Consider the following 144179-nt stretch of genomic DNA (forward strand, 5'->3'; position numbering starts at 1 on the left):
GCACTAATGATACACAGATGTGCCTCCACCAATCATGTTCTTTGATTACCTATTTAAGATTGTTGTATATCAGTGTCTCACTATGCTTGACAAAGGCTTGTTAGCCGAAACGTTGCATCCCATGTTCTAATGTAATAAAGAATTTTAATCTGCACTCAACCCGGACCCAGTGATTGGTGCTGTTACCTTAAAAGGAGTACTGTCTGCATATCCAGCCTGGCAAGCTGGGGGATACTTGCACCACACTGATGGCCTTCCTGTGCTGAAACCCCTTTTCTATATATATATATATATATATATATATATATATATATATATATATATAAGCAAAAAGAAAAATAGCCAGCACAACAACCTAATACGCAGGTGCACACTGCTGTGGTAGATACAGAGTATACAAAAAAGAAGATTGCAGCAGCACACATTGGTCAAAAAATTGAGGCTCTTAGCGCACTTTTTTGATCAAAAACGTGTCCCCCATCCACCACGGGGAGATGGCCTCATTTAGGATGGGACCCTAACACACATTCTCCAGCATGTCACCCAGTCAGAGGCTATATGCCCAGCAGAGGTGAGTTGGTATCTGAGTGTTAGGCTCAGAATGTGTGTTAGGGTCCCATCCTAAATGAGGCCACCTCCCCGTGGTGGATGGGGGACACGTTTTTGATCAAAAAAGTGCGCTAAGAGCCTAAATTTTTTGACTAATGTGTGCTGCTGCAATCTTCTTTTTTGTATAATATATATATATATATATATATATATATATATATATATATATATATATTGTGATGAACCATCTTGGGGATTAGCTCTGGGATCGTCCTGGACTACGCCACATGATGCGTTTCTTCTCAATAAACCAGCAAACAAACGTTTATAATGCAAATCTGGCACCTTGCCAGTTTTATTAGACAGGTTACAGGGAAAAAATAAACAGAAAGCAGTAACAAAACAAAATCCTAGACCGTCTGGTCACTGAACAGATCAGCTTGTCCTGACTAACAACCGCTGAGCTTCCCTCAGTCAGTTAAACATATGTCCCCTGCAACCTTCTACTCACAATTCATGTCCCTCTCTGTGAGCCACTCATAGCTCGGGCTGTGCACTCCTCAGCAGGCTCTGTCTCTTCCCTACAGCTCACTTGCTGTCTCCTAGGAAGAGCCCACATTAGACTGAGTCACCATCTCATATACACCTCCCTTCCCTCCTACCTCATTACTTAAGAAGCAGGTGAGAGCTGCTGCAGGGTGAGCCAAGGAAATACACCCTTTCCTTGCCACACTGCCACATATCCCCCCCCCCCTTTGCTCAGACCACCGGGAAGGAGCACATATGTTTGAAAGGAAGAAACCATCTGCCTTTCCTTTCTCTTGGACAACTTTTGTCCCACAGTCTCTGAAGTCCTTGACTTTTTTCTTCCGGACTTTTACCAGCCACCAATTGCAAGTCTCTCGGTCACACCTCTCCCGTACCAGGTTCTTCACCCTGGTGTGGGCAGGGTTCTTGAAATTAAGGAGTGAGAGGACCAATGCTTCTAACGTTTGTCTTCTTCTGGCTTGCCGGACCTCTGCCTCAGCTTCAGAGAATCTTTCGGCCTCAGTGGCTTCACCAACCACTGTCTTGTTCTCTGTAACTTCAGAGGACCTCCGACACTGGTCCATCTCAGTTTCAACTTTAGAGGACTTCCCACCTGGCTTCACCTCAGTCTTGACTTCAGTGGATTTCTCACATGGTTTCACCTCATCCCTTCCAGCTTTCTCTTCAGGGGCACCAGCTTCCTCAGGTTTGGCTTCAGAGTCTTTGGCTCCTTCAGATTCTTGTGCAGAATCAGCTTCTACTACTGCAGCTTCTTCAGGCTTACTCTTCTCTTCACCTGTAGCTTCAGTTGTGCCATTTTCTTTACTCACAGCTTTTGAGGTTGACTCTGGTTTAGCTTCTGCTTCAGAGGATTTCTCTGCCTCAGCATTACCTTCAGAATTTTTGGTCTGCTCAGGTTCAGAGGATTTCCCACCTCTCTTCTCCTTAGTCTCCACTTCTACGCAGCTTACACTGGAGCTTAGCGGACTTCATCCTCTCACTGTCAAGTAACTCTGTCAAGTCCTTGACAGTATCTTCCGAAGACAGCAATTGTTTCCTCAATTGTTCATTGTTCGCCAGCACAGCCACCTGCTCGTAGAGTTGCGCTCCCAGCAAAACCAAGGCAGCTACGTGGGACCATCTGCGCGTTTCGTTCTGCAAACAGTCTGGCAGCAATCCAGTTCCAGAAGTAGTGGGATTCCACCCACCAGTAACTCACGGGTCCTCTTTTCCGTCTTGGCGACCACAGCTTGTGGCCCACGTCGGTTGCTCCCAACAACGGCCTTTCGAGGTTGTCCCATTTTCTTGAAAAAAAAAATTCGCGATCCGTTGCCCCTAGCAACGCTCCTCCACAGACACCAAACTGTGCTTGAACTCCTCTGCTGGGCTCCTCCGACTTGCAACCTTGCAGGGGGTTGCTCCTAGCAACAGCTCCTCTCCAACTCGCTTGTTGGTTGCCCTTGGCAACAGGTTGCCCTTAACAGCGTGTCCACATCCTCCACCAAAATGTGACGAACCGTCTTGGGGATTAGCTCTGGGATCGTCCTGGACTATGCCACAGGATGCGTTTCTTCTCAATAAACCAGCAAATAAACGTTTATAATGCAAATCTGGCACCTTGCCAGTTTTATTAGACAGGTTGTAGGGAAAAAAATTAACAAAAAGCAGGAACAAAACTAAATCCTAGACCGTCTGGTCACTGACTAAACAGATCAGCTTGTCCTGACTAACAACCGCTGAGCTTCCCTCAGTCGGTTAAACATATGTCCCCTGCAACCTTCTACTCACAATTCATGTCACTCTCTGTGAGCCACTCATAGCTTGGGCTGTGCACTCCTCAGCAGGCTCTGTCTCTTCCCTACAGCCCACTTGCTGTCTCCTAGGAAGAGCCCACATTAGACTGAGTCTCCATCTCATATACACCTCCCTTCCCTCCTTCCTCATTACTTAAAAAGCAGGTGAGAGCTTCTGCAGGGTGAGCCAAGGAAATACACCCTTTCCTTGCCACACTGCCACAATATATATATATATATATATATGTATGTATATATATATATATATATATATATATATATATATATATATATATAGTACATTTGAGTAGCTGTATTAGTCCAGTGAACTAAGTGAAAGTGAAAAGGATATACAATACTTCAATAGAAAACAGAAAAGACAACTCTTCATACAAGATACTGCAACATTTTTTGATTTGCATCTATATACATATATATCCAGTTTATAGTTATGTTTGACCTACTTCAAGTAAGGCTACTTTATGTCGATAAATTTAGCAAAGTATGCATGATGGAGCTATAGAGTATAAAAGGAAGAAAATTATAAAATTATAGTATAATATTTCACATACAGTCCATTTGTATAATACAAATTATGAAAATTACAGCTGTTGTAGATTAGATTTTTATGCCGCGGACGCTTTACATACCGTACGCGGCACTTAACACTTATTATGCCTTGTATAATTTGTGCCGCTTTACTGGTTCTTTCCTGGAATCAATATTTTCCATACGGCCAAGTAGAACAGGACCACTCGCAGCCGACAGCAGGTGAAGACCGGCTCTTGTGTTCCCCTAATACCCTGCAAAGCACAACACTGATTGGCAATGGGAGATCCCTTCAGGGTTAGCACACCGACACTGGTTACCATGACAACCTGCGTCACAGATGGGAAAGAGAAATAGAAAATACCTTATGAATAACATAAGTGTCAATGTACATTTGCAATGATCTATTGTCTAACATTGTTGAATGTTCCAGTCTGTTCTTCTCACTCTTTAGTCCCTTAATAAGTAAGTAGTGCAGTGTTTCTCAACCTGGGTGCCTCCAGCTGTTGCAAAACTACCACTCTCAGCATGCCCGGACAGCCTTTGGCTGTCCGGGCATGCTGAGAGTTGTAGTTTTGCAACAGCTGGAGGCACCCTGGTTGGGAAACACTGAAGTACTGAAGTAGTGTGTAGCATATGTTAAAGGGGTATTCCAGGAAAAAACTTTTTTTTTATAGATCAACTGGCTCCAGAAAGTTAAACAAATTTGCAAATGACTTCTATTAAAAAATCTTAATCCTTCCAATAATTATCAGCTGCTGAAGTTGAGTTGTTCTTTTCTGTCTAAGTGCTCTCTGATGACACGTGTCTCGGGAGCTGTCCAGCGTACAAGCAAATTCCCATAGCAAACCTATTCTGCTCTGTGCAGTTCTTATGGGAATTTGCTTCTACTCTGGACAGCTCCCGAGACACGCGTCATCAGAGAGCACTTAGACAGAAAAGAACAATTCAACTTCAGCAGCTCATAAGTACTGAAAGGATTAAGATTTTTTTTAATAGAAGTAATTTACAAATCTGTTTAACTTTCTGGAGCCAGTTGATATATATAAAAAAAAGTTCTTTCCTGGATAACCCCTTTAAGTAAACATTTGCTTGGACGTGTATTGTGTCTCCATGGAATTTATCATTCAGTGTTAACCATCCATATCTACTGACCAGTAAGACTGAAGGAAATCACAGACCGATGTGTAAAGGCGACCTATAATCCTTACCTGTAAGGGAGCATTCACATCACGATTTTACCATCCTACTTCTTCTCCCAATTTTTGACTTTGAAATCGTACAAATCTGCACGCCAAGTCGTATCCATTGACTTCCATTCATTAATGATAAGCATCAAATGCATCAGTTTTGATCCGCATCCGATTTTGTACGATTTAAAATCAGAGGTAAAATCGTGGTTGACCACGATTTTTCGTCCAGATTCTAAATCTGATCAAAATAGTGTCCGATTTTTTTATTATTGATGTTTATGTAAATTGGATGGAATCGTGTGACTGTGCGATTTTATCAGATTAATCGCACACGATCTTTATTGCCATTGGCATACATATTAATTTTAAAAACAGGATCAGATTTTTATTGAAAATGGGATGGAATTTTCATCGGTACGATTTTTGGATACGATTTTAAAATCGGATAGCAAAGAGATTTTTACATACGATTGTATACGATTTTTGCAATCCAATTTTGTCCGATTTTACGGTCCGAAAATCGGATGGTTAAATCGTGATGTGAACCTAAGGGCTATTCCCATCAGGGACTTTATGGCATATCCACAGTAGTCCCCACCTATGTCCAGAATAAGGGCCCCCACCCCTGTTTTGCCTGCTTGCAGAGACCGGAGATAGTCAGGAAGCCAAAAACTGCTGAACAGGAATTGCATAAACAACTTAGGCCTGCAAGCTACTCCGTTTCGGTATTTGCGTAATAGTAGCCAAGGAGCAGTGGGTGTACCAGGGGCGTAGCTATAGGGTATGCAGAGATATCAGACGCAACCAGGCCCTGATGCCTAAGTGAGCCATTATTACAATTGGCACATGGGGCCCTGTTGCAGCTTTTGCATCGGGGCCCAGAAGCTATACGTTACGCCTCTGGGGTGTTCGGTATATAGGTGCATGTGTGCATGGTTTTTACTATAACCATAGCAGACAAAGGAGCTGCTATGGGGCCCAGAGGTTGAGAGGGCCCATTTAGTTGCAATAACTTTGTACTTTTTTGTAGGTAATAATAGGTTAAAGGGGTACTCCAGTGGAAAACTTTTTTTTTTTTTAAATCAATTGATGCCAGAAAGTTAAACAAATTTGTAAATGACTTCTATTAAAAAAATCTTAATCCTTCCAGTACTTATTACTACAGAGGAAATTCTTTTCTTTTTGGATTTCTTTTCTGTCACAACTTCAGTGCTCTCTGCTGACACCTCTGTCATTGTCAGGAACTGTCCAGAGCAGGAGAAAATCCCCATAGCAAACCTATGCTGCTCTGGACAGTTCCTAAAATGGACAGAGGTGTCAGCAGAAAGCACTGTGGCTATGACAGAGAAGAAATCCCAAAAGAAAAGAATTTCCTCTGTAGTATACAGCCGCTAATAAGTACTGGAAAGATTAAGATTTTTTTTTATAGAAGTCATTTACAAATCTGTTTAACTTTCTCGCACCAGTTGGTTTAAAAACAGAAAATAAAATAAAATAAAAAATAAAAAGTTTTCCACCAGAGTACCCCTTTAACAGCATTCTCCTATCTAGCACTACCATGTGGGTTTTCTGAAATGGGGTGTCCCGGTATGGAACACATTACACTGCCTGCCCTGTCAGGTAGATGTTGCCTCAGGTGTCTATTCTGACCTACATCTCCAGGGAAGATGTTTTGTGAGATTGTGTTGATTGTTTATTGATTTATGTTATTCATACCTTTGTATGATTAATGTGTTGTGAATAAGGCTGTTGTACCTTTAATGGAGGACTGCAGAGGTGTCTTGTGAACTACTGTGGCCAATAGGCATCTCCTGCCCTGAGTTTAGTTGGCCTGTCTAGATAGGGAGGAGTCAGTTGAGTGGTGGTTTTCAGTGCAGAGTGAGGAGAGGAGTTGTGGTGGAGTCTGAGAGAAAATCAAAGTTCTGCAAGGAAGCACAACACTACCTACAGGTGTTCTGCCGTCCAGGTTAAGTCAAAGTTGGGGAAAGAAGTAGCTAGTGCTGACAGGGGCCCCATAGCGCAAGTCGAGAAACGAGGGAAGAAAGCCTCAGGCAGCTCCGGTTTAAAAGTCTAAGTCCTACCCTGGCAACAAGCTAATTCCATAGATGCACTGTAGAGGGTCTCAAGTCAGTGCCAGTTGTCTCTAAAGTCCCAAGTCTCATATAACTAAGTCAAGTTGTATGAAAGGGGAAAGTACTACAAGTCACAGAGTGCCCAGACATTTCACTATTAACCACCTCTGCAACTCTCTGTTCTGTCTTGCTGTTGAAATATTGTATTGCCCTGGTTGTAACATCCAACTGCAACTTTCTTCAGCGAACTCCTCAGTGGCTTTCTGTCACCTTGCATCTGGTGTCTTTATTACCCAGTGTCTGGCCCAGGAGAACCGCTTTACCTTGAAGCGTGGGGAGTTACTTTTGTCTGTCAGTCGCTGCACCCGACAGTACACTACAACATGACATTAGTCCAGCTCATCGTGGGAACATATTTTTAATTTATGTTGCCACTATGCATACATTTAACCCCTTGAAGGGGTACTCCGCCCCTAGACATCTTATCCCCTATCCAAAGGATCCCAGGGATCGCTGCTGCAGCACCCCGCTATCATTACTGCGCAGAGCGAGATCGCTCTGCACGTAATGACGGGCAATACAGGGGCCCGGAGCATCGTTACGTCACGGCTCCGCCCCTCGTGATGTCACGGCCCGCCCCGTCAATACAAGTCTATGGGAGGAGGCGTGGCGGTTGTCACGCCCCCTGCCATAGACTTGCATTAAGGGGACGGGCCGTGATGTCATGAGGGGCGGAGCCATGACGTCACGCTGCTCTGGCCCCTGTATCGCCCGTCATTACGCACAGATCGAACTCGCTCTGTGCAGTAATGATGGCGGGGTGCCGCAGCGGCGATCCCCGGGGTCCCCAGCAGCGGGACCGCGGCGATCTAACATCTTATCCCCTATCCTTTGGATAGGGGATAAGATGCCAGGGGTGGAGTACCCCTTTGAAGAGTACCTCTAATGATCTTGTTAAATTTTATAATCCCCCCAGTTCACTGCCCCATCATAATAAACCACCCCCTGCCTTTATTTTTATAATTTTTTCAGGTTTCTACCTCGATATTGCTCTGTATTTTCTGCTTATTCTCAGTCAGATTCATAGACTGGGAAGGGACGTTACCCAGCAGGCGTGACATCATCTGAAGCCATACAGGGGAGAACTTCCTCCCTCACTCTGCTACACACAGCCCAGAGCAGTCCAGTGTGTGAGATGAGCTCTCAGCATTTCCTGATTTTGGACTTCAGGCAGGCCAGCAGGAGTCCAAAGTCTGTGCTAGAGATGGGGGGAAATGTGCTCTGGACAAGTAGGGAGACACCTAGTGGCAGCTTTTTTAAACACAAATAACACAGAAAGCTTTTTTTTTTTTTTCTTTTTATCAAACTAGATAAAGATTTTTTCTTTACCATAAGGAGTGCAATAGCAAAAATTTGATTTAATGATAGTGCCCATTTAAGGACACAACCCATTTTCCTATTTGCATTTTCTTTTTCTCTTGCCTCCTAAGAGTCATAACTCTTCTATTTTTCTATCCACAGTGCCATATCAAATCTTGTTTTTTGCCCATCCAATTGTACTTTGTAATGACATCTTTAGTTTTAGGTGTCATAAAATGTATGGTGTAACCAAAATTTTTTTATTTGTAAAGGGTATTTTAAAAGAAAACCAAGATTTTGCAATTTTGGGTGTTTCATTATTACACAGTGTACTTTACAGTAAAACTGACATGTTCTCTTTATTCCGTGGGTCAATACGATTAAAAAGATACACAGGGTTACATGTTTTTCCATTCTTGTACTGCTTTTAAAAAAATTCAAACAGTTTTTTAACAAAATAAGATTATAAAATTTCCCTATTCTGACCCCCTTTTTTATTTATGTACACATGGCTTATTTTTGCACTGTGATCTGTGGTTGGTACCACTTTTCCATATATGCGACTCTTTGATCACTTTTTATTCCATTTTATATGGGATGTGATGTGACCAAAAATCAGCAAAAGGTTAACGCTGTTTACCATAAGGGATTATTATCATTATATTTTATTGGTTCAGACATTTGTGCATCATGGTGATACAAAATATGCTTATTTATTAGTATATAAAAGAACACATTTTTGTAAAATGGGAAAAGGCGGTGATTTAATTTTTTTTGGGGGGGCAGGGTCTTATTCACATTTTAAAAAGCATTTATTACCTTTTATAAAAAAAAAAAATTTCAGTGGAATGCTATTACTGTTTAGTGCTTTGCATTGGCATATCACTGATCAATTATATCAGCAATCCACTTTTACAGTCTGCCAGAAGGATGAACAATCAAATGGATTGCACCAGAGTGGCATAGAGCAGGTAATGAGAGCTCAAGTGACCATCTTCACTCATCAGACCCCCGGAATTGTTCAGCGGGTGGTCCACTGAGTCTCAAAAAGCCTGGACCCAAGGTCTATGAAGTAGCCAGGACCCAGGGGCTATGAAGCTTTATAGATCGTACATGCCGCATGGCATAAATGTACATCCTGCTTCCTCTATGGGTTAAAGAAGCACTGTGGGACTGTATGTTTTTTTGACCACAGAAAATCACAGTGCTTAAAGGATGACTATAATGTATAAAAACGTATTCCCTTTCCTAAGGATAGGGGATATGTTTTAGATTGTGGGGGGTCCAACAGTGTGGGACCCCCCCCCCCAATATTTTTCACAGGACCCCGGCTCTCCCCAGGAACAGAGTGTTATGACCCCTGCACAAAAAGTGGCTGACACACCCACTCCATTGATCTCTATGGGAGAGCTAGGGGTATAGCCTTTGGCTATCTCGGGCTCATCAATAGACCTACATGGCAGGGGGGGGGGGTGTTAGTCGCCGCCTCTTGCCTGGGTCGACCCGCTCCATTCCCGCGGAGAGCAGGGATAAAGATACATCATACTTATCCTTTATTTTGTAAAAGGATGCCTGATGAAGCTGCGCATGCGCAGTGAAACGCGTTGCAATTAAATCCATTGATTTTACTTGGCTGCCTGATGGTTTCTCTCTGCGCCAGACAAACTCCTGACTCCCTGGTCTTTCGGTTTTGATTTTACTCTTACCCAGGAGGGCTGCAGTGGACCTTCTTCTTTACTTCTTCTGCACTTTACCTTGTTGTGTGTGGGCGCACAACCAACTTTGGTAAGCGGCTTGGGAATTACCGTCCCCTACCCCCACCAACAAGATCTACTGATCCCGCACATGAGGCGCCTTCCTCCCTCTCTCCTTATTTTGTAAAAGGAAGTGGTCAGTCCAGGGTCAGATGACTTCCTGTGAATTACTATGTTTTCTATGTCAGTATATAGCAGTAGGCAGGAACGTGAAGCCCTGCAGAACAATTGTCTGGTTCCTCAGCTTCCCTTTTACAAAATCATCTGTTCTCCAGGAGCCTTGGCCCCTTGGCAACCTCCATATATTCCTGCACGTTCAGTATTTCTTTGAGAAGACAACTCCTTTAAGTAGAACTAACAGTCCACTGCAACCACTGGGCGTCCAATCCACGGTACCATTGTAAGATTACTGTTTATTGTAAGAGGCCCAGCAGAACTATCACCTTCTGTCGGCTTTACTCCAGAGGACCTGTCATATGAAATGGGGTTGTCCTCTTTGACTTCCTTTTTAAGATTCCCATCATGCTCATCATTTTGAGAACACAAAATAAAACATAAAACCACTTGACATGAGCAGAAGATGTGAACTTGAAAATATTTCTTTTATTCCATCAAATCTCCTGTCTGCTCCACAAGTGACGTCAATAGAATTAAGGGAGGTCACTTCAAAAGGGGGCAAAGTTCAAGATTTCCATTGGCTTGTGCTTTCATCTTCCCTCTACAAGCCATTAACCATCATTTACAGGAAAATGGCATTGCTGAACCTTTCTCGTTCCCTATATAGATCTGCAGCTGTATTTTCAGGATAAAATAAATAAATCAAGATATAGAAGGGCAGAAAATGAATTAGGAGGAAAAACAAAAGAACAAATTATAAAGCTTTTGGTGCAGCCAAGTACATGAGGCCCATTAGATTATATAATTGTGGCAGGGAGCAAATGTCTTGTTACATAAATATGTGTAAAATATGTGTACATGTTACTATGGCCCTCATTTACTAAGAAAATCGGGTTGTAAGTCTATCTTGCTTTCTTACCCGACTGCTTTTTTCCCCTGGTATTTATTATTATGTCGCATCCTGTTTGTCGCACGTGGGTTTTGTTGGTTTTGGTTTCCAACTCCTCTGAGCTGTCGGGGAAAAATCCACAACAATTCAACAAATTCGGGCTGGAAACCTTTATAAATACGTGGGAAAGCTCAGAAATGTCGGGTTACGCCCCTTTTTCGGGTTTGGGAGAATCCACATCGGGTCCGTCGTGAAAAAATGTCGCATCGTGTCGCAGACTGGCGCACGATGTCTGCGACATGGCGCAGACAAAGATGCGACAAAAAAAAACGACAAAAGAGGTCGGGTTTAGAATAGTAAATGAGGGTCAATATGTGTATCTGTGTAATGACTCTGCAAAAGTGGAAATCTTGATGCATTTCGGGCACAGTACGACCTTAGTCATGGCTGCCTATGATTATACTTCTTCAGAAACATCCAGTTTGACTTCCACTTTTTTATGTCTAATGAACTGACAACTTGCCCCCCCACCCCTCCACGTTGGTCCACGCACAGGAGTCTGCTACACATGTGTGTGCTGGCTTTTCCATATTAACATGTGTTGGAGTATGAAATAACTCCCCTTTTTTATGTGCACATTAGAGATGTCGCGAATTGTTCGCCGGCGAACGGTTCCCGGCGAACTTCACTTGCTCGCGTTCGCCTCGCCGGGCGAACATATGTGAAGTTCGATCTGCCCCCTATTCATTAACATTGCGGTAAACTTTGACCCTGTGTGTCACAGTCAGCAGACACATTACAGCCAATCACTAGCAGACCCTCCTACCTCCTGCACAGACGCCATTTTACTTTCATTCGGCATGCTGTAGGCTTAGAGAGAGGAGGGAAAGTGAAGCTGCTCTTGCTGTAATAGGGAAAGCGATAGCTAGGTGGTTCATTCAGGGTCCAGTACACTCCTAAACCACTAATATAACATCTGCTTTAAGGACAGCACCCAAAAAAAGCCCTTTTTAGGGCTCAAATATCAGTCCGTGTGTCTTGCAACGGCTGGAGGCACCCTGGTTGGGAGGGAACCACAGGTTAAAAGGGGTACTCCGGTTGAAAACTTTTTTTCAGTCCAGCAACTACAGTATTAAAAGGGCTCAAACATCAGTCCGTGTGTTTTGCAACAGCTGGAGGCACCCTGGTTGGCTAACCACTGTTTAAAAGGGGTACTCCGCTGGCAAACTTTTTTTCAGTCCAGCAACTACAGTATTAAAAGGGCTCAAACATCAGTCCGTGTGTTTTGCAACAGCTGGAGGCACCCTGGTTGGCTAACCTCTGGTTAAGGGGTACTCCGCTGGCAAACTTTTTTCAGTCCAGCAACTACAGTATTAAAAGGGCTCAAACATCAGTCCATGTGTTTTGCAACAGCTGGAGGCACCCTGGTTTGGTAACCACTGTTTAAAAGGGGTACTCCACTGGCAAACTTTTTTTCAGTCCAGCAACTACAGTATTAAAAGGGCTCAAACATCAGTCCGTGTGTTTTGCAACAGCTGGAGGCACCCTGGTTGGGTAACCACTGTTTAAAAGGGGTACTCCGCTGGCAAACTTTTTCAGTCCAGCAACTACAGTATTAAAAGGGCTCAAACATCAGTCTGTGTGTTTTGCAACAGCTGGAGACACCCTGGTTGGGTAACCACTGTTTAAAAGGGGTACTCCGCTGGCAAACTTTTTTTCAGTCCAGCAACTACAGTATTAAAAGGGCTCAAACATCAGTCCATTTTAAACAGTGGTTAGCCAACCAGGCTGCCTCCAGCTTTGCAACAGCTGAAAGCACCCTGGTTGGCTAACCACTGTTAAAAGGGGTACTCCGCTCTCAAACTTTTTTTCTTTCCAGCAACTAGTGCAAATCATCTTTGGGGTGACCTTAGTGTAAATTTAAAAAAAAAAAATACCTTTTTTTGGCTGTAAAATAAAATCAGTCACTTCACTTCACACTTGGGAGTCTTTTGGCCTTCAGGGCTCATTGTCACACTAGTGCAAATCATCTTTGGGGTGAGCATAGTGTAAATTAGAAAAAAAATACCTTTATTGGCTGTAAAATAAAATCAATCACTTCACTTAACACTTTGGAGTCTTTTGGCCTTCAGGGCTCATTGTCACACTAGTGCAAATCATCTTTGGGGTGACCGTAGTGTAAATTTGAAAAAACAAATACCTTTTTTTGCTGTGAAATTAACATCAGTCACTTCACTTCACACTTGGGAGTTTTTGGGCCTGCTGGGCACATTGTCACACTAGTGCAAATCATATGTGATGTGAAAGCTGGCTTGTCTGAACTCATAGCCTGCCAGCTTTTAAAAAATATGTAAATTATTTTTTTTTCATTTAAAAAAAGTTACAAAAAAATAGCTAAAATTTTTTTTTACAGCTCTTGCACCCCACCCACCTGTATCAGGTGTATATTAGGTGTCTTGGATGTATCAAATCCTGCAATGCCTGCTGAACTTTTCACACAGAGGTATATTCATAGTGTAGGGTCCGTCCCAATGAGGTCACCTTACTGTGGTGGGATGGTCCAAGCTATTTGGCTGCCAAATTGCAAGCTAAGTACCCCCCTATTCATAACTTCATCATTTTATATTTTCACTTTTTGCACCATAGCTGTATAGCTTTTCATGTTGTATCTATATACTCATATTTTATCTATATCTTTGTGCTAACAGTGTGCTGCTGTATTCTCCTGTTGCTGTATATTTAGCCCAGCAGCTGGCACCTGCTAGCCAGGTCCATATAATAGTTTGTAACCAATAGTGCAGGCTAACTTATCCTTTGGCTAAAAAATTTTTTTAGCTATTGGGACACTGCAGTGGAAGGTACCCGTCGGAAATTAAAAAAAAATTAAAAAATGTAAAAAAATTAAATAAAAGTAGCTAATTTTTTATTTTTTTTTTAGCTATTGGGACACCGCAGTAGAAGGTACCCGGCCAAAATTTCTTTGCACAAAAGGTAATCCCCAACCTGTACTCGATTGTGCAACATGAAGTAATGGCATGTCTGGCACACAGTGTTGGGGCAAGGGTCCATCTGACCACTGATACCTGGTCTGCAAACCATGGTCAGGGCAGGTATATCACCTACACTGCGCATTGGGTAAACCTGGTGACGCTGGGCAGGGTTGCCGCGGTGGATTTTGAATGAAGACGGGCCTCTTAAAGCTGATTGGTCGCTCGCTGCTGGATGGTATGGGGGCGACCAATCAGGACTGTGCTGTACATGGCTGTGTACAGTTACGCTGTCATGCCCCTAACATGGGCATGGGGAGGGTAGGCTTAACTCTGATTGGCTGTTCGGGATATCGAGTGAGCCAATCAGAGAGGGGACGTATGAGTTCAGGTTGCAAGTCTTTGCCGCTGGTGGCGGCAGGATATCTTTCAAAATTCGACCAATCGCTGCTGGGCAGGTCCGGGCGGCGACCAATCAGGTTAAAGACGTATAATTCCTCTTTGGGGGATTCCTAGAGGCATCGGCGGCAAATCTTTTTTGAAGAATCTGACCAATCACGTTCCATCTGGGTAAGGTGGCGACCAAAGATGACTTGCGTGACTTATCCTCCACCAACTAGGGTTCAAGCCGCAATGTTTTAGGGCACTTTCTGCCGGGGAAACAAACAGCCGGGCTGCGAGAATACCAAATTTTCCAGCCATGTGTACATGCCTAATTTTTCTGGCCTCTGGTGCTGCACTTTTTCTGGTGCTGCAATTTTTCTGGCCGCTGCTTTCATCTTTATTTGATGAAAAATTTTATTTTGAAAAGGATTTCTTTGTGTGTTTCTCCGTCCTGCATTATAAAGTCTTCTGGACTTTCTGATAATTTAAACTTGAATTTTCCAGAGTACTAACCATTACACCATGGAACGCTTGTTGCGTGTGATTTTTAAAATTACATTTTCAAAAAAAAAAAAAGAATACAGAGAGGGATAAACTCTGCTTCTTTATTTGATTAAAATTTTTATTTTGAAAATAATGTATTTTGGTGGTCCACCGTCCTGCATTATGTGCTGCCTAATACGGGGGAATCTATGTGCTGCATAAAGGGAGGCTCTAACTATGTTCTGCCTAATATGGGGGAATCTATGTGCTGCCTAAAGGGAGGCTCTAACTATGTGCTGCCTAATATGGGTGAATCTATGTGCTGCCTAAATGGGGGATCTAACTATGTGCTGCCTAATATGGGGGAATCTATGTGCTGCGTAAAGGAAGGCTCTAACTATGTGCTGCCTAATATGGGTGAATCTATGTGCTGCGTAAAGGAAGGCTCTAACTATGTGCTGCCTAATATGGGTGAATCTATGTGCTGCCTAAAGGGGGGATCTAACTATGTGATGCCTAAAGGGGGGGTCTAACTATGTGCTGCCTAAAGGGAGGCTCTACCTATGTGCTGCCTAAAGGCAGGCTCTAACTATGTGCTGCCTAATATGGGGGAATCTATGTGCTGCCTAAAGGGGGGGGATCTAACTATGTGCTGCCTAAAGGGGGCTCTATGTGCTGCCTAAAGGGAGGCTCTACCTATGTGCTGCCTAAAGGGAGGCTCTAACTATGTGCTACCTAATATGGGGAATCTATGTGCTGCCCAAAGGGGGGCTCTATGTGCTGCCTAAAGGGGGGGATCTAACTATGTGATGCCAAAAGGGGGGATCTAACTATGTGCTGACTAAAGGGGGCTCTATGTGCTGCCTAAAGGGAGGCTCTAACTATGTGCTGCCTAAAGGGGGGCTCTAACTATGTGCGTCCCAATATGGGGGAATCTATGTGCTATGTGATCCCCCTCCTGCATTCCACAGTCCAGGTGTTAGTCCCCTTGAAACAACTTTTCCATCACTATTGTGGCCAGAAAGAGTCCCTGTTTGTGATTCGCCCGGTTCGCCGGTTCGCAAACTTTTGCGGAAGTTCGTGTTCGCCGTTCGCGAACCGAAAATTTTATGTTCGTGACATCACTAGTGCACATCTCTTGACCTGGCCCTGGCTGACTGAGATATGTGGCCACATTTGACCACTGGCCAAGAAAGACATTGGTGACCCTACCCAAACTATTAAGTAATTTAACATTAACATAATAGAACTGCATATATATAAGGGCCCATATTATGGCTACAACACTTGGACCCTGTCCAGATCTACTGAATCAAACTCTTAGATTTACTGAACCAAGATCCCCATAGAACCCTATTATAATCTTAATTTGGTTAGGTGGAATGATGGAGAAATAGTCGTACCATCAAGTATTCTTTTAGCCATAATATAGCTGCATTACAGCTACAGGGCCTATATAAAATCTGTAACACCTATACCCTGTGAAGGGTGCTGAACTGATCACCAAAGGGTTCTATTCAGTTCAATACAAACCCTAGAATGCAGTCACTTTGCAGGTTTCTTAACCTCATCTTTTTTTGACCATCATTTTTATTTTATTTTTTTCCCATGAGATCATAACAGTTTTTTCTGTGTTTTCCTTACTGTTTTTAAATACCTGGAATTTTTTTTTAAGTCACATGAGGTTTCGTTTTGGTGTTTCCGAATGTATGTTTTTGGTATAATTCTTTGCTACATAACAAGTCAATATATGCATTTATTTAAATAGGCACTTTCATTTGCAAAAACTTTTATAGAATGTAGATACCGGAAAAACATAATGACAGGCATTTATCAAGCGATTTAGTTAATTTTTCTTTACTAAAAATGTTGCAAAAATGTCGCACCTGCGACTACGCGATTGTTCGTGCGACATTTTTACTGGAAAGCGAGAAAAGCAAGTTTTCAAAAACTTAACTACGAAGTAATAATTTTAAAATGGACTACGGGTAATCTGGTATTCATTAACTGCGACAGTCGCAACTGCGCAACAAAAAGTCGCAACAAGGTTAAACATTGACTAAATTTACTCCAGCTCAAACAGAGAATTATCAACAGGCTGAAACCAGTTGATAAATAAGTCACACATAAGCAAAAAAAAAAGTTAAGAAAAAAGTACAAAAAAAAGGAATACATAAGCAAACATTGATAAATGTCCCTATATATGTATATTTGTAATATATATTGGTTGAATGTGTGTATATTTTTGGGTAAAAATATGCTCCATACTTCTTACCACTAGGGATGACTCCACTGTCCCTCTACTGTCTTATCCCTGCAGCTATTGCCTGTGTGTCTCTATATCAAGAAAAAATACAGGAAGTATGGGGGGACAAGCAGGGCTCTGTGTAGCCTCCTGGCTTGTCAATCAGCCTGCTATGTGAAACTGGGGCATGTCATAGAGCCTCAGTGCACAGAGCAGCTCTAAGGAGTAAGGAAGGAGATTCTTACATGACATAAAAGGACAAGCAATGTGTGTATATTTTTGGGTAAAAATATGCTCCATACTTCTTACCACTAGGGATGACTCCACTGTCCCTCTACTGTCTTATCCCTGCAGCTATTGCCTGTGTGTCTCTATATCAAGAAAAAATACAGGAAGTATGGGGGGACAAGCAGGGCTCTGTGTAGCCTCCTGGCTTGTCAATCAGCCTGCTATGTGAAACTGGGGCATGTCATAGAGCCTCAGTGCACAGAGCAGCTCTAAGGAGTAAGGAAGGAGATTCTTACATGACATAAAAGGACAAGCAAGGGAACACCCCTCCTCCTCAGTGAACTGCATGCAGTGTGAGCAGAGAATGAGGAGCCATAAAAGGATGAAAACCACGATTTTTACCCATAATTACTAAACACATTACATTTTTGTAGCCACTGAAGAGTCCTACGCTGGATGACACAAAAAGAGATCCATCCCTAAAAAAAACACCTGCTCTCTTTAAAAGAAGAGGAAATAATGCTATTGGAACATAACTCCTGCAGATAAACCAGATTCCTAAGGCTATGTTCACACAATGGAATGTCTGCACGGAGAATCTCTGTGCAAACATTCCGAAAACTGCAGGGAGCTGGCACAAAATGTTCCGTCTCATAGACGGCTTCGCATTCCATGCGGATTCCGCACAAAGAATCAACGTGTTCATTCTGTGTGTGGACACGGAAAATGGAAACATCTGGCACAGAAATTCTGCCCACCAGGTAATGTTGTAGCCGTGCGCAGGCACGCCAGACTCACCTGTCAGCTCCGCTTTGTCCCGCTCTTCATGCCTAGCAGCAGTCTCAAAACATGTCAGCATTTCAGGATAACAGCATCTCCGCATCACCCCCGCACCGCACATCTGCCGCTCACACCGGCCTGCCGCAACCCTCCCCGACACCTCCTCCGCCCACTAACATCAAAACTACAACTCCCAGCATGCCCTGACACTGAGGACATGCTAGGGATTGTAGTTTTGCAACAGAGCAGTCAGCCCCTGTAACATCTCCCCTCCCTATGCTAGCCTTATCAAAACTACAATTCCCAGCATGCCCTGACAGTGAGAACTTGCTGGGGGTTGTAGTTTTGCAACAGCTGGGGAGTCATAGGTGCTGTAAATGTACAGTGTTGTGTGCGAACCTGCTGTAGTGCCTTACATTTTTGGCACATGTCACTAAGGAGTTAAAAAAAAGAAAGAAAAAAATATATAACCCCCCCCCCCCCCCCCAATAAAAAAAATTGGCACCTTTTCCCATAAAAAAAAAAAAAAATGTAATAAATAAAAAAAAAAACACTACATATCAGGTATTGCTGTGTGTGTACATGTCTGATCTTTGAAAATATAATGTTTATTATCCCACGTGGTGAACGGAGTGAACGTAAAAAAAAATCCAAAACGCCAAAATTGATCATTTATGGTCACATCACATCCCAGAAAAAAAATTTACTATAAAACTAACCCAAAATTATCCAAGTTTGGTATCATTAAAATCATACTGACCCATGGAATAAAGTTAGCATGTCAGTTTTACCATGTTGTGAACTCCGAAAAAACTTTCACATTTTTCACAATATTTTAGAGTCTTTCACAAAGAAAGATAATTCCGTATGAGGGGGCACAGGCCGCCCCCATGGCAGTGTGGTAACTGCCTTGGGGTGTAGTGTAGTGTAGTTGGGGTGTTGCTTTGGTATATGAGGGGTTAATTTGACCCCTGTCACTCGTGACGCCAGGGTAAGGGTTAATACGCTGGGGTAAATCTCCGGCCTATCGCCACCCTTCCCATAAACGATAGGTGCGTGCTTAAATGAATGAAGGTCCACAATAGAGATGAACTTGAACTTGTATGAACTTTACTGAAGTACTTGCGGTACATACAATTAACAGCAACAGTCTTAGCAATACAGTCTCTATGTAGTATGGCAGTGATTGACAGATGCTGAGGACCATTGACTTATCCAAAGGACTAGTAGAATTTGGGTTTGGAAATTTTAGTTTGTAACTGGATTGAACACTGGCTCATGGATCGTACCCAGAGAGTGGTGGTCAATGATTCGTACTCTGATTGGTCCCCGGTTATTAGTGGTGTACCCCAAGGTTCAGTACTGGGCCCGCTGCTGTTTAATTTATTTATCAATGATATAGAGGATGGCATTAACAGCTCTGTTTCTATCTTTGCAGATGACACCAAGCTTTGTAGCACGGTACAGTCTATAGAGGATGTGCATAAGTTACAAGATGACTTGGATAGACTAAGTGTCTGGGCATCCACTTGGCAAATGAGGTTCAATGTGGATAAATGTAAAGTTATGCATCTGGGTACAAATAACCTGCATGCGTCGTATGTCTTAGGGGGGATTAAACTGGCAGAGTCACTGGTAGAGAAGGATCTGGGTGTACTTGTAGATCACAGACTACAGAATAGCATGCAATGTCAGGCTGCTGCTTCCAAAGCCGGCAGGATATTGTCATGTATCAAAAGAGGCATGGACTCAAGGGACAGGGACATAATACTCCCCCTTTATAAAGCATTGGTACGGCCTCACCTGGAATATGCTGTTCAGTTTTGGTCGCCTGTACATAAAAGGGACACTGCAGAGCTGGAAAGGGTGCAGAGACGCGCGACTAAACTAATATGGGGCATGGAACATCTTAGCTATGAGGAGCGATTAAAGGAGTTACAATTGTTTAGTCTTGAGAAGAGACGTTTAAGGGGGGATATGATAAACGTATATAAGTATATTAATGGCCCATACAAAAAATATGGAGAAAAACTGTTCCAGGTTAAACCCCCCCAAAGGACGAGGGGGCACTCCCTCCGTCTGGAGAAGAAAAAGTTTAGTCTCAAGGGGCGACACGCCTTCTTTACCATGAGAACTGTGAACTTATGGAACAGTCTACCTCAGGAACTGGTCACAGCAGGAAAAATTAACAGCTTTAAAACAGGATTAGATACATTCCTGGAACAAAATAACATTAATGCTTATGTAGAAATATAAAATCCCATCCATTCCCCAATATCGCACCACACCCCTACCCCTTAATTCCCTGGTTGAATGTGATGGACATATGTCTTTTTTCGACCGTACTAACTATGTAACTATGTAATTAGGATTGATGCAGAGATACGTCCGGATTTAGGGGTCTGTTTAGGTCCGGTGATCTTGCAGACTTAACAGGGATTTAGATAACTCACAGTTCTGTAAAGATGGCCGTTGCCGCAAGGCTTGGGCCTAATCACCGCTGATGACAGCTGTGCAGATCCTCCTCCATCAGCAGCCCACGAGGAAAGAGAGCGAGTAATGGCCACCGCTCCCTTATATGGGCAGAGGAAGGGCCGTTTTGGATTGGTCCGAGTCAGCTGTCACTCACCGTTACAATGCACAGTGGGCGATCACCTGACTTCCTCCAAAGGTCCTTGAACCATAAAACCATAGAGTTTTGGAACGCATCACGTGACCCGCAGGTCCTGCGACACCACAGCAAGGTAAGTACACTTTATTTACATATTTACACATTGAATTTAAATAATTTTAACTATTAAAGGGGTGACAAAGGGCTAACTATTGATGAGGACCCCACCGGTACCTAGGGACTCTGACTTTGGGGACCTCACCACAAGGTAACGGATGCAATCCGGTACCGGGACACCACAGCAGTACCCCGTTTCTGTAAAAAAAAAAAAAAGTTTTTGAAAGTAAAAAAATTATAGGTCAAAATGTACTCCAATAAACATAATGAGGAGATTTATCAAGCTTCGTGACAGATTTTTTTTGCGTAAAAAAGTCGCACGTACTTGCGCACGTGCGGCTTTTCTATACATGCTGCGACTTTTTGATTTTTGCTTATTCCAAAGCACATTTCTGAAATCTGCTCACGTAATTATTTTTTTTTTTTCTTTGCAGTGGTCACGTATTTATCAAATGCGTTAGTCGCTATTTATGAAGAAAAAAAGTTGCACCTCAAACTTGCATTTAAAAGTCACATATGTATTCCAGGTCCAACCTGGCTTACAGTAAGTGCATACCTCTGCAGAAAAGGACATTAACACCCACTTTAACAACTGTTCTTGTTCTGCATCATGAAACAAAGCTACTACATTAAGCCACTACATTAAGAATTTTTACAGACTACGTAAATGACCCATATGTGGCACAAAAATTTTTCTTTAAAAAAAAGAAACATCCATAGCACAGACGCTGAGGTCGATGACTGGGCTTGCAAAAAGTGTAACCAAGTCTGCACTGAGACATTAAAAAGGACAATAACCTTTTGTGAGTAGCACATTTTCTGTGACTGTTTTGTTGGGTGGCTGGTAGTAAGCCTCCTGTACAGAGAGGGAAGATTATGTGTAGTTAACACTAGACAAGCAGGATTTGTTTTTGTATTTGTTTGTGCCTGAAGTTAAAGGTTGTATTTGTTTTGTTACTGAGAAATAAAACCAATTTAAAGGTTACTGCAAGGTGTCTCTGACTGCTATTTTGCTGCTATTGTCCCATAATACATCTACTATGTTAGAGGAATTATCTGTACATTTTGAGGCACATTTACAAAAACTCTTCCGCACTTTTATGCCTTGTTGAATGTTTTGTTGGCCAAGCTTATATTTTATAAAAAAAATCACATGAAATCCGTAAATAATGTAACAGAAAAATACTTACACTAAAACTAATAACAATTAAACATGTTTACCCAGAAGAATCAACATTTTTGTTATAAATATCTACAAAATAATGTGGCCTTTAAACAACAGGATAGGTAGTTGGTGAGACAGCCGTCACGCCCCCTCCCATAGACTTGCATTGAGGGGGCGGGACGTGACATCATGAGGGGGCGGGGCTATGACATCACGAGCTCCCGTTGCCGGTGTGAGGTGTTTTTTTGCGCCCCTGTAGATCCATGCGTCCGCTCCTCCCCCAGCTCTCCGAACATTTCCGAAGCTAGAACTGGGGGAGGGCAGAGCAAGGGGAGAGAGAAGGTCCACGCCCCCTCCCTCATCTCCCCTCCCTGAGCTCGGCTGGACGCAGATCTCTACGGCACGCCCCCTCCCTGAGGACATAGATCGCCACGGCAGGTCCCCTCCCTCATCTCCCCGAGCTGAGGACATAGAGCAGTGCTCCCAATGAGCTCTATGTGTAAAGGGGGACATACTGTACGGGCTAAAGGGGACATACTGCAGGAGCTAAAGGGGGACATACTGCAGGAGCTAAATGTCCCCCTTTAGCTCCTGCAGTATGTCCCCCTTTACACATAGAGCTCATTGGGAGCACTGCTCTATGTCCTCAGCTCGGGGAGATGAGGGAGGGGACCTGCCGTGGCGATCTATGTCCTCAGGGAGGGGGCGTGCCGTAGAGATATGCGTCCAGCCGAGCTCAGGGAGGGGAGATGAGGGAGGGGGCGTGGACCTTTTCTCTCCCCTTGCTCTGCCCTCCCCGAGTTCTAGCTTCAGAAATGTTCGGAGAGCTGGGGGAGGAGCGGACGCATGGATCTACGGGGGCGCAAAAAACCACCTCACACCGGCTCCAGTGTTCGGAACAGTTTGTTCCAAACGCTGAGCAGTGGAGTACCCATTTTAATAGACAGGGCTGTGTCTTTCTCATGTCCAAACAGCAGAATTTACCACAAGTGACTCCAGTCAAGGTGCATAAACATCTCAAACATTATCAAGACAAATGGGAAGCCCCAATAGCTAAATTTCATGGGTCATAGCAAAGGGTCTGAATACTTATGCCCATGCCAAATTTTAGTTTTCCTTTTTAATGCATTAGTCAATATTTTTACAATTATGTTTCCACACTTTCATTTTAGTGTATTGAGTGCAGGTTTATTCTTTAAAAAAAAAAAAAATATTTTAGCAGATGGCCTCGACATAACAAAATGTCAAAAAAGTTAAAGGGTCTGAAATCTTTCCGAATGAACTGTACATGGACCCCTGATGTGTGGATGTTGACATTTACCCCGCAGGAGTCCAATAATTCCCTTTGTTGTGAGAACAGGAATCGCATAATGACTAGATTCTCCAGGACGTTAATCATTGGTGCTCAGGAGCTGACAATCTATGGTCCAATCACCGACACAATTATGATAATTGGAAAAGAGGGGGGGGGGGGGGGAGAGGGGCACAATTATGTAGTTATCTATAGAGCCAGGACCTCTTTATTCAGAACAATGATGGGAGTGTGTATTGACCCCTTACTAGCCTTGTCATTATGATTTGCATATGCTGAGACTATAATAGGGAACCTGTCATACTGAGGGTATATTCACACTTACATTATTTACTGCAGATTTTCCTGCAGATTGCTGGAGACCCATTGAAGTCAGTGGATGGCAAGAAAATCTGATTGGAGTGGAAAATGCATAGTGGAAACAACAACAGCGGATTATGTACGTGTGAATGGAACCTAAAATATTAGTCCTACCTGCAGCCATCATGTTATAGAGCAGGAGGAGCTCTAAAACATTAAAGGGGTGATCCACTATAAGGTGATTTTAGTACGTAACTGGCAGGACATGCTTAGGAAGGATCTGTACTTGTCTTGGGGCTAAATGGCTATGTCAGGAGATTACCATAACACTGCGGCTAGCTTTTGTGAACTGGTATTTCCTGCTTGACTTTTCTTTTTTTGACTACAAATCCCACAATTCCATTTTCCTCCCTCCCACACATCAGCCACCCCGCCCATTGAAACAAAAGACCTGTGGTTTTCAATCAGGGTGCCTACAGCTCTTGCATTAGTTGCAGATTGATCTCTCTCCCACCAAGCGATCGCTCCACCCATTGGAGCAGACAGGCAGCTAATTAGTGAGTCAGGTCTCGGCCGCATTGCATCCTGGGAAAAATCTGAGACAACAGTCATTTTGTATGCTGGTAAAAATAAATATTGGGGTAAAAATCACAGAAGAATTGTGAGAAAACCTTCACACACAGGTACAGACACTATATTATGAACTACACTAACTTTACAGCCCCTGTAGCATAGTCAAATGAAAAAAAAAATCTGAGAATACCCCTTTTAAACTTGTTATTTATTAATGTAGTAGTCATGTGGGTGGTTTTATTCAGTAATTGACAACAATCTGTGTGTATGACAGGCAGGGCCGGACTGGGGATAAAAAACAGCCCTGGAAATAATTTAATTCCAGCCCCACAGCATTGCGGCACTGTGGCAGCCGCCGGCAGGGCTGCCATCAGAAATCTGCCAGGCAGATAAACTCTACCCCCCCCCCCCCCCCCCCTTAGGCAGATAGGTCCACAGGCAGATCCACTCTACCCCCCCCCCCTTAGGCAGATAGGTCCACAGCCACAGGCAGATACACTTTACCCCCCTCCCCCTTAGGCAGATCGGTCCACAGGCAGATACACTCTACTCCCCCCCCCCTTAGGCAGATAGGTCCACAGCCACAGGCAGATACACCCTACACCCCCCCTCCCCCTTAGGCAGATACACTCTACACCAGCCCCAGGGTGAGCGGACCACTGGGAATTTTCCCGGTATCCCCCAAGCCAGTCTGGCCCTGATGACAGGCGTCTGTATGACAGCTGCCAAGCCCCATCCCTTATTCTTGAATTGAGGGGGCGGAGCGTGCTGTCACACGGGGGCGGAACCGTGATGTCATGATACTCCGGCCCCGTGATCGTGATTCATCAGAGCCGGAGCGATGTTCACTCTGGAGGCTGATGATAGCGGGGTGCTGCATGAAAGACTGGGGCGGGACCCCCACGATCAGGCATCTTATATAAGATGTCTTAGAGCTGGAGTACCCCTTTAGAAATCTTAAACCTTCCAGTACTTATCAGCTGCAGTATGCTCCACAGGAAGTTCTTTTTTTAAGAATTTCCTTTCTGTATAAAAACAGTGCTCTCTGCTGACACCTCTGTCCATTTTAGGAACTGTCCAGAGTAGGAGAAAATCTAAATAGAAAATCTATCCTGCTCTGGACCTGAAGTGGACAGAGGTGTCTCTGGACTGCTCTGGACCTGAAGTGGACAGAGGTGTCAGCAGAGAGCACTGAGGTCAGATAGAAAGGAAATTCAAAAAGAAAAGAACTTCCTGAGGATCATACAGCAGCTGATAAGTAATGGAAGGATTATGATTTTTTTTTATAGAAGCAATTTACAAATCTGTTTACCTCTCTCCACCCCTTAGAGTACCCCTTTAAAGCAGTACAACCTTAGATGTGTAAAGATGATGAGTGCACGTAGAATAGTCAACCCAGGCTGACTTGGACATAGCAAAAAATTTTGTAGTTGGATATAGTAAGAATTCCAGCAGCGATCCAAAGTGAAAAAATATCATATTCACCCAGTTTAAGCAAGAAAGAAAGATAGATTTATATGAGATAGTTAGATAGATGTGAGATTAACAGATAGATAAATAAATAGATAGCTAGATATGAGATAGATAGATAGATAGATAGATAGATAGATAAATAGATAGATATGAGATAGATAGATATGAGATAGAAATTGATGATGGACAAATAGGTTATTCTTAGGGAACCTGCCACATTTAAAATTAAGTCCAATCTGTGGTCATCATGTTATAGGGCAGGAGGAGCTGAGTAGATTAATATATAGTTTAATGGGGAAAGATTTAACAGAAATTGTAATTTATTGAGTGAAATCTCTGCTAATTCTGGGCTACGTAGTTAAAGGGGTACTCCACTGGAAAAAAAAATTGTAAATCAACTGGTGCCAGAAAGTTAAACAGATTTGTAAATTGCTTCTATTTAAAAATCTTAACCCTTCAAGTACTTAACAGCTGTTGTATGTTCCAGAGGAAGTTCTTTTATTTTTGAATTTCCTTTCTGTCTGACCACAGTGCTCTCTGCTGACAACTCTGTCCATTTTAGGAACTGTCCAGAGTAGGAGCAAATCCTTATAGCAAACCTTTCCTGCTCTGGACAGTTCCTAAAATGGACAGAGGTTTCAGCAGAGAGCACTATGGTCAGACAAAAAGGAAATTCAAAAAGAAAAGAACTTCCTGTAGAGCATATAGCAGCTGATATGTACTGGAAGGAAGTAATTTACAAATTAATTTTCCAGGGGAGTACCCCTTTAAGTGGGTGGTCCTACTCAGTGACTTACACCTATGTCTATAGGCACACTGACTGAGGGCTGTCAACCACTTAGCAGGACGGCCCACTTGACTTCTTAGCCCAATCTTGAAAAAATTACAAGTTATCCTGGAACTTTTTCCACAACACTTTATATCAATCTGCTCAGCTCCTCCTGCTCTATACCATGGCGCCTGCAGGTTGTACTGCATTATCAACATGACAGGTTCCCTTTAAGAATTATCTTTATGTCAATCATCAGTATCTATGTCTCTCTCTATGTGTCCAGCTCTCTTTAAAGCGGTACTCCAGTGGAAAACTTTTTTTTTTTTTATCAACTGGTGCCGGAAAGTTTTGTAAATTACTTCTATTACAAAATCTTAATCCTTCCAGTACTTATTAGGTGATGAATACTACAGAGGACATTCTTTTCTTTTTGGAACACAGTGCTCTCTGCTGACATCTCTGTCCATTTTAGGAACTGTCCAGAGCAGCATATGTTTGCTATGGGGATTTTTTCCTACTCTGGACAGTTCTTAAAATGGACAGAGATGTCAGCAGAGAGCACTGTGCTCGTGATGTCAGCAGACAGCTCTGTGTTCCAAAAAGAAAATAATTTCCTCTGTAGTATTCAGCAGCTAATAAGTACCGTACTTCAAGGATTAAGATTATTTTAATAGAAGTCATTTACAAATCCATTTAACTGTCTGGCACCAGTTGATTTACAAAATAAAAAGTTTTCCACTGGAGTACCCCTTTAACATAGATTAATACATATATGCAATGATGTACATGTAGGTAATTGATGGCATGCTTAGTTAAACAAGGCAAGTGCTATAGAGTAGCTATAGAGGTAGCAGCGGTAGCAGTCGCATCGGGGCCCTGGTGCCTAAGGGGGCCCCAAAGAACATCTGCCCCATAAGAGACAAGTATTATTATTGGCATATGGGGCCCTGTTGCAGATTTTACATTGGGGCTCAGAGCGCCCCACGCAGCTTCTGCAGCACAGTCTGGTCCTTCCACGGTTGGAGTTTGAAGTCATGAATTGAGCTGTGAGTGCAGAATTCATGTTGGTGTATAGAAGAGGCGTAGCTTGTAGCTTCTGGGCCCCAATGTAAAATCTGCAACAGGGCCCAATATGCCAATTATAATACTTGTCTCTTATGGGGCAGATGTTCTTTGGGGCCCCCTTAGGCACCGGGGCCCCGATGCGACTGCTACCGCTGCTACCTCTATAGCTACTCTATAGCACTTGCCTTGTTTAACTAAGTATATGGTCCTTATTACTCCTAACACCACTGGACCACTGCATTTTTTGGATTCACCTCACTGTTCCGTAGTGTTAGTCCGTATTCGGTGAACGCTGACTCTACGGACATTCCGTTATACCTCCTATCCTCGATATCGACACAATTGATGGTATGCATTTATTACAAGGGATTGCGCGTGTAGAAAATTCATGAAATACATTATTGAGGCTGGGTTCAGACCACATTTTTGCCATACTGTTTTCAATCAGTTTTTCTAAAGAAAACCGTATGACAAAAAAAACGGATGGAACCGTATGGGAAAAAGTAAACTGTATGTGTTTTTAAACCGTATATTGTTTTTAAAAGTGCATACGGTTCCGTCCGTTTTTATAAAAAAAAACATACGTTTTTTGAAACGTCCTTAAGGACCAAGCCCATTTTGGCCTTAAGGACCAGAGCGTTTTTTGCACATCTGACCACTGTCAATTTAAACATTAATAACTCTGGAATGCTTTTAGTTATCATTCTGATTCCGAGATTGTTTTTTCGTGACATATTCTACTTTAACATAGTGGTAAATTTTTGTGGTAACTTGCATCCTTTCCTTGTGAAAAATCCTAAAATTTGATGAAAAATTTGAAAATTTTGCATTTTTCTAACTTTGAAGCTCTCTGCTTGTAAGGAAAATGTATATTACAAATAAAAAAAATGTTTATTCACATATACAATATGTCTACTTTATGTTTGCATCATAAAATTGACGAGTTTTTACTTTTGGAAGACACCAGAGGGCTTCAAAGTTCAGAAGCAATTTTCCAATTTTTCACAAAATTTTCAAACTCACTATTTTTCAGGGATCAGTTCAGGTTTGAAGTGGATTTGAAGGGTCTTCATATTAGAAATACCCCACAAATGACCCCATTATAAAAACTGCACCCCCCCAAAGTATTCAAAATGACATTCAGTCAGCGTTTTAACCCTTTAGGTGTTTCAAAGGAATAGAAGCAAAGTGAAGGAGAAAATTCACAATCTTCATTTTTTACACTCGCATGTTCTTGTAGACCCAATTTTTGAATTTTTACAAGGGGTAAAAGGAGAAAATTTATACTTATATTTGTAGCCCAATTTCTCTCGAGTAAGGACATACCTCATATGTCCATGAAAAGTGTTCGGCGGGCGCAGTAGAGGGCTCAGAAGCGAAGGAGCGACAAGGGGATTTTGGAGAGTATGTTTTTCTGAAATGATTTTTGGGGGGCATGTTGCATTTAGGAAGCCTCTATGGTACCAGAACAGCAAAAAATCCCCACATGGCATACCATTTTGGAAACTAGACCCCCCCAAATTTCACATTTTTCCAAGGGTTAATAGCAGGAAATACCCCCCAATATTTGTAACCCCTTCTCTTCTGAGTATGGAGGTACCCCATAAGTTGACCTGAAGTGCACTACGGGCGAACTACAATGCTCAAAAGAGAAGGAGTCATATTTGGCTTTTTAAGAACAAATTTTGCTCGGGGGGCATGTCGCATTTAGGAAGCCCCTATGGTGCCAGAACAGCAAAAAAAAAAACACATGGCATACTATTTTGGAAACTAGACCCCTTGAGGAACATAACAACTCAATACGACAGGGCTCCAAAGTGAGAGCGCCATCTGCATTTGAGGCCTAAATTAGGGATTTGCATAGGGGTGGACATAGGGGTATTCTACGCCAGTGATTCTCAAACAGGGTGCCTCCAGCTGTTGTAAAACTCCCAGCATGCGTGGCCAGTCAACGGCTGTCTGGCAATACTGGGAGTTGTTGTTTTTCAACAGCTGGAGGCTCTGCTTTGGAAACAGTGGTGTACCGGACGTTCTTATTGGGGGAGGGGAGGGGGGCTGTGTAGGGGTATGTGTATATGTAGTGTTTTTTACTTTTTATTTTTATTTTGTGTTAGTGTAGTGTAGTGTAGTGTTTTTAGGGTACAGTCACACGGGCGGGGGATTACAGCGAGTTTCCCACCGCAAAATTTGCTGCATCTCAAACTTGCAGCGAGAAACCCACTGTAAAACCCTCGCCCATGTGAATGTACCCTGTACATTCATAGGGGGGGGGGTGCACCAGCTGTTGCAAAACCACAACTCCCAGCATGCATGGTCTGTTAGTGCATGCTGGGAGTTATAGTTTTGCAACAGCTGGAGGCACACAGGTTAGGAAACACTGAGTTAGAAACAGACAATGTTTCCCAACCAGTGTGTCTCCAGTTGTTGCAAAACTACAACTCCCAGCATGCCCAGACAGCTGAAGGGCATGCTGGGAGTTGTAGTTTGGCAACATCTGAAGGGCCAGATGTTGCTGAACTAAAACTCCCAGCATGCCTGGACAGTCAGTGCATGCTGGGAGTTGTAGTTTTGCAACAGCTGGAAGAGCACAGATTGGAGACCATTATACAATGGTCTCCAAACTGGGGCCCTCCAGATGTTGCAAAACTACAACTCCCAGCATGCATGGTCTGTTAGTGCATGCTGGGAGTTATAGTTTTGCAACAGCTGGAGGCACACAGGTTAGGAAACACTGAGTTAGAAACAGACAATGTTTCCCAACCAGTGTGTCTCCAGTTGTTGCAAAACTACAACTCCCAGCATGCCCAGACAGCTGAAGGGCATGCTGGGAGTTGTAGTTTGGCAACATCTGAAGGGCCAGATGTTGCTGAACTAAAACTCCCAGCATGCCTGGACAGTCTGTGCATGCTGGGAGTTGTAGTTTTGCAACAGCTGGAAGAGCACAGATTGCAGACCATTATACAATGGTCTCCAAACTGGGGCCCCCCAGATGTTGCAAAACTACAACTCCCAGCATGCCCAGACTGCCAAAGGCTGTCTAGGCATGCTGGGATTTGTAGTTTTCAGACTCCTAGAAGCAGCAGTGAAGATCTTCACTGCTGCCTCTGAGGACCATATACTTACCTGCCGGTCCCGTCGCTGCTCCTCCACGTGGCCGGTCCCGCGCTGCTCCTCGGTCCCGCCGCTGGTTCGGGTAAGGCCGCCGGTCCCCTCCTGTTCCCCCCCCTATGCTGCAGGTCCCCGCGAGCCCCCGCAGCCATTGTCCCCCGTTCTGCCAGACTTCCAGGGGCGGGAAGTGCGGGGGATCTGAACTTTCACCCCAGGTCACTGTGATTGGTCCACAGGGACCAATCACAGTGATCGCTGACCAGGACCATCAATGGATGGTCCTGGGGGGTGAAGCAGAAGTTGTCCCCTGCTGGAAACAGCAGGACTTCTGCTGGTTAACTCGTGCGATGCTGCGCATCGCCGGGTTAACTGAATGTCATTTATAAATGTCGGGATGCGCGAACGCACTGCACAACCCGGCGTTTATATATGACATTCTGCGGGAAGGGGTTAATGGAAGGGGTGTTGGGTGGGGATTTTAGAATGCAAATGCACATGTGCAAAGTAAAAACCGTATACGGTTTCCCGTATGGAATCGTATATGTGGTACGCCTCGGGGGGTGTAGGGTAGTTGGGGTGTTGCTGAATAATAAAGGGTGCTGTTAACCCTTGTCACAGATAACAGAGTCTATTTACAGTTGAGCAGCGATTAACAGTTGGTTGGGATCAGATAAGCTCAGTTTAGCTTTTAAAAGTTTCCGAAGCATAGATCTGCTGGATTTAGGGGTGCATTTAGGTCCAGTGATCTTGCGGAGAGTAGCGGGGAATTGTAGAAGTACAACAGCTTTGGTATAGGCCCCAAGGCTTTGGCCTAGTAAACGTACTTGAAAGTTGCGGAGGTCCTACCTCGTTCAGTGACAGCAACCCAAGAAAGAGAATAATGGCCGCAGCTCCCTTATATGGGTAGGGGCTGAGCCGTTTTGGATTGGTCCATAACAACTGTCACTCACCGTTACATGGCATTGTGGGTGAACACGTGACACAAGAACCACTTAAGGTCCTTCAACAAATCATAGAGTTCTGAGTAACGGGTCACATGGCCTAAGGCCCTGCGATGCCAAACAAGTGAGTAATGCAATATACATATTTACAATGATAATTTTTATAAATATTAACTTACTAAGGGGTGACTAGGGGCTAACTAGGGAAGCGGACCCCCACAGTCCTAGGGACTCTGACTTTGGGGACCCCCCCACCAAGGCACAGTATGAAATACGGTGCCAGGACACCACATATACATGTGGGTTTCCCATTGATGTCCATGTTATGCGGTTGCAGTACGGTTTTTAAACCGGAGACAAAACCATGGTCAACCACGGTTTTGCGTACGGTAAAAAAAAAACGTATTGCAAGCAAACCATACGCAACTGGATGCATACGGTTTTCCATTATTTGTCTATGTATATGGTTTTCAATACGGTGCCATACGTTTTCAATAACGAAAACGTAAATGGGAAACGTTCTTAAAAAACATGGTGTGAACCCAGCCTAAGGTAGGTAACTGGAGGTTTATGCATTATACATGTTCTGCATGCTAAACTTTAATAAAGGGAACGTATGACAAGCATCTCCTACAGGTGACGTACATATATTTATAATATGGTGCATTTATATTCCAGATAGGCAGTCATGTCCATAATATGTAACGTGTACATGTTGTGATGATACTGATGTGATGTCTGTGAACGCTTTACACCAGGGATTACCCATCAGTGCCCTGAATCGATAAGGCAGCACAATGGAGGAGGCAGCAGAGGTGCGAGGTCTCTGCAGGGGGAGAGGTGTCTCCTGCACACGTGTAGTAGCTGCAATGAGTGTGTAATGACATCACACAGGGGCGAAGCTCTGCTACATTTCACTGGGAAAAGCTACAATCCGTAAAACTCCACCTTCCTCACGTTATGTTGGTGACACCAGCACAAAGAGCTCCTGCATCCTCCTCACATCCACAGGCTGCAGCCAACACTGGAGGCATCACATCCTCCTGCATTACTAGGAGCTGAGAGCCAAAGCTACAGACGTCAGCAGTCTTCATTCTCCTACACTAAGGAGGGGTGGGCTATTGGGACCACTGGGGAGGGCAAAGAGCAGGCACTGAGCCCACTGAGAAGATACAAACCAAAGAACAGGAGGAATAGGATACAGGAGAGTCTATTCAATGCAGACACAAAAAGCGTCACAATGGACTGCAGGAAGCAATGAGGCTACTTTGTCGCTGTAGGAGCCTCTATTGCACTTCAGTATTGTCGTATTACAAACAGATAACATGTGTCTCATAGAGAGTCACTGCCTTGTGTCTGCACACAGGAGGTGGACAGAGATCTGAGGAGTCCTGGGCTTCTCTGGGGTCTACCTACTCTGCTATAAAGGATACCGATCTGCAGCTTATTTCCAGTATTCGAAGACCGAGATACATCTTCCTATCCAGCTGGATTAAGGAGACTATGGGCTGTGGAGGAAGTAGAGCTGATGCCATTGAACCTAGGTATTATGAGAGCTGGACAAGGGAGACTGAATCCACCTGGCTGACCAGCACAGATACTGAGATCCCACCAGCAGCAGCACTGGGACATTCATGCCAGGATGACCATAGTTCAACAGAGACCGGTGTGAGGGACAAGAGAGGATCGATTCACCATGGTGAGCCTATTCACGCTGTCACCCCATCACCACCATCATCATCCTCATCTTCTCCACCAACCTGATGTTCTACTGCTGCTGTACATCCATGTCATTCCAACTTATTGTCCCATCTATGGAAAACTTCTCCAGGAGCAGGACGCTAGTGTAGTGTTGTGTTATCAGGTCTCTTTGTATGTATAGACTACTAAAGTGTTAGAACCAGGTCTATACTTACAGCTTTAGCTGCCCTAGGCACTCGGACTGCATACACCCCTTTAGGGTGATTCCAGGAGCATCGGAATGTTTTCATGCAGATTTGTCCAAATACACAAGTAAAGCCGCATGCAATACATGCAGTTTTTTTTTTTTTTTTTGCAGATTTACAATAGATCTAACGCCTGTGCATAGAACCTGGTGAAAACACTCACAAATCTAAGACTCGTAGCAAATCTGACCCATGTGCCGTGTGGATTCAACCAAAGGGGGAATTAGATTTTTCCCTACAGGTCACAGCAGCTATAGAAGTATCTATCCCAGAATTTATACATACAAGGGAGCCACTATGGAGTTTGGACTATTTTTACTACTAATAAATTGACTATAGGGTTCGGTTATTGTCTTTTCCAAGAACCTGTTGACAATAATCTCCCACAGTCTGTGGCAGTAACCCCCCCTCCCAAATACATAACCTTTTCCTATGTGCAGAGTAACCAACATTTTTTTAGAAAGTGGAGAGGTCTCCTCAAAGAAAGTGCCTACTATGCACAATGTATGGTGAACAAATCCATGGCACAAAATCTGGACTGGATAAGGAGGTGGTCTTCTCTAACACGGGGTCTTTTGGAGAGTTTATACTGTATTTTTGTTAATATACTCTTATGAAGCCCCTGAAAAACATCACTTTATCCTTTCTCATTGCCTATCCATTGTTTACATGAGATTTGCTAAATATTGACCAAAGGGTTACTAAGCAAACATAAGCTAAGTGACTACATACACAGATACATTGGCAAGCTGTAAAAAGGATATTCCTACCTATACGAGCTAGCACAGGGTCATTGACCTCAGTGGCCTGAACGTAGTCAGCTGGTGACTACATGGCCTGCTGCAATTTTTAGTTCAAGTGAAAACATGTATATGTTTGGCAGATAACCCAAAAATAGTCACTAGCTGAGTATGTTTGGGCCATGGTGCCTGTGCCTGTCCATAGTCATATACCTCGTCATCTTATTTTTGCAGGATGCCAATGTATATATGTGACATGGAAGACACAATTGGGCGTGAACCCACCCTAGCATGAACCACTTGTATGCTATTTTGTTGCTGAATTGCTGTATACCATAGATATATATATATAGACTGTGCTTTGTAAAATTCTGCGATAAGAGGGGTTAAGTGTGTTATGTTATATCTGAGGCTCCTGTTTAATTTTAGAATTAAGAATTTAGAAGCGTTAGGGACTCGAGATAGATGGTCATCTGTTTTCCCTTTCATCCTTAACCATTTGAGATAGGGGGACCCTTGGGATAACCTCTTCAAACAGATGATAAACAGATAGATAAATAAAAGGAGAAAAGACCGCAGCACACAGAAAATCTTCAGTGCAAAAAAATTGTGTTTATTTCATCTTCAGCAAGAAATACAAAAGGTGCAACATTTCTATAGTCTCACACCACCATCTCCAGGCCTGAAGATGGTGGTGTGAGACTACCGAAACGTTCCACCTTTTTGTATTTCTTGCTGAAGATGGAGTAAACAACAGTTTTTTGCACTGAAGATTTTCTGTGTGCTGCGGTCTTTTCTCTTTTTATTGAAGTTGGGGTCCTTAACCAAGTCTCCTATGCTTTTCTGGATTTCTATTGTACCAGATAGAGTCACACAAATAAATCATGAAAAAAGTGTATACATACATCATCATATACATGGGAAACACAGGTGTATTAATACGGTGCTTAAATTACGGCCATATTCGGCTTACTATCCCAAACACCTTAATAAGGTTCTGATTCTCACTCAGGACATCTGTGCAGGGGATTAAAAACAATTAAAGGGTACCTATCATCAAAAAAACTTTTGATATAGTGTTGATCAAGCCTAATGAATATCTTTCTAATTGGTTTGTATAACAAAATTTGCATCCTTTATTGTTTTTGTTTTTTTTTACTATTAAAAAAGTAACCACTAGGGGTCTCACTATCAAGCCTATGTACTGATTTCGGACTCATACAAAACAATAGACACAGTATTGGGAGGATGTTACACTGAATTTTATCTACTGTCTAGTGACACCCCAATATCCAGTGCAGGCCGTAAAATATAAACTCCAAACTAATATTTCAAAAACCAAAGAGAGCACAATGGAGTCATTTAAAAAAAACGTATGTGCCAAATATGCACAAATTTTATTATTTTCGTAGAAGATATGCATAAATAAAAAACATGTATATGCAAGAAAGAGGAATACAACAATAGATGGTGATATCACCGGCTCTGCACAGAAAGAGATCAAGGTACATAAATAATGGAATATATCCCAATTCAAATATAAAAGGTATATGCGTATAAACAGATGGCATAAGCCCATCTAAAGTACATATATGTAGCTATTGCACATTAAAGGATATTGCACATAACAAAGGTAGCTCATATATAGAGCTAAACAGTGTAAACATTTAGAAAAAGTGCTATGTGCATATAACAGCTGCCTGTGGATGCAGCATAAAGGGATACAGACCTAATAGCAGCGTATAAACCAAAGTGCTGTGCACTGGCAGAGACTGGGATAGCACCACTCCAACGTACTTAGCTTGCAAATTTGGCGCCAAATAGCGTGGACCGTCCCACCATGGTAAGGTGACCTCATTCTGGGACGGACCCTATACTGTGAATATGCCTCTGTGTGAACAGTACAGCAGGCATGCAAGGTCTGAAACATCCAAGGTACCTTATATACACCTAATAGAGGTGGGTGGGGTGCAGGAGCCAACATGGAGGTAGCCACTCCCCTGTATGTGTAATACAACCAAAGAATAAGTTGGCCAGCACTATTGATCCAAACTATTGTAAAAACCTGGCTTGCAGGTGCAGGCTGCTGGGCTAAATATACAGCAACAGGAGAATACAGCAGCACACTGCCAGCACAAAGATATAGATGAAACATGAGTATACAGATAAAACATGAGTATATAGATAGAACATGAAAAGCTATACAGCTGTAATGCAATAAATGAAGATATGAAACTATGAAATTATGAGGTACTTAGCTTGCAAATTTGGCGCCAAATAGCGTGGACCGTCCCACCACGGTAAGGGGACCTCATCCTGGGACGGACCCTACACCTCATATGAAGTACCTCATAATTTCATAGTTTCATATCTTCATTTATTGCATTACAGCTGTATAGCTTTTCATGTTCTATCTATATACTCATGTTTTATCTGTATACTCATGTTTCATCTATATCTTTGTGCTAGCAATGTGCTGCTGTATTCTCCTGTGGCTGTATATTTAGCCCAGCAGCCTGCACCTGCAAGCCAGGTTTTTACAATAGTTTGGATCAATAGTGCTGGCCAATTTATTCTTTAGATAGATAGATAGCTAGACAGATAGTATCAGAAAAATGGGCAGCACTGTGGTTGTGAAGGTGGTGCACGCTGGAGCTACCTGGTCAGGGTCCAATAAATCCGTAATGAAATCAGCAGCATGTGAAGCAATGTGGCTTTATTCACCAGACATCACAGATGCGACGTTTCAGCCATCTCTGACGGCCTTTGTCAAGCAGTGGTTTGTACAAAGTGCACGGTATATATATCATACAGGTGGTGACTGTGATAGCCTGGGTGATGTAGGGTATGGGGAGTGTAGTTGTGTGGTTATTAAAGGTTGCTTGTTAACTCTTGCTATTCGTGACACCAGGGTGAGGGCTCCTCAATAAAGCTTTTCCTACCGCCACCCTTCCCATGAGCAATAGAGAGGTAGATAATAAGAATAGATTGTCCACAACCAGAGAGTTTTCTGAAACAGTATTAACTTTTACTGAAGGTTTTCTGCAAGCTTCAATAACATAACGGTCTCTAAACAACAGCTTTTCTTGGAGATTGACAAAGGTTGGGACTTTAGCATTTGGAGTCTTTTAGTACTGTGCCTTGTTCCACTGGATTTAGGGGTTAGTTGCGGTCCAGTAGTCACGCTAGCAGTAGCGGGGATTTAGATCTGAACTTGCGGTTTTGGTTCCGCTGAGGCCGGGAGGTTTTTGAGGCCTAGCGTGTCTTTGAAAGTTGCATAGCACCGTCCTGTTAGTCCGGCATCCACGAGAGCAGCAACCCAAGAGAGCGATCATTGGACGCAGCTCCCTTATATGGGCAGGGGCTGGACTAACGCTAATTGGTCCAAACGGATGTCAATCACCTTTACAGAGATTTGTGGGTGACACGTGACCTAAGGACCTCCTAAGGTCCTCCAACATACCATAGAGGTTATTAGCATGGTCACATGACCGAAGGTCCTACGGCGCTGAACAAGGTAAGTACTATACATTACTATAAAATATATATAATTATTAAACATATACATATATATTATTATTAAAGATAGACTTGAGGAGAGGTGACTAGGGGCTGTCCCACCATAGGAACCCTACCTGAACGTAGTTACTCTGACTTTGGGGACCTCTACACTAGGTATGGTATGCAATACAGTACCGGGACACCACATGACTAATTAGTGTTACAATGGAAATCAATAAACAGACATAATGGTGACAAAAACATAGGATCGCATGTCACAGAGCAAAATCAAACATAATATCACACTCGGAGGTCTGGGCATCGCCCAGACCTCCGAGTGTGATATTATGTTTGATTTTGGTCTGTGACATGCGATCCTATGTTTTTGTCACCATTATGTCTGTTTATTGATTTCAATTGTAACACTAATTAGTCACCACCTGTATGATATATATATACCGTGCACTTTGTACAAATCACTGCATGACAAAGGCCGTGAGAGACGGCTGAAACGTGTAAATCATTGGAAATCAAGACCATAGGAACATCAGCTAATAATTTTCTTTCTTCATTTCATCCATTTTTATGGTTTATGGATTTTTTTTATTACTTTCAAAATTATTAACATATTTATTGTATAGACTATAGAACAGTGGTGTCCGAGCATTGACTCTCCAGCTGTTGCACAACTACCACTCCCATCATGCAGGAAGGTGTGGAATAGAAAAGCCACAGGTCAAGCAGGATTGGTTTAACACATCTGGAGGGCCACAGTTTGAGACCACTGGCTTAAAACAACTAAAGATCTTCATGATCTCTAGTCCAGATCTGAGTTTGTTTAGTCATTGCTGGTTGCATATTGTTGCAGGATGTTGGTATTGTGTCAAATCACCTAAAACCTATATGATGTATGAAGTTGGTGCCAGAGTTAAAGGGGTACTCCGGTGGGGGAAAAAAAAAAAAATTCAACCGGTGCCAGAAAGTTAAACAGATTTGTAAATTACTTCTATTTGAAAGTCTTAATCCTTCCAGTACTTATCAGCTGCTGTATGCTCCAGAGGAAGTTGAGTTGATTTATTCTGTATGACCACAGTGCTCTCTGCTGACACCTCTGTCCATGACAGGAACTGTCCAGAGCAGGAGAGGTTTCCTATGGGGATTTGCTCCTGCTCTGGACAGTTCCTGACATGGACAGAGGTGTCAGCAGAGAGCACTTTGGTCATACAGAAAAGAAATTCAAAAACAAAAGAACTTCCTCTGTAGCATACAGCATCTCATAAGTACTGGAAGGATTAAGATTTTTAAATAGAGGTAATTTACAAATCTGTTTAACTTTTTGGCACCAGTTGATTTAAAAAAAATTGTACCCCTTTAAGTGGTTACTACTTGGAATATGGAATTGGTAGCTGTAAAATAAAATGTAAAATTGTCCTCTGATTTTTATGATATTCAGAATGTTATTTATACATTTTTTTTGCTTCTGTTAATTTTATTATGGCAGCACAGAGTATTTCAGTTCTTGCATTATAAAACAATGACACGTTACATCAGATTTGCCGGGAGTGTTTCTTTAACCCGTACAGGACCTAGGGCGTATGGATAGGCCTTCTGTACCTGGGTCTTAAGGACCCAGGGCGTACCTGTACCGCGATCCCCCTTATATTCCGGGTCACCGGGTCACCATAGACCCGTATGACCCGGAATCGGCGCAAATCGCAAGTGTGAATTCACTGAATTGCGCCGTGAATTTGCGCTGATCGCCGACATGATGACCTCCCTGGGCATTTGCACGGGGTGCTTGCTGATCGATATCAGCAGTCACCCAAGTCCGGTCGGCGCAAATTCACGGCGCAATTCAGTGAATTCACACTTGCGATTTGCGCCGATTCCGGGTCATACGGGTCTATGGTGACCCGGTGACCCTGAATATAAGGGGGATCGCGGTTGTCTAAGACACCCACGATCCCCCTGTAGTGATAGGAGTGAGGTGGCAGGGGTGCCACCCCTCCTATCCCTGCTATTGGTGGTCTAGACGCGACCACCAATAGCAGATCAGGGGCGGGGGGGGTTTACTTTCATTTTCCCTGTTCTGCCCACCCACAATAGGCGGGGCAGAATGGGGAAACGACGGGGACCGAACGCCGAAGATCCACTTACCCGTCGGTGGAAGCTGCAGGACGGGATGGGCGGCGGTGATCGGCGCGGGCGGCCAAGTCGTGCGGCAGAAGAGGACGGCTCCCTGGATCCGACGGAAGCCGGTAAGTTGCCTAGCAACATCTAGAGGGCTACAGTCTGAGACTGTAGCCCTCCAGATGTTGCAAAACTACAGCTCCCAGCATGCCCAGACAGCTGCTGGGCATGCTGGGATTTGCAGTTTTGCAACAGCTGGAGGTCTAGAGTTTAGAGACCACTGCACAGTGATCTCTTTACTGTAGCACTCTAGATCTTGCAAAACTACAACTCCTAGCATGCCCACACAGCAGTTTGCTGTCTGTGCATGCTGGGATTTGTAGTTTTGCCACATCTGGAGGTCCACAGTGTGGAGATCACAATACAGTGGTCTCTATCTGTAGCCCTCCAGATGTTGCAAAACCCAGCATGCCGAAACAGCTGGGAAAAGTAGTTGCATACCTCTAGCTGTTGCATAACTAGATCTCCCAGCATGCCCTTCGGCGATCAGTACATGCTGGGATTGTAGTTTTGCAACAGCTATAGGCACACTGCTTGGAAAATACTGAGTTAGGTAACAGAACCTAACTGAAGGTTTTCCAACCAGTGTGCCTCCAGCTGTTGCCAAACTACAACTCCCAGCATGCACGGTCTGCCAGTACATGCTGGGAGTTGTAGTTTTGAAACAGCTGGAGGTTTGCCCCCCCCCCCCCATGTGAACGTATAGGGTACATTCACACGGACAGATTTACAGTAAGTTTCCTGCTTCAAATATGAGCTGCGGCAATTTTTTGGCCACAGCGCAAATTTCTAGCGGGAAGCTCACTGTAAACCTGCGCCCGTGTGAATGTACCCTAAAAACACTACACTACACTAACACATAATAAAGGGTAAAACACTACATCTACACCCCCTTACACTGTCCCCCCCCCAATAAAAATGAAAAACGTATTGTACAGCAGTGTTTCCAAAACGGAGCCTCCAGCTGTTGCAAAACAACAACTCCCAGCATTTCTGGACAGCCACTGACTGTCCAGACATGTTGGGAGTTTAGCAACAGCTGGAGACACCCTGTTTGGGAATCACTGGCGTAGAATACCCCTATGTCCACCCCTATGCAATCCCTAATTTAGTCCTCAAATGCGCATGGCGCTCTCTCACTTCAGAGCCCTGTAGTATTTCAAGGAAACAGTTTAGGGCCACATATGGGGTATCTCCATACTCGGGAGAAATTGCGTTACAAATTTTGGGGGGCTTTTTCTCCTTTTACCCCTTATGAAAAGGAAAAGTTGGGGGCTACACCAGCCTGTCAGTGTAAAAAAATAAAAAAATTAATTGTACACTAACATGCTGGTGTTGTCTTTTTATTTTCACAAGTGTTAAAAGGAAAAAAAGACCCCCAAATTTTGTAACGCAATTTCTCCTGACTACGGAAATACCCCATATGTGGGCGTAAAATGCTCTGTGGGCGCATAACAAGGCTCAGGAGTAAGAGAGCACTATGTACATTTGAAGCCTAAATTGGTGATTTGCACAGGGGTGGCTGATTTTACAGTGGTTCTGCCATAAACGCAAAAAAAGAAATACCCACACGTGACCCCATTTTGGAAACTAAACCCCTCATGGAATTTAACAAGGGGTATAGTGAGCCTTAACACCCCACAGGTTGGATGGAAAAATGAAAAAAATAATAATAATAAATTCACTAAAATGCTGGTGTTACCCAAAATTTTTCATTTTCACAAGGAAAATTAGGAAAAAAGCCCCCCAAAATTTGTAACCCCATATGTTGATGTAAAGTGCTCTGCTGGCACACTACAATGCTCAGAAGAGATCCATTGGGATTTTGAAGATAAAATTTGTCCGGAATTGAAGGCCACGTGTGTTTACAAAGCCCCCATAGAGCCAGAACAATGGAACCCCCCACATATGACCCAATTTTGGAAACTACACCCCTCACGTAATGTAATAAGGGGTACAGTGAGCATTTATGCCCCACAGGTGTCTGACAGATTTTTGGAACAGTGATCCGTGAAAATGAAAAATGTAATTTTTTTGTTTGCACAGCCCACTGTTCCAAAGATCTGTCAAATGCCAGTGGGTTGTAAATACTCACTGCACCCCTTATTAAATTCTGTGAGGGCTGTAGTTTCCAAAATGGGGTCACGTGGGGGTCCACTGTTCTGGCACCACGGGGGGCTTTGTAAACGCACATGGCCCCCGACTTCTACTCCAATTAAATTCTATCTTCAAAAGCTCAATGGTGCTCCTTCTTATCTGAGCATTGTAGTGCGCCAGCAGAGCACTTGATATCCACATATTGGGTATTTCCATACTCAGAAGAAATGGGGTTACAAATTTTGGGGGTCATTTTCTCCTATTACCCCTTGTAAAAATATAAAATGTGGGGGAAAACCAGCATTTTAATGAAAATATTTTTTTTTCATTTACACATCCGACTTTAGCAAAAAGTCGTCAAACACCTGTGAGGTTTTAAGGCTCACTGTACCCCTTGTTGTGTTCCTTGAGGGGTGTAGTTTCTAAAATAGTATGCCATGTGTTTTTTTTTTGGCTGTTCTGGCACTATAGGGGCTTCCTAAATGTGACATGCGCTCCAACAACCATTTCAGCAAAATTCGCTTTTCAAAAGCCAAATGTGACTCCTTCTCTTCTGAGCATTGTAGTGCGCCAGCAGAACACTTGATGTCCACACTTGGGGTATTTCCATACTCAGAAGAGATGGGGTTACAAATTTTGGGGGGCATTTTGTACTATTATCCCTTGTAAAAATTAAAAATTTGGGGGAAAACTTGCATTTTAGTGGAAAAAAAAATCATTTTCACATCCAACTTTAACAAAAAGTTGTGAAGCACCTGTGGGGTGTTAAGGTTCACTGGACCCCTTGTTACGTTCCTTGAGGGGTGTAGTTTCCAAAATAGTATGCCATGTATTTTTTTTTTGCTGTTCTGGCACCATAGGGGCTTCCTCAATGTGACATGCCCCACAAAAACCATTTCAGAAAAACTCACTCTCCAAAATCCCATTGTCGCTCCTTCCCTTCTGTGCCCTCTACTGCGCCCGCCGTACACTTGACATACACTTATGAGGTATTTCCTTACTCGAGAGAAATTGGGTACACATTTTAGGAAGATTTCTCTCCTTTTACCCCTTGTAAAAATTCAAAAACTGGGTCTACAAGAACATGCCAGTGTAAAAAATTAAGATTTTGAATTTTCTCCTTCAATTTGCTGCTATTCCTGTGAAACACCTAAAGGGTTAACAAACCTTTTGAATGTCATTTTGAATACTTTGGGGGTGCAGTTTTTATAATGGGGTAATTTGCGGGGCATTTCTAATATGAAACCCCTTCAAATCCACATCAAAACAGAACTGGTCCCTGAAAAATTTAGATTTTGAAAATTTTGAGAAAAATTGGAAAATGGCTGCTGAACTTTGAAGCCCTCTGATCTCTTCCAAAAGTAAAAACATGTCAACGTTATGATGCAATCATAAAGTAGACATGTTGTATATGTGAATCAATATATAATTTATTTGGAATATTCATTTTCCTTATAAGCAGAGAGCTTCAAAGTTTAAAAAATGCAACATTTTCAATTTTTTCATCAAATTTGGGAATTTTTCACCAAGAAATGATGCAAGTATCGACAAAGTTTTACCACTAACATAAAGTAGAATATTTCATGAAAAAACTATCTCGGAATCAGAATGAAAGGTAAAAGCATCCCAGAGTTATTAATGCTTAAAGTGACAGTGGTCAGGTGTGCAAAAAATGGCCGGGTCCTACAGTGAAAATTGGCTGGGTCCTTAAGGAGTTAAACACTAAACATACAATTCTGCTATCACACTGTTAAATCTTTTTGCTACTGGAATAAATGTTGTTTCAAAACCCTTATCTTAGAGGTATGGTTAAATCACGTATTATATCTTATACCTTACTATTGGAAAGTACTAAGTTGCTAAAAATATTCTTCATTGTTGGCTGCAGAGCTATCATCAGTTCTACAAAGATTTTTGGTTTTGAAATATTTTAAAAATCCTAGTTGATGTTTGATACAGATTAACTGCTGGATATAAATTTACCGAGAAGCCTTTGTCTGCTATACTGGATAAAATAATGATTAAATTCTACATAATATTTTTAAACATGATTTTAAAACCGACATGGTTTGTCAGATTTATAAGGTGATTTTAGTGCTCGTACTGCTTTTCTTGAGCCCCTAAGAGTCCCTTCCTTCGTGAACAGCTGTCATTCATGTTCTCTGTTTAAGGGGCAGTTTTCACACCTGTACTTTCTTTCCGTTACTTTTCTGGCAACTGCACCTATTCCTCTTTGCTATAGTGCCAGAGACAGTGCACTGGAATGAATGAATTAATAGAACTTTACCGGAGGGATTATTTACAGTACAGCGCTATAGATGGCATGTAGGGGAAGAAAGCGGTTATTGATTCACTGGCTTTGCAGCATGCTTCATGAGCAGAACAGAAAACAGCAACAGTGTGACAACAATAAATAGTTATATCATCAATGTAGCCCTGGTCTAGGCAGTGAACTGCAGCCACTGATGATGATAATGATGATGGCAAGCTAAAGAGATTGAGGAGAGGGGATTACAGCAAGGAAGGGGTTGCATCACAAAAGCAGCCCTGGTCTAAGCTGTGAACTTATGCTAAATATGATGGCAAGCTAAAGTAAACTGCTGCTGATGACAAGCTTCATAATGAGAGCTCTCAGAACTTTATGGGTTGTCAGAGATAAGAGAGAATGCATCCATTAACCTATAAGACACAGTGTGGACTCTATGAAGGAGACAGACTGGCATGCAAATTGCATGCACACAGTCCAGGTTTTCTCTTATGCATAGCACTTGCTGAGCCCTTCCCCCAAATTCATGTGTTCTGTCTTGTTCTCTCAGCTGCTAGAGAAAAAATTTAAGGTAGTACAGGCAGTAAACAGCAGTGTCCCCTCAAGTAAATACATCTGTAGGTAGGTAGCCAGAAATGTATGCTAGGTATCCAGGTAGGTAAGTAGGTAGGTAGGTAGGTAACCAAGTAGCTAGGTAGGTAAATAGTTAGTTAGGAAGGTAGTCAAGCAGTTAGGTAACTAACTAGGTAGGTAGCCAAGTAGCTAAGTATGAAAGTACCTGAAAATAAACAAAAGAGACCAACGGGGGGCGCCTTGGGCATTACCACAATAACAATCGGTAGTTATGTGACAGAAGGCGTCACTAGGCAGGGAATGCCCTTAAGTAATGGCTGCTTACCAGAAGCGAATAGGAAATTCGCATATCAACCCACACAGGGGTTTCCCAAGAAGTGGAGAGCCAGCTGCAGAGCCCAGGTCACAGGAGAAGGGATAATCCAATCCTGATGAGAATCAATGTATGGAGCAGAAAAAATAAAAATAATAAAACATACAGAGATGACGTGTTTAGGGGGAGCCACCCCCTTCCTCAGATCTGACTGATCTGAGTAAGGGGGTGGCTCCCCCGAAACACGTCATCTCTGTACGTTTTATTATTTTCATTTACTTTAATAAACCACTACGGTGTTTTACAATATTCCTGACTTGGATCCACTTCTTACTTGAACCAGCAGCGCCGTTGAAAGTATGAAAGTAGGTAGGTAGCTAGGTAGGTAGGTAGCCATGTAACTAAGTTTGAAAATAGGTAGGTAGCCAAGTAGGTATCCAGGTAGCTAGATAGGTAAGTAGATAGATCCAATAAAAAAAAAAGCTTTCAGCAGCATTAATGGAAGCAATAGTGCTTTATTAATCCATGTTTAGATGCAATGTTTCAATTGCAATATTACGACTCTGAGCATGCCCAGACAGCCAACAGTTGTCCAGGCATGCTAGAAGTTGTAGTTATGCAACATCTGGGGGTCCACAGTTTGGAGACCACTGCTTTACACTACAATGAACACTATAAGGACAGGATAAAAGCTTTGACTAAGCAGCATCCCAGTGAATTTCTCTTACTTTCAACAGCCTGGGGCCATGTGCACGGAAATCTCCGCCACGCTCTATTGCCTGCATTTGCATCATATATATGTAAATGGTAAATACATTTATTATACAGTAAACCTGACAGATAATGTAGAGTGTTATATATATATATATATATATATATATATATATATATATATATATATGTAGGGCCCTTATAGTGCCTTGCATAAGTATTAGCCCTTTGGACTTTTCTACATTTTGTCATGTATAACCAAACCACAGATTCAAATTTATTTCATTGCAATTGTATGTAATGGATCAACACAAAACAGTCCCTCATTTGGATGTGGTGGAAAATATTACATAGATTTCAACATTATTTACGAAATATTTCAAGATCTAAAAAGTGTTGAGACTTATGTATTCACCCCCTTTACTCCTTGCAGAAATCTGATGCTGTCTGCAAAAGACTTAATGAGTACCTCTCATGATCTTGTTAAATGTTATAATCCTCCCAGTTCACTGCCCCCATCATGATAAACCTTTATGTTTATTATTTTTTTAGTTTTCTACCTTGATATTGCTCTGTATTTTCTGCTCAGTCAGATTCACAGATGGGGAAGTGGCGTTCCCCAGCAGGTGTGACATCATCTGAAGCCATACAGGGGAGAACTTCCTCCCTCACTCTGCTACACACAGCCCAGAGCAGTTCAGTGTGTGAGATGAGCTATGATTGGATAGGACTGAAACCCCCCTCCCCCCTCAGCATTTCCTGATTTTGGACTTCTGCCAGGCCAGCAGGAGTCTGAAGTCTGTGCAAGAGATGAGGGGGGGGGGGGGGTATGCACTGGACAAGTAGGGACACACCTAGTGGCAGCTTTTTTAAACACAAATAAAACATAGAACACTTCAAATTTTGTACACAAAGTACATTAGAAAGATTTATTATTTACCATAAAGGAGTGCAATAGCAAGAATAAGTTTTAATTAGAGTGCCCATTTAAGACTGGGACAAATATTCATGTTTCAACAGAACATTGATCCTAAACATACAACCAGAGCTAAAATGGAATGGTTTAGATCAACTCATATTAAAGCTCTAAAATAGCCCAGTCAAAGCCCAGACCTTAATCCAATATAGAATCTATGGCAAGACTTGACAATTGCTGTTTACAGACGTCTCCATTATATCTGACTCAGCTTCAGCTTTTTTACCAAGAAGATAAGACAAACATTTTCACCTCCAGATGTGCAAAGCTGGTAGAGACATCCCCCCCCCCCCCCCCCCCCAAAAGACTTGCAGCTGTAATTGAAGCAAAAGATGGTTCAAGTTCAAAATCAACTTTTGGCTTGAGGGGATGAATACTTTTGCATCCAACAGATGTCAACTTTTTTATTCTCATTACTATTTGTGACACAAGAAAAGGTATTTTACACTTTTTAGGCATGTTGTGTTGACCAAATGGCGAAAGTCTATTTAAAGGGGTACTCCGCTGCTCAGTGTTTGGAACAAACTATTCCGAACGCTGGAGCCTGGAGGGGGCGGGACTTGCATTGAGGGGGCAGGGCATGACATCATGAGGGGCGGGGCTTTGACATCACGAGCTCCCGGCGCCGGCTCCAGCATTCGGAACAGTGTGTTCCGAACACTGAGCAGCTGAGTACCCCTTTAAGAAGGCGAGTTGTCCTCACGTCCCTATCTTAATATAACATTACATATTGTAATTGTCAGCGCTGAGAAAAACATTTATTACTAAGATGCTCTGTGTCATGAATACATCACCCCCATTAGTCATGGAAATGATCTCGTGTACACAGTCCTGGATTCAAACACTTCTCATGTCTGTGTGGGTGTTCTAGAATTTCCATGTCACTTTTATTGTCAAGACAAGCAGATATAATAACTTGTAATGCGTATCATGTAAGAAATTACAGTGCAAAACAATGCGAAGTGAAGCCTATTATCAAAGAGTTATAGTTTATTGCTCCGACACCGAGACAACGTCATCATCTTCTCCCACATCATATGGTTAATTGTTTACTATTTTAATATCAGATTATATAATCTCATAAATGATAGAATATGTGGTGCCCACACTGTAAGTCATGCATCCTTTTGTATTGTAGTCATTAATTTGTTATAGAAGTACAGTATATGTCACGATGCCGGCTGGCAGGAGGTGGATCCTCTGTGCCAGAGAGGGATTGGCGTGGACCGTGCTAGTGGATCGGTTCTAAGTCACTACTGGTATTCACCAGAGCCCGCCGCAAAGCGGGATGGTCTTGCTGCGGCGGTAGTGACCAGGTCGTATCCACTAGCAACGGCTCAACCTCTCTGACTGCTGAAGATAGGCGCGGTACAAGGGAGTAGACAGAAGCAAGGTCGGACGTAGCAGAAGGTCGGGGCAGGCAGCAAGGATCGTAGTCAGGGGCAACGGCAGGAGGTCTGGAACACAGGCTAGGAACACACAAGGGAACGCTTTCACTAGGCACAAGGGCAACAAGATCCGGCAAGGGAGTGCAGGGGAAGTGAGGTATATATATGGAGTGCACAGGTGAACACACTAATTAGACCAACTGCGCCAATCAGCGGCGCAGTGGCCCTTTAAATCGCAGAGACCCGGCGCGCGCGCGCCCTGGGGAGCGGGGCCGCGCGCGCTGGGACAGGACCGACGGAGAGCGAGTCAGGTACGGGAGCCGGGGTGCGCATCGCGAGTGGGCGCCACCCGCATCGCGAATCGCATCCCGGCTGGAGGCGGTATCGCAGCGCACCCGGTCAGAGGATCTGACCGGGGCGCTGTAGTAGCGAGGATGAGGCGAGCGCTCCGGGGAGGAACGGGGACCCGGAGCGCTCGGCGTAACAGTACCCCCCCCCCTTGGGTCTCCCCTTCTTCTTGGGGCCAAAGAACCTGAGGACCAAAAACTCAATTTTTTCGTGATGAGGTCCGATGCACATTAGGAGGGGTTCCGTGCGGTAACGCACGGCACAGTCCAATCTTTCATTGTTAACACAATTGATGTAGAGGGGTCTGGCGAGACTGGTCACAGGGATGTTGAACCTGTTGATAAGAGAGGCCAAAATAAAATTTCCTGCAGATCCGGAATCCAAGAAGGCCATAGTAGAGAAGGAGAAGGTAGAGGCAGATATCCGCACAGGCACAGTAAGGCGTGGAGAAGCAGAGTTGACATCAAGAACTGTGTCACCTTTGTGCGGAGTCAGCGTACGTCTTTCCAGGCGGGGAGGACGGATAGGACAATCCTTCAGGAAGTGTTCGGTACCGGCATAGTACAGGCAAAGATTCTCCATGCGGCGTCGTGTCCTCTCTAGAGGTGTCAAGCGAGACCGGTCAACTTGCATAGCCTCCACGGCGGGAGGCACAGGAACGGATTGCAGAGGACCAGAGGAGAGAGGAGCCGGGGAGAAAAAACGCCTCGTGCGAACAAAGTCCATATCCAGGCGGAGCTCCAGACGCCTTTCGGAAAAACGCATGTCAATGCGAGTGGCAAGATGAATGAGTTCATGTAGGTTAGCAGGAGTTTCTCGTGCGGCCAGAACATCTTTAATGTTGCTGGATAGGCCTTTTTTAAAGGTCGCGCAGAGGGCCTCATTATTCCAGGATAATTCGGAAGCAAGAGTACGGAATTGAATGGCGTACTCGCCAACGGAAGAAATACCCTGGGCCAGGTTCAGCAGGGCAGTCTCGGCAGAAGAAGCTCGGGCAGGCTCCTCGAAGACACTACGGACCTCAGCGAAGAAGGACTGGACTGTGGCTGTGGCAGGATCATTGCGGTCCCAGAGCGGTGTGGCCCAAGACAAGGCCTTTCCAGAAAGGAGACCACGGCAGAGTCTAGAGTCCCCATCAAATTTGTCCGGCAGGGACAAGCAGGGGTTAGGAGCGACCGGACGCTGCGGAGGAGTTGCAGGAGCCGGCGGAGGAGATGGTTGTTGCAGTTGCAGCTGCTGTGACTGTGACTGAAGTTGCTGTATCTGCGGCAGCAGCTGCTGTATCTGTGACTGCAGTTGCTGTGTCACGGTGGTCAAGTATGCCAGCTGGTGATTTCGTTGGGTGATCATTAGGGACTGCTGGGCAATCACCGTGGAAATGTCGGCAAGACTTGACAGCGGCACCTCAGCGGAATCCATGGCCGGATCTACTGTCACGATGCCGGCTGGCAGGAGGTGGATCCTCTGTGCCAGAGAGGGATTGGCGTGGACCGTGCTAGTGGATCGGTTCTAAGTCACTACTGGTATTCACCAGAGCCCGCCGCAAAGCGGGATGGTCTTGCTGCGGCGGTAGTGACCAGGTCGTATCCACTAGCAACGGCTCAACCTCTCTGACTGCTGAAGATAGGCGCGGTACAAGGGAGTAGACAGAAGCAAGGTCGGACGTAGCAGAAGGTCGGGGCAGGCAGCAAGGATCGTAGTCAGGGGCAACGGCAGGAGGTCTGGAACACAGGCTAGGAACACACAAGGGAACGCTTTCACTAGGCACAAGGGCAACAAGATCCGGCAAGGGAGTGCAGGGGAAGTGAGGTATATATATGGAGTGCACAGGTGAACACACTAATTAGACCAACTGCGCCAATCAGCGGCGCAGTGGCCCTTTAAATCGCAGAGACCCGGCGCGCGCGCGCCCTAGGGAGCGGGGCCGCGCGCGCCGGGACAGGACCGACGGAGAGCGAGTCAGGTACGGGAGCCGGGGTGCGCATCGCGAGCGGGCGCCACCCGCATCGCGAATCGCATCCCGGCTGGAGGCGGTATCGCAGCGCACCCGGTCAGAGGATCTGACCGGGGCGCTGTAGTAGCGAGGATGAGGCGAGCGCTCCGGGGAGGAACGGGGACCCGGAGCGCTCGGCGTAACAGTATATGTTTTCCGTCACTTTACATGTATTTAAATCACTGTGAGCATTTAGTGTTATGGCTCCATGTTGTTATGGTCTCAACTTACAATGGTCGTCCTGGAACCAATAAATATTGTAACTTGAGGGACCACTGTATGTGGTATATAATGAGCAAAAATAGTTCCCCTCCTAATGTACACATGTCAAAGTTTCTTATATTTTCTTGCACTATTAATGTATGCAAAGTTTGTTGAATCTACAGTGACCATGTTTATTAACCAGTTGAGGACCAAGGGCGTACCTGTACGCCCTGAGTCCGCTCCCTTTCTATAACGCGGGGCCACGGCGTCATAGCAGGTCGGGCTTGGCCTCTAACAACAGCCGGGACCCGTGGCTAATAGCGCGCTGCACTGATCGTGGTGCCGTGCACTATTAACCCTTTAGACGCGGCGTTCAAAGTTGATCGCCGCATCTAAAGTGAAACTATACTACCCCCGGCTAGCTCAGCAGGCTGTTCGGGACTGCCCCGGTGAAATCGCAGCGTCCCAAACAGCTGTAGGACATGAGGAGGGTCCCCTACCTTCCTCCTGGTGAGATCCAGGCATGAGCAGTCAAGCGGCAGAATCATCAATCAATGGTTTCCTATGAGAAACCATTGATCAATGATAAAGATCAGTGTGTGCAGTGTTATAGGTCCCTATGGGAGCTATAACACTGCAAAAAAAAGTGGAAAAAAAAAGTTAATAAAGATCATTTAACCCCTTCCCTCATAAAAGTTTGAATCACCCCCCTTTTCCCATAAAAAAAAAAACAAAACTGTGTAAATAAAAATAAACATATGTGGTATCGCCACGTGCAAAAATTTCTGAATTTTAAAAATATATCATTAATTAAACCGCAGGGTCAATGGGGTACACGCAAACAAATTCCAGAGTCCGAAATAGTTGTTCACTTTTTATACCATGAAAAAAATGAATGAAAAGCGATCAAAAAGTCCAATCAATAAAAAATGGTACCGCTAAAAACTTCAGATCACGGCACTAAAAATGAGCCCTCATACCGACCCATACGCAGAAAAATAAAAAAAAGTTATAGGGGTCAGAAGATGACAATTTGAAACGTATAACTTTTCCTGCATGTAGTTATGATTTTTTCCAGAAGTCCGACAAAATCAAACCTATATAAGTAGGGTATCATTTTAATCATATCGACCTACAGAATAAAGAGAAGGTGTCATTGTTACCGAATTTACTGCGTAGAAATTAAATTAAATCTTAAATTTTGTCTCTAAATTTTTTTTTTCCGTTTCTTCATAGATTTTTGGGTAAAATTACTGATGTCATTACAAAGTAGAATTGGTGGCGCAAAATATAATCATATGGATTTTTAGGTTTAAAATTTAAAGAGTGTTGATTTTTTTAAGGCAAGGAGGAGAAAATGAAAGTGCAAAAACGGAAAAAAAACTCTGGTCCTTAAGGGGTTAATGGCTCTTGTTGCTACTAAAATATGATATAAAAATTTCTGATTTTTTTTTTTTTAAACAACCCTTTGATTAGTTAAATATGCATTCATTTTAAATGCCACTAAAGTCGAATCTGAACCCCATTGGCAGCCCCTCCCCCCCTCCCCTTGTTATTCTGCACAGCTTGCCGCCAAATCTAAGGACCATGTTGTGTTAATGACCCATGTGCTGCCTCGTGGAGGTGACATAGGATTACAGCAAGTTCTGGCAGGTTTGAGGTCAAGAAAACATTGCACCTTCTATAGTAATTGGGTGGAAAATCTTCTTGTTCATGACCCAATCTCTAATAAAGTGTCACCTGGAGATGTCAGTATTTAAAGGGATACTCCGCCCCTAGACATCTTATCCCCTATCCAAAGGATAGGGGATAAGATGTCTGATCGAGGGATCCCGCAGCTGGGACCCCTGTGATCTCTGTGCAGCACCTGCCATTCATTTAGAATGCTGGGTGCGGGCGGTGGGGGTCATGATGTCACGTCCATGCCCCCCGTGACGTCACACAGGTGCTGCACAAAGATTGCAGGGGTCCCAGCGGCGGGACCCCCGCGATCAGACATCTTATCCCTTATCCTTTGGATAGGGGATAAGATGTCTAGGGGCGGAGTACCCCTTTAAATACTGAGTACCCCCTTTTAAATCCAAGCATTCAGAACAAAATGTGAGTACCTCTTTAAACTATGTAGTGGACCTCTGTCTTTAGGGTTCTGTCTGTGGTTCTGGTTTCATAGACATGTACACTATTTATACTGTATTAGGGTCTAGTTCTAGGCTCTGAAGGGTTATAGTTCGGGTTCCGGATTTCACACAGAAATGTAGATATCACTAAAAAATACATCAAGTTCAGTTTGGCCAAATATTCAGATCTTGTATCATTTTATTATTTGTAATAGACAATGGGCAGCATTTCCCCGTAAAAAAAAAATTCAGCTCGGAAATTCTGTTGCAGCAGAGTCCTATTGTTTTCAGTGGGATTCTGCTGCACACTGCACAAAACAGAATTTCAGTGGCGGAGCTTTCATCGAAAGAATGAACATGGTCATATTTTCGGTGGAATACCACGCAGAATAAATGATTAAAAGTGTTGCAAATGATATATCGATGAGCATACATTTACCAAATAAATAGAGCTTGACCACGACTAACAGCTAGCGCCATAGCTCAAAAGGCGTCAGAGTTTTTTTTTTGTCTTTTTATCTCACCTTCACTTTATGCACTATTTTCATTTTTTACTGAATTGGATTAAAGGCTATGTTTTAACCCACTATAAGCTACACTTTTGCCTGGAGGAGCTGGAGGCACATTTTTGCGTTCTTTCTGTTGCATGACCAGATAACTATGTACAGTGGCCATACAGTACCATAGAGTAACCAGATAAGTAAGTCATATAGAGCCCGTATACCTCAAGGCCATATTTACTTCTTGTGCAACCCTAGACATGCCGATTAAAGGGGTACTTCGGAGGGAAATGCCAGAAAGTTATTCAGATTTGTAAATTACTTCTATTTAAAAATCTTAATCCTTCCAGTACTTATCAGCTGCTGTATACTACAGAGGAAGTTGTGTAGTTCTTTCCAGTCTGACCACAGTGCTCTCTGCTGACACCTCTGTCCGTGTCAGGAACTGTCCAGTGTAGGGGCAAATCCTCATAGCAAACCTCTCCTGCTGAATTTCTGAGCGGAATATTTTCACGGAATTCCACCTGAAAATTCTGCTGTGTGAACATGGCCTCAGGCTGGCTTTACATTACAGATTTTCCGGTAGGAAACATTCCGAACGTATACTCCGACGGTGGCTGGTGCCAACTCAATTGGTGCAATGTATTCCGCGTGGTATTCCACTGAAAGAATGACCAAGTTAATTCTTTCGACGGATGAATTTTAACATCGGAAAACTCTGACAGCAAGTTTTGTAATTTTGAGCAAAAAAGTTGTTTCCTTCCCTTAAAAGGAGCACATCCCAGCACAGTGTATGGCAAGGCACATTGCTGCGCAGGGATTGGAAGGGGCTATATGTACATCTAATATACTACATAAAATAAAACATCTTTTATAGAAACCATTATAATAAAGACCACTAGGGGTCCCCATACCATCCAGAACATAATCCTGTCCATCTGCAGCATCATATATATCCAAGCTGAAGCGCAGGCTGGGACAAAGTCCAGGAAGTGAGGGTGGACCAGCACTCCCCTGTGCTCACTCCTGTCCTATCAGACGGCAGCATGAAAGCAAAGAGGAAGGGGTTACAGAGCAGCCTGCAGTGATTGGAGGAAGAGACCCAGCACAGCAGTCTTAGGCTATGTTCACACAGTGGAATGTCCGCATGGAAAATTTCAGTGCAGAATGAACAGAGCAGCAGAATCCTATTGAATTCAATGGGACTCCTATTGAAAGAATGCCCATGTGGAAGATTAATGCGGAATTCTGCATTACATTCTGCTGTGTGTACATAGCCTTGGGGAGGAAGTGAATGCATGGTGAGTGAGGGCGAGCTCAGTGCAAAGCAAATATGGCCCTCCTATTATGGCATCTGTTTTTGCCCCCATAACAGTTTATTTCCCTTTGTTCTCTATGACCCATTGGTCAATGTATCCCTCCATTAATTTGCCAACAATGCAGTTCCCTGGAGAGGGGAATTCTGCACAGTTTTTTACCAATAGAAAAAGAAATGGGACCAAAAAGAACAGGGCCTCCAAGGGCCCCATAGCAGGCACATGGTCTGTCACTATGGTACGTACGCCCTTGTTTTTTAAAGGGGTACTCCGTCTGTAGACATCTTATCCCCTATCCAAACAGATGTCTCTCCTGCAGCACCCCCTGTCATCTGGTGCACAGAATGAACTTTGCTACGTGCCTGATGACTGGGGATGCAGGGGCTGGAGGCTCGTGACGTCACGGCCGCACCCCCTCGTGACATCATGCCCCCCCTCAATGCAAGTCTATGGGAGGGGGCGTGGCTCTCATAGACTTGCATTAAGGGGATGGGGCGGGGCGTGATGTCATGAGCCTCTGGCTCCTGCATCGAGAGTCATCAGGCACGTAGTGAAGTTCAATCTGTGCACCAGGTGACAGGGGGTGCTGCAGGAGAGATCGCTGGGGATCACAGCGGCGGGACCCTCGCGATTCGACATCTTATCCTCCATCCTTTGGATGAAGGGTAAAATGTCTAGGGGCGGAATACCCCTTTAAAGTAAATCTGTGGAGCTGATGTTCTCATTTCAGGATAAGATACTTACCCCTATAAATGTGAAGAACATACAATAAATACATAAACAAAAGTGTTTTAGAAAAGATGGTAATTGTTTAAAAATGAATACTAGTGGTAAGTTCTCTTTAAAATCAGTATATTGCAGGGTATCAATACGTGGCACCATGTGAATACCGGAGAACCCTTATAAAGGGGTACTCCGCTGCCCCAGCATTCGGAAAGTTTGGTTTTCCGATCGCATTGGAGCAGGCAGTGGGGTTGTGACGTCACTGCCACGCCCCCCAGTGACATCACGCCATGCCCCCTCCTATAGACTTTCATTGAGGGGGCGTGGTGTAACATCACGAGGGATGTGGCAGTGAAATCACGACCCTGCCGCCGGCACCCAACGTTCTGAACAAACACCGGGTGCTGCACAGGGGTCATGTGGGTTACAGCAGCGGGACCCCTGCAATGTCTAGGGGAGGAGTACCCCTTTAAGTCTGAATTCCTTACAAACCCAATAGAAGGTTGCTAGATATTTGGGAGAAACCAGAAGACACATGGATATTCAGCTGTAACTAATGATTCCTAGAAAATGCCAGTCATTCCTATTCATATGGAACTGAAATCCTCCTCTTGCTTGGAGAAGCGGCCCCTTGTTGCCCGTCATGCTGAGCAATGACAGGAAGCATCTTGTGGAGCGGCTCTGATATCATGATATGGCAGCTATTAAATCCCAGCACATTACTTCTTGATGAATCTCACAAGTGACAGATGTGACCGAGCTTTAAATATCATCGCAAGGATCTCTCTGTGTGACACCACTGCGGCTCCTCTGGTTAGATAGAGAAATTCAGATTAGATGAGACTTCATGATCTAGTAAGTAATGTACTAGATGTATATTCCGTATGGGTTCTTATTACTGGGCTGAGGTAATTGCCAGGGGGGAGATGGAGATGTAAAATACACACCGTGCTACACATACTCATGCCACTGTAATATTGGCTCCATGTCACTGGATGTTGTCCATGTATGCCAGTATTTTAGGTGGGAAAAAATAGTTAAAAGCATTGTCTGGTGGCATAAATATATTCTTTAACCAGGAGTAGACTGGCTTAAAAATAAAGAAAATAAGCAGTACCCATCTGATCCCCATTACTGCCATTCCAAATGCTCATTGGGTTCCCTCTGATTTCCACTTCCTAGTTCGTTCTCGACACACAGGAAATGACATCTTTGCCAGTCAATGGCCAGTGGCTGTCTGAGCGGACATCTCCCATGTTTTAGAGATAGAACAAGGAAGTGAAGATAGGTGTGGACCTGTCTATTGACACTTATTTTTAATAATACGTTTTAAAGCTACTATCATGTAGTCATGCCAATTCGATGCAACTTTTCTAAGATTTGTGGTGCAAAAAATGTTGCCCAAGTGTTTAAATGGGCACCGACATTATAAAAAAAACTTTGAATATGTCAGAAACGTATCAGAGGTTTAGAAAGACAAAAGACAAAAGCGCTTCCTTGTGTGGGATCAGCTGTATTGCATGGAGATACGCAAAGGGAGGAGGCGTGCTCACCTGGACAGGTTGTGCTGTTTCAGGCACTTACAAAAGCATATAAGGTAGATAAAGCTGCTGCAGCAGGAATGAAGATTTCATCAGTCAATCTAGAATTTTACAAACAAGATTTTTGGAGAAGGGTTACCCTAAGAAAATTTTAAGTACCGCTTTTAAAAAAGCGAATATGCTATCCCAAAATGTTTTGGTGGAACAAAATGGTAAAAAAAAGAAGAATAAAAATAAAAATATTGTGGATAAAAACTCGGTACATAAATTTAACTTTATTACTACTTTTAACAATGCACCTAATAAAATAATGGGAATTCTGAAAAAGCACTGGTCTACTTATTTATCTGACCCTATTTTAAAAAAAATTGTTACCCAAAAAAATCGATGGTAACTTATAGGAGAGCTAAAACCTTGTGCAACCATCTAGCACCTAGTAGATTAAATAGAAAGAAAGAAATACCTCCGATTAATTCTTTAAAAAATTCCCTGCAAGGCACTTTCCCATCATGCAACATTTCTAGATGTTTATGTTGCAAATGGATATCTGCAAATGGCAATTCCAAAATCTCCTCTTATTCGACTGGTGAATCAATAGTTGTAAAAGATTATTTTAACTGCTCATCCTCCTACATAATCTATTTATTATCTTGTAGATGTAGTAAACAGTATATAGGGAGAACAATACAAACCCTGAGGATGAGGATGAATAAGCATCGACATAATATTAATACGAAATGTATGCAGCACAGTGTATTTAGAAATATTGCACTAAACCATACAGATGATACTGACTGCCTCACAGTATCTGTCATTGAAACTATTGATATAAAAACACCTAACCGTTTCCAGCGTCTTATTAATAGGGAATCCTTTTGGATTTTCCGTTTTAATACTCTTTGGCCAGAAGGCCTTAATGAATGCATTGAGAGAACGGACACCTGAGTATTATGTAATACTAAATATGTATATACATTTTTATGTATTTTTTCTAATTTCCTTCAATTTGCATCTATTTTATATTTTTGTAATATTTTTGTAATATCTTTATTTTAATGTTTCCATATTCCTATGACAATTGTTATATTATATGGTTTTTCTATTTATTTATATATATATATATATATATATATATATATATATATATATATATGGGTGTGACGTGTTTTTATCTGTTCCGATATGTCACTTCCAGTTCTTGCAATCCACCTGATCTTGTATGCATATATACCTGGCTACCTCACTTTGATTGTATCACACCTGATGAAAGGGTATACACCCAGAAACTCGTTGTGTGAATAAAATAAAAGTTGGATCTATCACTACCGTTTACTCCAGAGGTCTTACCGACTCCACCGCACACAGAGCAGCGCGGGCCACTGCCTACCTAATGTGGGGGAAACTATACTGCTAACCTAATGTGGGGGAAACTATACTGCTAACCTAATGTGGGGGAAATACAACCTAACGTGAGGAGGAACTTCACTACCAACCTAATGTGAGGGAACTATACTGCCAACCTAATGTGGGGAAACTACAACCTAATCTGGGGGAACTACCATATACTGCCAATCTAATGTAGGGGAATTACCACCTAATGTGGGGGAACTTCCATACATTGCCAACCTAATGTGGGGGAACTATACTGCCAACCTAATGTGGGGGAACTATACTGCACCTAATGTGGGAAAACTGCAACCTAATGTGGGGGAACTACCGTATACTGCCAACCTAATGTGGGGGAATTACAACCTAATGTGGAGGAACTACCATATATTGCCAACCTAATGTGGGGGAACTACAACCTAAAGTGGGGGAACTACACTGCCAACCTAATGTGGGGGAACTATACTGCCAACCTATTGTGGGTGAACTATGCTGACAACCTAATGTGGGGGAACTATGCTGACAACCTAATGTGGGGGAACTATGCTGACAACCTAATGTGGGGGAACTATGCTGACAATCTAATGTGGAGGAACTATGCTGACAACCAAATTTGGGGGAACTATGCTGACAACCTAATGTAGGGGGAACTATACTGCCAACCTAATGTGGGGGAACTATGCTGCCAACCTAATGTGGGGGAACTATGCTGACAACCTAATGTGGGGGAACTACAACCTAATGTGGGGGAACTATGCTGACAACCTAATGTGGGGGAACAATGGTAAGGTACCGTACATCGCTGTAGAGGGGTGGTCTTATACGCCGAGTATATCCCAAACTTTTATTTGTACAAGGGGTAATAGGAGACAATGCCCCAAAATTTTGTAACCCCATTGCTTCTGAGTATGGACATACCCCATATGTGGACGTAAAATGCTGTGGGGTAAAAACTACAGGGCTCATAGTCATAGAGGTCTGTTTGCATTTGAGGCCTATGGCATATCTGTAGCTGACAGTTACATACATTCAGCGGAAAATAAAAGAAAGGAACACCCACATGTGACCCCATTCCACACAGTACCCCCCCTGGGGAAGGCGTATAGGGGGAAACTGGACATTTGGAATGGACGTGTGTTTCCTAAATTTATTTTCCAGGAATGGATGAAGCGTAATATGGGGGGTATGAAAATTACAACGTTACTACTGATGTGCCAATTATGTTCCCAGAATGATGACCCAGAGCATAGCCAAAAGAAAAAAATATGCCCGCCTCAAACCCTATGCACTGAATCATCATTCTGGGAATGTAGTGTGTGGTGGTCCCTGACCTGTTGCCTCAAATGCGCACCCCGCTCAGGTGGAGAGAGAGCGTTGCCCATTTGAGGCAACATAAAAAAGTCCTGGATGATAGTGACTCAGTGACCCATGACCCAGAGAAAAAAATACCCCCCCAGAGGTCTTATCAGGATTTTTTATTTTTTTTATTCATTTATTTATTTATTTATTTATTTTTTGACAAAATATTTTTTTGGGCAGTTTTGTGGTTTATGGGATAAAATTTGGAATGTACTCTGGACTTGGTACATTGGGGTCAAAGTATGGGAAATTAAAATGAAAAGGGAAAATGTAGTACTCCATGGAAGTGTGATACTCCCTGAAGCAGTTTTTAATGCAGAGGCCCGGAAGATCGGGGCACGTGTCACATTGAGTGGTGGTGTCCTTCCGCATCCCCCTCTTGTGACGCACTCTGCATTTTTCTGGGATCATCCCTTCTTTCCAGTGTGGGAGATCTCACCTGGAAAGAGTTGGCCTGGGATGGTCCTGGCACCTATATTTCCAGTTCCTTGGGAACTCCGGCCTGCTCTTACTTGGTCGCCAAAGATCAGGACCTTTAGGACTTCTTCTTGGAACTGGAGGAATGTCCCTGTGTTGCCAGCGTTCTGGTACAGTACAAAAGAGTTGTACATGGCAACCTGTACGAAGTAGATCACAACTTTTTTGTACCATATCAGTGTTTTCCGCATGGCCTTGTATGGATTAAGGACTTGATCAGAGAGATCAACTCCCCCCATATACTGATTGTAGTCCAGAATACAATCAGGCTTCAGGACCGTTGTTGTGGTACCTTGCACAGGGACAGGTGAGCTGCCGTTACCATGAATAGTGGTCAGCATAAGGACATCCCTCTTATCCTTATACCGGACCAGCAACAGGTTTTCATGGGTAAGGGCACAGGACTCACCCTTGGGCATAGGTGTCTGGATAAAATTTAGAGGGAGGCCTCTCTGGTTCTTCCGCGCAGTCCCACAAGCGGATGTGGATCTGGCGGCAAGGGATGTGAGCAGAGGGATGCTGGTATACAAGTTGTCCACGTACACGTAGTGACCCTTATCCAGCAATGGGTGCACAAGGTCCCAAACGAGTTTCCTGCCAACACCCAGAGTGGGGAGACATTCTGGGGGTTCAATACGGGAATCTCGTCCCTCATGTACTCTAAACTTGTATGTGTACCCGGAGGTACTCTCACAAAGTTTGTAGAGTTTCACGCCATAACGTGCCCGCTTAGTGGGAATGTACTGGCGGAAGTTGAGTCTCCACTTAAAACTGATAAGAGACTCATGTACAGAGAGCTCCTGCTGTGTGTGTGGGGGGGGGGGGAGTGTGTGCTAGGTGCAAACTTTATGTAAAGGTGTGTGATAAAATATCACACACCGTTGTAAAAAAAATAAAATAAAAAAAATGCTGCAGCCAAAAAAAAAAAAAAGAAAAGAAAAAAGGTGGCCAAATGCAGTGCCCTGAAACCCAAATAGGGTCCAGGTCACACTGCAAAATGTGCGGCGGACCCTTGACAATCATCCGACCAATAGCAGCACATCTGGGGAGGTGACGTGATCGCCACCTCCCCCCAGCAACAGGAGGTGATTGGCGGTGTATAGTACACCGCTGATCACCTTCTAATTCCGGGTCATCGGGTCATACGTGACCCGTATGACTGGAATCACCGCAGATCGCCGGTGTGACTCTCAGGACCCCCCAGGCATTATCACGGGTTGCCTGCTGAATGATTTCAGCAGGCATCCCAGTCCGGTCCCCGCCCAGTGCGGTGGGGACCGGAATTCCCATGGGCGTACAGGTATGCCCTGGGTACTTAACCTCTTGAGTCCGCTCCCGATCTATAATGCAGGGCCACGGCGCAAAAAATGAGCACTCATACCGCCCCATGCGCGGAAAAATAAAAAAGTTATAGGGGTCAGAAGATGACAATTTTAAACGTATACATTTTCCTGCATGTAGTTATGATTTTTTCCAGAAGTAAAACAAAATCAAACCTACATAAGTAGGGTATCATTTTAATTGTATGGACCTACATAATAAAGAGAATGGGTCATTTTTACCGAAAAATGTACTGTGTATAAACGGAAGCCCCAAAAGTTACAAAATAGTGTTTTGTTTTTTTCAATTTTGTCTCACAATGATTTTTTTTCCGTTTCGCCGTAGATTTTGGGGTAAAATGACTGATGTCATTACAAAGTAGAATTGGTGGCGCAACAAATAAGCCATCATATGGATTTTTAGGTGCAAAATTGAAAGAGTAAGGATTTTTTAAAGGTAAGGAGGAAAAAACAAAAATGCAAAAACGGAAAACCCCCGGGTCCTTAAGGGGTTAAGTCCTAGGACGTCAGGGTGTACCTATACGCCCTGGGTCCTTAAGGGGTTAATGATACCCTACGAAATTTTACAAAAAAATGTATTTCCATCACTTTTTTGGATCACTAAAGTCCAAAAAAAGAAAAAAACACCTGCAAAAATGCCAAATTTAAAGCCCACATGGCATTTTTCTTGGCTTTTTTTCACTCCCATAGACTTCTATGGGAGGAAAATGCCAAGATTTTCCAGAAAAAAGCCATACTTGTTTTGAAAACCAGCCTCTGAGCCCAAAAGAACTGAAAAACGCCCAAAAGGATAAAAAAAAAAAACTCCAAAATGAAAAAACGGCAAGTGGATCTTGCAGTTCACTATTGACTTGCAGCTAACATCTAGCCCCAGCGTTTTTTCACAGAAAAAAATGCTGTGCGGCAAAATGGGTGTTTTTATCGGCGTTTTTGCATGGAAAACCTCTGTGGAATTCTAGCCTAAATGAAAAATAAATATAGTAGAGTATATTGTCTTTTAAGATAATATCATTTAGAGAAAAGCTGTTTTTTCAGTAATAATTGAATGTAACATAACAGAGAAGCATCAACCTAAAACCATCTAATTGTAGAAAGAAATGGACTTAGTAATTATTGCAGATCAAGGGATGAGATTCAGTCAACAATAATTAACACGAATCTGTGGATAGAACAAAGTAAATAGATGGAATTAAATTTCTCTTTCCAGCGAAGCAGAGTTCATGACACCAATAGGAAGGAAATATGATATAAATTGGTTGCTAAGATCATCTAATGATTTCTGGTGTGGTGAGATACATAATCAACAATAACATTTACACCACAGTCTATACCTATTCACCATCTGTGGCCGGGTGACCTCCGCGCTTTCAGGTAATCTCCAGTGTATTTTAAGAACAGAACATTAGATCTAAGAAAAGCCGAGACAGACTGTATTTCTGAAATAAAAGCCTTGTAAAAACAAACAAAATACAGTTCAGTTCAGAATAACATAGAAGGAATTTGTTCCCAGGGACCAAGCTTTCTTTTATCTGTATCAACAAATCTTTTTGGTGCCCCTTCCCCCATAAATCATTCAAGGATTTGTAGTTCAGGTGCCCTATTCTGAGCCGGTCCTAGAACTGCTGCTTGGATCAATAGGTGGTCCACGTTCCAATACGGATGCTCTCTTTTATGTTAGTCATTGGGAGGGGTGCATGTTGGGTACCTAAAATCTGGTATAATTTGGGCAAAAAAAGGAATTTTTTAAAACTTTTTGTGCCTTGTTCAACATGAAAGCAAGGCTATGGGAAAACAGTGTGGCTTTGTTGAAAGTAGGTGACACACACAATTTTGGTATATATGTATGCCAAGTGATGGGTGGTGTTAGGGTGGGTTCACACTACGTTTTCTCCCATACGGGAGCACATACGGCAGGGGGGAGCTAAAACCTCGCGCTCCCGTATGCCTTCGTATGCGCTCCCGTGTGTCATTCATTTCAATGAGCCGGCCGGAGTGAAACGTTCGGTCCGGTCGGCTCATTTTTGCGCCGTATGCGCTTTTTTACGACCGGACTTCAAACCATGGTTGACCACAGTTTTAGGTCCGGGGGAAAAGCGCATACGGCGCAAAAATAAGCCGACCAAACGTTTCACTCTGGCCGGCTCATTGAAATGAATGACACACGGGAGCGCATACGGTGACATACGGGAGCGCGAGCTTTTAGCTCCCCCCTGCCGTATTCGCTCCCGTATGGGAGAAAACGTAGTGTGAACCCAGCCTAACTTAGACTAGATAGACTAAAGATGCACACATTTTTAAAACAGATAGAGACACTATTATAAAAGCATGTTCACATGGGCAAAATCAGCATGGGTTTTAGGAGTTGTCCATCCTTAAAAAAATACATATTCCCTATCAACAATGTCTGATCCCAGTGGTCCACCCCCCCCCTCAATCTCCAGAATAGAGCCTGATCTCCACTCGTCATGGAGTTGCAGATGGTTTTAACCCCTTAAGGATCCAGCCCATTTCACCTTAAGGACCAGAGCATTTTTTGCACATCTGACCACTGTCACTTTAAGCATTAATAACTCTGGGATGCTTTTACATATGAATTTGATTCCAAGATAGTTTTTTCGTGATATATTCTACTTTAACATAGTGGTACATTTTCATCGATACTTGCATAATTTCTTAGTGAAAAATGCCAAAATTTCATGAAAAATTAGAAAATTTTGCATTTTTCTAACTTTGAAACTCTCTGCTTGTAAGGAAAATAGACATCCCAAATAAATTATATATTATAGGTTCACATATACAATATGTCTACTTTATGTTTACATCATAAAGTTGACATGTTTTTACTTTTGGAAGACACCAGAGGGCTTCAAAGTTCAGCAGCAATTGACAGTCAGAAAGTGTGTTAACCCTTTAGGTGTTTTTACACTTACATGTTCTTGTAGACCCAGTTTTTGAATTTTTACAAGGGGTAAAAGGAGAAAAAGCCTCCCAAAATGTGTAACCCAATTTATCTCGAGTAAGGAAATACCTCATATGTGAATGTAAAGTGCTCTGTGGGTGCACTAATGGGCTCAGAAGGGAAGGAGCGACAATGGGATTTTGGAGAGTGAATTTTGTTGCAGTGGTTTTTGGAGGGCATGGCACATTTAGGAAGCCCCTATGGTGCCATAAAAGCAAAAAAAAAAACACATGGCATAATGTTTTGGAAACTACACACCTCATGGCATGTAACAAGGGGTACAGTGAGCCTTAACACCTCACAGGTGTTTGACGACCGACTTCATTAAAGTCGGATGTGTAAATGAATATTTTTTCACTACAATGCATTTTTTTGACCCAAATTTACCATTTTTACAAGAGGTAATAAGAGAAAATGCCCCCCAAAATTTGTAACCCCATTTCTTCTGAGTATGGAAATACCCCATGTGTGGACGAAAAATGCTCTGCCGGTGCACTAAAATGCTCAGAAGAGAAGGAGCCACATAGGGGCATGTCGTATTTAAGAAGCCCCTATGGTGCCAGAACACCAAAAATATCCACACATGGCACACTATTTGGGAAACAACACCCCTCAAGGAACATAACAAGGGGTACAGTGAGCCTTTAAACCCCAGAGGTGTTTGACAAATTTCTGTTAAAGTTGGACGTGAAAATGAAAAATTAGATTTTTTTTTCACTAAAATGCTGGTGTTACCCCAAATTCTTCATTTTCACAAGGGGTAATAGGAGAAAAAGCCTCCCATAATATTTAACCCCATTTCTTCTGAGTAAGGAAATACACCATATCTGCATGTAAAGTGCTCTGCGGGCGAACTACAATGCTCAGAAGAGAAGAAGCGCCATTGGGTTTTTGGAAAGATAATTTGTTTGGAATGGAAGTTGGGGGCCATGTGCGTTTACAGAGCCCCCTGTGGTGCCAGAACAGTGGAACCCCCCCCCCCCCATGTGACCCTATTTCAGAAACTACACCCCTCACGTAATGTAATAAGCGGGTGCAGTGAGCATTTACACCCCACTTGCGTTTGACAGATCTTTGGAACAGTGGGCTGTGCAAATGAAAAATTTAATTTTTCATTTTCATGGACCACTGTTCAAAAAATCTGTCAGACACCAGCGGGGTGTAAATGCTCACTCTACCCCTTATTACATTACATGTAGTTTCCAAAATGGGGTTACATGTGTGGGGGTCCACTGTGCTGGCACTATGGGGGCTTTGTAAACGCACATGGCCTTTAATTCCAGACACATTCTCTCTCCAGAAGCCCAATGGTGCCCCATCTCTTCTGAGCCCTGTAGTGCACCCGCACAGCACTTTACATCCGCATGTGGGGCATTTATATACTCAGAAGAAATGGAGTTACAAATTTGGGGAGGTTTTTTTCCTATTACCCCTTGTGAAAATGAAAAATGTGGGATAACACCAGCATTTTTGTGAAAAAATGAAAAATTTTCATTTTCACGTTCAACTTTAATGAAAATTCTTCAAACACCTGTGGGGTGTTAAAGGAGATATCCAGAGGTGAACAACTTATCCCCTATCCTAAGGATAGGGGATAAGTTGCAGATCACGGGGGGTCCGACCGCTGGGGCCCCCCACGATCTGCTGTACGGGGCCCAACAGCCCGCGGGAAGGTGGCATGTCGACCCCCGCACGAAGCGGCGGCCGACACGTTCCCTCAATATAACTCTATGGCAGAGCCGGAGCGCTGCCTTCGGCAATCTCCGGCTCTACCATAGCGATGTATTGAGGGGGCGTGTCGGCCGCCGCTTCGTGCGGTGGTCGACACCCGCTATCTGGCCGGAGAGCCTGGCCCCCGTACAGAGAGATCACAGGGGGCCCCAGCGGTCGGACCCCCCGTGATCTCAAACTTATCCCCTATCGTTCAAATATGGGGTATTTCCGTACTCAAAAGAAATTGCGTTACAAATTTTGGGGTGTTTTATTCCTTTTACCTCTTGTGAAAATGAAAATTATGGGGCAACACCAGCATGTTGGTGTAAAAAATTACCTTTTCAGAAGGGGTAAAAGGAGAAAAAGCCCCCCAAAATTTGTAATGCAATTTCTCCAGAGTACGTAAATTTCCCATATGTGGCCCTAAACTGTTGCCTTGAAATACGACAGGGCTCCAAAGTGAGAGAGCGCCATGCGCATTTGAGGCCTGAATTAGGGATTTGCATAGGGACGGACCCGGATACAAGAATTCAGGCATGGCAGTATGGCAGTGTTTCCCAAACAGGGTGTCTCAAGCTGTTGCAAAACTCTCAGCATGCCTGGACAGTCAATGGCTGTCCAGCAATATTGGGAGTTGTTGTTTAGCAACAGCTGGAGGCTCTCTTTTGGAAACAGCGCTGTACCAGACGTTTTTCATTTTTACTGGGGGTGAACTGTGTAGGGTGTGTGTATATGTAGTGTTTTACTTTTTATTTTGTGTAGTGTAGTGTTTTTAGGGTACATTCACACGGCGGGGGTGCAGCGGAGAACTTGCTTCATCTGAAACTTGCAGCGAGAAACTAGCTGAAAACCCCCAGCCGTGTGAATGTATTTCAAGCTGTTGCAAAACTACAACTCCCAGCATGCCCTTTGGCTGTCCGTGCATGCTGGGGGTTGTAGTTATGCAACAGCTGGAGGCACACTGGTTGCAAAACACTGAGAGTTTGTTACTCAGTGTTTTGCAACCAGTGTGCCTTCCGCTATTGCAAAAACTACAACTCTCAGCATGCAGTGACACCCAAAGGGCATGCTGGGACTTGTAGTTATGCAACAGCTGGAGGCATACTTTTTCATAACTACAACTCCCAGGATGCCCAGACAGCCAAAGGGCATTCTGGGAGTTGCAGTTGTGCCCCCAGCTGTTGCAAAACTACAACTCCCAGAATGCCCTTTAGCTGTGCATGCTGGAAGTTGTTGCTAAGCAACAGCAGGAGGCAAACAGCGCTTATTTCCTGCTGTTGGATCCCTCCGCCAATCTGTAGTTATTTAACTGTAACTGGGTCCTTCTAGGCAGAAGTTGGATTTACATAGGACTGCATACTAAACAGCCAGTTTATTGGGAACAGTTGTACACACAGTATTGGGGTTTGAGTGCCCAGGGGGTGGGATCCATAGCCCCATCCCCATGTGGAGTTTATTGTGTATCATGTGTAATTAATAAAGTATAGAATTTTTCACTATTTGGTGATTTTTTTTATTTTTTATTGTGGAATTTCATAAACACTGGGTAAGCACCCAAATGTTATTTATTTGGCGGAGCCCCCCACATTTTTTCTAGTTTGGACTAAGGTTCTATTCACACTACAGAATTCCGCCTCAAATTAAAGCCGCAAGCAGAATTTCAGAAGGTATAATGTGAGTCGGGAATCCCATAGAAGTCTATGGGCTTTAATTTGAGGCAGAATTCTGCAAGCGGAAATTCTGCCCTGTGAACAGAAGGTTTCCGAACCTGCTACAAATGCTACAGGTGGGACTCCTTCTAGACAGTGACTGGTGAGTGCAGGAAATGTGTGCCAGAAGGACAATGATCTGAACGACGAACCCAACAATTGGTGAATAAATGAACAATCCAAGTGGCAGCTGTATTATTTTATGACAGGAACCTTGGATCTATCTCCCTTATTTGTGTCAGTGGAACATTTCCTGCAGGGTGATGACTGTCAAATCACTGTCCTTTCTGTGACATCCACAGACTGCCATTTACTCATCTAACAATAGTATGTATTCCCTTTAAAGCAAAACTGTCACCTGCACTACCTGTCAGTAATGACAGGTAGTGCAGGTGACACTGATGACAACGGTACTCACCTTGTCCCGTTCTGTGGCGGGGATATCTAGTAATCTCCTCCGTTAACTCTGCTCCAGGCACTCGGCTTAGGGTACGGACGGAGCTTAGTGACGTCACCGGTGTTGTTCTGTCACAGCGGGACCCTGTGCTGGGTCTCGCAGCAGCGGTGACGTCAGTAAGTTCTGCCCGTGCCCCAAGCTGGGTGCCCGGAGTGGAGCTAACAGAGGAGATTACCGGAGATCCCCACCATGGAACGGGACAAGGTAAGTAACGTTGTCATTAGTGTCACCTGCACTACCTGTCGTTTCCGACAGGTTAGTGCAGGTGACACTGGTGACAGATTTCCTTTAAAGAGTACCTGCCACTAAACTAACTAAACTACTTTTTCTAAACTAACTCAGGCTATGTTCCCTATCTACCCCTGACACTCCTCCCACCCTTAGAAAAATGTCAGAGCTTTAAAAAGCTGCGTATCTTACCTTTATTCTTGCTCACATAGTGAAATCTTCCTGCAGAAGAAAGTGGGCATTTCCCAGCAGGCATGATATCACTGAAGCCTGCTTGGGGACTAGCGTTGAGCGGCATAGGCCATATTCAAATTCGCGAATATTCGCGAATATATGGACGAATATTCGCCATATTCGTAATATTCTCGTTTTATTTTCGTTTTATTTTTGTTGCTTGCAAACTTTTTTTACCCAAATATCCTTGGTAAAATGAGGGTGCGTGTTATAGGCCGGTGCGTGGTATACCCCGATAAATACGGTATATATATATATATATAGATAGATAGATAGAGAGAGCTGGAGTAGTGTAGATCCGACACTGCAGAACTAGGGTCTGCTATAGGAGTGCGAGATAATGGCGGTGCAGGTGAGGCGTGAGTGTGGACAACGGTGGTGCAATTCAAATCAAGAAGCGTAATCCACAAAAAAGAAAGTCAGAGACTGTGCCCGTTGTGCCCCTGCCTCCGCTGTTTGTGCCCGTACTCCTACGAATAAAGCTTGTGGATGGTGAGTGCAATTCTCTATGACTTTCTTTTTCGTGTAAATATATATATATATATATATATATATATATGTATGTATACACACACATGCAAATCATAAAATGTTGCAGTATCTTGTAATACCTTTTTTATTGGACTAACAGCATTTTGTAGTCCAATAAAATGCTATTGGACTAACAAAATGCTGTTAGTCCAATAAAAAAGGTATTACAAGATACTGCAACATTTTATGATTTGCATATGCATCACTGGACTAATACGGCTACTCAAATTTACTATATATATATATATATATATATATATATATATATATATATACAGCCGAAAAAGGAACAAAACGTTTTTGTTTTTTAAATGGAAGCCAATTACAAAAGTTATTTATTTGGCATAAGGAAGCAAATATTAAAACTCATGTTTAATGACAGTGCCCATGTAGGGCTTTGTTGCTTGCTATTTTGTATGTGACCCAAAGTGATTTTGGCCTTAGGATTGCAGTCTTTCATGCCTTCCAAAAGGGGAGATTCATCATAACTTGTGTAGAGGAAGAGTTGTGTTGTTGCGCATAGAAACCAATGAGATCACTTCTGTCATTTTTCTCTGGCCTCTTTAAAAATGAAAGAAGTGATCTGATTGGTTGCTATGGGCAACTGCACTCCTCTTCCTCTACTCAGATTTTGTTAAATCTCCCCTTATATGATAGTTTGGAAGACAAACTGTAGATACAAATCACGTATAGTAGAGACAACAACAGGGTCCGGCACTCCCATGTAATTTTACGTAGTTGGATGTGAAGGTGGCAGTATTGGAACTCTTATGCTTAATCGAGGGTGCTATTCATGAGAAATGTGTGATGCAGATAATCCTATAGAAAGAACGTTGTACAGCACTCACCAGATCGTTGCCGAGGAAAGTACTGTACTTTATTAACTCACGGGGACATTACAGCAGTGGCAAGGAAAGGAAGGGAAGGTGAATGTGAGCTCTGAGGAGCTCGCGTTTACCTTCCCTCCCCTGCTGTAATGTCCCTGTGTGTTAATAAAGTACCTTTTTTGGCAACGATCTGGTGAGTGCTGTACAGCCTTCTTTCTATAGGAAACTGTAGATAGAAAACAGTCTATTGGACTCTTTTGCAACGTTCATGTTTTAGATAAAGGGCAGATCTTCTGGAAGAGCATCCTGATTCTCAAGAACTTTACAAACGCTCTAAGTTGTTAAAGGAAATCTGTCACCAGTGTCACCTGCACTATCCTGTCGGTACAGACAGGTAGTACAGGTGACACTGATGACAACTGTATTTACATTGTCCCATTTTGTGCAGTCATTCTTTGGTAATCTTCTCCTCATCCCCAGTATAAACATAATCTGGTTGTTCTACAATTTAAAGGGGTACTCCTGGGGAAAACTTTTTTTTTTTTTTTTAAATCAAACAGATTTGTAAATTACTTTTATTAAAATTTTATTTTTGGAACACACAGCTCTCTGCTGAAATCATGACCACAGTGCTCTCTGCTGACATCTCTGTCCATTTTAGGAACTGTCCAGAGCAGCATTTGTTTTCTAGCGGATTTTCTTCTACTCTGGACAGTTCTTAAAATGGACAGAGATGTCAGCAGTGAGCACTGTGGTCATGATGTTAGCAGAGAGCTCTGTGTTCCAAAAAGAAAAGAATTTCCTCTGTAGAATTCAGCAGCTAATAAGTACTGGAAGGATTAAAGATTTTTTGATAGAAGTCATTTACAAATCTGTTTAACTTTCTGGCACCAGTTGATTTAAAAAAAAATAAATAAATAAAGTTTTCCGCAGGAGTACCCCTTTAAAATGTGGAAGAACCAGATTAGGTTTATACTGGGGATAAGGAACATGTTTTTTAACTAATGGGTTGGTGGCTCCAGGAACCATTGAAGAGACAAGAGATAAGGAGCCCTTCCTGATGTGCCTGCCATATAAAATGTAGATTGTTCTAGTGGCACACATCCAGACATCCAGACAATCTTCACCTTACTATTACAGTACGTCATCATACAGTACGTGAGACTGGTGACGCAGTGTAAATGATTTGGCCTTGTAGCTCAAGCCAAAATTATGACTCAGTGTTATGTAAGTGATTTGAAAGATTTTCTTTCTGTGATTATAGTGACCAAATAATCACATAGAATCTGCCCCCGAAAATCAATAAGGTATTAAAAAGTGGTACAATGAGAACTGCAGTCAGAAAATCCCATAGAACAAGGAAGCGAGGTGAAGGATGTTTATCACTGCAATCCAGAACCCTCACCTCTGATTTGTATTCACTGACGCTAGTGCAACTGTGGCTATTAAAGGGGTACTCCGGTGAAAACCTTTTTTCTTTTAAATCAACTGGTGGCAGAAAGTTAAACATATTTGTAAATTACTTCTATTAAAAAAATCTTATTAGTACTTATTAGCTGCTGAATACTACAGAGGAAATTCCTTTCTTTTTGGAACACTGATGACATCACGAGCACAGTGCTCTCTGCTGACATCTCTGTCCATTTTAGCAACCATGCATAGCAGATGTATGCTAAGGGCAGCATGGTGGCTCAGTGGTTAGCACTGCTGCCTTGCAGAGGTGGGGACTTGGGTTCAAATCCCACTAAGGACAACAATAAATAAAGCGTTATTATTATTATAATAACGTCAGCAGAGAGAACTGTGGTCGTGATGTCATCAGAGAGCATTCCAAAAAGAAAAGAATTTCCTCTGTAGTATTCAGCAGCTAATAAGTACAGGAAGGATAAAGATTTTTTAATAGAAGTAATTTACAAATATGTTTAACTTTCTGCCACCAGTTGATTTCAAAGAAAAAAGGTTTTCACCGGAGTACCCCTTTAACCCATAAAACTTCTTTTCAAGCCTTACTTCCTATACATATAAAAGGCTTAGCATGTTACTCCAGAGGCCTTCAGCATCTTGGATACTGGTATGAATTTGTAAGTGCAGTGTTCCCTCAACATACGATGGTAATCCGTTCCAAATGAACCATCGTTTGTTGAAACCATCGTATGTTGAGGGAACCGTGCAATGTAAAGTATAGGACAGTGGTCTACAACCTGAAGACCTCCAGATGTTGCAAAACTACAACACCCAGCATGCCCGGACAGCCGTTGGCTGTCCGGGCATGCTGGGTGTTGTAGTTTTGCAACATCTGGAGGTCCGCAGGTTGTAGACCACTGTTAGAGAAAGTTGTACTCACCTGTCCCCGCCACTCCGGACCGTCACCGCTCGTCACCGCTGCCCGGGATGTCGCCGTCCATCGCTATAGCTTCGTCCCCGAGGTGTCCCCGACGGTACGGCAAGGCCTCTGCTTCCCCGGCATCCTCACTCTCCGTTGCCGCCATCATGTCGCTACGCACGCCGCTCCTATTGGATGACGGGACGTGATGACGTCGATGGAGAGCGCCGACGATGCAGAGGATCCAGAAGAGGACGCGCCGGAGCCCCGAGGACAGGTGAGTGACCATCACCGGAGCTCACGGGGCACCGTAAATGGCTATCTGGTGGCAGCTGAAGCAGTCTGCGCTGCCGGATAGCCGTTTATGCGATGGCCCCGACATAAAAAAGCATTGTATGTTGATGCTGCCTTCAAAATGCGATGGCCTCTGAGAGGCCATCGCATGTTGAAATGATCGTATGTCGGGGCCATCGTAGGTCGAGGGATCACTGTATACTAAGGCATTTGGTATATCATTCTTATATCTTTCATTTCCAACCATAAATACAACTCAGAGGTTGGGATCATGTACTCAATAATAATAAAGCTGTTGTTCTTATCACAGAGGACCCCATTTCAGAGTACAGATTCCACAACGATCAGCAGATTGCCAAAGGTCTAAATACCAAAACCCAGACACCGAGCTGAATTTGTTGGGGCAATCCATGGTCAGCCAGATATTTCATGACCAGTGGTTAAAAAATATGTCATCCAGGTGAATGGGCTTCCATGTTATATATGGATTTCCCAAGAGTGGGAGCTGCTCTGAGAGTGATTCCCTGCACTGGCTCAAAAAGTGGGGTTCTGAGTGGGAGTACCACCCACTGTGACATTGATAGGCCCCACTAGGGCATATAGACATTGGTTTTCCACTAACATGGTTTTGGTGTGTTTTGCATGCAGGTTCATGAAAACAACCACCCCATGGAAAAGTGGTCTTCTATGGGGTGGTCTTCTCAAAGAAAATGGCCACTATACATAATATATGGTGGACTATAAATCTACCACATAAAATCTGGACTGGATAAGAGGATGGACTTGTCAAAGAGGTGGTCTTATGGAGAGGTTTTACTATATTCGGAATGTGTCTCTTTTCAGTTCCAATCTCTATGGGGGAGATTTATCAAAACCTGTCCAGAGGAAAAGATGACCAGTTGCCTATAGCAACCAATCAGATCGCTTCTTTCATTTTTAAAGAGGCCTGTGAAAAATGAAAGAAGCGATCCGATTGGTTGCTATGGGCAACTGGTAAACTTTCCCTCTGCAAATTGTTAATATGGGATCAGTGTTTTTTATAGCTACTTATTGTTACATTTATTACCAGAGGAACATATGATCAGGCATGTTAAAATCCAGTCTGTATGAACCTTGTTTGCCTTAACAATACATGTCAGAGGATACCCATTCGATTGTGGACAGATCCAGTGAAAAGTGGAGAGACCTACTTACAATTGTCTATGTGTATGGCCAACACTAAAGAAAAAAGAGAAAAGACACTTTTGCATGGCATGGGTGGGGCATGGGTGGGGCATGGGTGGGGCATGGGGGGGGTCTAAATGGGTTGTGCATGATGTAAAAAACATGACTGGTTTCTTCCAAAAAAAAAGGGTCACACTGGTGAATGGATTGGTTTTTACTTGTGGAAAATATAGCTGATTGGACAGGATTTAGAAAGACACAGCCCTGTCTATATAAGGTCTCATAGCTGTCAATGTATATCAGATCAAACACTGAGCAATAAGGAGAAAGAACTGCCTGTAGAGCTCAGGGATAAGATTGTGTGCAAGCACAGATGTGGAGAAGGGTTGACATTTGGAACAACAAGGACTCTTTCTGGAGCTGGCCGCCCCACCAAATTAAGTCATCTGGGGAGAAGGGCCTTGGTAAGTGGGGTGACCAGAAACCCATTGGTCACTCTGGCTGAGCTCTAAGGATCGTGTTGGCAGATGGAATTTCCAGAAGATCATCCATCACTGCAGCCTCCACCAATCTGGGCTTTATTACAGATGCCTCTCCTCAGTTAAAGGCACACGGCATCCTGCCTGGAATTGGCAAAAAAACACCTTTAAAGGGTACTCCACTGCTCAGCGTTTTGAACAAACTGTTCCAAACGCTGGAGCCAGCATCAGGAGCGTGTGATGTCATAGCCCCGCCCCCTCATGATGTCACGCCCTGTCCCTTCAATGCAAGTCTATGGGAGGGGGCGTGACGGCTGTCACGCCCCCTCCCATAGGCTTGCATTGAAGGGGCGAGGCGTGACGTTGTGAGGGGGCAGGGTTATGACATCACGAGCTCCTAGCGCCGGCTCCAGGGTTTGGGTTTGTTCCAAACGATGAGCAGTGGAGTACCCCTTGAAGGATTCTTAGACTGTGAGAAACACAACAAAATGTGAAAAAAGCAAAAGGGTCTGAAGTCTTTCAAATGCATTGAATGTACATTGTATTGCAGTTTGTGGCGAGGCTGCTGATTTTTGTAGGTTCTATACATTTAGTCATTTAAGAGGAATCTGACAGCTTGTTCACTCGTATTTAACCCTATACAGAGGCTTATAGTGCGGGGGATTACATAAACGAAGTCTCGAGGTGATAACAGGTGCTCAACCCCAAGTGCAATTGTGCACATACATTGGAGTGGAGGACCTGCACCTATGGACCACATTGTGGGTTCACTCCTGTGGTAAATGTATACAATGACATTAGCGAATCCTCACAACTAATGTAAAATTGAGACATTAGCCAGTATATCCTTATATGAAGGACATACCTGAGCCCGCACACCAACGTCAAGGTTTCTCAAGTAGTGCGGGACCTATCCCCTAACCTACCTGGCCAGATACATAAAACCAGGAACCAAATTACAGCAGCCTTAGGTCCAACTTGCAGACTGCTCCCCAGTTGCCTCCAGTGTGGACTAAGCTCACATACAATGGAAGGGGAGAGATAAGTTACAAGCCCCACCCTTGCTGGTTCATTTATAGCAGGCCTCACAGGTGAAACCTTAATGCTACCCGATAAGATAAAATGGCGCATTAGTATAAGCCTTAAAAGATGCTTGCCGGCTTATATTTGCATGGACATGGCTATAGCAGGAAACTCAAACCCAAGTGCAATTGTGCACCTTTGCTGGGGTGGAGGTCCTGCACTTGTTAACCGTTGCTATGGGCGATCCCCAGCAAAAATTGCATACAATGGAGGATGCCTGCAGACGGTCACAAGTACCGGGGGAACATGACTTTGATCCGTGGTCTCCCATTGGTGAGATGCAATGGAGATTCCCTTTAAAATATTCTGTCTATAATGTCTAGTGCATTGAATAGCCTTAAACGGGTACTCTCATGGAAAACTTTTTTTTTTTTTTTAAATCAACTGGTGCCAGAAAGTTAAACAGATTTGTAAATCACTTCTATTATAAAATCTTAATCCTTCCAGTACTTTTTAGGGGCTGTATACTATAGAGAAATCCAAAAAAGAAATGCATTTCCTCTGATGTCATGACCACAGTGCTCTCTGCTGTCCATTTTAGGAACTGTCCAGAACAGGAGAAAATCCCCCATAGCAAACATATGCTGCTCTGGACAGTTCCTAAAATGGACAGCAGAGGTCAGCAGAGAGCACTGTGGTCATGACATCAGAGGAAATGCATTTCTTTTTTGGATTTCTCTTTAGTATACAGCCCCTAAAATGTACTGGAAGGATTAAGATTTTTTAATAGAAGTGATTTACAAATCTGTTTAACTTTCTGGCACCAGTTGATTTAAAGAAAAACGTTTTCCAGGGGAGTACCCCTTTAATATTAAGCCTAGAGGCTACATTCGGTGCATACAGTGAGGCAATCTTATATGTGTCAAATATGTAGCTCAGCTGTATGCCACTGGCATTTGTAAACCATAGGTACCCATGTTTTTTTTTTTTTATGATACTGCATGAAATACAGTTTGTATTTGCATGGTTTCTGGCTGTGACTTACCAGGCATTCTATGCAGTAAAAAATTATATACCAACACATATATGTCCATTGGATGCCAAAAGAACACACTTTTGTTGAATATATAGGGATCTATTGACCAGTTCGGCATGTGTGATAGAAGTACAGCAGCAATTCTATAGTATCATGGTGTGAACCCAGACAAGTATTAGTAGATACAACAATAGTCTTGGCTTCCTACAATCTGAAATTCCAAAATATTTAATTTCCATAAAATAATATTAGTAACACACCAGGAATAACTGACTGTTCCACAAGATTATTTAATGTATTGGAAAGTGTAAAACCCCTTAAAACCTATTCCATTTCTTTCATAGCGCAGTATTGCTGTGTTCCGTTCGGTGCGCTCGCTGTGGTTTTATGATTATGGGATCACAGAGCTGTCATGTTATCACATTTTACCACATATCCTTTTAAGTCTTGGGACTTTCATGTTCTCCGACAGCACATTTCAAGCACAAGACTTTGTGAAGCAACATTTTCAGATTCTAAGAATTCTTTGGTCTACATTTTATTTACAACCAACTTATTTTACTCAGAAGGGCACTCCGCTGAAAAACATCTTATCCCCTGTCCAAAGGATAGGGAATAAGATGTCTAATCGCGGGCATCCCGCTGCTGGGGACCCCCGCGATCTCATCATGGAACCCCAGTCATCCACGCACGGAGCGAACTCCACTCCGTGCCGGATGACTGTCGACTACAGCCGCCACGTCCCATAGACATGAATGGAAGGGGCGTGGCGTGATGTCACAAACACGGAAGCTCCAAGCTTCCGTGTTTCGGACGCCGCCTCTGCTGGCCCAGAGATCGTGGGGTCCCCAGTGGCGGGACCCCCACAATCAGACATCTTATCCCCTATCCTTTGGATAGGAGATGAGATGTTTTTCGGCTAAGTACCCCTTTAAATTCATATTGGACCAGTTTTTCTATGTTTAAATCACACCCTTTGGTAAAATTTTCTTTTTTGGTTTTAGATAGTGTAAGAAAAGAACAGGAATGGTCGTTGGGAATCCCTATATTTCCCCAAGATAACTGTGGATACAAGGTTTCAGTAACTACATATCTTATTCTAAGGAAAGCTGGGTGAGGTATGGGAAATCCAGGAAAAAATATGTAATCCCTGGTAAGATTTAGCTTGCTAGGACATTTGGTAAATCCTACTTATCGGGCTTGGATTTTTATGAGATGAAAGGCCAGTTTTGTAGAAGGGCTTTTTATCCCCCTTTCTGGACCAGTCCAGATTATAAGACTGGCCTCAAGTCAGCACAGGTGCTGAGGCCGATTAACACGGAGAGAGGCTTTGAGGAAACTCTGATGAGAGTTGGAGTCCTGAGGGGGGACTTGCCCCGATCCTGTGGATAGAGGATACATTTTTAATAACTGGACATCTCCTTTAACCCCTTAAGGACTCAGCCCATTTTGGCCTTAAGGACTCAGACAATTAAATTTTTATGTTTTCATTTTTTCCTCCTCGCCTTCTAAAAATCATAACTCTTTTATATTTTCATCCACAGACTAGTATGAGGGCTTGTTTTTTGCGCGACCAGTTGTCCTTTGTAATGACATCACTCATTATATCATAAAATGTATGGCGCAACCAAAAAACACTATTTTTGTGGGGAAATTAAAACGAAAAACGCAATTTTGCTAATTTTGGAAGGTTTTGTTTTCACGCTGTACAATTTATGGTAAAAATGACGTTTGTTCTTTATTCTGAGGGTCAATACGATTAAAATGATACCCATTATTACATACTTTTCTATTATTGTTGTGCTAAAAAAAAATCACAAACTTTTTAACCAAATTAGTACGTTTATAATCCCTTTATTTTGATGACCTCTAACTTTTTTATTTTTCCGTATAAGTGGCGGTATGGGGGCTCATTTTTTGCGCCATGATCTGTACTTTTTTTTGATACCACATTTGCATATAAAAAAATTTTAATACATTTTTTATAATTTTTTTTTTATTAAAATGTATTAAAAAAGTAGGAATTTTGGACTTTTTTAATTTTTTTTCGTTCACGCCGTTCACCGTACGGGATCATTAACATTTTATTTTAATAGTTCGGACATTTACGCACGCGGCGATACCAAATATGTCTATAAAAAAATTTTTTTACGCTTTTTGGGGGTAAAATAGGAAAAAACTGACGTTTTACTTTTTTATTGGGGGAGGGGATTTTTCACTTTTTTTTTACTTTTACTTTTAAATTTTTTTACATTTTTTTTTACACTTGAATAGTCCCCATAGGGGACTATTCATAGCAATACCATGATTGCTAATACTGATCTGTTCTATGTATAGGACATAGAACAGATCAGTATTATCGGTCATCTCCTGCTCTGGTCTGCTCGATCACAGACCAGAGCAGGAGACGCCGGGAGCCGCACGGAGGAAGGAGAGGGGACCTCCGTGCGGCGTTATGAATGATCGGATCCCCGCAGCAGCGCTGCGGGCGATCCGATCGTTCATTTAAATGGCGAACTGCCGCAGATGCCGGGATCTGTATTGATCCCGGCACCTGAGGGGTTAATGGCGGACGCCCGCGTGATCGCGGGCATCGGCCATTGCCGGCGGGTCCCTGGCTGCGATCAGCAGCCGGGATCAGCCGCGCATGACACGGGCATTGCTCCGATGCCCGCGGTTATGCTTATGACGTAAATGTACGTCCTGGTGCGTTAAGTACCACCTCACCAGGACGTACATTTACGTCCTGCGTCCTTAAGGGGTTAATGTTTAAGGGGTACTTCGGTGGAAAACAATTTTTTTTTTTTAAATCAACTGCTGCCAGAAAGTTAAACAGATTTGTAAATTACTTCTATTAAAAAATCTTAATCCTTCCAGTACTTATCAGCTGCTGTGTACTACAGAGGAAGTTCTTTTCTTTTTTAATTTATTTTTCTGTTTGTCCACAGTGCTCTCTGCTGACACCTCTGTCCATGTCAGGAAGTGTCCAGAGCAGGAGCAAATGCTGCCCTGACATGGACAGATTTGTCAGCAGAGAGCACTGTGGTCAGACAGAAAAGAAATCCAAAAAGAAAAGAACTTCCTCTGTAGTATACAGCAGCTGATAAGTATTGGAAGTATTAAGATTTAGAAATAGAAGTAATTTAACTTTCTGGCATCAGTTGATTTTAAGAGAAAAAAATTCCACTGTAATACCCCTTTAAAGATGACTTGTAGCCAACCCCTAAAAATTTAGATTGTCATTATCTAGCTTAGGGTGCCCTGATCACACACTTTTTTTTTTACAGTTTCTTGATACGCCCTTCCATTATGAGGGTTTCTACTTTGACAATTTAGTGAATCAGTCAGATGAGCGTAAACTTAATTTTAAAAAATGGAAGTGAATATCAAGGGATATTCAAGATTATACAGTCAGGAGGTGTGAATATTGTACATTGCGGGAGTGCCTTATACACACTCCCTGACTGTACCTAGGATAGGCCTATGTCCGGTCCAGTGCTCCCTGGCTAACATGTCACGTCTCCACTAGATCTGCATCCTGCCATAGGGCACTGCAGTTCACCTTGCATTAGTTCATTTACTATCCTTACTAGGTAACCCATCAGGAGCCGACTGATAAAGATTTCTTTATCAAAGTATGTTAGGACTGTTTAATTTCTTCCTAAATTGCACAAGGCTAAATGAGTTAACTTTATTGCTACATTCCCCTGTATAATCTACCAAGAAGCAGTGGATGGTGGTGCTGGTGGTGGTGGTGGGGTTGGCGATACTATCTCACAACCACCAGACAACTGTTCTGTATACAAGTCTGGCACCTCGCCAGCTTTATTTACACAGGTTGCAGGTAAAACAAAACATAACTCAGGAACAAACCAAAGTCCTAGACCGTCTAGTCACTGGACAGTCTAGGCATGCTGGGAGTTGCAGTTTGGCAACCACTAGAAGGGCAGCAGTAAAGATCACTTTATTGCCACCTTCCTTCACCCCCCCCCCCCCCCTGTCGCTTCCCTACCTGTGCCACTGATCTCTGCTGTCTCCAACGACGATCGGCGTTCCCCGTGGCATCTTCTTTCCAGGTACCCGCCGCCATCTTCTCCCCCCCGTTCTGCCCGACATCCAGGGGTGGGCAGAGCGGGGAGTTTCCATGGCAACCCCCTGTCGTGCACTGCCATTGGTCAGAACTCATTTCTGACTAATGGCAGGGGATAGGAGGAGATCGCATTGCTGCAACCTCACTCCTATCCCTCAGGATAATCGGGGCTTTCACTGCTCTGATCATCCCTATTTTCCGGGTGATCGGGTCACCAGAGACCCGATCAGCCCGGAATAGGAGAAAATCGCATGTCTGAATTGACATGCGATTTTCTCCGATCGCCGACATGGGAGTGTCTCAGGTCCCCCCTCGGCGATGTGCCGGGATGCCTGCTGAATGATTTCAGCAGGCATCCTGGTCCGATCCCCAACCGGCTAGCGGCGGGGACCGGAATTCCCACGGGCGTATTCTTATGTCCTTAAGGATTCGGGATGCAGGGCGTATGCATACGCCCTCCGTCCTGAACAGGTTAAAACTGAGAATGTGGGGTATAAGTCTAAGGGTTCAGGGTATTGTATTTCAGAGAACTGGTGCAGCACAAGAAAAGTGTTGGAGACCGAAGTGAGATCTTTGGATTATAGAAGATGAGTATATCTAATCACTAGCGCTGATGGTGTGGGATAAGGATCTAGCGCCAGTACAATATATAAGGATTATAGAAGATGTTAGTTTTAGATCATTAGAGCGGAGGAGATGCAGCACTAGGGAGAGCAGACTGGTTAGGGACCAGGGAAGCAGTGCCACACGATTGCCAGGGTATTGGTAAGGACAGTCTGAGTGCCAACTCTTTATAAATTACTCCATTGCTCATATGAATTACTCCATTGCTCATTTTCTGTAACTTTATATTTTTCAATAAAAATGATCCTAAACCTCGAACATACTGTACTGTACCATAATATTTAGTTAAATATAGAATTCTGGTGTTGAGTTTTAAGATTCATTTTGTCAAATTAGAAATCTATTGCTACAACACTCAAACAGTCACATAAGACAGGAAAACAGACGTATCTGCTCAGCCATATGTCTGGGAAAAGTGTATTTTTACTAATCAAAGATATTGCAGAACAGATGGCTGAAGTCTTTTATATAGCATTTCTTTCATCTGCTTCTTCGTCTGAAGCCGCATTCATTAAGGCTTACCTGTCACGTAGTCAGAGATAGCGCACATTTCATCTGCTAAACAATGAGACCAATTCATTAGCAGCTAGAGATCATTGAGAGAGTAAGTAGAAAAGAAAAAAAAGCTAATCAAAATAAATAAAGAAATACAGCCTGTGTCCTGGTGGTGTTGTTGTTTTGCCACAATTTTCCAAAATCTTGGTAAAAGCGCAGTTTTACCATGACTGTATGGTGGTGGAACCGCATCGCAAATGCAACATGTGAACATGGCCCACTGCCATTAACTATAGATAGAGATAGACCATCCCTAGTGGTGACCATGCCTAGTAGATGGTGATTAACCATGGTGCCTACAATCAATTGTATGTCAGATGGTTTGGGCTGCTTTATGGGTGGAGTCTAAGACATGAGGCAATGGCCCAATTTACTAAAACTGTGTAATTGTTAGACCATGCAAACATAGACAAAAACAGTCTACAGATAGATGGTTGGTGCTTTTTTGGCTCATTTAGGCTATGCCCTTTGTATTGAAGCCATGACCCCATTTGCTCGAAGCCAAGTTCTTTTTTGTCAAACCAAGCAATATAGTGCCTCAAACACAAATAACTGCAGCACAAAATACACAAACTTCACCAAAATTCAGGCGCATTTTTTCTATAGTAACTCTGGGCCATTATCTAGCTGCAGACCTCAATCTAGTACTGCTCACAGGTAAACAAGACTGGGACTTCAAAGTAATATTCCCTCCTCTGAAAACATATAAATTCCAGATAAATAAGTTGCAATTTAACAGTAAAAAAATATGTGAGTAATAAAATAATAAAAAATTATATATATATATATATATATATATATATATGTTAATTAACTGCAGAACTCTTATCAAAGGACTAATGGAGCATCTACAGCAGCTGCACAGTTCCATCACTTGGGATTCGTCATGAAAACTGTCACCGTGTAGCGTATATTAGTATAATCTAGTGGTTGCAGAGCGGTTTTATCTTTTCGCGCACATTCTTTATGCTAGTCCATCATGTTTACATGACAATATTTTCCCATTTATTATACTGAGGCTGTTAATATTTGCTTAACTTTTTTTTCGTTTTGCTAAGTTTTTTTTAAACAAACCTCCGCACACTAATAACAGCAGAGTTATTAAACTCCATTTTCCATCTCCTATGACTGATGGCAGTAATTATATCTATAATAATTATGTGGGGTTATCTTGTTCAATCATTTAATAGATTTATTTACTTTGCTTTATGATTCTTAAATTTTATTTATATTCCTTAAGGCAAACACTGGATTTCTGCACAGCAAACAGTCATTTGTAGATCCTGTTTGGTTATATATAATTCTAAATAGAAAAAAAGAATATGAATGAATCCTTAAGAAAAGGGGAGTTATCCCCATCGATGGCGGAAGCCATTATAATTTTAATTCCAAAAAAGGGCAAGGGAAGCAAGGAGATGGATACACTTAGACCCATGTCCATGTCAGGAACTGTCCAGAGAAGGAGAGGTTTGCCATAGGAATTAGGGTGGGCAGGGAGGGAAAGGTTAAGGGGGGGCGGCGTTATAAATCAGAGGCAGCAGTGAAATAAATCAGCACAGCAGGGGGAAACAGGGGGGTGCTATACAAATAAAAGGCATCTTAAAGGGCTACAAAGATAAATAATAAGATACATCAGCTGCATGGGTAGAAGAGATCCAGGCACCCCTTAACCTTATCAAAAAGTGTCATAGTGTCAGCTCTGATTGCATTTAGGCATTCGGAGAGCATAATATTGTTCACATGAGAGATCACCATGGGCAAGGATAGACCAGGTGACCTCCATTTAGAGGCAATATGAATACAAGCAGCCAACAATAAAAATTTAATTAAGCGGAACACTGCATAGGATAATCTCTCAGGTTTATGGCCCATGAGGCACAGCACTAGGTCAAGGGTGTAGGGTCTTTCCGTTACAAAGGAAAGTAGGTCAAAGGCCTGCTTCCAAAGGCGGAAAGTGTGGACAAGTCCACCAAATATGGAGCATGTAACCAAATTCCGCGCAGCCCCAAAACACTGGGTTGACACGGAAGGGAAGATAGCATGAAGTCTGGCAGGAACATAATACGCCCTATGTAAAACTTTTAGTGCAGTTTCCGACAACTCAGGTGGGTACAGCATTCATGCCAAGAGGGGAGAGGAAGGTCAATTTGCAGATCCTCTTCCCACTGAGTCATGAAGGGGAGCTTCACTCCCCGGGGGGGGGGGGGGTGATTAAAAGTAGAGTGCGAAAGCGTACCAGGACAATGAGGGGAATACAGGGTCATAGCTTCATAGGAGGTAGGTTTAATCGTCATAGTAGGTGAAGCGAGAAAATGAAAAAAAGGAAAGAATTTGAGACAAGGGAAAGGATTCCTCAGGGAAAGGGTGATACCTATCAAGGAAAATTGAGCAAGAAATCAGTTTCTTCCCAACAAGAAAATGGTGGAGGAGAAAGAGATCCACCAAGAAAAATCTGATTTCCTAAGGCCAGGAGGAAAAAACAGGATTACTAAGAATAGGTATGACAGGGGACACAGGAGATTGCAAAGATAGTTTGAAACGGAGAGAGTGCCAGAAAAGGAGAGAATAGAGAGAAATCGTTGCTGAATAGGGAACATATGAAGAAACAGGTTTAACAGACCACATAAGAGATTGCAGGGAGTGGAGGGCTAAAAGGTCATTTTCAAGGGCTACCCACCATGGGAAACCCGAGGATGCTATACATAGAAAAAGTTGAGTTAAGCGGGCTGCTCTATAGTAATGAACAAAATTAGGAACAAACAAGCCCCCCAGTCGCTTATGGTAGTACATAATAGATCTAGGAATACAAGGAGGACGGCTCCGCCAAATAAAATGATACACGTCTGCTTGAAGTTTATGGGGGTCCTTTATCCAAACTGGGATCGGGAGCATCTGGGTAATACCATCATCTTGACGGCGTGCACACGTTCCAGCCACGAGATATGTGGGAGGGTCCATTTGGCAAGGTCTTCCCGAATAGATTTATAAAGGGGGATATAGTTCAGTCTATAGAGATCTGACATGGAAGCAGGTAGAGAGACACCCAAATACGAAAGGAAAGTTGAAGAGGTACAGAGAGAAAAGTGCAGAGAGATTAAGTCCTGCACTGGCCGAGGAGTGTTGAAGTATAGAACTTCAGATTTAGATCTGTTCACCACCAGGCCCAATAAAGCAGAGAACCGGTCCAATGTAGCAAACAGAATAGGAAGTAAAACCAGCAGTTTGGTAAGTGTAAGGAGGAGATCATCAGCAAATAAATTAACTTTATCATTGCCCCTGAGATATCAGGATGAGCACGATATCAGGATGAGCACGAAGGATACTAGCCAAGGGCTCCATAGCCAGAGCAAACAAGGCAGGTGACAGAGGACACCCGTGGGGAGTACCCCTACCAACAAGGATCGGTGAAGAATGAGAAGGGTAACTTAAGATACGCTACTGGGCTGGAGTATAATGAATGTAAGGCTTGGACAAATGGTCCCGAAAAACCCCTGGCACGTAGAAGCCCAAACAAATAAGGCCATAAGACAGTATCGAAAGAACTTCTCAATATCTAAGCATAGTAGTGCGAGTGATGTGTTAATAGCAGATGCCCAGTGAACTATATTGAGATTTCCTTTTGTAGAGAAAGTCCGTTAGTCCGGCACTGTACTCTATAACCATATGGTGAATTAAATCCCTATGCAGGAGAATGGTGGGTGGGGTGCTAAATCCAGGAGAGCACACAACGCTATGTATACAATTTTGTTAATAAACGTAAAGGATAGCACTCACCACCTCTGGAGGTTGTAGAAAGCTTTTTCTTTTATTGCATGTGAATCATAAAGTGACGATGTGAAGCAACAGACATGATTCGCAGCGGGCGAGGATGCCGGGGCGCTCCAGGCACTGATGACAGCTGTTTCGTAGGAAACTCCTACTTCTTCAGATCATGCCTCCTGTTGACGTCAGTACCGGTTATAAGACCTGTAAGAGCTGACGTCAGCAGGTGAACATGTGACAAAACAAAGGTGCATGTGCATTAAAAACAACAATTAAAATATTGCACAGCAATGCAAAGACTAGATGGGAGAATATTTGGATCAGATTATAGGAATACACCTAAATCTAGTTTATCATTTAATCCTAGATTCCCTTGTGCATCCGTGCGGAGGATTCATTTTGCTTCCGCATGGAGCAGTGCTTTTTTCCTGTCTATTCCGTCAGAAGGTGGGATCTTTTGGATCCTGAAAAATTTCATATGTGTTAGATTATTGTTATGAATTAGTTGAAAATGTTCCATTATTCTTGGTGATCCCTTTCCTGATCTTAATGAGTAAGTGTATTCGCGAAAGCGGACGTTCATATGGCGGGTGGTACTGCCGTTATGGAATCATTCGCATTCACAGGTAAGACAATAGACGACATAATCTGAACGACAGCACATTAGTTCTATCACTGAGATTGACTGCCCACTTGAATGCTATCATAGGTTTATTTTGAGCATATTTACCTAGAATTGGGTCTTTTTGTATAATATACCAGTTGGGGTATATTGCGTTTCTGATTGTGTTTGACATAGGGCTATATGCAAAAGTGAAGCAGAATCTGTGATCTTCGGTAGTAGTCTTGCTTCTCTTTTATTCTTTTGAGTTGATCTAGCTAGTAGGTAACTAAATATATTGAGAACTATATTGAGAACTTTGCGGATATTGTCGGGCACTTGTCTGCCTGGGATAAAACCCACTTAATTGTTATGAACAAGGTCTGGCAATATAGCATTGAGGCGTCTGGCAAGAATGGAGGTGAAAATTTTGGAGCTCAAATTAATAAGGGAAATAGAGCGATAAATAGAGGGAAGAAGTGGATCCATGTTGGGTTTGGGTATAACAACAATAGATGCATGAAGGAATTCAGGGGACATAGCAGAGCCAGGGAGCAACTTATTACAATAGGAAATAATATGGGGTGTGAGGATCGGTTCAAACTTTTTGTAATAAAGAGCAGACAGGCCATCTGGGCGTGATGCCTAACCTTGTTTCAAGTGAGCAATGGCATTGACAACCTCCTCGGCTGTTACAGGAGAGGGTAGGGAGTGAAAGAGAACTTAAGTGATCAGAAATAGAAGTAGAAGAGGGAGGAGAAGAAGGAGCTCTATATAGAGAAGAGTAAAAGCAGTGAAAGACCTTGTAGATCCTGGATGGGTCAGAGGTAGGCACACCAGGCTTGAGTTGAATTCTGTGTACTCTGTTAAGTTGCTGCTGCTGCTTAAGCATAAAGGCAAGAAGACGGTCGGGCTTATTGGCCCATTTGTAATACGCAGGTTTTTCTCAGTACGATCAGAGAGAACCGCATCAAGTTGCAGTTTCGTGGCTCTGAGTGCTCGGAGAAGGTACAGCGAGGGAGACAATTGATGGGCAGTCACCAACCAGGCCATCCTATGTTCAAGAGTAGCCTGATCTCTCGACCGGTCCTTCTTTTACTGATAGGCAAGAACAATAAGTTTCCCTCTGACATAAGCCTTGTGTGCCATCCAGACCCACCCAGTATCCGTGGAGAAAGAAGTATTCACTGTAAAGTATTCAGAGAGGGCAGTGTCAATCTGGGAGCAAAGGTAGGGACAACACAGTAGCGATTCATTAAGGCACCACATATAAGGGGTAGAGCAGGGTCCCCCAAATTGGAAATGAGCATTAACTATATCGTGATCAGACCAGGCACAGGAGATATGTCTGGCATATACAGGAGAGGTGAGAGAGACAGTATTAGTTCAAATTCAATCTATTCGGGGGAAAAGACAATGAGCAGGAGAATAATATGTATAACCCCTTTGAGCCAAGTTATGCTCTCGCCAAACATCAGCCATATCGAGATCAGCAAACTGTCTAAGGAGAAGTCATTGTTGCGCCCCAGTATGCCCATCCAGAGCAAAATGTCATAGGTGAGAGATTGCAGCCTTGTTGCCAAGAGGACAAAGAAGGGAAAGGGATCGTCATTCGGTGCATAAGAATTAACAATGCATACTCTCCGCTACTGAAGAAGGCCCTCCAAAATAAGAAAGTGTCCCTCAGGGTCAGAAAATGAGGACTGAAGTGTAAAAGGGAAATCAATGTGTAAAAAGGGTCATAACCCCTCTCGATTTAATGGAATGGGAGGCCATAAAACATCAGAAGAGTACTTAGCATTTATAAACGTGGGGACGAAGGTAACAGTAAAATGGGTCTCCTGGGGGCCAATAATATCACGGCAGTGTTTGAGATAATTAAGGAAGGCATTCTTCTGCTTTACCGGAGAATTCAGTCCCCGATCATTATAGAAATAATATGACACATTGGAACAAATCAGGGAAAAGCACATGAAGTAAGGCAGTAACAGCATATAAATGAAGAGACGGGCAGAACAAAGAAATAGTATAGGGCACAGGGTATGGAAAAATAGACAACAAGACATGAGGATCAAGATAAGGGAGGAGAGGAAAGACCGGACACTCAAGGGGAAAACATGGAACAACATCAAACCCAGAAAGTACAAGAACAGATGGGAGGTAGATAGTCCGTCCCGCTGGGAAAAGTGAACTGCAGGTCACAACTTACTATGGTCTGCAGTAGAGCGGTAAAGAAATAGGAGTGGGGAAGATAGAGAGACAGAAAATCATTCAGGGGGAAGGCAAGATGACTAGGAGAGAAAAAAATGAGGGGAAGGAGGAAAGGGAAAGTGAGCTGTAAGAAAGAAAAAAGAGGAAAAACAAAAGAGGGGAAAGGAGGGAAAGTCAAGTCCGAATATCCATACTGATTAAAACTTGGAACAGATATGGTTGGTAAATCTATGGTGAGTGAATGTAAACCTGCCTGGGATAAACATTTATCTATCCTAGGATAAAGATAAAGGAACTAACATAACAGCAGACAAGATAGACCTCTTTTTCTGGTGACAATCTTCTATGTTTCTATGACCACAAATTCACTATATGTTGGCAGTCTCCTGTGAGCAGACCATATAAACAGGTAGGGTAATGGTAAATACAGGTAGGATTCAAACTGGCACTGGGGGAACTGTCATTGAAACTAAAGGCACATTGGCAAGTGGAGAAAGATAGTGGGATCTCTACCTGACGGCAATCCGTTTCTTGCATCACTACGCACTTCCTCAGGCTGGTAACAGTCTGAGGAAGTGCGTAGTGGCGCAGAAAAAGGCTGTTGCCGTCAGGTACAGATCCCACTAATTGTTTGTCTGTCTCCCCCGCTGCACTGTATTATATTTGCACTTGTTGAATAGTTGCCAGTCTCCAGTGAGCAGAGCAAATAAACAGGTAGGGTAATGGTAAATACTGGTAGGATTCAAACTGGCACTGGGGGACCTTTATTGAAACTAAAGGCGCATTGACAAGTCATTGGGGGCACTATGGCTGGCACCATGAATGACTTTGTGTTATTATGAATGGTACCTGGAGGCATTGTGACTAGAGCTGGGGATAACAATATTATAGGGGCACTGTGGTACTAAATTTTTGTGGCACATTTGGCAAAGAGTATGTGGTGATTAGTAGTGCTTAGTCAAATTGCAGTAAGGCCCAGACCGTTCTGCTATTTACATTGTAAGTTATTGAACTAGTAGGCACCAAAGAAGCAGATAACACAGTTCATCCACCATTGGGTAGGCCCATAGATAGTAAGACATACTAGAACAGGAGTTAGCTTTCTGGTTAGGCTTTTGCTCTTCCTGGTCCTTGAATGGGGAGAATCATAACCAGTCTGTGTGTGGTACCACGGAGTGTTAGGAGAAATACCACTTTGTGATGCCAGGCACTGTTACCCTATATACAGTCCAAGGTTGGAGACAGCTTCTCGTGGGCCAGACACGGAGAGTAAATGAACACACTGACGTCAGGTTACAGACAGCTGGGTGCAGATGGTATTACACAAACAGTCAGTGTATTGGGTGAGAGGATGCAGCGTAACCCCTTCGGAGCCCTGTTGCCTTGCTGGGACTTGTGGTGCTTTCACCAAATGGATTAATACTTACTTGCAAGACAGGTGGATGAATTCTGGTAGGTAGGGTTCTGTCAAGGTATTGAAGCCTTCTCCGCCGGGACATGAACTTCCACCGTGCGGGTGATCCTTGCAGAATGACCCGATGAAGTATATTTGAGCTAGGCCGTCCCTTAGAGCACACAACACACCTTACACCTTTACCACACTGAGGCTCAGGAATAACTGAGGCAACCCCAACTACACTATAAGGGCAGGAATTTAGGGTTTCCCATTGGCAGGCAGGGTCACATGGGGTTCACTGCTCTCTCTCAAGGGTACAGTAACACATCTAACATACAGATGCATAACAATAATAAAATAATTGATAAAAAATATATTACTTTCTCAACAAAGTGCAAACATAATTAATATAATCAGAAGTCTGTTAGTGGGCTCAACACCTGCGCTGCCCAAAGCAGTCCGAAGCCACAGGACAGCCATTGGTGCTGGGACACCACATGTGTAGTACGAAAAGGCAGAAAGAGTTTTCTGTGACCAAACCTATATATATATATATATATATATATATATATATATATATATATATGTATGTAGCTACATGTACTCAAAGCGTATACTCTAGTGTACTGTACACAAGATGCATAAGGACTAATGCATAAGGTTAAATGACATGTGATGGATCATACCAATAATACAGGTATACAGAGGGTGCTAAATTTCAACTTCATACTACACAGTTACATAGCTATAGTTACATAGTTAGTACGGTCGAAAAAAGACATATGTCCATCAAGTTCAACCAGGGAATAAAGGGGTAGGGGTGTGGCGCGATATTGGGGAAGGGATGGGATTTTATATTTCTTCATAAGCATTAATGTTATTTTGTTCCAGGAATGTATCTAACCCTGTTTTAAAGCTGTTAATTGTTCCTGCTGTGACCAGTTCCTGAGGTAGACTGTTCCATAAGTTCACAGTTCTCATGGTAAAGAAGGCGTGTCGCCCCTTGAGACTAAACTTTTTCTTCTCCAGACGGAGGGAGTGCCCCCTCGTCCTTTGGGGGGGGGGGTTTAACCTGGAACAGTTTTTCTCCATATTTTTTGTATGGGCCATTAATATACTTATATACGTTTATCATATCCCCCCTTAAACGTCTCTTCTCAAGACTAAACAATTGTAACTCCTTTAATCGCTCCTCATAGCTATGATGTTCCATGCCCCATATTAGTTTAGTCGCGCATCTCTGCACCCTTTCCAGCTCCACAGTGTCCCTTTTATGTACAGGCGACCAAAACTGAACAGCATATTCCAGGTGAGGCCGTACCAATGCTTTATAAAGGGGGAGTATTATGTCCCTGTCCCTTGAGTCCATGCCTCTTTTGATACATGACAATATCCTGCCGGCTTTGGAAGCAGCAGCCTGACATTGCATGCTATTCTGTAGTCTGTGATCTACAAGTACACCCAGATCCTTCTCTACTACTCAGAGCTCATAGAAATACTTATTATAGTCGTATACATATGCTTGTGAGACAAAGGCCTGCCACATCACTTTTCCATTGCAATAAATTACAAGATACAAATGACAATTATAGACGTATTACATTTCTCTAACATTACTTATACAATGTCCCTGCCATTCATCATACATTGCTGTTAGACGCTGGGTAGGTCAAGGGATTTTATTCTCTCCTTTCTGTCTAATTACAGATTTACCACTTTGCTTTAAGAAGGTTGTTAAATGATTGGGGGAAAAAAAAATTTGATATTCCATCAGAATCTTTCATCATTTCTCATCATTTCTTACTGTGATAATTCGTACTAACATTCAAGCACTCCAGATGCCGGAAAGAACTGCGCCATACTTCATGCAGAAATTGCAATTTTTCCAGGGCACTGTGTAGCATGAGGGTCATTGACCTTGTTTCTTAAGGGTGCTGTTAAGGTCAAGAGACTGAAAGAGAATATGTCCACAGGGATAGTAGAGCAATAAACTAGAATAATCAAAGCTGGTTAATACAAGTCCATACATAGAGAAAGATAACACTCATCTATTTATAGCATGAAGTTCTTCTTTATTCAACAAGTGCAGATATAATACAGTGCAGCGGGGGAGACAGGTAAACGATCAGCGGGATCTGTACCTGACAGCAACAGCCGTTTCCTGTGTCACTACACACTTTTTCAGGCCGGTACCTCAGGCTGGAAACAGCCGTTTCCTGCATCACTACACACTTCCACAGGCCGGTACCGGCTTGAGGAAGTGCCTAGTGATGCAGAAAACGTCTGTTGCCGTCAGGTACAGATCCTGCTGATCATTTGTCTGTCTTCCTTGCTGCACTGTATTATATCTGCACTTGTTGAATAAAGAAGAAGTTCCACCTACAAATGGGTGTTATTGTTTTATATTTATGGATCGTTTATGAACTGTATGCTGCTTTCGGATTGTGCCCCCCCTAGGGGTTAATACGAGTACATTAGTGGAAAAAGATAGCAGGATCTGTACCTGACGGCAACAGCCGTTTCCTGCATCACTACGCACTTCCTCAGGCCGGTAGCAGCCTGAGGAAGAGCGTAGTGATGCAGGAAATGGCTGTTGCCATTGGAAAAGATCCCGCTGATCGTTTTTCTGTCCCCCCTGCTGCTCTGTATTATATCTGCACTTGTTGAATAAAGAAGAAATTAATGCTATGAATGGGTGAGTGCGATCTATATTTATTTATGGATCATTTATGATCTGTATGCTGCTTACGGGCTACTCATCCCATAGGGAGCGAGGTCACACCTGTAGCCTAATCATTTTATGTGGTTACATTAGAGGGGCCAGCAGTGCCGAACCAGCTTGGTACATTTTGGCCTTAATACGAGTCCATCTTACTCCATCTTATTGATATATAGCAACACTTTCCAGTATAACAAGCATTTGCGCTGATGATACAAAGAAAAAAAACATGCTCCTTTTCTACTAATGTAAATATGATTGATCAATTAGACCATTCAGGCTAGGACTACACAGGACTTTGGACAAAGATTGCAATGTTGCACTGTTCTATTGTGCCACATTACAGTCAATGAAAGTGAATAAGGTAGCATCACATGTTGCTTTGAGCAGAAATTCCTCCTAAATGGATTTCTGGTGACTCTAATGACACAATGTGATGACATTCACTTTTATTAGCTGCAATGCAGCACGATGTAGGCTTTGCAACATGACGACCTTTGGCCACAGCAAATATGTAGGCTGTGACAGCATGTAACCCTAATCTTATTGGACATTTAAAAGGTATTCTCACTAGATGGTGCAGAATGCCCAAACAGCCTGGCTAATGCTTGTTTTATTTTTTTATGTCTATTATTTTATGGCTTTATTTTCTTATCTAAATGTTCAGTATTGCCTTTTTCCCTTTAGGTATTATGGAAGATGGGAAGTCAACGCAGACGTGTGTTACAGTGTCATCCTCTGGCAAAGAAAGTCTCAAGAAAACCAATTCAGGGACTCAATGTGGGAAGCCAACAGTCTACTCCTCAGGAACGAAGACACAAAAGCAGAAGAGTGTGTGCAGGAGTACAGAGGTACCAATCCTCTTCCTATAAGATTGCTAGATGACTGTACATAGTTGGTGCCGCCATAGTGCAAAAATGGTGGGTGAATGCCCGATCTAAGTAGAGTTAAACAGGGTAATAGCCCTGAGGCTTCCAACATCTATGTGTCTGTACTATCTTGCCGAAACCAAATGCCATGTTGAAGAGGACACTTAGATTTAGGGTTATGCACAAAACCAGTGCAAAACAAACAGGGACATTGTATTCTTTATTTTTACCCTGCAATTGATAACTGGTGTCTAGTTTGAGAAACTTTGACTTTTTATTTGTTTCTCTAGCTGTGTATTATCTAAATACAGAACAATTTTCACATATTACAACTTCTACCAGACTATAGATGCTGGTTCCTGCTCACTTCCATTCCCATCTTCGGAGAGGAGAGTCTTGCACTCTTTATCCTTTGCAGTGGAGAATGGCTGAATAATGCCCCTCTTTTGATTGCAAATGTTGCAGTGCCTTTCTGGTATCCACGAGGCGGATGGGTGGAGTAATCCAGGGCAACTGCGGGTAGTGATCCCTAGGTAAAGTCTCTAGTGTGGTCACAGATGGCTTTGTGACTGCCTAACCTTGTACGTCCCCCTGTGGACTCCTTTTGCAATTGGTGGGTCTGCAGAAGTATAAGAAGTCCTTGACCCTGGGTACACTTGGGTGAGGTGTCGGAGGTGTACCCGTGACAGTTTGTATAACAGATTCAGGTCAGACACATGGATAACTTACCAAACATTATTTAACTTTACTGAAGTCCACTGTGCACATAAACAATATCCAGTATACTCTGTTTCAGCACAGGGTTATGAACATACAGTCTTTTAGTTGGATGCTTGGAATGTAATCACAGTATCCCTATAGTTGCTTTGGTAGCCATAGTACTGTCAGGAAAGTACAATCTGGATATGCTTCTAGTAGATTAGTGTTGCTATTGGAGATATACACAGTTCAATTAGATAATTCCCTTTGAGGAAGACCTATGTAGCGTGACAGACTGTAGTGAGTGCATATTTAAAAGACTTGTACTCCCTGTTACTGGTATTACGATTCCCTATCGTAGGGCAAAAGACAAAGGCGATCCTGACATGTAAGCTACTTTTTTTTCTTAAAAGACAAGGCCGTGCTCTATCACCTCGGTGCATAAGAAGTGAAAACATGTCACATGAAATAGTGCACAAAGGTGTTGTCTATCGCTAGCCCTTATCCAAAAGTAAAGGGGCCCCTACAAACTATACCTTTCCCACCAGGCCAAAAGTTACCTGCTGAGGTCCAGGATGGATGTCCCCTTTTTGCCTAAGCTTAGGGGGAACTAAAATGCTCCCAGCATCCACCAGAGTGCCCACCTAAGTCTTAAACTAGGAGCACAATTGTTTGGCGAGTTTGTAAAAAACAGAGTTGGGGTTGCAGAGAGGTGAGGAACCTAATGGCCACACACACCTGGACCTCCAGAAGCGATTTCCCACTGGACACACTGGAAAATCCTAGTGGACAAACATACATGAAAAGTGGCACACTGACAAACAAACAAAAAATAGGTAAATAGATGTGTGCTGTCTTACATAGCCCCGACATCTGGATGGATCTATAAAAATTCCTCTTAGTGACCATCAGCCAGAAAGCCGGGAAACTAGAGGTAAGCGCCCAATCAGGGTGAGAGTGAAATGGGTGTATGAGCCTTCGCTAACAGGTCCCTGTCCCCACTGACTTCCTGCACCCTGTGGTCACCACAATCGGGGCACCTTAACTCCTTCCATACCAGTACCTTATAGCCAGGTTGCCTCAGGGTAGCTGATGGGCTAGGCCCTATACACTTGGTGCATTCCATGTGTCTAACAGTATTTGTTCTGTCTCAGCAGCCCAGGCCATAGCCACAAAAAAACAGATACTACACTTGATCTTAGACAAAAGGCAGAGAAACAATAAGCCGCACACAACTAACGCAGAAAAGTCCTTTCACAGTGTCTGAGTAGCCTTCACATCAATTGGTAGAGCGCAATTGGCATTGTAAGTCAGTAGTGTCCTAAATGAAAGAATTTTACAGTATGCCGGAGTGAAACGTTTCACTTGAAGAAGTGACAAAGACATTTCTCTGCTATGTTGGGCATATCACATACATTTTACAGTGTGTCTATTCACATACGGAAGCATGATATGCATGGACGAATCATAATCAAATACAGGCTGCATGAATATATGAATAATCTTGTTACATATGATTACATTAGCATAATATTACAAGAAAGACAAGGAGTGATATCGGGGCTGGCTCCTCCTCGCCTAAGAAATTAACCTTCAGCTTGTAGTATTTCTCTACCACAAAAACTAAAACAATAATACCTAATAAACAACTAGAACTTACATGTGAGACATTCATTAACTCCTTACATGCTGTGGCATTAATCACCTATAGATGTGCAGCACTATTATATTCAAATCACAACTTTATCTACAAACTGTAAGCTATTTATTCCTTTAACCCTTCGGTCTATGTGTCTTCCAAAGAAGGACAAAAAGGATTTCTTAACCTCTTAAAGGGTAACTCTTTATAAAAATTTTTTTGCTATTGCACTCCTTATGGTAAATGAAAAATATTTGTAATATACTTTGTTTAAAAAAAATGAAGTTTCTATGGTTTATTTGTGCTTAAAAAAGCTCAAGAGCACATTTTCCCCCAACTCATACACAGACTTTGGACCAAAGTCCGAACACAGGAAGTACCGCCTGGAGTGCTGAGGGGGGGGAGGGGTGTCCAGCCTCATCCAATCATAGCTCCTCTCACACATAACTGCCATATGCTGTTGGTTGGACACCCCCCCCCCCCCCTCAGCACTCCAGGCGGCACTTCCTGTGTTCGGACTTTGGTCCAAAGTCTGTGCATGAGTTGGGGGAAAATGTGCAAATAAAACATAGAAAACTTCTTTTTTTTTTTTTTTAAACAAAGTATATTAGAAATATTTTTCATTTACCATAAGGAGTGCAATTGCAAAAATTAGTTTTAATGAGAGTGCCCATTTAATGACGCAGGGCCCGGTTCAGGTATATAACACGGGGTCACTCCGTGACCCCGCATCTTACCGGGTCGGTCCCAGTGGCTAATGACAGCCGGGACCCTGGGCTAATAGCGCGTGGCACCGATCGTTGTGCCTCGCGCTATAAACCCTTTAGACGCAGCGTTCAAAGTTGATCGCCGCGTCTAAAATGAAAGTAAAAGCTTCCCGGCAAGTCAGTCGGGCTGATCGGGACCATCGCGGTGAAATCGTCCCCTCATCTGCCTCCATCACGTCCGATCGATGATTGCACCAAGTCTGAAATCTAGGCTTGAGAAATTGACCGCCGATTACATTGATCTTTGCCGTGTCAATGCACGGCAATGATCTGTGTATGAGATCGCTATGTGCAGTGAAATAGCCACCAGGGGGGCTATAACACTGCAAAAAGAAAAAAAAAAGTTAATAAAGATCATTTAACACCTTGAGAAAAGTAAGAATCACTCCCCTTTTCCCATAAAAAAAAAAAACTGTGTAAATAAAAATGAAAATAAACGTATGTGGCTTCCCCGCATGCGGAAATCTCCGAACTATAAAAATAAATAATTAATTAAACTGTATGGTCAAAGACTCGCAAAAAAAATTCCAAAGTCCAAAATAGCATATTTTTGGTCACTTTTTGTATCATAAAAAATTTTATAAAAATTGATCAAAATGTCCAATCACTATAAAAATGGTACCGATAAAAACTTCAGATAACGGCGCAAAAAATGAGCCCCCATACCGGCCCGTACGTGGAAAAATAGTTAAAAAGTTATAGGGGTCAGAAGATGACAATTTTAAATGTATAAATTTTCCTGCATGTACTGCGTAGAAACAGAAGCCCCCAAAAGTTACAAAATGGCATTTTTTCTTCAAGTGTGTCGCACAATTAATTTTTTTTCCACTTCGCTGTGGATAGATTGGTAAAATGACTAATGTCACTGCAAAGTAGAAGTTGGTGGTGCAAAAAATAAGCCATAATATGGAATTTTAGGTGCAAAATTGAAAGGGTTATGATTTTTAGAAGGTGGTAAAGAAAAAAGGGAAATGAAAAACCCTGCGTACTTAAGGGGTTAAACACATGTTGATACCTACTGTATCCCACAGCTTTTAAACTAACTAGTTAAAGGGGTACTTTTTTTTTTTTTAAATCAACTGGTGCCAGAAAGTTAAGCAGATTTGTAATCCTTCCTGTACTTATTAGCTGCTGAATACTACAGCGGAAATTATTTTCTTTTTGAAATACAAAACTGTCTGCTGACATCACAAGCACAGTGCTCTCTGCTGACATCTCTGTCCATTTTATGAACTGTCCAGAACAGCATATGTTTGCTATGGGGATTTCCTTTTATCCTGGACAGTTCCTAAAATGGACAGAGATGTCAGCAGAGAGCACTGTAGTTCCACTGTAGTATTCAGCAGCTAATAAGTACAGGAAGGATTAAGATTTTTTAATAGAAGTAATTTACAAATCTGTTTTAAGGGGTACTCCAGTGCTTAGACATCTTATCCCCTATCCAAAGGATAGGGGATAAGATGCCTGACCGCGGGAGTCCCGCCACTGGGGACCCCCGTGATCTTGCACGCAGCACCCCGTTTGTAATCAGTCCCCGGAGCGCGTTCGCTCCGTCTGATTACGGGCGATCACAGGGCGGGCGGCGTGTGACGTCACACCTGCGACCCCGTGTGACGTCACGCTCCGCCCCTCAATGCAAGCCTATGGGAGGGGGCGTGACAGCTATCACGCCCCCTCCCGTAGGCGTGCATTGAGGGGCGGATTGTGACATCACACAGGGCGCAGGCGTAACGTCAAACGCCGCTCATCTTGTGATCGCCCGTGTCAGGGTCCGGATGGGTATACTGTGAGGATACTGGTGGTGGATCCTCTGTGTCAGTGGGGTCATGACGTGGGCCGTACCAGGGGAACGGAGTCTAAGGGGTTACTGGTTTTCACCAGAGCCCGCCGCAAAGCGGGATGGACTTGCAGCGGCAGGTAACCCCCAGGTCGTTCCACCCGATAGCGACTCAACCCCAACTGACGGCTGAGACAGGCGCGGTACAAGGGATTATGCAAGAGCAAGGTCGGACATAGCAGAAGGTCAGGGCAGGCAGCAAGGATTGTAGTCAGGGGCAACGGCAGAGGGTCTGGAACACTGGCTTGGGACATACACAGTAACGCTTTCACTGGCACTGAGGCAAAAAGATCTGGCAATGCTGGGAAGGGGAAGTGGGTTTATATAATGAGGGCACAGGTGTGAGTGCTGATTGGGCTAGGCGCCAATCAATGGCGCGCTGGCCCTTTAAATCGCAGAGAGCCGGCACGCGCGCGCACCCTAGGGAGTGAGGGGATTGGGATGCGAGCCGCGAGCGGGCGCGTCCAGCTACACGGGTCGCATCCCCGCCGGTAACACTGATGCAGCGCTCCCGGTCAGCGGGTCTGACCGGGGCGCTGCATGAAGGTGAACGCCGCGAGTGCTCCGGGGAGGAGCAGGGACCCGGAGCGCTCGGCGTAACAGCCCGTAATCAGACCCGGAGCGAACACGCTCCGAGGACTGATTACAAACGGGGTGCCGCGTGCAAGATCATGGGGGTCCCCAGTGGTGGGACTCCCGTGGTCAGATATCTTATCCCCTATACTTTGGATAGGGGATAAGATATCTAAGCACCGGAGTACCCCTTTAACTTTCTGGCACCAGTTGATTTAAAAAAAAAAAAAAGGTTTTCACCGGAGTACCCCTTTGAAAAGATTTTCCAAGATAAAATGATTTAGTAAAAATATGCTCAGGCTGTCAAATAGCTGCAATTTTTGCTGCTTCACCCCTTTAAGACTGATTCCAGCCCTCTGGGGAGAGAGGGTAAGACTCCTCCCTGAGAACCTTCTAGCAGCTTCTAGCAGAAGCTTCTTTAGTCTAAAGGGGAAGGTCATGTGAGCAAAGTTTCATGCATCCTCTACATATAACCCACCAGTGGAGGTAGAAGAGAGAAATATATTAACCTTTGCACTTCCTAAACACCAAAGAGTATGCAAAAATAGAAGTGTAGAAGACAAAATGACAAGGTATACATGTGAGACTTATGATTAGAGATGAGCGAACTTACAGTAATTTGATTCATTACGAACTTCTTGGCTCGGCGTTTGCTGACTTTAGCCTGCATAAATTAGTTCAGCTTTCAGGTGCTCCGGTGGGCTGGAGACTCTCCTAGGACTGTATCCACCTTTTCCAGCCCACCGGAGCACCTGAAAGCTGAACTAATTTATGCAGGCTAAAGTCAGCAACTGCCAAGCCGAGAAGTCGGTGACTAATCGAATTACTGGAAGTTCGCTCATCTCTACTTATGATACCCAGATAAAAATTTAGATACTTGGATAGAAACTCCTCAGCTACAAAACAACCATAGACTACAGCAGCTGGCATGGTGCATAACTTGAATTCTAGGTTAATTTTTTTTTGTATTACATATACTCTATAATCAGATGAATTATTCAAGTTCTGCGCCAATGATCAAACCTTTTGCTGCCAAGAATAAACATCTCCATGTCTCTGGTTTCCTATATCTGAAGAAGAGAACAAAATATGACTTAATTTATGCCACTCCAGTGTAAAATTCCGTAATTTATGTAAGATTACAGAAAGCTGCTGCAGCAAGAAGGCCAATTCATTTCCAGTAATGTCACATCTCTGTAAAGGCTTCAGAGGCATAGCTCAGCATATATCCTACTCCATTAAGGTAAATAAAATTTTATGTGGAAATAATCTTGAAGTGTTATAAACAATAACTGATGCTTATTTTTGTCCAGGGCCGCATAAATAGTGTCAGTAATTTTTATATGGTTATCAAAAATGATAAACCTTATGAATTGCCAAAAATATATAAAATAAAAAATGTAAACTGTGCAATTCACATCTGATCTAACTATTTCTCAGATATATTAGGTTCTTTTGAAGACAATGAAGACAGAAATATGCAGATTAATTGGATATAGTTAATAAATGTAAATGAGAAAATAATAAACACAATATGTAAATGAATATCAATAAGATATGGAGAACTACAAGTCACAGACGTTAGCAATCATGTCATAATATAACATTAGTCACAGGGTTAGTTCTGACATCATACATATAGTAGGCAAATTACTCTGGAAGAGAACCCCATGATATCACAATGGGCAACATCTAATTTCCAGATATTTAAAATGGAAGTGATAGGTTAACACTCTGACCACTTCTAACTAACCCATATCACATGACTATGGGTAAGAACTTTTAAATACACAGTATAAGATATATGATCTCGAAATTTAAAGTGAAATCTTTAAAAATAAGACTCCATCTTGGGAATATCATTTGAAGTAAATTGTCTATATCTATAAGCAATATTTTGTTGCTTCAATCAGATACAGATCTGAATCATAAATTTTTCTGCAGGTAGCATCCTAAGACTACAATATTAATATAGAGAACAATAGAAGACAATGTTTCTGTTACGCCGAGCGCTCCGGGTCCCTGCTCCTCCCCGGAGCGCTCGCGGCATTCTCCTCTCTGTAGCGCCCCGGTCAGACCCGCTGACCGGGAGCGCTGCATTGTCTCTGCCGGTGGGGATGCGATCCGCGTAGCGGGGCGCGCCCGCCCGTGGGTTGCATCCCAATCCACTCACCTGTCCGGTTCCCCAGCTGTCACGTCCCGGTGCGCACGGTCCCGCTCTCTAGGGCACGCGCGCGCGCCGGCTCCCTGAGATTTAAAGGGCCAGTGCACCACTAATTGGTGCCTGGCCCAATCAGTGTCAATCACTTCCATTGATATAAAAACCCACTTCCCCTTCCTGTCCCTGCCGGATCTTGTTGCCTTAGTGCCCTGAGAAAGCGTTTAGTATGTTCCCAAGCCTGTGTGCCCAGACCTCCTGCTGTTGCCCTTGACTACGACTCTTGCTGCCTGCCCTGACCTTCTGCTACGTCCGACCTTGCTCTTGCCTTGTCCCTGTGTACCGCGCCTGTCTCAGCTGTCAGTGGCGTTGAGTCACTATCGGGTGGAACGACCTGGGGGTTACCTGCCGATGCAAGTCCATCCCGCTTTGTGGTGGGCTCTGGTGAAAACCAGTAATCCCTTAGATTCCGTTCCCCTGGTACGGCCCACGCCATCACCTCACTGACACAGAGGATCCACCTCCAGTGTCCTCGCTGCATACCATTCCGGATCCTGACAGTTTCAAACTTAACTGATATGCTCTTATCCCTATTATTAAAATATGTCTTAATCAAATATAAGTCATTTGTATCTTATCAAGATCATGTGAGATCTAACTTCTGCACCCAGAAAAATAGGTCCATTGCATCATCATGGGTAGCCAAATTAGAATTCTCCAAAGGCTGTATACTGGGTGTGTACTGATGCAAATAAGCATCTAATGACATACCGTATTTATCGGCATATAACACGCACTTTTTAGGGTAAAATTTTTAGCCTAAAGTCTATGTGCGTGTTATACGCCGATACACCCCCAGGAAAGGCAGGGGGAGAGAGGCCGTCGCTGCCGGCTTCTCTCCCCCTGCCTTTCCTGGGGTCAAGAGCCCAGCTGCCGGCCCTTCTCTCCCCCTGGCTGTCGGCGCCGCTGCCCGTTCTGTCCCCCTGACTATCAGTGCCGGCGCCCCATTGCAGGCGCTGCTTCAGGCCTCCGGCGTGCGTCCCCTGCGTCGTTGCTATGCGCTGCACGGCGCGGCGCATGACGTCAGTGCTCCGCGCCGTGCAGTGCATAGCAACGACGCAGGGGACGCACGCCGGAGGCCTGAAGCAGCGCGGACCCGACCACGGCAACAGGTAATTATGCCACCGGGAATGGGGGGAGGCAACGAGGCAGCGGCACCGGCAATGGGTGTCGCTGCCCCTTCTCTCCCCCTGGCTGTCGGTACCGATAGTCAGGGGGACAGAACGGGCAGCGGCGTCGATAGCCAGGGGGAGAGAAGGGCCGGCAGCAGGGCTCTAGACCCCAGGAAAGGCAGGGGGAGAGAAGCCGGCAGCGACGGCCTCTCTCCCCCTGCCTTTCCTGGGGGTGTATCGGGGTATACAAGCGCACACACGCACCCTCATTTTACCATGGATCTTTGGGTAAAAAACTTTTTTTAACCAAATATCCTTGGTAAAATGAGCGTGCGTATTATAGGCCGGTGCGTGGTATACCCCGATAAATACGGTAATTGACCATATATTAACTTCCTTACAACTAATTCACTAAGTGGTTGTGAGCGGCTGGGTAGTGCATCCGCTGACCTGTGACATGTCTGAACCGCACCAGGAAGCGGAGTCTAAGGTGCCGCTGTTTTTCATCAGAGCCCGCCACAAAGAAGGATGGACTTGCTGAGGCAGGCGGCACCCAGGTCGCTACCTCTGGCACGATCCGTCCAAACAGGTTGCCCAGATGTAACTTGAGAAGGTAAATCGTAGTCAGGCCGAAGCACTGGTCAGAAGGGCAGGCAGAAAAGTAGCAAAATCGGGTCACAGGCACTAGGTCAGGAACACAAATTCGGCACACTAGAAAACGCTTTCTCTCAGCACAAGTCATGAAGATCCGGCACCATTTATAGGGAGGTACTGGACTTAAATAATGTCCGCCAGCAGAAGACCAATTAAGGGCGCACTGGCCCTTTAAATCTGATGCGCATGAAGTGAAAGGCCAGGGACAGTGTGGGGTAAGGAGATGCCCGGGACTCGTATGTGGTCGCGTCCCTCAGAGCGAGTCCCGGAGCCGCCGCAACAATAGGAAGGGGTGCACTCATGGATGGACTGAACGGCCAGAGCATTGCCCATAGCAACGCCCGGGACACGCATGCAGGTACGTCCCGCACTGCGAGTCCCAGGGTTGCAGATGCCGGGAGAGAGGGAGCGATCACAGCAATAATGAAAGGCCGGAGCGTTGCCCATAACAGTGGTGCTCTGGCATAGATAATCATACTCTGGTAGGCAAGGGTTAATGTTAAAGTGTAAAACTTTGGTTGTCATCCATTCATCAATATGGAGACATTAAAGGGGTTCTCCGGTGCTTAAAGGGGTTCTCCCTGATCGAGGGAGTCCCACAGCTGGGGACCCCCGTGATCTTGCACGTGGCACCCCATTTGTAATCAGTCCCCAGAACGTGTTCGCTCCGGGTCTGATTACCGGCGACCACAGGGCCCGGGGCTTGTGACGTCACACCTCCGCCCCCGTGTGACGTCACGCTCCGCCCCTCAATGCAAGCCTACGGGAGGGGGCTTGACAGCTATCACGCCCCCTCCCGTAGGCTTGCATTGAGCGGCGGAGCGTGACGTCACACGGGGACAGAGGCGTGACGTCACACGCCGCCTGCCCTGTGATCGACAGTAATCAGACCCGGATCGAACACGCTCCGGGGAGACTGATTACAAACGGGGTGCGCGTGCAAGATCACGGGGGTTCCCAGCGGCGGGACTCCCGCGATCAGACATCTTCTCCCCTATCCTTTGGATAGGGGATAAGATGTCTAAGAACTGGAGAACCCCTTTAAATTATGAACAAGAGACAAGGGTGATACCTTTAAGCAATGAAACTGTCACGTACCAGCAGGATAGGTAGTGGATCCTCTTGACCAGAGAGGCGATGGCACGGGTTGTACTGGAGGACCGGTTCTAAGCAGTTACTGGTCTTCACCAGAGCCCGCCGCAAAGCGGGATGGACTTGCTGCGGCGGTAACTACCAGGTCGTATCCCCCTGTAACAACTCGACCTCACTGGCAGCTGATATAGCATGGTACACAGGGAGCAGGCAAGAGCGTAGTCAGACGTAGCAGAGGTCAGGGCAGGCAGCAAGGGTTCACAGTCGAGTATACGGTAGCAACGGGTTCGGCAACTGGCTAGGCAACAATCACAGTAGCAAACATAGGATAGGTAATTTAACCCTTATCCACCCCCCATTTGCCAGGGTCAGGGTTTTTGTTTAAAGTCCAATACAAGTCTATGGGAAATATATGTTACTGCATAACTTCCAAACGGTTGGAGATATTTCGATAATACTTGGTCACATGTTACTTATATGTCCACTTAAAATATAGGATAGTTAATTTAACCCTTCACTACCCCCATTTGTGAGGGTCAGGGTTTTTGTTTAAAGTCACATGCAAATCAAAGGGAAATGTATTTTCCCACATAACTTCCGTACGGATGGAGATACCTGGTACACATATTACGGGTCGGGATATGAGGTAGGGATATGAGGTCGGGATGTGAGGACGGGATAGGAGGTTGAGATAGGACGACGGGATAGGAAGTCGGGATAGGAGATCGAGATAGGAGATCAAGATAGGAGGCCGAGATAGGGGGACGGGATGTGAGGACGGAATAGGAGGACGGGATAGGAGGTCGAGATAGGAGGTCGGGATAGGAGGACGGGATAGGAGGAGGACAGGATAGGAGGACGGGATAGGAGGCCGGGATAGGAGGCCGGGATAGGAGGTCGAGAAAGGAGGACGGGATATGAGGTCGGGATGGGAGGTCGAAATAGGAGGTCAGGATAGGAGGACAGGATAGGAGGTCAGGATAGGAGGTCAGGATATGGGGATGGGATATGACAACAATTTATGAGGACGGGATATGAAGTCAAAAGCTTCCTCTGTTGATTTCCTCCACTTCAAGGATTAGAAAGGAAAAACCAGGCAATGCCGGGTACTCAGCTAGTATATATATATATATATATATATATATATATATATATATATATAACTCAATGTGTGTGTATGTGTGTCTGTTCCAGCATCACGTCCAAACGGCTAAAGTTATTAACATGAAACTTGGCACACATGTTACTTATATGTCAACAACAAACATAGGATAGGTAATTTAACCCTTACTCACCCCTATTTGCCAGGGTCAGGGTTTTTGTTTAAAGTCCCATACAAGTCTAGGGAAAATATAGGTTACTGCATAACTTCCAAACGGCTGGAGATATTTTGATAATACTTGGTCACATGTTACTTAAATGTCCACTTAAAATATAGGATAGTTATTTAACCCTTAACTGCCCCCATTTGTTAGGGTCAGGTTTTTGTTTAAAGCCCCATGCAAATCAATGGGAAATGTATGTTCCCACATAATTTCTGTATGGCTGGAGATATTTCAATAATACCTGGTACACATATTACTTATATGTGAACTAAAAATATATGATAGTTAAGTTAACCCTTACTTACACCCTTTTATAAAAGATGGGTTTTTGTTTCAAGTCCCATGCAAGTATATGGGACTTCCAGTACCTTACTCCATAAGCTGCGCTCTGCATCTCCTGAATGTGTCAATCCAGCTTGCAAGCCACACCCATCTCACAAAGACACGCCCACATTTTAAGCCCCAACCCTTTTATTATCTAGTCTTTTTGTGCATTGGTCTGGCTTGCAAATCACAGCCAGTCCCACAAAGCCACGTCCCCTTCTATTTTCAGCTTACAATATCTTCATCACAAATCAGTCCCACCTGAGGACAGGATATGAGGATGGGACATAAGGACGGGATATGAGGTCGGGATATGAGGACGGGATATAAAGATGGGATATGAGGACGGATATGAGGACGGGATATGAGGTTGAGCTATGAAAACGGAATATGAGGACAGGGTAGGAGGTCAGGATAGGAGGTCGGGATAGAAGGTTGGGATAGGAGGTCAGGATAGGAGGACAGGATATGAGGTCGGGATAGGAGGACGGGATAGGAGGTTGGGATAGGAGGTTGGGATATGAGGATGGGATATGAGGTCGAGATAGGAGGTCAGAATAGGAGGACGGGATAGGAGGACAGGATAGGAGAATGGGATATGAGGTCGAGATATGAGGACAGGATAGGAGGTCAGGATATGAGGTCAGAACAAGGAGATAAAAAAAAACAGGACCGCCTAGTGCATTATCCCAGATAATCGGGTAAAATGAGAAGGTTGTAGTTTGCTCACCTGGAGCGCAAAATAAATGAGCATATAACCCAACGTAGTGGGTAGAAATCTCTTGTGTGTTTCCAAAAGTGCTACAGAGCCGCGGGGATGTGGGCATGGGCTGTAGTCCGTCCACAAATGATAAAACAAAAGAAAAATAGAAAATTCCCCCTCTAGGCACAAACGTCTCCGGATGGAATCAGGCAATGGATGTTTCAAGATTAAGTATTTTTATTAACCAATGACTCGTTTTAGGTATAAACCCTTCCTCAGATGATACCAATCTGAGGAAGGGTGCATACCGGAAAAGCATAATTGGTTCAATAAAAATACTTAATCTTGAAACATCCATTGCCTGATTCCATCTGGAGAAGTTTGTGCCTAGAGGGGGAATTTTCGATTGTTCTTTAGGATATGAGGTCGAGATATGATGACGGGATATGAGGATGGGATATGAGGTTGGGATATGAAGACGGGATATGGGGTTGGGATATGTCAACAATATATGAGGACGGGATATGAAGTCAAAAGCTTCCTCCTTTGTTGATTTTCCTCCACAACAAGGATTAGGAAGGAAAAACCGGGCAACACGGGGTACTCAGCTAGTTAAATAATATATTTGTGTGATGTCAATGATTTAATTGTGTACATGACAATACCAAATGTCCTTATCGATTATTTCATATTTAAAGAAGTAATATTCATTATGTTTGAATACCCATGTTCATTTTTCACTGTCTAGCTATCTTTCCTCCGCATATGCTGTGATTAAATTGTACCATACACTTCGATTTAGAGAGAGTGTAGGTTAACCCCCTTTCAATTCTCTGTACTCAGAGAAAGAAGAGTGGATAGAAATACCAGTAAATTAATCTAAAGAGCACATTAACATGACCACTACAATTTAAAATGGAGACTGTCTGGATGCTGACACTAGTCTATGTTTCATTATTTTGTACCTTGTATGCATTTATATGCATGTATTGCTTACATTATTTCTTCCCCAGTTGCAAATAGGTAAGAAAGGTTACAAATATGGTGCGGGGCACTCAAAGGACAACTACCACCAATAATGGACAAAGGGACAAGCCAGTAAAGAGCCTATGCGTTCCATTGGAAACTGATAGATTAGCAGATAACTTTTCTTGATATTGCCAATCAATGTCTAAAAGGCCATTAGACTATTAGGTCTTCTGAGCTGCTCTACGGAACCAGATGTGAAATATCCTATTTTCTAAACTCCTACTGGACACTCAGTAATATGATCACCTTAAAATGCCATACCCCCCACTTGTCAGGTTGGGATTTCGGATGTAGAAACTTTGTTATTTTGTACTCCAATGTTAAGATGCTGCTGCTGCTCCTGACTCTTGCAGGGGTGGCGCAGACAGGGGTAGCGGACCATTGACTTATGGTGTAGTGGAGAGTAAAGTTCTGCATGGGTTTGCTGTTGGAAAGCCATAGCAAGTTAGCTGTGTGGAGTGTCCCATCACTAAAACTTCACTTTTATTATGATATTTGTAATCAATGATACTGTGTAGGACAATAGGATAACCAAAATAGGGCTATATAAGTACAAATCACCATCTGGTATGTAATTAAATTAGATAAATACCCATAAACACACCAGGACAATAAATATGAATACGTTTAATCTTTATTGAACATACATGATTAAAAACATCTAAAAAGGTGACAGCAACAAGACAGACAAATAATGACTGCTACACAGGTAAGTGAGAATGTGCAAAAATAGTACAAACAGTATATTAAAGTGACTTATGCAATCTATAAGGCTGCCAAAGTGCAGCATGCAATAGATATACACTTCAATATGTAAACAAATGAATACTCTGGCCGTGGCCAAATATATTGCACATAACATAAAGTGACACATTGGAAAGAAGCAGGGTAAGGGAAAAAGCCTGCAAATGTCTGATCTATGAGTGAGCTGGGCGAAGATAGACACCTATAGATGTGGATAGGGAAAGCCCCACCACATCAGAAACCGTGTCAGCTAGTAAGCCAAAAAAGTAAGTTGCCATAGCATAATAACAGATCTGTTATTATGCTGTGGCAACTTAGGCTGGGTTCACACTACGGTTTGTAATTACAGTTCCCGTATACGGCTGGGAGGAGGGGTGGGCGGGGCTTAATCGCGGCGCCCGCACTCAGCCGTATAGGGAACCGTAGTTAATGTATGTCTATGAGCCGACCGTAGTGAACCGCAGCCTCCGGTCGGCTGCTTTTTCGGCCGTATGCGGTTTCCCGACCGCAGGCAAAAACGTGGACGACCACGTTTTTGCCTGCGGTCGGGAAACCGCATATGGCCGAAAAAGCAGCCGACCGGTTCACTCCGGTCGGCTCATAGACATACATTAACTGCAGTTCCCGAATACGGCTGATTGCGGGCGCCGTGATTAAGCCCCACCCACCCCTCCTCCCAGCCGTATACGGGAAACGTAATTACAAACCGTAGTTTGCAGGCTTTTTCCCTTACCCTGCTTCTTTCCAATGTGTCACTTTAGGTTATGTGCAATATATTTGGCCACAGCCAGAGTATTCATTTGTTTACATATTGAAGTGTTTACATTGCCTATATCTATTGCATGCTGCACTTTGGCAGCCTTATAGATTGCATAAGTCACTTTAATATACTGTTTGTTCTATTTTTGCACATTTAGCAGTCACTATTTGTCTGTCTTGTTGCTGTCATTATTTGTCTGTCTTTTAGATGTTTTTAATCGTGTATGTTCAATAAAGATTAAACTTATTCGGATTTATTGTCCTGTTGTGTTTATGGGTATTTGTGTAGGACAATAGTTAAAATCAAAATGTTAGAAAATGGCTAGAATATAATATCCTAGCTATTGTTCTTAGTCATAGCCTGCAGTGCTCACAGCTATCGCCAGTGTATCCAGACCTTTATTAAAGTCACTACAAACATGTCCCCTCAACATGCTTTGTTTGGTCTGCAAAATCATCATGAGGGTAATGGACAGTCCAGGAAACACCACAACTAGTCCAGTGGTAGAGAAACTTTTACTCTCAAAGCTAGAAATGTGTGTTTTTGTTACACCCAGCTAGAAATGATATATTTTTTAAATTAATTTTAGAAAATACAGGTGACTTGAGAAAATGCCTATTGAACATTTACACTTGAAATAGTATTTATGTTAAACTCAGCTACAAATGCTATGCTTTTTTTTAACCTTTAACCCCTTAAGGACCCGGGATTTTTCCGTTTTTGCACTTTCATTTTTTCCTCCTTACTTTTAAAAAATCATAATTATTCCAATTTTGCACCTAAGAATCCATATGATAGCGCCACCAATTCTACTTTGCAATGACATCACTCATTTTACCCAAAAATCAATGGCGAAATGGAAAAAAAATCAATGTGCGACGAAATTGAAGAAAAAACACCATTTTGTAAGTTTTGGAAGCTTCCGTTTCTGCTCAGTACATTTTTCGGTAAAAATTTAACCTTATCTTTATTCTGTAGGTCCATACGATTAAAATGATACCCTACTTATATAGGTTTGATTTTTTCATACTTCTGAAAAAAATCATAACTACATGCAGGAAAATTTCTATGTTTAAAATTTTCATCTTCTGACCCCCATAACTTTTTTATTTTAATGGGGCGGTATGAGGGCTCATTTTTTGCACCGTGATCTGAAGTTTTTAGTGGTACCATTTTGTATTGATCGGACTTATTGATCACTTTTTATTCATTTTTTTATGATGTAAAAAGTGACCAAAAGACGCTATTTTGGACTTTGGAATTTTTTCATTAATGAAGGGGTTAAATGATCTTCATTAACTTTTCTTTATCACTTTTTTTTGCAGTGTTATAGCTCCCATAGGGGGCTATAACACTGCACACACTGATCTTTTACATTGATAAATAGTTTCTCATAGGAAACCATTGATCAATGATTTTGCCGCTTGACTGCTCATGCCTGGATCTCAGGCACTGAGCAGCCATTTGGCGATCGGACACCAGGAGGCAGGTAAGGGGACCCTCCTTGTGTCCTACAGCTGTTTGGGATGCCGCGATTTAACCGCGGCAACCCCGAACAGCCCCCTGAGTTAACCGGCATTAGTTTAGTTTAACTTTAGATGTGGCGATCAACTTTGAACGCCGCTTCTAAAGGGCTAATAGCACGCGGCACCGCGATCAGTGCTGCTCACTATTAGCCATTGTTCCCGGTCGTTGTTGGAGGCCGGGCCCTACCCGCTATGACGCCCTGGATCCTTAAGTGGTTAAACCCAGAAAATACAGATAACATGGTGTAAAATGCCTATTTCACATTCACTGCATATTTATGTTAAAATACAGGTGAGCCCACTTCATAATGCTTTGCTTGTATTGCAATGTCCCTGGTTGAACTTGATGGACGTATTCAACCATACTAACTATGTAACTATGTAAGGTGGGTTCATTTTCCAGTCACACAGATGGGATTTTTTGTGCAGCAACTGGACTCAGTAATGCCGGTCACGGAGGTCAGTCCACTGCACAATACTTTCCTGAAATTGATTTGTATTGTATTTATGAAAGATTTCTGGGATAAGTAGTTCCACAGACAGTTCTTCTGTACACTGCAGTGCATAGGGTTTTATCACTTAAACCCACCCCTATGCTGTCTCCTGATTGGCTTGGAAGCTGTATGCCATAAATGATTGGTTAACCGGCAGTCATGTGATCTTGGTATTAGCTGAAAAGTATGATGGGCTACCCTGATGTCATCGCAGTGTTCCTACTTCCTCATCCTAAGCTGACATGGTGCCAAAACGCCATGTGTTCTTCACCCCTTCTCCAATAATAGCGCTGTTGCCAGACTCATGCGAGCCGAGGCTGTCAAAGTGCTAATTCAAAGTTTTCATTTTACCCAAAGTTCTAAGCAAGACCGGGTTCGCTGGGCTCGGCTTGCTCATCTCTATTTAACAGGTAATACAAAAGCCAATTTCAACTTAAAATATACTGAGAAAATTAGCCCAAGACTTGCACATGGAGCTTCAAAGCTTTCATATGACAAGGTGTAAGAGTCTTCTGCATACACAATTCATAAGCAGGAAAAAAACAAACAAAAAATCTATAAATAACTAGTCTTTAAGTAATCATATATGCCTCTGTTTCTCAACCAGTGGGCCTTCAGCTGTAGCAAAACATTAACTCCCTGCATGCCTGGACATCGCTGGAGGTACGCTGTATGTTTTTAAATGTTTTATATTTGAAAGTGGCTCTGTACCTGGCTGATGAATATTTACTTTTTATGACTTGTTATATCCTCCTATCTTCAGGATAAGCCAATAATATGACATTAGTGGGGTGTCAACCTGATCATCTATATACAGCATTTCTTGTTGTGGTGCCAGTCTTTTTCTATCATGTCCAATTTTTTGACTCACCAATTCCCCTATCTACTTTTATTCATCAGCCTCTTATACACAGACGTAAATGTCAAGTACATCAATCTAAGGAGGATGGATTGCAAATCTATCCACTTCAGACTTCATTCATTTTAAGTCATCAGTAATAAACTAGTTCTGGATTCTGGCTCAGGTCATAGAAGAAGATGTTCAGTCCTGCCGGCTTTCTGATGTCTAGTCAGTATGTTTTCTAATAAACATTGCTTTGGTAATATGGGCAGTGTATGGGCTTCTGGTAAGCTTTGGAGAACAAGATGTCATGTACAGTACTAGATTATCAGTTTGAAGCATTATGGTCCCAGAATTGGGGAATGAAACGAAAACATTTCTGGCTCCTGTCTGTCACAGTGTTTCCCTATAGAAGGTTGGAAAAAAATAAAACACTAAGGGCTTGTTCACACAAAAGATTTTTAAAGCGGTATTCCAGCTTTAGACAATTTATCCCCTATCCAAAGGATAGGGGATAAGATGTCTGATTGCGGGGGGGCCCACTGCTGGGACCCCCCGCGATCTCCCTGCAGCAACCGCATTATGTGCGGAACTGCTTCTCCAGGTTCGGAAACCGGAAGTTTTCGGGACTGGAGACGTGACGTAATGCCATACCCCCTCGTGATGTTACGTTATGCCCCCTCCCTTCACGTCTATGGGAGAGGGCGTAACGGATGGTTTCCAAGCCTGGAGACACAGCTCTGCACATAATGCGGGTGCTCCAAGGAGATTGCGGGGGGTCCCAGCGGCGGGCCCTCCACCATCAGACATCACAAAGGATAGGGGATAAAATGTCTAAAGCCAGAATACCCCTTTAAGAGTGAATCTGCGAAAAATGTCCATGAGTGGTAGTCCCACTCTTAGGGCTTACTAGGGTAATATATCTGAGGTTTGCGACCTGACCTCCCTGCCCTTTTACCATTATCCCCTTGATCTCAAATTCCCTATCTGTCTTTCCCGAAGTGGTTGCCGGGATCACTCATTTTGTCCTATTTTTGTGTCCGACTGGCACTGCCGGGCCAGGTGGGATTGGATGCCTCACCATTGGATGTGTTTGGTATTATTGTTCACTATACTTTTTATTGTGGGATCGTTATTTTTAATTGCTCCTATTAAACGCTAAATTTCAATGTTTGTATCCCCCTGTGAATTCCTCTTGAATTTTGGTGCATTGTCAAAGAGTGGTGTTACTAGCCATTTTTACCTGTAAATAACTAATATGAATGGGCAGAAGCACTTAGCTGAGTGCTGTGCCCGGTTGTTCCTTTGCACTGACAGTGATGCGCATGGTTTGTGGATACACAGGTGAAGTCAATATCTCTTCCCCCTGCGTTTGGTGCAGAAGATAAATGAACAGGCGCACCATGGGAGGTAGAGGACCTGTGACAGATTTTGCAATTTTGCATTGGGCTTCAGTTTACATCTCTTGTCTGTGGCCAGAAGACGTGGTCTGTAGTCCGGTCTGTAGTCAGATGTCCTTCAAACTAGGATTAGTGAAATACTTACCAAATGCACTGCAAGGGTTTTCAGAAGCCAAAAAAGAAGATGAGCCCTGTCCTTATTGACATCAATTAGAAATGTATTCTCAATATTTCAGCTCCAGTATTTTATACATTACACCCTAACAAGTTGAAGAAATTTATACCTCGCAGTGAAAGTTATCTCACTACGGATTTAATCTTTGCTTCTTCATTTCACACTTGACTGAGGATGAGGTGAAAGACGCAAAGCTGCTGCCAGTGATCTAGAATTAGAATTAGAGCCTTCGTACCAAAATAAATATGTTAAATTATGCCTGTATGAGAACGCCTCTTACATGTTTCCTAATGAACAAAAGCGGCTTCCAGATCCGTCCTGTATGCGTCAGCTCCTACAAGTACACATAACATTAGCATAATGATACTTACTGGTTACCAGCATTTCATTATAACTCAATCCATTAGCGCTACAAGATATCAAGTAATGGGCTGCGGAGACTAAAGTGGGTCAAAGATGATTACTCCGGGCTAATATTGTTCTTAATACTGCGAATCTTCATGGTTGCCAAGATTCTTGGAAGGATGTCCAGACAAGGATGCTGAGCAAGTAAATGTAATCATTTGTCATTTATAGTGCTGTCTCGGCAAAAAATTTACTATTGCAGTACCATAAAAATATATCGTACTAATGTACTGCCATCTGGATAATACAAGTTGCATTGTAGTGATTGCTACATGCCAAAAAATGCTTGAGTTTGCCTGTCAACTGCTTTCCACTAGTCAGTTCATGGGACGTGTACTGTCAAAATTAGACTAGTGAGTAAACAGGACCAAAATAGTCTTCTGGCCTCCAGGGACCCACCACAAAATCTGCTATACCCTTCCTCCATCCCTATAGATTATGTCCTACTTCATGTGTCCACTAAATGTATGTAATAAGGTACTTGATGCAGGGCAAGACAATGGGCAATTCATCCTGCTAAGTGTTCAGTTGGATGGAATTTGGGCTACTCTGATATTACTGGTGCAGATGAGGAGCCCGACACAGAGGTAGAGGAATGATAACATAGTATTTGTATCTATTTTAAATAATGGCCGAAGCAATGGGAATGCCCTTGAAGAAAGGAGGTAGGAATTGGTGAGCCCCAGTAACTCTCTATGCTCTACTCTAGCACTTGGACAGACTCTAGTACCAATGTTCTCTCCCTGAGGGGTACATGCACACTTGTTGGCTCCCAGCAGATTTCCAATAAAATAAAGTAATTACTGACTTGAGCTGCAGTGTCCACTTTGGGGTGCAGGTCTTTTGATTACTCTGTAGCTTGGCAGCCACAAAGTCTGAGACCTCTTAGGCCAGCCTAAGACCTCTTAGTGTTAAATGGGACTCCTTTAGAATCACCTCATACAGTCTCTGTCTTCTTAAGTAGAAACAAAGGCTTTGAGGTCTAGGTCTCTGGAAGGAGGGCAATAAGCAGAAACACGTGGGAACCTTCCTGCACTTTTTTTTTTACAGCAAGAACCCCATTCCCATTAGCAAGAGTCCTGCAGGACCAGTCCTTTAGTGGAAGAGTTCCCACACTTTTTTTTCCCAGGACTTGACCCCTGGCAATAAGGAACCCCTCACCCTTCCTCGCTCTTCTATTAGTAACTCTAATTTCCTCTTTTTGGTATCGTGTGTGTTTGGGGGCATAATACTCCCCATAAAGAAGAGCCCACATGTACACACAATTCCATATACTACAAACTAGTACGGCATCACACAAAGTCTCTCAGGATTATTGAAGTCCCTTCTACCAGGATATTTCTATCTGAAAGGAGTCGGGACACCATTTACAAATACCACATTTGGGATTGCCCATCGTGGCTGAGCTGCGTAACCAATCCTGTCTCTCGGTTCTGGACAAGAACCGGCTACATGTCAGCACATCACTTAGGTTTTTTCTGATTGATTTCTACCATAACTGGGTCTTTTGGGATTAGGTACTAGTTCCTTTGGATTATACAATAGATGGGACAAAATTTGAAAGCAAAAGAGAAGTGTTGGGTATTATTTTGGTTCTTATTTTTTAGTTTTAATAAAAGGGGAATTACTGTCTCTTTATGATGCTCAAGTGAGAGCTTTTTCCTAAACTTCTTGGGGGTAATTGCTATCAAGTAACCTACTACAGAGTTCTCTGGACTCTTTAGTTCTGATAATTCTGTGTCACCACAGGAATTGCCCATGCAGTACCGCTATCTTTTTTTTTATAGTTTTCAAATTTTTTTTTTTTCATTTAAAGAATTATTATCACAATACAGAGACAATTGGTCTTTCACCAAAGAGATAAGGAACAAAAGCAAACAAAATGGCAAATGATATGACAATGACAGGCATAACATAGTAAGGTAAATTATTTGCTAGTAATATTTAGTACCATTTGAAGGGGAGGGACTGAATGGTTCTGGGAAAGAAGGGTAGAAGAACATGGGAATGGGGACATACCCATCAAACCCTGTATGTAGGCGGCACTTCTATCTCAACATGTCGAGCGTGGTAGCTTTTAAAATGGCCGAAAAAATTCTATAATAATAAAATATTATATAACCAGTCCCCTTGAGGACTGGTTATATAATATTTTATTATTATATATTTTTTTTCTGCCTACTATTTGGTCTTTTGGGGTTTTCAGACCATACCAGTTAACCTCGGGTTAGAATATTGATTGAGCTGCACTAACTCTATTCTATATTAGCTTTAAAATGGAGCAATGCTTTACCTGCAGTCGGCTTTCTGTATCCCACTGTTTGTCAATAATACCACTCTATTTTTCTTAGAATATTAGGAACCAGTGGGGAGATTTATCAAAACCTGTCCAGAGGAAAAGTTGCTGAGTTGCCCATAGAAACCAATTTTTGAAAAGGCCTCTGAAAAATGAAAGAAGCGATCTGATTGGTTGCTATGGCCAACTCATCAACTTTTCCTCTGGACGGGGTTTGCTAAATCTCCCCCTCTATTTCTGAAGAGCTTGTCTCAGACGTAAGTTTAAGCCTATTTCATTGGTGACATTGAGAAAATAACATAATCCGTCAGCTCTCTCTCTCTGGTCCTACCCTGTGACATCGGCCACAAATCTACTGTAACTTCTTATCAATTTTAAAAAGGGTTTGATAGTAGAGAAGATACATTTTATTCTCTAAAGCTACAACATACAAATTTGTCAGCGTGCAAGCCACAGGAGAACACCAAAGCTACTCCGCTTTTCAGACGATGCCAAACACTAGAAAAATACAAAACAGATGCACCAGCTCACCATATGTCAATCTACTGAAGACACCACCGTAACAGGGAGCACAGGGCAAAGACGCTGAGCCACATCCTCAGTCCAGATAATGGAATGCAATGAAGGTAGTTGTCCAGCTCCACAGGTAACAATTAAAAATCCAAAAGTTTAATGAAACTACATGTTAAAAAATATCACGGTACAAAAACACACACAAATAGGTGCTCAAGTGAGTTAAAAACCCTCACCGGCCAACGCGTTTCAAACACTATGGTTCTCAATCATAGCTTGAGGAGCATGAACCCGGCATCCTGCCACTGCAGGACTACTGTTCACTATTCTTACCGACATCTTGGCTTCTTGGCTCACAATACCCACATTCATATGTGACAATAAGTCTCCATATATGAGCGGGGACATCGTGAATTGATAATACTGCTGCATGTGGATAAGAATATCTTTACCTGTACACATATTGCCTTTTGCATGCTCTGTTATTTTTTAGGAAGTGGGCCATTGTTGATTCTATTATGCTATATGCCCTGTATTAGGGAAGCTTGCCCATTCCCTTGCATTTACTGTGATACTAAATTACAGTTTTTACCACAAAAGACTGTGATACTAATATACAGTTTTTACCACAAAAGACGTTCTCCTGAGGACGATACCAAGTGTGATGTGTGAACACTGGGGATAGAAACGTACGTTGGGAACAGCAATACTATTATCCTTTGTAATTTATGCAGGGAACAGGAATACCATTATCTTGATGACTGATGCTTGCCATGCATATGGACAATGATATTTGAGCCCGTCAGTGTACCGGCCGTTAGGAAGATAGCGGGAGAAAAATTTGTGCATGTAACGTCTTTTTCTCCCGCTATCAAAACGGGACTTATAATGGACGTTAGAGGAATCCCATTCAAGTCAATGGGATCCTCTTTGCCCGTTATAACTCCAGTTTTGCTCTGTTACAATAACCCTGCCACGTCATGGAGGCTTCTGATTGATTACATGTGAAGGAGGTTTGTTACAATGTGTCAACCCAGTAGTAAGGAGAATACATGAGGAGAAGGTTTGTTACAGTGTGTCAACCCAGTACTGAGGTAATTACATAAGGAGTAGGTTTGTTACAGTGTGTCACCCCAGTACTGAGGTAATTACATAAGGAGTAGGTTTGTTACAGTGTGTCAGTCCAGTACTGAGGTAATTACATAAGGAGTAGGTTTGTTACAGTGTGTCAGTCCAGTAGTAAGGTGATTGTTTGTAACAGTGTGTTTACCCAGGAATAAAGTGGGGCATGTCAAAGGGCGAAGCCAATGGGCTGGGTCAAGGGGCGGCAAAATTAGCTTTCGCCTAGGGTGACAAAAATTCTTGCACCAGGCCTGGTGAACAGTACACATTTTTCAAAATACTTGGCTGTCCTGCTTCCATATTCTATTATGTGTGACAGCACAGACTATATACACAATGCAGAAGTAAAAAGTCATCAGAGAATGTATAATGCTGTATACTATCTGCAAAGTATAAAACATTACGATCACCCTCTATTATAGTGAATTAGAGAGACAGAAACATCTGAGTTCGCCTACTCACTGTTTCCAAATATATCTCTAATAGACTATAATGGAGAGCCCATACGCAGTCATCGCTCCTCTGCAAATAGAGGACCCTTAATGTGGCTTTTAGATGGCGTGAAGGACTGGATCTTAGGTCCCCATAATGTGGTAGGTGGATTATCACTGTTTAGAGAAAATTTTACACTCTCCAATGTTTTTCTTCATATTGGATGCATTAGTAATATGGCCCCTTTTAACAATTTGCTATTTCTTATTTCTACAAAGTAGTTTAACTGTGGATCCACATTAATATTGTTCCTCTGCATTTCTATTCAACAGGGCAAAAGAGACAGTAAACGGATGGCCAAAAAAGAAGTCACAATCAACTTATCCAAGACCATGTCCAGACCGATGGACAGCGATGGACGGATTGCTGAGAACTGTGTTAACTAGTCTGGAACAGGACGATGCTCACAGGGACATGATAGAAACAATTTGCACATTAAGGAGCTGAATGCTGCAGGGAGAATAGGATCTTCTAAGCATTGGTCGTCTTATTGTTCTCTTAGAGAGGTTCACTATTCTGCAAGCAGATATATGAAGTGACAGAGGTACGGAGAGGGTAAAATAGGGGTGCAAACGTTTGCTGCTGAGTGCCTTCAGAAAAACATCTGAGCATCAGGTTGACAGGAACATGGAAATAATCTTGTGGACAATTTAGCTTATAGATTTCTGGAAGGTGAAGTGCATTGGATTATTGTTATCATATCAGAACATTCTTTACAGTTGTAATGCATAATGCATCTAATACATAGAATGAGGCTCCTCTACAAGGTCAGTGTGTGACTCCTTAAGAACATACAAAACCTTTCGTAGAGTCTTTTCAGTCTTATAGAATGTCCCTCTTACGTATAGTAACATAAAACTGAGGCCTGTGTTTTGTGATTATACTACTACTCCTATTGGTAGATGTGTGCTTTCCAATGGCTTGGACACTCACTGCATGCCAATTTTTCTGCATACAGGTTCATGGTAACATCATATATCTCTGCCGGTGACTGTAAGCCTTTACGGTGTGACCTGATTTTATGCATTTTGTGTATTTGCTTTCATAAAGTTCAACCATCATGAAACAACCGGACTATAGACAGGTACATGTATTAATATTCGTAAAGTAGCAGGAACTGTATGGCTTCTATACATCCTGCAAAGAGTATTGTACATACGAAGGACAACGCTGTTTGCAGGGAACTTGTATGATGGCCCTACAGGATCACACGGAGTCCCCATGGGTCCCGATGCCAAAGCAAAAATCCATACAGGTCCATATTATGGACCAGTAAGCACTCCATGTTTTGGCATCTGAAGTACCATATGCTTTTGTACATGAAGCCGTTGTAGGGAAGAATACCTCCATATTAGGGGAAATAGCTGATAACTTAAACCGGAATATCGGTATAAGTTATCGGCTATCGGCCTGAAAGGTCACAGATTATCTGTATCGTTATCGGTCCTAAAAAAACGATATTGGTCGATCCCTAATAGGTGGTTATGGTCTGGCAATGCATGTGCCCCAGTTGCAGGGTGCAAAATACAAGAATGAAATACAGGGCTAGGGCCCCAGACGAAATTTTTCCCAAAGGTAAAGTAACACCTGGCAATGTCACTGGCCTATGGGAGCCGTTTTACAGATCCATACAACATTAATCCATAATTTATCTGTGAACAAGTGGTCTTAGGTTTATCCTGTCTAAAACTCTCTGAACTTAGATCAGTATTTTTCCAGGATGTACACAGACAAGACTTTGCCCATGTTGCACCAGCATTAAAAAAAAAATTAAAAAAAAGAATCTGGTAAGGAAAACAAACTAGGTAACAAAATACACCCCCTATGTGTAACACTGTTAATAACACTCTACATACAACTTTTAGACAGGACCCCTACTTAAAAATGTTTAGTCCGATACATTCAAAAAATCCCACATTGTGTCATTCCTTTTACTGCTGGTTTTTAATGCCCATATAATACCCGGTCCAGCCAAGGGGTTACCCAGGAAAAAACTTATATATATATATATCAACTGGCTCCAGAAAGTTAAACAGATTTGTAAATTACTTCTATTAAAAAATCTTAATCCTTTCAGTACTTATGAGCTTCTGAAGTTAAGGTTGTTCTTTTCTGTCTAAGTGCTCTCTGATGACACGAGTCTCGGGAACCGCCCAGTTTAGAAGAGGTTTGCTATGGGGATTTGCTTCTAAACTGGGCAGGTTCCCGAGACACGTGTCATCAGAGAGCACTTAGACAGAAAAGAACAACTCAACTTCAGAAGCTCTTAAGTACTGAAAGGATTAAGATTTTTTAATAGAAGTAATTTACAAATCTGTTTAACTTTCTGGAGCCAGTTGATATATATAAAAAAGTTTTTTCCTGGATAACCCCTTTAATGGTTTTCTAGGGTTAATCCTTTAAAGTCTGTACCAGTGGTCTTCAACCTGTGGACCTCCAGATGTTGCAAAACTACAACTCCCAGCATGCCCGGACAGCCGTTGGCTGTCCGGGCATGCTGGGAGTTGTAGTTTTGCAACATCTGGAGGTCCGCAGGTTGAAGACCACTGGTCCATACCATATAATAACAGATCATGCTTTCCCCCGGGTTTACAGTGTACCCCTATTTGTAACTGCTTAGCTCAGGTCCCTTACAGCAGTACCAGTCAGATGACCTTGTTGGCAGCCCTTCTTATAAGGTCTCTATGTAAATGTCCGATGACAGTGATTTAAACACCTGTATAGGTTTCATGTTCTGACAGCTCATCCCAAAACATCAGGAAAATGTAAGTATAAGATGAAGTATAACAATAAAGAAGCATTCTCCCTAGGACCTCTTTCAATCCCCAATCCTAATACTATTAACTGCTCATATGCCACCTCTCCATTGGTTAGTATGGAAAGGGGTAAGGGTCCCATGATTCAACAAGTTAAAGGGTGACTCTCATTAAAATTAATTTTTGCTATTGCACTCCTTTTGGTAAGTAAAAAATATTTCTAATATACTTTGTTTAAAAAAAAAAGAAGTTTTCTATGTTTTATTTGTGCTTAAAAAAAGCTCAAGAGCACATTTCCCCCCATCTCATACACAGACTTTGGGCCGAAGACCAAACACATGAAGTGCAGCCTAGAGTGCTGAGGGGGGGGGGGGTGTCCAGCCTCATCCAATCATAGCTCCTCTCACACTTAACTGCCAGATGCTGTTGGTTGGACACACCCCCTTCGACACTCCAGCCTTTCGGTCCAAAGTCTGTGTATGAGATGGGGAAAAATGTGCTCTTGAGCTTTTTTAAGCACAAATAATACATAGAAAACTTCATTTTTTTTTAACCAAAGTATGTTAGAAATCTGTTTATTATTTACCATAAGGAGCGCAATAGCAAATGTTTTTTTTAATGAGAGTGCCCATTTAAGTTTCTTCTCCACCATTCAAGAACATCTCATCCCTAACTAAACTAAGGGATATACGGTATGTATCTTGATATGTTGGCTTTCGGAGATTGATAGAAGCCAAAAACCACAATGGGAGAGATTCTCAAAAACTGCTGTATTTGTACCTTGTGCTAAATGTTTACGTATTTAATTTTTTTTCTCATATTTTCAATTGGCTCTTGTCTCCATTTGAAAATACCTTTTTTATTTTTTGCACCAAAATTAAAAGTTTTGTACCATTTTTTAAAACACAATGGAAAATAGGTGTGGCCACTGCAAAAATGGCCAGATGTTGCAGAACTACAACTCCCAGCATGCTCAGACTGTCTGGGTATGCTGAGAGTTGTAGTTTTGCAGCATCTGGAGGGCCACAGTTTACAGACCACTATACAGTGGTCTCCAAATTGTGGACCTCCAGATGTTGCAAAACTACAACTTCCAGCATGGCCAGACAGCCAACAGTTGCCTGAGCATGCTATTGTAGTTTTGTAACATTGGAAAGGCCCGCACAGCTGATCGCCGCCTGCTGCCGCTAATCGCTCCCGCCGCTGCCTGCCACTCCTGTACTGGTTCCCCTCGCTCTGCCGGGATTACCATGGGTGGGCAGAGCGGGGGAACTAACCTTTCAACCCCCTGTCCAACATCTGCTATTGGTCGGTCAAATGGCAGGGAATAGGGGGAGGTAGCATCCCTGCCACCTCACTCCAAACCTTCAGGGTGATAGGTGCTGTCTCAGACAGCACAGATCACCCTTATTTTCCAGACGATCGGGTCACCAGAGACCCGATCAGCTCAGAATAACCCTGATTCGCCGGTCAGAAATGACCGACAAATCACGGCGATCACCGTTATTGGGGGTCTCAGGACCACCCTAGGCATTGCCACGGGATGCCTGCTGAATGATTTCAGCAGGTATCCTATTCCGATCACCACCTTGGGAGCAGCGGTGATCGTATATAAGGAGGGCGTACAAGTACGTCCTCCGGCCTTAAGTACCAGGATGCGAGGGATACCTGTACGCCCTCCGTCCCCAATTGGTTTAAAAAAAAAAGTACAAAATAAAAAGGACATTTAACATTATTCCAAAATTATTTAAAGTAACAAAAAAAAGAAAAAAATGTTTTACACCATCTGAGAGATGGTGGGAAATTCATACCATATTTTTGATGTAATCTGGGCTCACAGGTTTTGAAAATATCACGTAAAGCAGACTATATACATGGATATGCCCACTTTTACAAAAACTGACGTGAAAACTGTAAACCGTGGTACAAAGCCCTTTGAAAATGTGATTTTTGGGGGCGCAAAATTCTTTGAGAATCTCCCCCAAAGTCTAACAGGAACCAAATATATTTTTATGGCGATATGATGTATTTTGTTTAAAGAGATTTAAAGACTTTTATGACATGTTACCACATTAGATGAATAGATCTAATAGGGTGGGGAATAGAAATTCTAATCAAGATGTATCCCATTATTTTACATTTTTTTCTGTGGCTATATGCTGCTGTTCGATAAAAAGGGTAAGATTTATCCTTGCAGAGACATCATTATTGGTGTGTGCAGTTTTTAAAGATGAAGTCCTATGTAGAAATATGTATCCCTTACCCATAGGATAGGGAACAAGAGTCTGACCGCAGGGACTCCCAGCGATCTCCTGTATACTGCACCAGATCTCCATGCGCCCTCCATGCATCTCTATGGGAGAGCTGGAGATACACGAGTACACCAACTTATGTATCTCCGGCTCTCACATAGAGATGCATGGAGTAAATCATGGTAGTAGTATATATCCTGGCAGGACTTCTAGGAGAAACACAGTGAGAGTCTTGCTGACTGGTCCCATATGCAGTGATTGAGAGACTACTGTGTATTCACGCTGATAGAGGAAAAGCTGTCAATCACAAGGTGTGGGTGGAGTCAGCAGGACTCTCATTGTTTCTCCTAGGAGTCCTGTCAGAATCGCTGTACTGCAAAAGAGAAATTATGCATACTAAGCCACCTTTAAGTACCATGTTTTATTGACCAACATTACACAAAATAGGTGTCTTTCTTCACCTGTTCTCTAACCAGCCTAAATTTAAAAAATCACTCAGGTCCAAGCTCACTGTACTGATATGAGTGTGCGGATTATGGAATATAGTTCTTAAAGGACAACTACAGCCATAACAACTCAAAGTGTTTGATTGCTGGGGGTCCGAACGCTGGGACCCCCCACGATCTCCCAAATGGGCCCCGGCATTGCCGCTCTGTGTGAGTGGCCAATGTGTGTAGCGTCAACCTCAGTGATGTCGGCGGTACGCCCCTTCCATGCCCCCTCCCCATACAGCTCTATGGGAGAGGCAGATAGGCACAAACGCTTCATACCCGCCTCTGCCATAGAACTACATGGAGGAGGCGTGTCGGCCGGGGCCCCTTGCAAGAGATCGCAGGGGTCCCAGCGGTCAGACCCCCCACAATCAGACAATTATCCCCTATCCTGTGGATAGGGAATAAGCTGTTAGGGCTGCATATTTCCTTTAAAGGAGAAATCCAGACCAGAAAAATTGTCCCCCATAGTGCCGGCAGTAAGAAAATAAAGATGTACCTACCTTCTTCTGCTCCCCCGGGGCCTCCGGTAACCGGCTCAGGTCTCCTCCGCAATTCATTTCCTGGTTGCCGGTGGTCGGATGAATCAGCCAATCACCAGCCGCAGCGCAGTCCGACTCGCCCGGCGATAGGCTGAGCGGCAGTGTGAAAACGCTTCAGGACACAAAATTCTTCACTACACCGGCACCTGCGGCCGGGGCCGAAAAGGTCACACTGCCGCTCAGCCTATGGCCGGCCAAGTCGGACTGCGCTGCGGCTGGTGATTGGCTGATTCATCCGACCACCGGCATCCAGGAAGTGGATTGCGGCGGAGACCGGAGCCGGTTACCGGAGGCCCCCGGGGGAGAGGAGGAAGGTATGTACTTCTTTTTTATTTATTTTTCTTTGCTGCCGGCACTATGGGCGACAATTTTTCTGGTCTGGAGTTCTCCTTTAAGTGTGTGTTTGCAGTGTCTTTGTAAAGAGGATAAAAATATATCTAATACTGTATGGCTCCAGTATACATATACATATCCTTGTCTGTCATGTCTATGGTTCGGTTCCTTTGAAATTGAGTAGATATTTGGCTCCTCCTTGTCTTACTAAATATCTCTTTGAACCCCTTCTTGCAGAAAGGGGATTAAGTAACTCTTGAAGGGCTATTGTAATGTCTGGTTGTCGTCACCCAGTACAGTGAAACCTCTCAATGTTTCTTTCTTTAGATATTTTTTTTTCTATTGTGTTTTTCTCCACAATTCCTTTTTTATGATATCTAAGATCTCGTTGTTCCCTTCCAAAGGTTTTCCTCTACGGACACTTATTTCTTGCATTATAGGGCTGCTAGATTCATTATCTCTGGTCTGTATATCTGTTTTAAAAGACAATTCTTGCTATGAAATAAGGCTTTTATGATCTTTTAATAAACTTTCTTGTACTCTGCGTGGTGTTTTTATTTTTAAATTTTTTTTTCCCTTTTTGGTGGATCTCCATTCATTGTGTGGAAAGATGACCTCTCTATAACAACATAATAGATTTGTGATTTTTGATAAGAAATCACAGCCTTTTCATCTCTAAACCTATATAAAACATATATTATCTTTAATGTATTTCATAACCTAACACAGTGGTCTTCAACCTGCGGACCTCCAGATGTTGCAAAACTACAACTCCCAGCATGCCCGGACAGCCAACGGCTGTCCGGGCATGCTGGGAGTTGTAGTTTTGCAACATCTGGAGGTCCGCAGGTTGAAGATCACTGACCTTACAGAAGAAAGTTTCTCAGGGGGAGATTTATCAAAACCTGTCCAGAGGAAATGTTGCCCAGTTGCCCATAGCAACCAATCAGATTACTTCTTTCATTTTGCAGAGGCCTTGTTAAAAATGAAAGAAGCGATCTGATTGGTTGCTATGGGCAACTGGGCAACTTTTCCTCTGGACAGGTTTTGATAAATCTCCCCCTCAGTGCCTTGGGGCCCATGGTATTGTCTTAAAGGGGTTGTGCGCTGCCCTGCAGTTCGGAGCTCCGCTCACAGCGTCCGGAAGTTCATTACTCCGAACGCTTCCGTGTTCGCGGCTGCCAGGCGTGACGTCTCGCCCGGCCACTTCGCGACCGCGACAGCGGTCGCGCCCACTTCCATAGACTTTCATTGAGGGGGCGGGCGAGACGTCACGGGGGGGCGGGCGAGACGTCACGAAGGGGCCGGGCGTGACGTCACGCCCGGCGGCCGCGAACACGGAAGCGTTCGGAGTAATGAACTTCCGGACGCTGTGAGCGGAGCTCCGAACTGCAGGGCAGCGCACAACCCCTTTAAAAAGAGGAAATTAGGGAAATTTATCAAAACCAGTGTACTTGTAAGCAGATGCATATAGCGACCAGTGAGGTTTCTGCTTTCACTGTCCAAAAGGCCTCTAATAAATAACATCTATAGTCTTATTGGATGAGGTTCCCTTACACTAGTTTTGATAGATCTCCCCCATATTCTCTGCCAATCTTTATAGAATCCTTATGTCATCTTTACTTACTAAAGTCTTCTCCATCACTAAGACTGTTGCCAACTGTAACTTCCAGAATTCCTTATTTAAGCCTTAGGCTAGGTTCACACTATGGAATTTCTGAGTGGAAGTCCATTTTCGGCTTAGAAATTTCAGTGCACTATGGAATTTTAGCGATAGATTAAATTCCGGCACCAAAAGAATGATGTAAGTCACTCTTAAGGAGGAATCCGTGCGGAGAACATTGCCATAATGTCCACACGATCATAGCGCTGGCAGTGGGAGCCTAAACTAACTCTCCCTCTCACTGTGAAAAGCCGAAAAGGGGCATGGTCTGTCGCAAAGGGGGCGTGGTCAACCCAAAAAAGGGGCGTGGTTTCACAACCCGACCGATTTACTATTGAATTCACAGAAAATCCTGTGGGTAAATGGCTGGAAATATCGGGCCTCATTTACTAACAGTTTCAGGCTTTTACTAGTGGGAAAAGTTGTTTCAGACTTGCAGGATTCATCTCTATTTACTATTGGGAAAAGTCGGGAACATTTTCTGACCAGCTTTTTCTAGGTCGAAATTTCCAGCCCCTTTTCGGGCCGACCACGCGCCCTTTGCGACAGACCACGCCCATTTTCGGCTTTTCACAGTGCAATGTCGGGTTTGTTGGATTTTTCAGGTGCACACTTGCGCAAACTGGCGCAGACATGTCTCAGACACTCTGCGCCAAAATAACCTGACAAAAAACTGGTCGGTTTCAGCTTAGTAAATGAGGCCCATCGACCTAGAAAAAGCTGGTCAGAAAATGTTCCCGACTTTTCCCAATAGTAAATAGAGAGGAATCCTGCAAGTCTGAAACAACTTTTCCCACTAGTAAAAACCCGAAACTCTTAGTAAATGAGGCCCATTAAATTTAATGGCCCTCATTTACTATTGCAATCCCGACATGTTTTGTCGGGTTGTGCGCCAGATTCTGTCGCATTGCGCCAGAAAATCTATCTGCGCCAGACTTTGCACCAGAATTGAAAAAAACCCCGACTAACTCTCCATTTTGCTAATAAAACCCAAAAAAGGGTTCGGGGAAAGGGGCGTGGTCTACAAAAAGGGGCGTGTTTCCGACATTTTCATAAAAAGCCAACATATTTACTAAGGTTTCCACATAAAATGTGGTGGATTTGAGCTGAGGAAAACCGGACAGATCAGATCATGTGTTAGAAAAGGAAAGTGTAGGGAAAGTGGAAAATGTAGGGAAACCTTAGTAAATACCGTGGAAAATAAATTGTAGGGAATTAAAACCCACAAACAAACCTACACAATACTCTTAGCAAATAAGGGCCAATGGGTTGGAAAATACACAGTAGCAAATACGCAGCAATACCCCCCCCCCCCCCCCCAATGAGTTGGTAAGGATGAGTATAGACTCTTGTTGGCTTGGATTTACAGACATTTTCTTATAGCACCGCCCTCTGCTATTCTCCATTATTCTCCATCAGGTACGATTATTGAATGATCTGTTCAACAAGCCGAAGCCTTGGGTTATTAAAGGGGTTATCCAGGAAAAAACTTTTTTTTATAAATCAACTGGCTCCAAAAAGTTAAACAGATTTGTAAATTACTTCTATTAAAAAAACTGAATCCTTTCAGTACTTATGAGCTTCTGAAGTTAAGGTTGTTCTTTTCTGTCTAAGTGCTCTCTGATGACACGTGTCTCAGGAACCACCCAGTTTAGAAGCAAATTCCCATAGCAAACCTCTTCTAAACTGGGCGGTTCCCGAGACACGTGTCATCAGAGAGCACTTAGGGTGCGTTCACACGGAGTAAATGAAGAGTAATTCACGCCGAAAAATTTACGGGCGGAAAAAAGAATTTTATTTTTGCGCGAAATTCGCTGGAAATTCGCACGCAATTTGTGCGGAATTGCGCGTGGACATGGGGGAGAAAGAAGTGAAAGGTTTTTCATCCATTTCCGCGCAATTTGCACGCGAATTCCACGTAAATTGCCCGCGAATTGCACACAAATTCTGCACGAAAACGATGTCGGGGGAAATTTTTTTTTTACCATTGACTTCAATTGATTTCTGCTAGCGGATTCCGCTTGAAGAATGAACATGTTCTTTCTTCAAGCGGAACGGAATTCAGCGTCGGAATTCTGCTAGAAGAATTTCCGCAGTGTGAACAGGACAGCAGAAATAACATTAAAGTCAATGGGCAGAGGAGATGAGCATTAATTTGGAGCGGAGAATTCAAGAGGAATTACTCGAGTAAATTCCTCTTGAATTACTCCGTGTGAACGCACCCTTAGGCTAGGTTCACACTACGGAATTTCTGGGCAGAATTTCTGCCGGAGATTTAGCCAGCAGGATTAAGACCGCACGGACTGCATTGCTGTCCCCATAGACGGCAATGCATTTCCGGGTGGATCTTTTGGGAGATGTGCTGCAGAAATGCAGTCCGCACGGTCCTAGTGCCGCCGGCTTGATCTCCGGCAGAAATTCTGCCCAGAAGTTCCACAGTGTGAACCTAGCCTTAGACAGAAAAGAACAACCTTAACTTCAGAAGCTCATAAGTGCTGAAAGGATTAAGATTTTTTAATAGAAGTAATTTACATATCTGTTTAACTTTCTGGAGCCAGTTGATATATGAAAAAAAAAGTTTTTTCCTGGAGTACCCCTTTAAGAAAATGCTGAATTTAATCAATATAAAGCGTGTACTGAAGATAATGGCGCTCTGCTACTGCCAGGAGGATTTATACAGAACAAACATAGATCACCAATAAAGACTGGAGAATAAAGTATCAGAAAAGAGAGGGCACTGTCATGTGCCAACATAGTACCCATAGACAGCCTTCGGCTGTCCGGGCATGCTGGGAGTTGTAGTTTTGCCACAGCTGGAGGCACCCTAGTTGGGAAACACTGGGTCAACATGAGATGTAGTTCTGTGTTATCAACCCAAAAGATGTCATAACAGTAATGGCTTAAATTAAAGGAGTTTTTAGGTTCAAGGAGTTTTTACCATTAAAAGCATTTATTCACAGGATAGATGATACAGGTTCGAGAATACAAGAATGGAGGTTCTCAAGTGCCCTCTACAATCTCCTTCAGCAGTGAATGGAGCCGCGGGCTAGAATAAGTACCCTTATTAAAGGGGTCATCCAGGAAAAAAACTTTTTTTTTTACATATCAACTGGCCGTAGAAAGTTAAACAGATTTGTAAATTACTTCTATTAAAAAAATCTTAATCCTTTCAGTACTTATGAGCTGCTGAAGTTGAGTTGTTCTTTTCTGTCTAAGTGCTCTCTGATGACACCTGTCTCGGGAACTGTCCAAAGTAGAAGCAAATCCCCATAGCAAACCTATTCTGCTCTGTGCAGTTCCCGAGACAAGCAGAGAGCACTGTTGCCAGACAGAAAAGAACAACTCAACTTCAGCAGCTGATAATTATTAGAAGGATTAAGATTTTTTTAAGAGAAGTAATTTACAAATCTGTTCTACTTTCTGGAGCCAGTTGATATATAAAAATATATTTTTTTCCTGGAATACCCCTTTAACCGGCTAAAAAGGTGGTCATTAAGAGGTTAAATGAATTTACAACATTTTTCTTTTTCCACCTTTATAAAAGACATTATTGGTATCACCGAATCTGGAAATGTCCAACTATTAAAATATCATGTTAATTATCTGGCACAGTTAAAGGGGTACTCCGGTGGAATATTTTTTTTTTTTTTTTAATGTCAACTGGTGCCAGAAAGTTAAACAGATTTGTAAATTACTTCAATTTAAAAATCTTAATCCTTCCAATACTTATCAGCTGCTGTTCTCCACAGGAAGTTCTTTTCTTTTTAAATTGCTTTTCTGTCTGACCACAGTGTTCTCTGCTGACACCTCTGTCCATGTCAGGAACTGTCCAGAGCAGGAGAAAATACCCATAGCAAACCTATCCTGCTCTGGACAGTTCCTGAGACAGACAGAGGTGTCAGCAGAGAGCATTGTGGTCAGACAGAAAATAATTTTAAAAAGAAAAGAACTTCCTGTGGAGAACAGCAGATGATAAGTATTGGAAGGATTACGATTTTTTAATAGAAGTAATTTATAAATCTGTTTAACGTTCTGGCACCAGTTAAATAAAAAAAAAAAAAAAAAAACTTTAAGTTATAAAAAAAAACTAGTGCCAGTGTTTCTTTCCCACCTGGCTGTCTATAAAAATGTCATAGTTTTTGAATTCTTATAGTCTGTGAATGTCCTTGATTGGCCCAGCCAGAGCGCTGATTCGAGCCCAATTAAACATCCCTGGAGAAACCCGAAAATGGCTTCCTAAGGATGGTGCCCATCCAACTTGATGGAGCCTGAGTGGAAGATAATCTTTAAAGGGGCATTCCGGTATTTTTTATTTTATTTGACTATGCTACAGGGCTGTAAAGTTTGTGTAGTTTGTAATATAGTGTCTGTACCTGTGATTCATGCTGGTCTCGCAATTCTTCTGTTATTTTTGCCCCAAGGTTTATTTTTAACAGCATACACAATGAGTGTTGTCTCAGTTTTTTCCCAGGTTTCAGTGTGGCATGAGACATTACATCACTAGTCAGGTGATCAGAGGGAGCCTGTCTTTGCTTCAATGGGTGGAGCGACTGCTGGGTCGGAGGGAGATAATTCTGCAGTGAATTGTAGTTTGCAGCTAGAGGCACCCTGGTCAGAAAACACTGGTCTATTGCATGGAATGCATCACAGATGTGTTTCAATGGGTCGGGTGGCTGATGTGTGGGAGGGAAAAAAGTGACCTCACACTTACAAACAAGGAATTATAGGACGAGTTGTTGGAGGGAACAAACTCTAACAGGAAATAGCCAGTTCACAAAAATATAGCCACAGCATTATGGTGGACTTACAACATAGCTCTTTAGCCCCAAGACAAGCACAGATCCTTCCTCAGTATGTCCATTACTGTCTGGCAGGTAAGTACTAAAATCACCTTTTGGTGGATAATCCCTTTAAATCTAAATGTGCAAAGTATGTGGCACCATCCCCAAGAAGACTGGAGGCTGTAATCACTGCCAAAGGGACTTCAACTAAGTCCTGAGTAAAGGGTATTAATACTTCTGTCAATTCAAGATTTTAGTTTTTCCTTTTCAATAAATAAGCAGAGATTTCTAACATTCCGTTCTCACCTTGTCATTATGGGGCATTGACAATTGAGTACAGGATGTTGTACTAAAAAGTGAGGGGGCCTAAAGACTTTCTTAATGAATCATATGTAAAGTTGTGGTAGAGGATGTTGGAAGGGCAGACGTTGTTAACCCTTAGGGCAGATGGTATTAACCCTTAGTGTTCGTGACGCCAGGGCGTGGTTATCCTCTACACCACCCGAGGTATGGCCGGGGCAAATAATCACTCCGATGCAAGGTCATGGAACAACGGCAGCTTTAGGCAGCTTTACTGAGGCAGACAGATGTTTAAGTCTTTACAGCTCAGTTAAGGCCCAAGGAGATGATCAGTGAACTTCAGGAGGCTTGTTGGCTTGCTGGGACTTGTAATGGACTTGGACTCAATTATGCAACCCACGCTGACTTTAGACATTACAGACTTGACTATGCTGACTAGACTTCTTCCCTGTATTTGTGCTTACCAGGCTTTGACTTTCACCTGTAGGGGGGTCCACGGATAGTGGCTGCATGATTGGGCCTTGGTCTCCCTCAGGAACACCAGACACTCTCAGGTCTTCACTTGACTGCAGCTGCACTCAGAACTGAACTGACTAGTCTAGCTCCTCCCTGATATATAAAGGAGCAATTTGGAGGGGTCCCATTGGTCACCAACAAGTCACATGGTCACTTACACCTTCCTTGGTTACATAGGGCTTAACAACAGGATTTAAAGGTACAAACACTTATTAACACATTAATGCAATACATGAACTCTGTATAGGCAAAGAGAGTTCTGAAAAGTGTGGGGCCCAGGGGACTGGGACTGAGTCAGGGGCGGACAAATCACATGTGCAGCATGTTCAGCTGCACAGGGGCCCGCCACTATACATGGGCCCTCAGGCACTGGCCTAGGGCCCCCTTGAGAGAGAGGTGCAGCTGGTGAGGATCCAGGACAGTTGTCCCGATCCCCACTCAGACAAGCGCTATTTATTTATTTTTTACAATCCCTGCGCTGCTCCTGCTCCGGTATCATTAGGGAGACAGGCAATAGCGCAGGGATGATGGTATCTGATTCATGGCTCCGCCCCCAGCACAGGAAGAGGACGGAGGCCGAGAGCTGACCGGCCTCCCAGGAGCACAGCGGCTGTGAGGGGAAGTTATGTCCCCTGTCCTGCCTCTCTTCTCACTAGCAGTATAACCTGGGGCTGGGGGGTAGCAGCCCAGTGGGGTCACTTTCTCTGCTCCGGTGTCCACAGGTCACTTACAGGTCACATTACAAGAACAATTTTTGGGAAAAATTGCAGCAAAAATCACGGTAAAATTGAGCCATTTTTGCAGCGATTTTTCAAAAAAAAATGTATTGTAATGTGACCTGTAGGTGACCTGTGGACCCTGGAGGAGGGAAAGTGACCCCACTGGGGCCACAACATGTGGACACACTGCTTGTTTATTTATCATTAATCCATTAAGGCAGTGTTTCCCAAACAGGGAGCCTCCAGCTGTTGCAAAACTACAACTTCCGGACAGCTAAAGACTGTCCGGGCATGCTGGGAGTTGTAGTTTTGCAACAGCTGGAGGCACACTGGTTGGTAAACACTGAGATAGATAGATTGACTGGGCATTGATCAGTGTTTTCCTACCATGGTGCCTCCAGCTGTTGCAAAACTACAGTCCAGGTATGCTGGGAGTTGTAGTTTTGCAACAGTTGGAGACACCCTGGTTGGAAAACACTATCTATCTACCTATCGATCTATCCATCCCACAGGGTGCCTCCAGCTGTTGCAAAACTACAACTCCCAGCATACCTCAACAGCCAAAGGCCCAGGAGTTGTATTTTTTTTTTAGTTTTGCAACATCTGGAGGCACCCTGGTTGGTAAAAAGATATCCATGTCCTATCTATCATCTATCTATCTAATCTATCTATCTATCTATCTATCTATCTATCTATCTATCTATCTACTGTATCTATCTTATATCTATATCTATCATCTATCTATCCATTTAATATCTTTCTTTCTATCTATCTCACATCTATCTATCTTTCTATCTCACATCTATCTATCTATCTATCTCACATCTATCTATCTATCCATCCATCTCATATCTATCTCATATCTATCTATCTATCTATCTATCTATCTCATATCTATCTATCTATCTATCTGTCTCATATCTATCTATCTTATTTCTATCTATCTCATATCTATCTATCTCATATCTATCTATCTCATATCTATCTATCTATCTCATATCTATCACATATCTATCTATCTATCTCACATCTATCTATCTATCTATCTATCTATCTCATATCCATCTCATATCTATCTGTCTATCTATCTCATATCTATGGTTTATATATAGGGCACCATATAACCTATACTATAGTATAGTGCAACATAATGGGAGTTGTAGTTTTGGTCACCACCTTGAAGGAATGCAATGTTGGGAGGTGCAGTTACCAACTACAATTCCCAGCATGCCCTGATACAATCTATGATGACCAAAACTACAACTCCCCACATCTTGCACTATATAGGAGTACAATTTAGATTATGGTGCAACATGCTGGGAGTCCTAGTTTTGGGTCAACTACAGACCCAAAACTACAACGTGCACGCTGCTCCAAGCTTGCTGGGTGCCGCATCACTTTTTCAACCAATCTGGTGTAAAAAAAAATTCTATTTGAAATATTCCCCCCTCTGTGCCACCATTTTATAGTAAAAGCGTTCTTCTGTTTGCCAAGTAAAGAAAAACATGAGTTTTACCATTCAACTTACAATGTTTTTCAAATCCACATCAAATGCCTCCCTATAAACACCAGCAAACATACACACAAGTGGGAGGTCTAGTCAGGGCTGGTGCATGGATTTTTGACACTAGGCAAAACCTAATTTTGACAACCCTTTGGCTCCGCCCATTGAACCCCTTGGCAAATAGAAGATCAGGGGTAGAATTAGTCCCGTAAGCCTCATGGTAAATTCTAGACTTGTTCTCCTCCCTACAATTATAACTATACTGCACCTAATGTGGGGGAACTATATTGCACCTAATGTGGGGGAACTATACTGCACCTAATGTGGGGGAACTATATTGCACCTAATGTGGGGGAACTATAATGCACCTAATGTGGGGGAACTATACTGCACCTAATGTGGAGGAACTATATATTGCACCTAATGTGGGGGAACTGTACTGCACCTAATGTGGGCAAACTATACTGCCAACCTAATGTGAGGGAACTGTACTACTAACCTAATGTGGGGGGAACTGTACTGCACCTAATGTGGGGGGAACTGTACTGCACCTAATGTGGGTAAACTATACTGCCAACCTAATGTGGGGGAACTGTACTGCACCTAATGTGGGTAAACTAAACTGCCAACCTAATGTGGGGGAACTGTACTACTAACCTAATGTGGGGGAACTATACTGCCAACCTAATGTGGGGGAACTGTACTACTAAGCTAATGTGGGGGAACTATACTGCCAACCTAATGTGGGGGAACTGTACTACTAAGCTAATGTGGGGGAACTATACTGCCAACCTAATGTGGGGGAAATATATTTCCATCCTAATATGGGAGATTTATACTGCCAACCTAATGTGGGGGAACTATGCTGCCAACCTAATGTGAATACAAAAATATAAAATTGTACTATTCTGATCCCTATAGCACTTTTATTTTTCTGTATATGGGGATGTATGAGGGTCATTTTTAGCGCTGTGATTTGTAGTTTTTATCGGTACCATTTTTTTTTCTTTTTAGATATTTTTTATGGTATTTGAAGTGACCAAAAATGTGCTATTCTGATTAGTGCACTATTACAACTTTTGGGACCCCACTTCTGATTCTGCCCAGGGCCATGGTAAGCCTAAAACCGGCCCTGGATCCAATCCTCCTACACTATGCAAGCAAGAGTGTGTGTGTGTGTGTATATGTATGTGTATATATATATACATAAACACACGCATGCGTGGAGTGAGTTTGTGCTTTAGGGTGCACACCCTAATGCAATAGGCTGCGCACATCTATGCCCCCTCCCCCCCCCTTAATTACACCCCTCCTCCCCCCCCCCCCTTAATTACACCCCCTCCCTTCACATAGAATTATTTGCTTACATTTTGATGATGCCACCGTCCGACTGCTGATGATGGATCCTTCTGCTCCTTTCAAAGATCCGTGACGGCTGCGTCGAGACGTCACGTTGCGCGCCGCCGCAACACTCCTCCCCATGCTGCTCTGACTCCACAGATGCAAACGCCGGGCGGAAAAGCGTTGCGGTCGCGGTGCAGCAGTGGATGGAGGGGGGGAGTGACTCTGTCATGGCATCCCCCCCAGCCCCCCCTTGGTACACCACTGCATATATAGCTTCCTATTTTATTGTAGGCATCAATGTGAAACAAGATAAAAAAAGAGATAAATGAACCGCATAAAAAAAGCAATAATGTTTGGCAGCATAAACAAGTTTATGTGAGTTATTTTTTCTCTTTCACTCTTACAGAAGAGGCAATTGAATTATGATTGCGGGAACATTTTGCACAATACAGCTTGATCTTCGCAGTTCTGAGTATGAGTCAGGCTGTGGGGAATATGCTATTTTTATTAGTTTTAGCAAATTCTATTGAGCATTATCCTTATCAATGTAATCCAACACCATTGAAATAAAAAATAACAAAATAAAATAAAAAAAATGAGTCAGCAGTAAAGGCGCTTGTAATTTATTTTTCTCACGTTGCCTCCAGGGAGAAGAATTTTATATGGGGTTTGTGTTATTATTCTATGGTCAGCTGGAGGTAGAGCTGCCTCAATGCTCACGTAGCTGACTGCGTACGCGTATCTACTGAGTAAGTACAAAGCTGCAAAACTCGACAGAAGAAATAAGGCCTATAGCCTGGGTTTATATTGAGGAATTCCAAGGGTGGTCGGCACCAGCTGATTCAGTCAGTGCTTGGACCTTGCGGACATTGGCCTCCCCATAAACGGCAATGTATTCCGCGCGGATCATGCCCTGGCGGCAGAAGGTTCCCCGCTAAAAGTGTGCACTGTACAGCAAAATCCCATTGGCAGCTATTGGATTTGGCTGCACTGGAATAACAGAGTATAATTTCTAAGGGTTTGTTCACTTGACAGAATTTCCGAGCTCGAGAATTCCGCTATGTGAACCTTTAACATTGGTGTGAATGGGTCTTCACGCTACGGAATTTCAGCGGGAAAGAATTCCACTGTTACTGTATATCTGATTGGCTGGAAGAATGAACCTGTTCATTCTTTCGGTGGAATTACAAGCACACTGCATTGCCTTCAACAGGGCCGGATAAAGAGCATCATGGGCCTGGTGCTGAGAGTTTTGAGGGGCCTACAAGTGGCCACGACCCGACAGCTGATATTTCTCCTGGCAGAACTATTTGGCTATTTGGTTTATATCCGGAAGATTGAAGTCTCCCATAATGATAACTTCTCCTTTCATTGTCATTTTAGCTATTTCCTCAACTAGTAGATCATCTAATTTTTAACTTGGCCAGGGGGTCTATATATAACACCTACACGAGTTTCTGCATGATTACCAAACTGCAACGTAACCCAAACTGACTCTATGTTGGCCTCACTAACTTGTATTAGGCATAGGCGTGCGCAGCCTATTGCATTAGGGTGTGCACCCTAAAGCACAAACTCACTCCGCGCACGCGTGTGTGTGTTTATGTATATATATATATATATATATATATATATATATATATATACACATACATATACACACACACACACACTCTTGCTTGCATAGTGTCGGAGGATTGGATCCAGGGCCGTTTTTAGGCTTAGCATGGCCCTGGGCAAAATCAGAAGTGGGGTCCCAAAAGTTGTAATAGTGCACAAATCAGATTAGCACATTTTTGGTCACTTCAAATACCATAAAAAATATCTAAAAAGAAAAAAAAATGGTACCGATAAAAACTACAAATCACAGCGCTAAAAATGACCCTCATACATCCCCATATAAAGAAAAATAAAAGTGCTATAGGGATCAGAATAGTACAATTTTATATTTTTGCATTCACATTAGGTTGGCAGCATAGTTCCCCCACATTAGGTTGGCAGTATAAATCTCCCACATTAGGATGGAAATATATTTCCCCCACATTAGGTTGGCAGTATAGTTCCCCCACATTAGGTTAGTAGTACAGTTCCCCCACATTAGGTTGGCAGTATAGTTCCCCCACATTAGGTTAGTAGTACAGTTTCCCCACATTAGGTTGGCAGTATAGTTCCCCCACATTTGGTTAGTAGTACAGTTCCCCCACATTAGGTTGGCAGTATAGTTCCCCCACATTAGGTTAGCAGTACAGTTCCCCCACATTAGGTTGGCAGTATAGTTTGCCCACATTAGGTGCAGTACAGTTCCCCCACATTAGGTGCAATATAGTTTCCCCACATTAGGTGCAGTACAGTTCCCCCCACATTAGGTTAGCAGTACAGTTCCCCCACATTAGGTTGGCAGTATAGTTTGCCCACATTAGGTGCAGTACAGTTCCCCCACATTAGGTGCAATATAGTTCCCCCACATTAGGTGCAGTATAGTTATAATTGTAGGGAGGAGGGCAAGTCTAGAATTTACCATGAGGCTTACGGGACTAATTCTACCCCTGATTTTTTATTTGCCAAGGGGTTCAATGGGCGGAGCCAAAGGGTTGTCAAAATTAGGTTTTGCCTAGAGTGTCAAAAATCCCTGCACCAGCCCTGACTAGACCTCCCACTTGTGTGTATATTTGCTGGTGTTTATTGGGATGCATTTGATGTGGATTTCAAAAAAATTGTAAGTTGAATGGTAAAACACATGTTTTTCTTTACTTGGCAAACAGAAGAACGCTTTTACTATAAGATGGTGGCACAGAGGGGGCAATATTCCAAATTGAAATTTTTTTTGCACCAGATTGGTTGAAAAAGTGATGCGGCACCCAGCAAGCTTGGAGCAGCATGTACGTTGTAGTTTTGGGTCAAAACTAGGACTCCCAGCATGTTGCACCATAATCTAAATTGTACTCCTATATAGTGCAAGATGTTTGGAGTTGTAGTTTTCCATTGGATTGCGGTTCCTACTGCCCGATATGACTCCTGAACATGGATTCTAAAATTCAAGCGAATTCAAACAAAAATTTTAGCGAATAGGCTAAATAAAGTTATTCTTTCGATTATCCATGTCGATCAATCTGGCTTTATGCCTGGCCGGTCGACCACGGATAACATCCGACATGCCCAGACCATTGTGCAGTTGGGCTCTGTCATTGGCGGAGACTGGACCTTGACCTCACTTGATGCGGCCAAGGCATTTGACTCTGTTGAATGGCCATATCTTATGTCCGCTTCGACTTTTGCGAGGTCTTCATGCGTTGGATCTCTATTCTTTATGCTGCACCCACTGCCCAGGTATTGGTGAATGGGACCTGTTCTCATTCCTTCTCCCTTGGGCGGTGCACTAGACAGGGATGTCACCTGTCGTCGCTCTTGTTTGTGGTGGCGGTGGAGCCCCTGGCTATTAGACTACGTCAGGATGCTCTGATCCCTGGCATAGTAGTGGGGGATAGAGTGGACAAGATTGGCCTTTACGCTGATAACCTTATTTTATTTCTCGATGATCCCCGGGTGTCCCTGCCTCGAGCCATGTCTCTGCTGGATGTATTTGGTGATTTCTCTGGCATTCGTATAAATTGGTCCAAATCTGTCTTTCTCCCGCTGTCCGCCGCCTCTTGGCCTGCTACTGTTTGCGGCCTGGAGGTGGTGGAGAGTTTTAAGTATCTGGGGGTAATGATCCATAGAGATCCTAGTCAGTACTTTTCCTTAAATGTCTCCCTTCTCCTCACTATGGTGAAGGAAAAATTGAGGGTGTGGAGCTCCCTCCCATTGTCAGTCCCTGGTAGGATCACCCTCATTAAAATGATTCCTACTTCATTTTTTAAATCCCTGCATTCATTGTTACCTTCCTTTATATGGGGCACCTCTAGTTCCAAGTTGAAACTGTCCACTCTGCAACGGTTGAAGGACATGGCGGGCTATGCCTTGCCTTATTTTTACGCATATTACTTAGCGGGACAGTTACGCCTTCTGCAGTCCTGGTTCCTGCCCTCCACCATGCCCAACTCCGAACACCACCTGGCTCATTTCATTAACACGCCTGATCTGCGGGTCTGGTTGGAGGCCCCGTCTGCTGTTGGACGGTGGCTCCTGCCGATCCTCCGATTGGCTTTACAGGTGTGGACGGCGGCAAAGGTGATCTACTCATTCTCCAACATTATGGCTGACTTGCCCCTATGGGACAATATAGGCTTTCCCCATATCTCCCCAGATCTAGACCCCCAATTCTGGAAAGAGCATAAGGTTCTCTGCCTGGACTCTTTATATGTCAATAATACGCTTAAATCCTTTTCCCAACTGCAAAAAGAGTTTCATCTCCCTAGAACATCCTTTTTTTAAATACCTACAGTTGCGGCATTCTCTAAAAAGTCAGTTTCCCCCACCAGGTCCCACCATTTCGGATTATCCCCTGATTGGAGTGTTGAGGTCTCAGGGCCCTAGGGGGCTCATTTCTGTGTTGTATACCCATCTGATTACTAGAGATGTCGCAAATTGTTTGCCGGCGAACAGTTCCCGGCGAATTAAGCATGTTCGCGTTCGCATCGCCGGGGGAACATATGTGCGATAGCTAGGTTGCTGCTAGGTGGTGTATTCAGGGTCCAGTTTACTTCTAAAGCACTAGTAAAACATCTGCTTTAAGGACAGCACCCAAAAAAGCCCTTTTTAGGGCTGAAAGATATTAGTCCTGGTTGGGAGGGAACCGCTGGTTAAAAGGGGTACTCCAGAATCAAACTTAAGTTCCTTCAAGTAACTAACTACTACAGTATTCAAAGGGCTGAAAGATATCAGTCCGTGTGTCTTGCAAGTTGCAACAGCTGGAGGCACCTTGATTGGGAGGGAACAGCTGGTTAAAAGGGGTACTCCAGTATAAAACTTAGGTTCCTTCAAGAAACTAATTACTACAGTATTCAAAGGGCTGAAATATATCAGTCCATGTGTTTTGCAACAGCTGGAGGCATCCTGGTTGGGGACCACTGCTTAAAAGGGGAACTCCGCTGGCAAGCTTTTTTGCTCATTGTCACACTAGTGCAAATCACATTAGGTGTGACAGTTGTGCAAATAAAAAAAACCTTTTTTGGCTGTTAAATAAAATCAGTCGTCACTGTCAGTTCACGTCACAGTTGCCAGTTTTTTTTTTTCCTGCAGGGCAAATTGTGTCACCCTAGTGCAAATCACATTAGGTGTGACAGTTGTGCACATTTAAAAAAAATAGCTTTTTGGCTGTTAAATAAAATCAGTCGCCACTGTCAGTTCACGTCACAGTTGTCAGGTTTTTTTTTGCCTGCAGGGCAAATTGTGTCACCCTAGTGCAAATCACATTAGGTGTGACAGTTGTGCAAATAAAAAAAAATTACCTTTTTTGGCTGTTAAATAAAATCAGTCGTCACTGTCAGTTCACGTCACAGTTGCCAGTTTTTTTGCCTGCAGGGCAAATTGTGTCACCCTAGTGCAAATCACATTAGGTGTGACACTTATGCAAATTAAAAAAAAAATACCATTTTTGGCTGTTAAATAAAATCAGTCGTCACTGTCAGTTCACGTCACAGTTGCCATTTTTTTTGCCTGCAGGGCAAATTGTGTCACCCTAGTGCAAATCACATTAGGTGTGACAGTTGTGCAAATTTAACCAAAAAAATGACAGGCAGAGGAAGGCCACCCCGCAGGGGCCGTCGTGGTGCTGGGATTCCCTTTGGCCCTAGAATGGCCAGTGTTCAGAGGCCACGTACCCTGAACCCCCAAAGTTCTGAGGACTTAGTTAACCGGCTATCACAAGACACCCAATCTACTACAGCTTCCGCTTGGAACCTTGACGCACCGTCCTTCTCCTCCTCTAGCTTAGCTTCGGGCACCTCTCATGCTACCACTTGCCCGCCTGCCGCCACCACCAACACTAGCACCGCAGCAGCTTTACTTGATCCGTCAGAGGAGTTATTTACACATCAGTTTGAAGACATGAGTGATGCGCAACCATTATTTCCAGAGGATGTAGTTAACAGGGATGTCTCAGTCAGGCAGCATTACGCACATGGACGTACGGTGTGATGATGATGTGGTACCCGCTGCTGCTTCCTTTCTTGAGGTGTCAGATAGCGGTGAAGGTGTTGATGATGACGATGTGTCCGTGGATGCCACGTGGGTGCCCGCTAGAAGAGAAGAAGAGGGGGAAAGTTCAGATGGGGAGACAGAGAGGAGGAGGAGACGAGTTGGAAGCAGGGGGAGGTCGCAAGGAGCTAGTGGCACAGTCAGACAGCATGCATCGGCACCCGGGGTCAGCCAGACGGGACGCCAATCAACGCATGCTGTTGCCACCACCAGAATACCGTCATCGCAGAGCTCAGCAGTGTGGCATTTTTTTTGTGTGTCTGCCTCTGACAACAGCGAGGCCATTTGCAACCTGTGCCAGAAGAAACTGAGTTGTGGGAAGTCCAACACCCACCTAGGCACAACTGCTTTGCGAAGGCACATAATGTCACATCACAAACTCCTATGGGATCAACACGTCAGTACAAGCAGCAAACAAAGTCAAAGCCGCCATCCTCCTCCTGGTCCAACAGTGTCACGCCATCTTGGGGTTGACTTGCCTCAAAGCGGAGAGTCACGCCGCACCAGCGTTCCTGTCGGCTCTGAACGCACAGGTGGACCAGTGGCTGACTCCGCACCAACTGGTGATCGGCAAGGTTTTTTGTGTCAATGGAACAAATTTGTTGGCGGCATTGAGGTAGGGCAAGTTGACACATGTGCCGTGCATGGCACATGTGTGTAATCTAATTGTACAACGCTTTGTGCTCAAGTACCCAGGCTTACAGGATGTCCTGAAGCAGTCCAGGAAGGTGTGTGGCCATTTCAGGCGTTCCTACATGGCCATGGCGCACTTGTCAGATATCCAGCGGCGAAACAACATGCCAGTGAGGCGCTTGATTTGCGACAGCCCGACACATTGGAATTCAACACTCCTAATGTTCGACCGCCTGCTCCAACAAGAAAAAGCCGTCAACAAATATTTGTATGACCGGGGTGCTACGACATCATCTGCGGAGCTGGGAATTTTTTTGCCACGTTTCTGGAGGCTCATGCGCAATGCCTGTAGGCTCATGTGTCCTTTTGAGGAGGTGACAAACCTGGTCAGTCGCACCGAAGGCACCATCAGCAACATCATAACGTTTGTTCTCTTCCTGGAGCATGCCCTGCGAAGAGTGCTGGATCAGACAGTAGATGAGCGTGAAGAGGAAGAGTTGTGGACACCATCCCCACCAGAAACAGCCTTATCAGCATCACTTGCTGGACCTGCGGCAAAGCTGGAAGAGGATTGTGAAAAAGAGGAGTCAGAGGAGGAATGTGGCTTTGAAGAGGAGGAGGAAGACCAACCACAGCAGGCATCCCAGGGTGCTCCTTGTCACCTATCTGGTTCCCGTGGTGTTGTACGTGGCTGGGGGGAAGAAGATTATACCTTCCCTGACATCACTGAGGACGAGGAACGGGACATGAGTAGCTCGGCATACGTCCTTGTGCAAATGGGGTCTTTCATGCTGTCGTGCCTGTTGTGGGACCCTCGTATAAAAAGGATGAAGGAGAACGCTACTAGACCACCGGTATAAACATAAAGTGCCTGACAAGTTACCGCATTACAGCAAGGGCGGAAAGGATTCAGCAGGTCCAAAATAAATTAGGAAGTATGCTGTACACAGCGTATAAGGGTCATGTCACAGCACAACAGGGATAGAAGTGAAAGTAATCCTCCTCCTCCTCCCACGAACACGCCGGCAAGGACAGGATGCTGTACAGACATGCTGTTGATGGACATGCGGAGCTTTTTAAGTCCTACGCATCGCCACAGCCCTTTGGGGTCCACCATCAGAGAACGACTTGACCGACAGGTAGCAGACTACCTGGCCTTAACCGCAGATATCGACACTCTGAGGAGCGATGAACCCCTTGACTACTGGGTGTGCCGGCTTGACCTGTGGCCTGAGCTATCCCAATTTGCGCTCGAACTTCTGGCCTGTCCCGCTTCAAGTGTCCTGTTAGAAAGGACCTTCAGTGCAGCAGGAGGTATTGTCACTGAGAAGAGGAGTCACCTTGCTCAAAAAAGTCTGGATTACCTCACCTTTCCTAAAATAAATGAGGGATGGATCCCGAAGGGACTGACACTGGGCGATACATTTAACTGAACAAGGCCTGATCAGATGAGCTGCCTTGGGCTAAAAATGGTCCACACGCTGCTGTATTTGAACTCTGAATGCCGGATGACTTGCGTGACTTATCCGCCACCAACTAGGGTTCAAGCCGCAATGTTTTAGGGCACTTTCTGCCTGGTGAAACAGAATTTTTTCTGGCCTGTAGCAGCGGCTGCGACAACACCAAATTTTCCAGCCAGGTGTACATGCCTAATTTTTCTGGCCTCTGCTGCTGCACTTGTTATGGTGCTGCAATTTTTCTAGCCGCTGCTACAGCTGAGACAATACCAAATTTTCCAGCCAGGTGTACATGCCTAATTTTTCTGGCCTCTGCTGCTGCATTTTTTCTGGCTGCTGCTACAGCTGCGGCTGCGACAATACCCAATTTTTAATCCATGTGTACATGCCTAATTTCTCTGGCCTCTGCTGCTGCACTTGTTATGGTGCTGCAATTTTTCTGGCCACTGCTACAGAAGCGGCTGCAACAATACCAATTTTTTCAGGCATGTGTACATGCCTAATTTTTCTGGTACTCTCTGCTGACATCTCTGTCCATTTTAGCAACCGTGGATATTAGATGTATGCTAAGGGTAGCATGGTGGCTCAGAGGTTAGCACTGCTGCCTTGCAGCGATGGGGCCTTGGGTTCAAATCCCACTATGTGGTGCCCCAAGGGGGGCTCTAACTATGTGCTGCCTAATATGGGGGAATCTATGTGATGTCTAAAGGGGGCTAAAGCACGTTAATCCAAACCATTTTGGAATAATAGGTGATTTATGCCCTTTATGAATTAAAACCAGACTCTGCATCAACTATGTAATTTTCCATGGGAGTTTTGCCATGGATCCCACTCTGGCACGCCACAGTCCAGGTGTT

The 144179-nt window shown here is 43.4% G+C and overlaps 1 protein-coding gene across 1 annotated transcript; it reads left to right on the forward strand.

Moving 5' to 3' along the window:
- Positions 1–32272: 32272 nt before the first annotated feature.
- BAALC (BAALC binder of MAP3K1 and KLF4) lies at positions 32273–119927 on the forward strand. Its single transcript, XM_056522539.1, has 3 exons — positions 32273–33046; positions 92975–93138; positions 118169–119927. The coding sequence occupies exons 1-3, from the start codon at positions 32851–32853 to the stop codon at positions 118280–118282; spliced, it is 474 nt and encodes a 157-aa protein (XP_056378514.1). The 5' UTR covers positions 32273–32850; the 3' UTR covers positions 118283–119927.
- Positions 119928–144179: the final 24252 nt, after the last annotated feature.

The sequence above is a fragment of the Hyla sarda genome, chromosome 5 (genome assembly GCF_029499605.1).
Source record: "Hyla sarda isolate aHylSar1 chromosome 5, aHylSar1.hap1, whole genome shotgun sequence".
Lineage (NCBI taxonomy): Eukaryota > Metazoa > Chordata > Amphibia > Anura > Hylidae > Hyla > Hyla sarda.

What these genes read in the sequence shown, in the direction of transcription:
- BAALC (XM_056522539.1), top strand. Translation starts at nt 32,851, where the DNA reads ATGGGCTGTGGAGGAAGTAGAGCTGATGCCATTGAACCTAGGTATTAT. An exon ending in GAGAGGATCGATTCACCATG is followed by an intron (nt 33,047 to 92,974) that starts GTGAGCCTATTC and finishes TTTTCCCTTTAG; the next exon opens with GTATTATGGAAGATGGGAAG. An exon ending in GTGTGTGCAGGAGTACAGAG is followed by an intron (nt 93,139 to 118,168) that starts GTACCAATCCTC and finishes TCTATTCAACAG; the next exon opens with GGCAAAAGAGACAGTAAACG.